A 123,422-nucleotide genomic window follows, 5' to 3' on the forward strand; every position below is an offset into this window, starting at 1 on the left:
GCCCTGCACGACTATACTTAGCGCAACGTACCCTGTGTGCAGCTATGTGTGTAGGTGTGTGTGTGTGTGTGTGTGTGTGTGTGTGCACTGTGGGGTCTGCTAGATAGAGACAAGGGGATGACTGTATCCAGCCCTGCCTATTAATTCTCTTGGGGTGGGGGCTGTGGCTAACGGTTAAAGCTAACCACAGCTAAATTGAGCCTTAGAGCCTTTTAGTGGAAGATATGTGTGTAAAAATGTTAGCTTCTTCTAACTTCAAAACTATATTGAAGTTGTTCAGTTTGTGTGTGTGTGTGTGTGTGTGTGTGTGTGTGTGTGTGTGTGTGACAGAGAAAGGCTGGGATTGAAATGTACTGTATGTATTTGGGATAATAGGAGATGGTGAAAGAAACTTTAAAAGTATCTTCTGCGTCATCTTCTTCTTCCACCTTCTTCAGAATGTTCAAATCCCCCCCGTATTCCATCTCTGTCCTCATTCTGTCCTCAGCTGTATATATGTTTTGCAACAGCATCAAAGGCCGTAACAGACCTACTTCCACTTTCCTCTGATGATAGCAGCCCCTTTGATCAGCATCGGGTAAAATGTGCAGATATCTGTTATGCTGCATTCACTCACACAAACAGACTCAAGAAAGTGACTGAAGAAACAGGATAATCATAAAGCACATATTCTGCTCAACTATGTCAAAGAACTTTAAAACAAAACAGGAAAAGCTTATCACTGCACTCAACTGCTTCCTGGTTCTGTACAGTAACTTCCACAAGCTATGGAACCTCATGTCACCTCAGTCTGCCTCATTTACTCAGATAGTCCAAACACAGCATATGCATGCATGCAGTTCTAGTGAATTTATAGCGTTACTAAGATACTTCTTAAAAAACAGGTTTATATTCCTGTCCAGAAAAAAGCCTTAGGGTATGTTAATTATATTAAAATATTTAAACTTCGAATTTTATATTAAATTACCTGATGTTTGTGAAGACTTGCACCTTAAATACGGAAAAAAAACTTAAGCTGCGAATCATCTATGAGTCACATGAGAAGTGAGGTGAAAATGAAGAGAGATGCAGGGAGTACAAGCGTAAGGAGAAAAGAGAGAATGAGAGGAGGGTGAAACTGAAAACTGACTGAGATGATGGGAGAATAGCATAAAATAAATTTATAACTCACTCTCACAAGTTAATTCTGGGTCATTCCTTGGCAACGGTTTAGACGTTTATGGTCACAGCTGGAGTTCAGGGCTAGTTTTAAGGCTTTGGCTCTGGAATACAGGCTCGGGTTTAGAGTTCATTTCAGGGTTTTTGGGTTAAAGTAATACAGTTGCAATCCAAAATAAATCTTTGGTTTGTACAACAAAAAAAAAAGAAGAAAAAAAGAATTGACTTGAGTGTGTTTTGTGTGTGTGTACGTGCGAGTGAGAGCGAGGGTAAGAGTGTGTGTGAGGACAATGGCTATCGCCTGCATGCCTTCACTACGGTACAAAATGTTCTGGATTCAGGAGGGCTGGCGCCAGACCAATTCTCTGGACTGGAGTAACCTCAGTCTCACTGCACCATAACTCCTCTGGCTGGCCCTCGTTGACACTCAAGCTTAACCCCCACAGAGCTACAAACACGTATACACTGTATTGCTAATGAAACCTTTTTTCACAATGCACACACACCCAAAATCTGATAAATTAAATAACTTAGCAAAATATTGACCCACATAATTTTCTGTTCTTGTGAAGAAGCTTTACTTACGTCTGGTAACAGAGACCAACACTGACTTTTAACCTTTTTTCAGTGCTGTTTCTATTGTTTCTTTCTGGAATATTTTCATGTTCATGTGTTTGGTCTCAGGAATGCTCTAGGGGCAGCTCTGACCTTTTGCTACTGTATTATTGGTGTTCTGTTGTGCTTCTTACGTAGGAAATGAAGCTTGTATTGTATTGACTCACTCATTGTCCCCCCTAATTTTTCAGCCATAACAATGGAGTCAAGATCCTTCCACAGTAGTTAAACTTTAAAATGAACTGCACTGTCACAGCATAGCCATCGACTTGACAAGCCTTTGGCTAGCAATGGCATTAGTCTTGCTTTAAGTAGTGCTTTTGTTTGAATTGACCCATCACCTCAATCATGGTTGTCTCTTAGCAGGATTATGCAAAAACTACGGAAGAACTGAGCGGATTTGATAAATTAAAGTAATACAGAAATCTTTGTGAATAATAAGGCATGTTTGAACAGGTGAAATTTGTGCAGATCCATAAAATGATCTGGATGAATCTGATCTCATAGTGATATGGTGATAAAGTGACCAATCAGCCTCTGCGTATGTATGTGCTCTCTTGAGTGCCCTTGGATTTTGGGACTGTTGAGAATATATATCTGTACATTCGTATGGGCCCTCAGTGGCGATATTGTTTTGAAAGATTGCCATGATATATTTGACTAAATTGTGTTCCTCTGCACATACAACATGAAGTGTTCTCCACATAGTTTGTAATGTCAAACCATTTTGACATATAAACCCACAACTGCACACAAATGGACACTGTCCATGTTCGCACCTACTTGAAATCCTCATGTAGAGCAGAATTGAAAGAGACAGGCACATACTTTATCCTGGGGAGCTGCTGCTGAGAATCTATTAAACATCCAGTTCAACTAATTCTGACATTTGTGTTCACACCTATCTCCACTGAGGAGTTGTTGCACTGATGAACTGATGCACTGATGCACTTCTCTTTTTCACTGTCCTGACCAGCGAATCGGAAGTCATGATTTACAGATTAGACCTGTTATTTCACAAGACTTTGACATCCATTGAAACTAGAATGAGACTTTTTGAGACTCATTTGGAATCTGAGGACGATGTATGACTCCATCTGGCACCAGGAACATGGGAGTGCTTGTGGAGCAGCTAAGGGATGACTAATAAACACCCACTTTACACTGGTAGAATTGTGTCGTCTGAGCTGTGCGATTGGCTCGTCTTGTTTCAGGCAGGAGAGAGAGAGAGAGAGAGAGAGAGAGAGAGAGAGAGAGAGAGAGAGAGAGAGAGAGAGAGAGAGGCTTCAACTTCACTGATGGTCGTCGAGCGCTGGAGGCTGGAGGCTCCTGGGTCTATGTAATACCCCTGCCGTCCTCAGTTACCATTTAACTTGAATAGTACAAATGGGTATGGCACATTCTTTGGGCTGGACGACTTATACTTACAGGAAGCCTTAAAGCCTTCTGACTCCATATGGCTCCTACATATTGTCTCAACCAGCAGGAAAGCCCCGATTTTCACCACTACTGTGTTTTCACCTCAACTGCAGCTTTCCTCTTGCAGCCACTGGGTGTGCAGTGGTGTGTGTATGTGTGCATGTAGGTGGTTTAATGATTGTCTGTGTGGCTGCTGAACTGCGAGCGTGTGTATTCAAGTGTGTAACTCATTGTTCATTGTTGCGTTGGCTGCTTTAAGTGTTGGTGCAGGGAATTTCATTCAATCCAAACACTTAAAATGCAATTCATCAAAGCACACCCAGAGCAAGATGTCAAAAGGCTGCTGATGAAGTGCTGTGTACTTTCGCATACTATATATAAACATGAAAAGCTGCCAAAGGCTCTGTGAATATTAAAGCTTAATATGCTCTTCACTTTGTGACATTTCTGAAAGAAACCAGACAGCAGCGAGGACTGTGCTAACACACTAAAGCACACATTCAGAGTGTACTGCATTTACACACGAAAACTATACTTTAAACTAGACTTTAGCAAAATCAACAGCATCCAAAATGTTTGCAGTAGAGTGTATAAAACAATGTGTCTTCACTTCCTCCTGCCATACAAAAATTCAGCAAAAATAAACATAAAGGGTTGCTGCCATCTTGCACTTCTGATGTAATTTGAAGCCAGAGTCTGCGCAGCAGTGATCGTAGTTTGAAGGTCCTGCCAATACACACCATCAACCAATTGTGAGTCAGCCTCAACTGTCAAACATGACATTCAACCCCATTTTCATTACATCAAACAACTAATTGAAACCCAATTTCAAAGAAAATGAACACTTGAACTTGTACTCTGACTTTTTATTTTGGTCCATGTCCCATCTATGGATCAAACATGGAGGAGGCGGGGTTTATGACCTATACTGCAGGTAGCCACCAGGGAGGGATCTTTGCAGTCAATGGTCATTTCTTTGGATATCATGAGTTAGCTGCTAGCAATGATATGATGCATCTAGTTGCACCAGTTGCATAGAGCATGAATGAAACAGCTGGTGCGATGCTCCTTTAAGGTTGGATCTCCAAAGGTTGTGCTTGTGTTTGTCAGTAAATTAGTAGAACATGTCTCAGTGCTGTCTTAAATACAGACATACAGAAATACATCAGTACAAACCAGCTAACGGGCGCACAAGACGACAGGGGTTTAAAACAGGAAATATAACATTTCAAACATAAAATGTTGTATGAAAGGTCAATTTGGTGAAGAAAGATTTTTGTTAAATTGTCACAATTACAGCCTTCAAATATCAGTTGTTTTGACAGCAAAATACGCAGAGAATGTATTGTATTATGGATTAATATCTTTATTTATTTCATTATTTATTTAGTCATTTCTAAAAGGGCTTGTAATGTTTAGAAATGTAAATAGCTTTACTGAGCTCACATAAACATTAAGATAAAAAATGTAATCTCTCTAACCATGCGGGTAAACACAGAGGACATAGTTTTATTGTGCTTGCCTCTAAACGTTTTAATTCACTCGAGGCAATTTACAAATTTAGAGTCATTAGTACAACAATTGTTCTCAAAGGAACCTGTATGTCAGATTATTTCCATCACAAACAGTAATTTAGCCTGGAATCGGCTCCAGCTATCTGTTGTTGTTTCCCTCCTGACAGCGTCCACAGGCAGAAAGATCCCACAGATGTCTTTTTTTAGCTGCAGATGGAAAAAACTGTAAGTGTTTATCATTATGGCTTTCTGCCTGTGGGCTCCAGCCACTGCAGCCAGGTGGGATGTGAGCATCCATATAGACTCTCCTGTGTAGACGCAGCGCTGCGTAGGCCTGCTGCTGTGCAGCACCAGGCTGCCGTGGAATTTTCATTATTTTCAAACAGGCTGCTCCGTCTTGGGTGGTCCTCTCCATGTGTTGGCCACCAGTAGTGTAAATATGTTAGTTTGTGTGTGTGTATGCCTTAGTGAGTTTGTGTGCTTGCACGTTTCGTGAACAACTTTTGTCCATGTGGCTTTGCAAGTGTGCGTTTTTGCCCGAAACTGCACAAGTCACGGATTCTTTTCCCATGTAATTAGCCATAGCTGCATTTTACGAGGGTGATAATCTAAAGTGGGCGGCGGCCAACTAGTTAGGACACAGCTAAATGTGTCGGAAACAGACAGAAATAGCAATATAGAGAATTTACGCAATCAACAAACACTAATGGATAGAAAAATAGAAGGAATGAACTGATTTAGTTGTTTTTTTTATCACTAAAATCAGATAATCTGTTTGCTATATTCAAAAAGATAATAGACTCACAATATAAACAGCATTTTCACTTCCAGTAAGTTTCAGAAGATAATTATTCCCTGCTAAAAGTGACATTTTTAGCGTGTTGCATGATTCCTAAAACAGCAATTGTGGTTCAGGATACAGATTTGAGAACAATGAATATATAAAAAAGGGATAATTACTTGCATTACACTGACAATGAACAGATTAGAGGAGGTTAAAAGTCTCATCTCCTGCATGTACCATCAACAGTTCATTCAAAGGTTCCAGTAATAACTGAAGAAGTAAGGAATATATGCTTGAGATTCAACAGACCTTCTCTTTCAAGGACATTCATATTTTCCGAGAAATAAGTTAAATTACAGGATTCTTTCAATGAAATGTCATGGGAAATAATTATTCAGGAAAACAGACGAGCAAAAGAAAAGCTTAATGTCTTCACCAAATGCTAGCAAGCTACAGAGTACAAGCGGGACAATGTTACAAGCAGCATGCATCTAACAGGTATTCTAATATTTTGCAAAAAGTCTTGCCTGGACTTGTATGTATCATCAGATGATGTTCAAACTAAGTTCCTGCAAAAGTTGAGCCAAGATAGAAGTTCCTTGCCAGTTTCAATTTTTAGATATCACGCTAGCACCAGCATCTGGGTCTGAAAGTAATACTCTGGCAATAGCTGCCACACCTGTCAACAACTCCCCTGTACCTTCATGTTCTCAGCAATGTGTAAACCCAGTAAAAGTGATGCCTAAGCACACAGACGCACAAGCTGAATGAAGTTATTCCATGTACAGGAACGCTAACAAAAAACACGGGCCAGCCTCTAGCATCAGCCCGCATTGCCGTGATTTGCTCAATAGCAATGCTGGCCAACTAAAACATTTGGCAAATTCATAATATTAGTAAAAGTGAGTTATTGTTATTATGCCTATTCTGGGACAAAAAAAGACATGTAACATTTTGAACAAATGACTTAATCTCTGCATCTAGATAAGCTAGTTCTGAGTCAGTCAAACCAAGAAGGCAACTGCATCATGACACAAAGAGGGTGTGTGACTCTGCTCAAGAAGCTACTACTGTATCTTTATGTAGAAATCTAAACATTAATGTTTAGTTTTTCAAGTTAATTACAGGTAGGAATGTGTCCACGATCACTGTTCATGTGTTTGTGTCATGTTTGAATGCAGCATTCATTCATGCATTCATCATCTGTTATCATCACATATATCTGAGAATTCTCTGTAAACAAAGCTAGCGGAACATTACATCAATTAACCCTCTGAGACCTTCATTGTCTGTTCCGTATTTTAGTTGTTCACTCTATTTGTGGAAAATGCATGTCCTATGTGCATTCACCACAGCTTGATTCAGAGCACAACAGACTGAAGTATGTGTGGTTGTATGAGACAGGGAGAGAAACCTGCTAAGAAACCTGATTCTTCTCCAAAAACACATTTTCCATTGTTTTGGCCAATTCCACAAATCTGGGAAACAGCCAGGCCCTGAGCCAAAGAAGCCGACTGCACGTTTTTTTTTAGAGCTTTTTGTGCCATCATTGTCTCATTACTAATCTATCACACTAAAAACATGGAAACTCAGTTGGTGTAGCACAGACAGAAATAGCAGCAGAGTTGGTGGTGTCACCTCTACTTGGACCCAGAGAAGATCACAACCCATTGTTTTGGTTTAGACAGTTTCCCAAGTATCTGTCTGATAAGGAAAGGCCAAGTGAAAGTAGAACAGGTAATTACCGAGTACAGCGACAAAGAAAGATGTTGGCATCCAGACCTCTTATATCTGAATCATCATTATTAAGTGTAAGCCAAGGACAGGAATATGGAATGTAGCTGCTGGTGAGATGTCATTGTAATAACATTGTTGAGATCTTAAATAAACCGATGCTATTGTTTTCAGTTACTAAAGTGACAAACCTATCATATCCAAATAACGTCAATGCTAATGCAGGTGTATCAATAACATTTGAAATCTAAAAGCTTGGATGCTCTGCATTATTTCACATATGAATCAAAAGCACACAGCTTCAGTTTGCTAGCAGTGATCTGTATGCAACCCTGTCAGGATGCTTTGTTATTAGAGGAGCCGTTAAGTTCAGTAACATCGCTGCTATGCGCTGGTTCGATCAAGTGCATAGTGTGAGAGGGGGGTAGCGATATGAAATTATGTGAAAATACGGGACTATCATCAAAAATAGGATTGCTTGTATGCTAACGCTAGCGCGGGCGCGATCTTTTGTTTTAAGGTTGTTGTGAAAAAAATGACCATAATACATTGAAATTATATTAAACCAAGATATTACAATCCTTATCGTAATTTTTAAATCCTTATTAATGGAGAAAATACTACATTTGTGGGTCTCTCTCCCAGCTTGCCGGTGATTCCCAAGGCATTCTGGGTACCCCTAGGTTTTAAGTGAGGGTCTGAAAAATCTCAGTTTCGAGGGATGTGAAGCCCTACGCCGTAGAACTACCCCTCCATCCCAACAGGTATTGGGACAGCCAAAACGAAGGGGAAGGGCTAAGGGGTAGGGCCAAGGGGTGAAGGGGGATTGGGCCAGAGATGTTAATTGGATAAAATTTAACATGAGGCCATTGAGTTAATTCACTGTGTCTACCATTATAAATAAATGGGAGTGAAGAACAGTGACTTATGGGTGAATGACCAGAACAGAGTAAAGTCTGGACATAACTTCAAGAAGTTATTATTACATTTTAGTAAATGTTTTAGCCTTTTGTCTCTTGTTTTTCCTCCACCAATTTTTGTATGTTTGCCCTACAGAAACATTCCTTTGCTGAACCACTGTTTTGTCTGAAAGTGCATGATTCTGAGCCATATCTTCATCAGTGTAACAGTTGAACTCTTTGACACGAGCAATCTACGCCCCAACTTTTTCTTGATGCAGAAGGTTTACCACAAAGACATTGACCTAGAAGGAGCTTTCTGCTATACTCTCCCCCCCCTGCAGTCAGAGGAATGTAATGCAATAAGTTAGAGAATGGGGTTTATGGACAGCACAGCCACTGATGGACTATGGAGAGGCTGGAGCGAACAGGGAGGAAGAAAACAACTAGTTTAAGAGAAAGTGGAGCATGCAAAGAAGAACAAGACAACAAGCTGTTTCTCTTTCAGTTTCTGTTTTCATCATCAGAACCAGAGAGAGAAACAGCATTTATTAAAAGTAACACATCTGTGAAGTTGTTGATCTATTGTTTTTAGTAGAATAAAGAAACATGTAGGTTTTGCTCTTCATAGTCTTAAGGGCAATTTTTTCAGTTTCGATACGGATAATTCAGTTTATTAAAGTGAGCATTTGTGTGTGTGTGTGTGTCAGTCTGAGTGAGTTTGTACTTGTTTGTGTGAACATGCCTCTTTTTCTTCCCCACTGGCAGGAACAATAGCCTGCGGGAAAGTCCTGAGGTGCAGCCAAAGCCGGGAACAATGCGAGGGGCGTCGCGTGCCTCAGCAGGAGGTGGTTCATGCCCGCCGGGCCCTCGATGGCCAGGACGTTGAGAGACACGACTAGAGCCAGGTGAAATGCCTGGCATGCCACAGGCCCATCTGGCTTCCTGCGATGGAAAACGGTCCCGAAGAGAATGAGAAAGTGCAGGACTGTGTTGGCCGTCCAGTGGAGTGGAATGTCGGGGTATAGGGAAGAATGTAGACGAGCCAGCGGTGCTGATTGGACCAGAACCACCGGCATTCAAGGACCAAAGAATCTGGCTTTAACTTCTCAACAGGAGGGGAAGATGAGGTGGCAAGAGGCCAAGGCCAAAACATACACTCTCTCAGAGCTCCATTTAATAACGTGTCCTCCACTATGTCGACAAATAAGTTGGTAGAGAAAACTGATTAGTTTTAAGAAGTAATAGAAAATGGTAAAAAAAAAATGAATCCATTTGGCAGAAAAGCTTTGCTCTCTGATGGAGTCCTTAAAGAATGTGAACAGCAACTTGTACTCTACACGCCAGAGAACTCATCCCCCAAAAGAAACATACATGAGCATAAATCTCTGTTAAATCAACAGTACGAAAAAACGGCAAACAATGGAGGAGGACTTTGGGGGATGGCTGAGGGAGCTCATAATCAGCAGAGCAAAAGTGATAATGTCTGTGCTATACACCTGTAGGAACGAGAGTAGACATGTACATTGCATTCGAAAGTATTAACTTTTTTGCAGCATATTGCTCGAATCCTATTTCCCCCCCTCCTGAATCTATGTTAGTCCATAATAACATGTTGTTGTTAATAACAAATTGTTGAACAAAAAAGAAGCTACAAACAGATCTCAGAAGTATTCAGACCTTTCTCTTGTGCTCACTTTTACTTCAGTGTTTCATCATCACAGGGAAGATACATTCCTCTTACTGTTCACTTGTTTCCCCGTAAACTTGACTGTATATTGCCAAACAAGCAAATGTTGTTAATACACAAACACACACAGATAGAAACATAAAATCTCACCACCCCCCAACAACCACTTTGCTGATTTGAGATAAACAAGTGAGACAAGCCAGGACAAGTCACCGCGCTCGCTTTTCCTTTTTGGCTCCGCTTCATGTCCCAGATCTCTTAATCATTCCCTCTGAGGGAGGACGAGGATTTATTCACGAAAAGGAAAATGTCAATGACCATTTTGTGAAACACCTTTTACAGTTTCCATGGGCGATTAGGAGTAAATCCTGAACACATAAAAACAAAAACAGCCGTAAATATTTATGTATGTCCCCCTTCTTTTTCTTTAGCTCTCAGTTTTTTCTCTCTCTCTGCCCCCCCTCGTATGTGTGTGTGTGTGTGTGTGTTTATCACCATCCACCATCGTTCCCTGAGGTGTGAATTATATTGAAACCACATGTGCTGCATTGGCCTTGAGACATGTCCAGCATTTCATTCTATATACATTGAATTCACGGTACCTGCCGAGTTGGAAAGAGCAGGGCACCAAAAACACCTGGAATCATTCTGAGAGGTGTAAGATGGACAAGCTGTGCTTTCAGTTTCAATTTGTGTGTGTATGCATGTTTTATATAATGATATTTTATTAAAGTTCTCTCTATCCACTCTTTTCATACAATGTCAAAGACTCCATTTACACCTGGAATTAGAATGTGGCTTGTCTCCAGTGGTTATATATATATATATATTTATGATTTTAACCTTATTACATTTTCAGCTGGTATTAACATGTGACTCCAATGTTCACATTGAGATATGATTGTTCTGTCCAGCTCTCATCAAAAGCTTCTTCTTACACAGTACAAAAAAACACCAAATGACTAAAAAGATAGAAGAAGAAGAAGAAGAGTAGAAGAAGTTGTTGCTGTGAAGCTGCATTATTCTGTTTACTTGCTTTCTGATTGGTCGATTATTGTCCACCCTGATCACATTAAACACAATTGACCAGTTGGTTTGGCCAACAGGATCAATATCCATCCAGTTGCAAGAGGTGATGTTATGTCATGCATGAAAGAGATATTCTAGTTTCAGCCTATGTATTTTTACTCATTTGTAATCATGTCTATTACACATTCTACATCCAGAGTTTTAGCTCAGAAGTCATTGCTGTCGGTAGGTAGCAGATTGTCGTAGAAGGAAAAGTCTGAGGACTGACTAATGAGGTGGAAGTGTTGGAGTAAGGGTTAAAAATGCTTTGCGTTCAACTTTGGTAAACGAGTGGTGAATGACCAGACCCAATCAGGATGAGAATGACGGTGTCTGCACCATTGTTTCCAAAAGACTTTACTTTTCAATTCTGGAGTTTTTACACAAGGACAGCAGCATTTCTAAAAGTCTTTGTTTTAGGCGCTGGTCACGAAGCTAAATTTAGCACAAATTACTCGAAAACCCATTAGTGTGGATGTAGCATTAATCTGACCTTCACTCTTACTGGGGTTGCTTGAGTGGCGCTTTGACTCAGGCTGTTCTTTGCAGCTGTGGATGTGGAAAACACTGAAATGTGGTGTCTAACAAGTATGCACAGCAAACAGATAAAACTCTGCTGACCTTAGTTAATTAAATAAAAAAATGTATTAAAAAGAGGACACAGGTTTTTACAGCAACTCTTTATCATCACTGCATCAAAAGGGTTGGATTTGAATTTCAAAAAGAAGACGAATAATTTTTGACTTGCAAAGAGAATAAAATCAATTCATTCATTTGCATCACTATGTTTGAGTCAAATGAATCTGCATCTTAATGGCATTTCCCCCTTTGAATCACAGCCGGAGAGAAACCGCCTCATTTTCCCATCGGAAGTTGACAAAGCTCTGTGCAGATCGTAAAAGGTGCTCTGGGACGTGTTAGGCCCTTCTGTCTCAGCGTCCTGTAGCGTCCCGTCCTTTGTGTCAAATCTCATTTAATCACTGTTATTGATTGTTCTTAATCACAGCTATTGCTTTCATCTCGTTTGGTGACCACTTCTGCGATACTAACGATACGCCCAGTGCCATCTGCTCAGAGCGTGAGGCAGATCTGGTTATCAGCCATGTGGCACGTATTCCCAGTAGACGTGCCCATACTACGTCATTCAGTCAACCTCCTCGTGCAGCAAAGAGCTGCCCCCGCCCCCCAGCTCATTACTGTGTTTCCTGCAGGATGCTTGTTAGTGGGGGGAGTGACTGTGTGGGGATGGGTGTTCAGGGGGAGGGTTGTCAGGTGCTAGTCTCTAGATTTTACCCTTTAAATGTACCCTTAGCAGGCGATTGTTTAGTATTTTTCTCTGTGAGAGATTCAACATTATCAAATGTGTTTTAAGATTGCAGTAATCAAAAGATCTACAGTGATGAATCTGGATTCGTAATTCACGATTCAATACTTTAGCCCCGATTCCACTGTTCAAATTAACCATGTCTTCTTTATTTTGAAAGTCTAGATGATGATGCTGCACTTTTTCACCCAAACACATACGAGGAAGAAAAGAGCCCTTTAAAAGAATAGAATAATAAATCCGAAAACCAATGTTAAAAAAAAGGAAATAAAACCCATGTCAATTAATGAATGAAACCCCAACTTTTAAAATACATAGATAAGACACACCCAGTATATAAAGTGTATAAAATTCTAGTGGACAGCCTTAGGATAGGTACATTCTGTAATCTGGTTCCTCTCTTTACACTTGTCAGTCTCTTATGAGAAAATGAAAAAGCACTTAGTTGGGTGGGAGGGGTCCCTCAAAATCTTTCGTTTGTTGTCTGGCCTTGTAGATTTCCTCCAGGGGTGGGAGAACATACCCAGCGATATTTGATGCAGCACGTCCCACCTTGTCCAATCGTCTCTCCTCCTCTGCAGTTATCGAAAAATGCCTTTTACAACACACTGTTAGACATGTATATTAATTGTATATTGTTCTACTGTAAATGCATTTCATAATGAAACAGCTTTGAGTTAAGCAGTATGTCAAACAGTGAGTAGATAGTGTAGAATCAGAGCTTAACTTAAGTCTTTCTGTCACAGAACAGATTCCTTTTCACTTTTTCCATTGATTAATAAATAGCTTCTTCCACTGATAAAAAAGCACAGACATGACTTCTTTAGAGTAAAACATAGAGAAAAAGTCATAGACATCATGCAGTTGCTTTATGACAAATGTCTTCTGTTACCTCAATTTCAAAAAAATACAGTAAGTTACTGTAAATGACATGTTGCATCATGCACTCTACCCATAATTCCATGCAAATTGCAGTAAGTAACTGTAAAGATAGTTTATGGAGTACTTATTGTGTATTTTGTCATATTTAACTATAAGAATACAGCAAAAATACAGTGCAGCTTTCTACTGATGTTTTCAAATTGAATTTTCATGTCTCCAAATCATCTTTCATTGGCTTTTTTATGGCAAAGCATCAGTGGGAAGTAGGGGAAAACAGTGACAAAGCACAAAGGGAGGGCGGCATCCAAACTGAAGGGCTTCCCTCAAACAACTCCTTAGAATAGAGGTAAAAGAAAGACAAGAAAAAAAGTTTGGTGACGAGCAGCTGAATGTCACTGAGCTGATAATGGAAGCTCTGTGCTGGACATGGTGGCCTGCAGTTTTACAGCCTTTTACTCTATGGTAACTGAGCGCCAACAGATGTGTTGACACAACCTTTATTACCTGTCATTAATGAGCTGTCAGCATGTGTGTGTGGAAACAATTGGAGGTTTACCTCAGAGACATATGTGCAGAGGTTGTGATGGTTTAAATACATGGATCTGATCTTTGAATACAAGAAAGGAGAGAGAAAAATACTTAGCATGCCTTCAAATGAAATAGATAACCATGTCTGCTCTCTAACCTTTGCTACGTAAAAAGATTTATACGTCAATTCCACGTCTGTGTGGGGAGTAGCCAGGACTGAGGTATGTTTAGTCTAGCAACAGCTTGGCACACAGACTGGAAGCAGAGAGTTTACCTTCAGGAAAATGTGTAGGGGGGGGGGGGGGGGTTGTCCTTATGTGTCTGCGTAAACATTGTCAAAGTCCTTATCAGTAAAAACAAACTCCAATTATGCAAGTTCAAGGAAATTGAAAATGAGCAACCACAGCATGAGACAAATTTATACACGTTTGTACAACATTGATGTTGGTCTGTGTGTTGTCACAGTTAGGTTTCATTCTTGCAATAAACATATTTGTTGCAATACATTTGCAAAACACTATTGTTCCTGTTTCTACAAATTAAGAATTGCAACACGCTTTTGCTATGAACCGCATGTTACTGACGTGACCATGGTTTATTTTTTCACATGCAAAGAGGGTGGATGACGGACACATCCACCTCCAGTTCCTGAGAAAAAGGAAATATGATGTAAGACACAAACGCTAATGACATTTTGTGGAGCTGGCAATTTTAGTGTGCATGCCACATCTCCTTTTCCCTATTATACTCAAATGCACAGAAATTATTAGCTCAAACACAACTTGATTTGTTCTATATGTGTCACCTCAGAGGCGATTATGAGTTTGCTCAACCTCAACAGCCTCACTGTGGAGAGATCAGAGCTGCAGAACAGAAACCTGGCAGGGACTCCGTGTCCTGCGTGACGATACTCCAGCAGGGGGAATGTTTGCAGACACAAGAGACCGATCCCAGGTTACATTGTGTTACATAAGCTGCTTTCACAAATCCACTGAAGTCTGAACAGTATCCGGGAATTATATATGTATATAAAGGGTTCTGTATGTGAGAACACAAATATCTGCATCAGTTGTTCTGGACATTTTCCGGAACTTTTCTGATCAGCCCTCTAGTAAAATGTGAAAATACAGCAGGAAGATTAACAGCGAGTTAGTTGGTGGGTTAATGACTTTTTAAGACATGATTAACTCAAAACTGGAAGAATACAAATATGTCTCTTGTCATCTAACTCTGTGCATTAAAGATCAAGCAGATTTCTCAAAGTATCAAACTAATCCCAAAGAAAGTATAGGGAATAAGGAAAAAATTGTGTTAGTTGAATTAGCTACAACAGCAAAAACAAAAAAAATAGGTCAAGTTAATGGCAAGAGAGGGAAAAAAAAGGTTGAACAATATAAAGATAGCTTTGATAAGGAAGTGAAAGTGCGACTGTGAGTTTATAAAAAAGGAACTTAATGACGCTGCTGCAACTACACAACAGCTCCCCATGTTTTTGATGAGTCAGTAGGATAAACTCATCATCATACAATCGGTCATAGAGGGTAACAGCCACTTTTAGACTGCCTTTGATTCTGGAAGTAAATATTTTTTTTCCACTGACGTGTCAGAAAATCCTTAAATATATATATATATATATATATATAATAGTTTAACGCCATAGAACCAGGCCGACCAGCTATAAGATGAAACTACACATCCCATAAATCATTGTGAACGATCCATTTCCAACGACTTCCGGCACACTTCTTCTTGAATTTCAACTTGTTGTAGTGATTTTCACCTGTTTGTACCTTGTTTTCCTCGTATCTACAAAAACAAATCTTGGTCACTCTGTGGTAAACGTAGTGGAACACTGAAGCATCTGATCATAGCCGACATGATTGTCGTGGTTGTGGTAAACATTTCCATGGAAGCAGCGAGTTCCACCAATCAGAGATGTTAACATTACGTCTGAGGATTGTGGGTAGTGTAGTTTATCTCCTTCACATTGCGAATAAAACATGTTTTTCTCAATATGTAGTTGATATCATACGGACTTCTAGGAGCATATAACGCTGTTTCACAGTCTCGTAGCTTGTGGTGAGTCTACATTGGATAGTCTGAATGTTATGGCTGATAATCAAAACCTCTTCAGAAAATGAATGGGATTTTTACTTGAGAACCACTCTGTTGAGCTCTATTGAATTCATTTTATGAATCTGTCCGGAAAGGAAGACCATCCTCTTTCAAAAACGCAGGTGAAAATGACCAGCAGGGCCACGTAAAAGACTGAAAGTGTCTGTTTATCTTCTGCCGCAGTTTGTAGCTGTTTCTGGCTCGCTGCAGTCTGAGCCTTCGCTAAGGTCTACAGCTGCAGGCTGTAGTGCACTGTACAGACCTCTGCAATTATAGCAGAGCATGTCAGCCAAGCAAACAGCTACAGTGCACACTCCGGGGGAGTGTGTGCATGTGTGTGTACTGTTACATTGTGTGTTTAGTTATGGACAGCTGCCAGTGAAGGGAGAGAGCAGCTAGGGGCTGGTTGGATATCAGTGTTTGCTTTGGCTCGATGCCAGAAGACTGCTCTGTTTTTCTCAGCTGGCCATAATAAATGGAGAAGAGAGAGCCCGGGAAAGAAAGAGTTGAGAGGTAGAAAAGAGGAGGGAAGAAAGATGGAGTGACATGAGAAGAGGATGATAAGAGAAACGAGAGAGAGAAGGGGAAAAAAAGAAAAGCAGAAACTCCTCAGAAGTAGCCTGACCAGTCCTTTCGTAAGTAGACGGAGGAAGAGGAAGGAGGAAAACGAGAAAGAAGAAGTGTAGGGAGAATGAAGAATAAGACAGGAAGAGGAAAAGAAAGGACAAACGGAACAATAAGGGGAAGGAACGGGTGAACAATTAGGAGGAAAGGGGGCGAAAATGTCAGGCAGGGCATTTCAAGTCAGTGTCCTCTAAATAATGTTGAAGGTATCTCAGTGAGTAACATATACAGTCACAGCAAAGACACATGATTTCCTCCAAACAAAGTGTGAGACTACTTTGCATTGAGACAAGGGCTTAAAAAGTCCTGGCATTAAAAAATCATGTCTAGTTTGCAGAACCAAACTAGAGACAGACATTTGAGGCAATTTGATCAACAACCATTACTGCTGCTGTTTTGCTACCACGACATCAATGTGAAAAGTGAGCCACTGAAGACCTGTTTCTGTTGAGTCCTGCAGGCGAATTGTGTCGTCAACAGTATCAGTATTTGGTCAAGAGCTTATTTTTGCCCCCATACACACCTGGTATTAAAGGGATAGTTCGGCCAAAAATGTTTGAATCCACAAAACACTTGGAGTTTCAGTGGTAAACAGCGTTGCAGCCAAATTCAGTGCAATTGAAGTAACTGGCGACCACTTCCTAAAATGTAAAAAACAACAAAATAAAGTACTCGCGATAGCTGCAGTTACTTCAGCATGCTAGGAGGAGGATATCAGAGGACATTTAGGCTAAAACTAGGGTGTAAATGATGCAGTTTTAGTCAAATATGAATGTCGGGGCTTATGGACACTTGGATGACACCACACGAGCAGTATGGAGGCAAGTTATGTTGTTTTTATCCGATCACAAGTGGCCAGTTCTAAGGACAGGTGTGAACGCACCTGAACACACCTCAAAACAAAATCATTTGGTTTTAACTAACACTAATGACATATGTGTTCATTTGCATTTAGAACAGGGAAGTGAGATCCGACTCCAAGTGGTCACAGGAGACACATTCAGGATGCACTTTAATGCCAGGTGTGAACACATGTACTCAGCACTGGCCACTTGTGATCAGATTTTTTGTATTCTTAAGGCTTTGAGGAGAAAATGTCAAAGCATGTGCACCATTATCCCCTTTTGATCTGTATTGGTTGGCCACTTTCTATGAAGGCAGGCTATTTCACTGCCTTTGAGCATGGCTTTACAGATGTTGCAAGATGACACGTTGTACAATCAATTTCAACCATATATTGGCTATGAGGCCCTGCTTCTGGTGGTCCTTAACCACTGAAAGTTTAGTGTAATGCTTGTTTTGACCAGTTTGTTAGAAAACAATATCAATAGAATAGAATTGAATAGAAAGCCTCTATTGTCACTGTACAAGGGAAAGTTTTACAATGATATTAGAAGTGGTACTTCTGAAAAACAGAGCAAATTTATACAAAAAAACTATTTTAAAATCCGATGAATATCGGAGTCACGAGCCGCTGCGTCCGTGTACGCTTCCATCAGGCATATCATGCACGACTACTTTGCATGACCACAGCGCTTTAAGCATCACTGTAGACAAGTGTAATGCGTAATGCTGTAGGTCTGTGGAGGTGGCTGCAGAGCACCTTCACCTGGACCAGAGGATGAATCAGCGCAGGGCAGAGCTGTTAGCTGATTGATCCTCTGATACAAAAGGCTGCTGTGGTGAGAGCCCTGTGGCATGGTCAACTGCCAGAGTGGCGCCAATTGTGGGGCTCCATGAGATGTGGACCTGCAGTCGGAGACGGCGCTGATTCAGATGGCGGAGGAGTTCGGGGTTTTTTTGGACTCAAACACTTCACCCACCCCTCCATCGGCATAGGGGTGAATAGATCATTTTCATTTCTGGCTGAACTATCCCTTTAAAGTCATGCTCATTATGCTAAAGTTGTCAAGTGATGTACACGGACACATCAACCTCCCCTTCCTCACAACCCTCCTCCCAACTCTGGTTCAACACGGCCACTGCTGCACTTTGGTTGTTTTCTACTAAGAAAACATTCACTTTAAGTAGGTTGTTGCTGAGATGGAGCGCAACTTAGCTGCACTGTTGCACACTGCTGACACACACAGAGAGCGTCAGAGGGTAGCATGTTAGCGTCATGTTCGCTCATCAAGTTGTACAGCTGTTTCAGTCATAAAGAATTACAACGACTTAACCAACACATACACAGACTCACACACATACAGCATCAGACCTATCAACCCCATTTGGGACTTTGATCGTGGCGACCACAAATCCTGCCGGGGCGGTGTTTATAGTGTGTAGTTGTCGCCTCTGTGTGACTTAAGTGCTGGGGAGGTGGGTGTGGCACTGAGCGACAGACTTCCAACTTCATAAAGAACAGCCAAGTGCAATTAGTACTGTTCTATACTCGGGGTCCTGCTACCCAGCAGTCCCGGGTCTTTTCAAGTCACCCTCTCTGTCTGTGTCTGCTCAAAAGGCTGGAAAAATAAAAGGGGGGGTGGGCTCTGAACCAGCCACGTTAGCTAATTGAGGAACCACATCTGACACATAGGCCTCGACAGCCCAGATGTGACATTGTGGGCAGATGAAAGAGTTTAACAGACATGTTTTTTTTTTGTTCTTCTTTCAAGAGAAGCGTAGCGTGGAGCGGAGGTTTGATTCCATGACGCAGGGCTTGGTCGAAAAAGATAAAAGATACAGGGATAAGTTTAAACATAATGGCTTAATAACGCCGGACCTGTCAACAAACCAGAATCACAGTCCCAACGTAACAGGGGAGGCAGATAAAAAGAGGCCCGCTCCTGGGGTTCAGCCGGCTTCTCACCAAGTTTGTTGTTGTTCAGTTTGAAGTTTTCTGTGGCCGATAAGAGTGGCCCTCTGATCCTAAGGCCTTCTTATTGAAACACTCAGAAGGCGGCTCATTACGGCCATCTGATAAAAAATAAATAGCAAAACAAAAAGGCTGATTTGTGTTTTCATACCAAAAGATAAACACACAATATCTCTGTCCTGCTGTCTTTGTTTGCTTACTTTGCTCGCCTCCCCTGTCTCTGCTGCAAGTGCCTCTTCAGGCCGATGGCGTCTTACTTGGGGATTTAAAATCTTAAAGCTCCTCTTGTTTGTCGGGCTGCTTTAATCAAAGGGGTGAAAATCCTCTTTGGATGCAACAGAAGCAGGGATTGAATGGGATTGGTCAACGAGCCTCTCAGCTACAGAGGAGTCGGGCCCACAGGGAAACGTATTATCCACGACTAGTTCACTGAAGGGGATATACATGGTCAGACGTTTTCATGAGTACTGTGTAGGCCTTAAATCTCCACAGATATACTGTCAATGAGGTGATATTAAAGCTGATGACCGGGGGATGGAGGCACAGTGTCAGTCCTGCCAATACATGTGTTTAACCAATAGTGAGTCAGTCTCAGCGGTCAATCATGAGGTTTCACTCCAACTGTAATACCAAATAAGACCTTAAGACCAAATTTACCAGAATAACACTTCACGATCTATGCAAAATATTTATTTAAAGGGGACATAGCATGCAAATTCCACTTTGTTAGTGCTTCTACAGGTTAATGTGGGTATCTGGCATGTCTACCAACCCAAAAACTCTGGGGAAAAAACACTCGCGCGTTTTGTTATGGTTCCTCTAAGTCAGAAACGTCATGCTTGAGTGACTCGATTGAGCTTCCTGGGTTTTGTGTCGTAACAAGGAACTGGAAGTCTCCCTACATGGCCTTGGTCAAAACAGGTCACTCTGTGGAGGGCTGTTTTATACAGGGTAAAAAGGGTGCTGTTTTAAATGATCCTTGTGGTATTTTGACCAAAGTATGTTACAGACATTTCATTAAGACCCCAAGGAACCATATCAACTTGTGGTAAAATGGGCATGCTATGTCCCCTTTAAAAATGAATTTGCATTTTTTGTTTTGCCCATGTCCCATCTGCTGACACGGAGGAGGTGGGGTCTATGAGCTATAGTGCAGCCAACCACAAGGAGGTGATGGAGACACTTTGGCTTCACTTTTGGGGAGATGCCATGTCGTCGATCTTCCCTTACAATCTATGGTCCCATGCCCCCTAAGTCACAAACACAGCTCCTGCTATCTCCAAGCTCCAGTCAAGCTTTAAAAACCTTCTCTCTTTCCTGTCGTTCAGCTGTTATTTCAGCACCATGACCACCGCACGACCCACCTCCAGCCCTGCACCACCCCAACTCTTCATACCCGCTCATCTCCCATCAAACCCTCCAACCAGAAGCCCTCATGAGACATCCCCACTTAATGTTACATTCCTCATCACCACCAGTGTCAAGGGAGGAAGTATCCTTCATAAACTCCCAATTCATAGGAACACTTTAATGGTCTTCTACTTCCTGCCATTGAATAATTGGCAAAGTCTATTATTTGCTTTCCCAGTAAATTTTATTTTATTGTAATTTAATCATTTCCATGTAATTCTCTCTGAGTCACTCCTGACTGACAGGATGTCTGGTTCCTTTCAAGTTTTCAAACTACTCATCCAGGCGGTAAGTTAGCACTGTGTTTTAGTAACAAACACAAAGATCCCACATGATACACAACAATAAGCCAACTTTGGTGAAGCAGAGACAGTTTTTATCATCTTGTATCCATGACAACAAAACTCCCTGTCATTGTTGGAGCAGTCATTTCAACCCAAATTAACTGCAACCAAGTAATTTTGTGCTAAAAAAAAAACGTTAACAGTATCATTGTGACATCTAAAAGCCTCTGAGTTTTCACCAGGGGGTTTTAACACTTCTTGAAGGCTCTGACAAATGACGGGCAATAAGATAAGTGAGCACTTCTGTGTGGCATTCTGGTGGGTGGGGACAAACAAGCAGAGGCAGCTGACAAATGAAAGAAAACACCTGAATTCATTAGTGGGAAAACAACAAATGCAGATGTTTGCATACAGGTCATGAGGGCTAAGTGGTTGGCTGTGGCTTAGAGCAGCTCGTCCACTGATCACAGGGTCAAACTGAACCCCAAACATTGGTGTCCATAAATAAGCAGCATAATCACCGGCACAAAACTAATTCTATATTCTAGAAGGAACCAGAAGTCTGTCATCCTCCCGTCTCAGTCTTCAACTCTCACTATGGTCACATGGGGGCATACTTGAACCGACAGACTGCTCTTTCTCCCAAACTCTGGCCTGTTGTAACACACACGCACACACACACGCGCCTTCACTCACAGAGGGCTCTGACATTCACTCTCACACAGGGGGACACCCCCTCTCCTTTGAGATACACAATCACCATTCACTCAGCAAAATCCACACACACCACGTCCTGTCTGCTTGGGTACACTTTATCAACACACACACGCTCCCGCACACGCACTCTCAGACACACACACACACACGCATACAAACACACACACACACACACACACACACTTCACAGAGGGCCCCTCGTCTTATTGCCCTTCCATTTGGCTGGTGCCATTTGTTCCACATGTTTTGTCAGTGGCCGAGGAAAAGCTGCTCCGAGCTGGTGGTGCTGTGAGGCCACATGATAGAGGTGCTTGTCCTGACTTGTTGGAGACTTGACCCGAGACTTAAACAAGCATGTATCTATCAGAAGTAATCCTTCATTGACAAAGGAAAGTTTGATAAATCTTCTGTTAGGACTGTGAGGCCTGGATTTTGAACGTATGCTACTGTTGGATTTAGTAAGATGAGTGCATATCTTATTTCTGTCTGAGACAAAATCTGAAATTTAAAGGGAAAATTTAAAGATGTACATTTTTATCCCCAAATATATCTTATCGTGTAGATGATGCAGGGCTGTACAATATGACATATATGTCGCACGTGCTACAAAAAGAACTGTCAGAGAAGAACCGTGTGATACACTTTTGAGTGTGTCACACACAGTCCACCCACTTGTGTGTCTGGACTGCGATATGAGGGTTAGTGTACTTGCTGGTGTGTGAGGTGAGCTGATGTCACATTGCTATTCTACTTGGTCGTTGTGGTCTGTCTGTGTAAAGTAAATACATCAAACACCAAATCCCACATTTCCCAGCGAACAGTCCCTTTTTTTCTCGGTGTGTCGAGCGGGCTAACTCCGACAGACACCTTACAACTTGGAAAATGAACTTTAATGAATGAAAATGAAGCGGTATTTTCACGTCATAAATCGCACCCCCAATAAATGAGCCCCCCAACATTCTCCTCTGAGCGGCAGAGGTAATGCACATGCTCACACACACGAGCAGCTTCTGTTTTTTTATTCTCCTATTAGTGATTTACACACTTTCTTAATCCAATATAAATATAAATGTGTATTTATGATTATATGAATTTGATGTGTTGAACTGCCAATTTGAATATAATGATTATAATATAATTTGTATTCACTTGTGATGTCATCTGAAAATATTATGGTTTAATAAATGTCCCTTGACTGCAACAAGTTATTTCCTTGTCACACAAATGATTAACTCCACTGTACTTGTAATCTTTATAAGAGAACAGATGTTTTACTTGTGATACAACGTTGTGGCCTGTGCGACAAAACCACCAACCTCTGTAGCACCAGTGATTAACGTACAGCCCTGTCACGGTATGATATAAAGATATTTCTATTATTGTAATCATATTTCTAATTATCAAATTGAATCAACTGATCTCAAAACCAAACCTCTTCCTGTCTTGTTCTCACCGTATTCCCTTTTTGCTCTCTCCACCTCAATGCAACCAGTGCAGGGCCTTTACATGTGAGTTGCATACACACACAGCTGAAGGAACATGGGTAGAAAACATACAAAAGAAAAATGGACTGCGTCTACATAGCACTTTTCACTTCTCAAAAGTCTCATTCATGCATATATTCATGTATCTCTATCACCTCTCTCCCACTTATCTATTCACACACTGACGGCACTGTGGGGTTCAGTGTCATGCCCAAGGACACTCTGACCGGAGGAGCCAGGGGTCAAACCAGCAACCTTCAGATTAGCGAAGGACCTGTTCTACCCCCTGAGCCACAGCTGCCCACAAGGAAGTAAAGGAGTGGAGCGTTCACTGCTGGTAAAAACCCTGAGCATATCTGCTGTTTAAAGTACACTTGACCCATTTGGGGCTGGAACGAAGGTGGTTTTTCATTACGTCAGCGGTGCAATGTTGCTGCTTGACTTTCTAAAGAGCTCAAGGCTGATCATTTAATCATATCAGTTGAGTTAAACAAAGTTGAAGTTACAGTTTGTTCACTTTTATTGTAAGCTACAACATCAGCATGTACAACAAGTGAACGCATCGCAGCTCCTATATGGCCGTGACATTTGGCTGTTTTCCGTCCAGTAGTACAATCAGTCTCTTGTTAGTCCAATCTGCCACGCTCAGCTCCGTCACTAACACAAGCACTGTACATAAACTGTACAACAGCCCAGCAGCCTCTGACTTATCACAACAATGTTTCTTTGAATCAAAGTACATTTACTTGGTTACTGTACTTTTGTACATTTTTCATGTGTCTCTACTTAACTTGTGCAGATTTATTTTCAGGTACTTTTCCACTATCACCCCACCACACACATTAGCAAATATCTGTACTTTCTACTCTAGTACATTTTGACAATGATTAGCGTTACATGTTCACATTGTTTTTTTATATTTTTAAAAGAATAAATAAGGAGAGGGGAATTGGTTCATTCATCTTGCAGCAGCAGCACAATGGCCCGGTCACACATTTGTGAATGCAAAGGGAATAACGCGGGTAAAAGTTCACCAAAGTTGAACTCCACATGAAGCCACACTGCGATTTGCTTCGCCACAGGAAACAAATGTTTTATTCGCCTCCTTGCTCGCACAGATTGGAAGTGAATGAGAGGCGAAGGTTCGCCAATGAAATATTTGTGTATGTGACCGGGCCCTCGCCGTTGAAGAACATGTCAAATGGATTTCAAAGAGGCCTGCGACAAGACTCAGCCATAAATTATCATGACAATGTGTTTTCAGTAACTTAATTAGCAACATTCTTTATTAATATGAAAGAGTCTGCACTATTGTTATATTAAACAGAATATACAGTAGACACAGTGAATGATAGTAGAGTGTTTCATTAGGGAATAGGCTAAACTCTGCAAATACTTGTTTTAAAATATCCATTTGTACTTTTACTTGAGTAAAATGCTTTTGCACCTTCACTGACACTGAACACCTGACTGACCCTCTCCTGCATAATCATCAACCAAAATTCTGTGAACTCTTTCTGCATAAATTCTCCTTCAGTCCCAATCCATTAACCCTGATTTGTTTTCTGTTATTTTTGTACATTCATATTCAACATTAGCATGTGCATGATATCATCTGACCCACTTGCAACATATTTCCAATGTGTTTATATGGAAAAGGAGGCGTAAATGCAGTGTCTCTGGAAAGCCCCAGTCTGCAAACCATCCGCAGCGATAAAAAGGTTCCTCCACAAACGAGTATCGACTGAACCCAGTGACCCTTGGCTTGTGCTGGCCCTGTAAAAAGTACGTGCTATTTGTCTCGCAGTCTTGTCCCTGTTAAGCATTAAAACAGGGAAGGTGAGCGTATGAAACGAAATTGTATTGTTATTGTAGTTATTGTATGTTTTAATACACAATATGAAATGTATGAAAAACTGGGAATATGATACTGGTCTTCTGGTTTTCTCTGTCTATGCCGAATTGCTAATAAAATAATATCTGTTTATTAGTAAGATATAATTTCTCTTTTTGATTTAAAAGTTGCGAGTCGGATGGAAAAATGAATTATACACAGTATAAACTCTTAACTATATTTTGTATTTATATTCATTTTTATTGTCTTGGTCTGTATTTACTTCTATTCTTGGCGGAGCAACTGCAAAGAAAACCAATTTCTCCCCAGGGGATCAATAAAGCATTTCTCATTCTGATTCCCATAGATCAGTCACAGTTTGGCTGATAGGGTTTCAGCACTTGTTAATGATTAAAACAGATTGATTTGCTTATTTTAATTAATTAAAAGTAAGTGACTGTTTTTACTTACTGAAGGAGAACTTTTTTCTTATTTTGTTACATTGAAACTCCAATATCTAATCCGGTGGTTTCAAACCTGGGGGCTTGAGACCCTCCAGGAAGTCCTGAAATTAATCTGAGGATTAATCTGAAAAGAGGATGAAGGCGAAAAAAAATCTGTGGCGTAACAGTTTTAGCATTTTTGTAAATCAAATTATTATTCTTTTTTTTGTAAAATAAAGGATATCTTCACAGCCACTTTGTCCTTTAAAATTACTTTAAATCAAGGAATTAAATCCAAGAGTAGATAACAGCAAAAGCTGAACATGTTTGTTGGTAAAATATGTTTTACAATAAAATCAATAAATAGAAAAATACAAGAGTTATCTTGTTTCATCCATTTTAGCATAATTTCAACCAGAAACATGTGGTGCTGGTGATCGGGAAGCAGAAATCCTGTTAATGTCCTAAAAATGACCAGGTCAAATTATTGTTTTGGATTTATGAAGCTGATTCTTCCCCCATAGTGACTATCCAACAGTGCAGGGATCACAATGAAAATTTTGAGGGGTTGAAGGTAAAAAAAAAAAGTGGGGGTGAATTTGGGGGACAGACAGGAAAAGGGTGTGCCCACGGTGTCTGAGAGCAGATGGCGTGCCTCTCCCACTCTCTCCCTCTCTCTCCTTCTCTCACTCTTTCTCTTTTTGGTGACGTCCACTGGGAATTGGAGAGGCCTTTAAGCATTCCTTTAGAGGCCAGAGACAGATAAGTGAGTTATGCAGTTTACCACCATCTGGGCTCAGACAGTGCCTGGCCTGCAGCTGACAAGTGTGTGCGTGCATGTGTATACTATAGTAATAGTGGTCAAGGGAGGGGCGCAGGGGGCGTGTTTCCATAGCGATGGGACCTGGATAGAGGTCTGCGGCGCTGCACACAGCCCTCCTCCCCGGTGCTGTGTCGTCATTGTTAACGCAAATGCTGACTTTGAGAAGGTTTTCTTTTTTTTGTCCACCGTCATTGTCGACAAATTTCGGGCCATTCTTGTGCAGCTGACAGTGTCTTCATGGAACACAGCATCTGTTGTGAAACAGAGGGAGGGAGTGAGGGATGATGGCAGGGGACCATGTTAGGTTTGCCAATTTCCCCATTCCCATCGTCGTAAGCTTTGTGTGCACTGTCGTGTCTGATCTGCACTTGACCTGCTGCAGAACTGCCCGTTGTTATCTATGTTCAGGTCTTCTGTTCGGCTTGGGAACGACTCTTTGCAAATTTACGTTCTCTCTTCTGGACAAAACTTTTTAATCCTGTAGTTGCCTGGTGACTTAAATCTTTTTCGGGCAAATTTTGCTGTTGGTAGTTGCAGTTCCAACGTGGCATCACTGCTGCTGCTTCTGGTGCCACTACACTTGACACTAATACTGTTTGGTGATGACGGTCGTTTAAAAATTCCCCTGTGGAAACTTTCTATAAGCAAATTGAGATTCTGTTATTAATTTTGTTTACTAAGGAAATAAGTCATGGATCTTAAAACAAAGAAAGTTCTAGAGGCTGAAATATCCTGACTTTGAGTCACACGTTGGGGTCATTTACCCACATGGCAAAATTGTTTTGGCCTTCATTTGGCCCCTACTGTCATCTGGCCCACATACTGCATGGAACTTGGGCGGTCGGCTCCTGTTTGCCAGATCTTGGCCATGGGCAAGAAATAGCAATACTGCATGTGAACCAAAGGTCGCTCGAATTTGTTTTGTGCTATTTTGGGGCTTATAAACAGTTGACCACTTCAGAGTACACCTTGCCCAAATCACCACATGTTTGCCCAAAAAGGCTAACAGTTTTTTTGGGGGATATTTGGGACACATTTGCTATTTTATAAGTGGACCACTTTAGGCTCACATCAATTTTTGTCTCCAATCACCAGTAAGTTTTTGAAGTTTTTAATGTCAAAAAACACATACTAATAGCCATTGCAATACTACAGTCACTTAAATTCCAACTGCTAAAGGAACTGCTTTGATATTATCCCAAACACTATAGGAAATGTGTAACATCCTATGAATGACGCCCTTTAGTTGGATGATTTTGGCCCTTCTCACCTCTGTCAGGCATCTGTTGACATTCTGATGCTGATGTTGTCATACAGTACCACGTCTGTGAGGATAACCTGCTGCTAAATCCCTTGATACATAGATTTCCATGTACACAATATAGGCTGGATACCCACTGTGTAAGTACAAAACCCCAAAACCCACATTGGGACAGTTTCCCTTTCCCTTCAGTCTCCCTCTTTCTTAAGTACCCATCAAAGCAGCCTGCCCCCACATCACCTGCCTCTCCTTCCCTCCTCGGCCAACTCTCCATCTATTCATTCATCCATACATAGACATTTATGTGTGTGTGTGTGTGTGCACGCATGCATGTGTGTTTTGTCTGAGCAGGGTTTTCCTGCTGTGTAATTGCAGGCTGCGTATCAGCCCCAGCCCCGTGTGGAGACCAAAAGATGTTGCTAATCTGCCAACAGAATACAGCAGGTCAAGCAGCCAGCGGCGGCTGAATTCAAGCAGGACCCCAGTCACAAATTGAGACAGGCTGACAAGGCCCCGTGCCATTCTGGGTATTGTTGCGAGCTGCCAACGAGACTCTAAAGCTTCTGGCGCAGTGTGAAGGGAAAAAAAGCCAAGGAAAGGTGAGCACGGCTATTAATCTATACTGCCACCAGACACTCAACTGCATGTTTGTCTGTCTCTCACACACACACACATACACACACACACACACATATATATGCAGCAGCATCTAGGACAGCTTTCTGAAAGCAAAACAGAAACATTTTTGACATTTCAGCTCTCATGTCTCCTCATCAGCTTTTCTCAACTTGCCGGTCGCTGCTTCTTCAAATTAAAGTGACCGTGATTACACGTCTCATCAAAAAAGACACCCCTGTCCAAAAACGATGCTAGCAGAGATACGCAGCTGAGGGCTCGCGGGATGAACCCGAACCTTGCCACTCCTTGCTGTCTGATGAATGATGGGCCTTTGTTGCGCGTCCCATAAAGGGTTCCGTGGCCGTCCCTTTTCACAGGACCTGGCGAGCAAATGTGAGGCGTGAATAGCATTAGTCCGAGTCAGTGCACCCATAGCAGTTTAGCCAGCCCTGAAAACACAGCCTGCTCGCCCTCCTCCCCAACTTTTATGAGCCAAAATGATTGAAGGAGAAGGGAACTGCTCGGCCAGTGGAGAGGGACGGCGAGCGGAGGAGCGCAGAGCCGAGGTGTCAGAGATGGATGGATGGACAGATAAAACAGAGACAGCAGCCGCTCGACAGAGGACAAGCATCCCGTGCAAGAAGGGAGGTGAAGGGGAACAGGTTTGGCTTGGAGGGGCTGAAAAGGGCCCAGACAAAGGGAGAGTGCAAAAGAATGGAGGTGGAGGACTGTGACTGTCAGGACTGGCGCTGGGATGGAGTTAGATCTCATTTCTCAAGTGTCATCGCACTATCTGGGTCTCCTCCTCTCTCCTCTCTGTCCAATTACTCCCACAATGCAGCAGGCCCCTTCCTGTAAGGCCACATATGGTTCTCTGGTTGTAAACCCATCACTCCCTGGTGCGGGTTTTTGATTGGTACAGTATGTGTGAAACTCAATGGGCCACAGTGGGTTGTTGTTTGACAGAGTCACTGCTGCGACTGCCTGTCTCAACACGATTTCTTCTGAATGCTGACACGCCGCCATGTCGATCACAGACCACGGGCTGCACTGCAGGACCCAATCATCTACTGTCATTCTCAAAAATGCACTTACTTGCTCTCTTTAAAAGGTGGAACATAACTAAGGCCAATTTGATTAAAACTTTGAATAAACTGATGTGGAGCTCTCAGGTGGAACTTAAATACTCTGTAAAGAAGACATAACAAGGGCCTGTTTTTTAACCACTTATAAGAAAACACATCATTTTCAAATTGTACACATCTGTTTGAATTTTGTCGTTGCTCCTTGTCGTTTCTCTGTGAAATCAATATTTAAAGGAAGGACTGGTTTCAGTGGCTGCGAGGCACCTTTATTTGTCTCACAGGTCGGAATTCCCCCGACATCTGTGGTTTGCAGGCATCCAATAATTGCATTGCATCACTGTCTGCATTGATATGTGTAGTCTGTGGGAATGTAACACACATACACACACACACACACACAGCAGATGTTGATGGTGATGTATCAGTGGTACCACAGAGACACCAGTGTTTTGTGTGAGTGCTTGTTTGGGGTCAGACAGTGGATCAATCAAAAGAGGGAATCACTGTCTCTCTCAAGGGCAGTGAAGCAGCGTGGATCCTCTCTCACATGACATGAATGGTCCTTCAACTGATGTTGTTTGCTTAGTGCTGAATAAAGTGAGAAATAATGTATGTTGGTGCATGTTGAGCAGCTTCGCGCGAACACTCGTGTAAAATGTATTTCGACTGAGGACTTTATCGTGAGTTAAAGGCACCAAGGTTTTACCTTTGCACCCAGAGTGCCATGGTATTGCTGCACCTTACACTAGAGAGAAAGTCCGGCTTCAAATGTCATTTAACAGCAGTGGGCGAGAAATACCTCTTCTTCTTCTTCTTCGCTCAGTTTATTGGCGAGTGGCAACCAACCAATCAAGGTGCATTACCGCCATCGACTGTGTTGGTGCGAAGGTAAAACTTTGGTGTTTTTGTTGATCAAAGTGATTTTAATCAAAGCCTTTTCCTACAAATGAAAAACTTGACAAACAATTAATAGTATGACACAAGGTCCGTGCTGACTGACTGACTTTGCATGTATTGATCGTGCCTGATTCTTGGAAACTGCAGAAGATCAATACTGAATCATCTCAGATACAAAATCTATACAGACTCAATGACATTTTATTATTCAGACTTTGGGTCCTGATATAATACAACAGGACTTAGAATAAAGTAGATTAAATGAACAAAAGATTTATATAAACATGGAGTATATGTTATAAATGCTGTATAGGCTAAAACTAATATTTGATCCAACATAATGCCTTTTTACTATTGTCTTAAATATCTGTCAAATAGTAATAACGACAATATGTATTCTTATAAAAACACATTAAACTTAAAAACATTAGCCCTTTTAAAACAATATTATACTCTGCTCTTGTCATCCACACTGAGATAAAAAACCTGACTGTTGTAATTAACTCATAGTGTATATTCCCCACACATTCACTTGATTCATTCTTCTCAGATAAACAAAGTTTTAATCTCCATCAACAACTCATTTTCTAATACAGTCTAGCGCGCGCGTGTTTGTATGCGTGTGTGTGTGCGCGCGCGTGTGTGTGTGTTTGCAGAACACTGAAGCTCCATCACGTCGTGTAACATTTGTAAAGGATCTGCTTTTCTTCTCTCTTGTGGACAGCGTTAAATCCGATCCCCTTGATGCGTGGTGAGAGCAAAGTGAATTAGAAGATTGAGGTGGGAGGCTGATTAACCCCCCTATGCACCCCCCGCCCCCCCTCACCCCTGTACCCCCCACCACCACCGCCTCCCTTCCAACCGAGACCAAAGTCGAGATGCAGAGAAAAGGAGGAGACCGAATAAAAAGGGGAGATATGTGAAAAGCTGCCACGAGTTCCCTGTCACACCGCCTCCTGCGCGGATTGAGTCGTGCTCTTTGTTGTCCCCGGGCATGAATACTGAGTGGATGTAAAAAGAAAAAGGCCCAAAAGGAAAAAAAAATATATCGGAGCACGGCCTGTGTCTGGAATAAAAATAAAAGTAAAGATAACCTGACCTGGTTCTGGTGTCACCAATATGCGGTGCGGTGTTTTGCTGACATTAATCCTGTTTTTTTCTGTAATCCTATAATAATCCATTATAAACAGTATAGTGCGTAAAAGGCGACTTTAAATCTACGTTGGTTTTTTATTTATTGACAATATTTCTGATGTATTACTATTAGATAAGGTTTGTGTAACAGTCTAAATAGGCTTTACTTGGTCAGGGATGATAAACTTCTAATAGTTCAGTGCAGACGGCTAGACTTGTATGCGCTATTATCCGCCTTTACATATACATTATGGCTGATTCGACATAGATCATTAACTTACCTCTACACACATACACACGCACAAAGAGAAAGAGAGAGAGAGAGAGTGTGTGTGTGTGTGTGTGTGTGTGTGTGTGTGTGTGTGTGTGTGTGTGTGTGTGTGTGTGTGTGTTGGGAGGGGGTCGTCCCATCCTCCGGATACAATCACCTTTATGCAAACGCGTGGGTCTCGGACTCCAGTCCTGAAGTGGAGTGGGGGGAATGGGGGGATGAGGGCGACACAGGTGTCCTTCAATCTAACGACCGTGCAACCGACGCCAAAACATCCTCTGCGGCGCGCACGCCCACACACATCAGCGCAACCTTCAAGCAGTACAGCAAACAGGAATAATGAGTATTTTGATCAAGGGATTTGTTAAGTTTAGAGTGAATTAGACGCGAGAAGAAAAACAAAGGAGGCATTTTGTGATTTGTTGTGCGTAAGTGGCTCAGCAGGCCTGTGCCTCAAAGGTCAAAGCCCAGTTCAAGATACAATACATCAGCATTAACATTATTCATGTGAGTCATTTATGTTATTTAGTTTGTTAATACAACTGAACAAATAGTTTCGTAGGGAAATCCATGCCTCATTCTGCCTTATATTTCAACTAAAACTTATCATCGTTTACCTCAAAACTACTGGAAACGTGCATCTGTGTTTCTCATTTGTTTTCAAAAACCAAATATTGACATTATCTATTATTAGATTATTAGAGGCATAATCTTTTGTAGATTTGCTTTCTTATTTGCACCTTGTCAATAATTCCCAGACAGTTTTGCTCCGCAGCTTCTAAATACACACGGTCCTGAATTCGGGCCTTCATTCGTTACGTTATATGTTTTTTTTAAAAAGTCTTATTTGGGGGAGGGGGGGTAAAGGGGGTCAGGGAGCTTTAACTCGGTGACAAAGACTCATTTGCAGGTCAATGCGATGGCACACTCGCCTCTCCTCTCGATCCTGCTCGCCTTTGTTCCCCGTCGCCTGCGCCGATGCCAGATGGTCATGGAAAATGCTAATTCCTCTTGGCTGATTTTCCTCCTTTCCATATTCAATTGTGCTCTTTGCAGACTGTCCCGTTAATTGTGTGTTTTGAGTGGTTTAAATCTGTTTTTCTCTCTCCCAGAAATTATATTTTTAGTCGTGAGATTTGCATTCAAAAACGACAGGCCACTGTGGTTTGCGTATGTCTGGTCAGGTGTCTGCATCCAAATTATTTGGGATTAACTGACATGTTTTGCCGAAGACCGAGAAGGTTTTATTATAGGAGCCAATGTGATTAATAGCAAAAGATAAAATGAACGGGCTCTGCAGGCGCGCACACAGAGGATTCAAGATCCATTCACTTTACGCAGGAACTTTACGCATCAGGGAATTTCATTGCAGTGACTACACGTTCAATTTATGACTTCGAATATTAATTTATTCGTTTTTTTAGCAATCAAACTACACATTATATCGTTGATTGCAAATAAATTATACAAAATGTTATTTTTCACCCTTACACAGAAAAGAAAGCGTGTTGTGATTTCAATACAAATTTCAATCCAGTGAAATACAAGGGAATGACTGCTCACATGATGTCTTGTACCTCCAAAGAAAAACATGGCTTTTCTCAAAGTATTTAATCAGTTGTTTTTATTATTTTTCATGGCGATAACCATCTAAAAGGTCAACTACATTTTTTCATTATGGCTCTGAGAACATCATGATTTGTAACAGTTCATGGTTTATATTGATACAGATCTAACCGGTCAAGGCAAAATGAATATAATTTCACTGATGCCTGATGGAAATAAATCAGTGGATGTGAGCAAGCTTAAAGGTCAGATGGGAGACTGAAGGCCCCACGAGGTGGATTCTCTCCATCAGCAGCTGCTTGTTCACTCATATATTCTCCTGCAGCAGCAGCAGAAGCAGGGCTTGTTAATGAGCTCTGTATGTTAACTGTCATCTCTTTCCTGTATGTCCATCATAGCAGGGTTTAATTAAGTTATAAGCTGTGTGCATTTAAAAAAAAAAACCACCAGACACAATACACGGAGGCCTTTGGCACAGTGGCTCACCGTATTTGTGACAACCTGCCACTTATTACGCACGGATGGTCTGATTAAATTGATGAACGTGTTTGTAATAAAAGCACATTTCTTTTACTTTATTTGTCTTTATATTGTGTGTGTGCGTTTAAAAGAGAAGCTTAGCATTTGAATTTCGGGCCTTAACCTCTGACCTCCCTCACAATGGCTCAGATTCAATACCTTTTTGATAAAACGAATGCGATTTTATGTTCTATTTATTGGGACAAATTCTATATAGTTACACAGCTGTAGAGACAAATAAAGGAAGATGACCCCTTTAACTCTGAGGGGGGACTCGATCCCCCAGAATGTGTCCAGTACCCAAAATAGAAGGGACTTCATTAAAGTAACACATGAACAGCTGTTGTCTTTAACATGTAAACTATTGAGAGTTTAAAACTGCACTGAAAGGCACCGCAGCTCCCCGTGGGCATATGGGCGTTAATTAGCTGGATATAGCCATAGATTAATTATAATATTTTTTTTCTACCATTCGTATCAATAGAGCAGCCAGACAAAGTGGCCTTTGTTCTCTGATGCAGGACATTCTGTGGCAGACTGAATGGGTCTTGGCTATGTCTACATGGATTTGCCATATGGCAACAAAAAGGAAAGAATGGAGCCGGAGAGCGCTTTGTGTTGGAAATCAGAACAAGGCCGTCAGAGCTTATGGCTTTGCGGAGCTGACAAAGTCACCGTGGCCATCAAAAAGTCTCCATTTTCATCAAAACATTCATGTCATACAGTCAGAGCCACTCACACAACCAGGGGGAACTTATGGGAAATTATGACATCTCTTTGTTGGCCCTCTCCTGCATGCGCCCTGACAGTGGATCCAGGCCCTGCACAGGCGCATTCAGCCACTGCTGCATTTGGCTTATTTCAATTAAAGGGTAAACTTGCAAGTGTGACCTGTTGAATGGTTTGTTTCAATAGACGAGGACAATTACAAAGACTAGTAGTTTTCTTTTTCCAGCTATGGCAGGTGGCCTCCACGCCCGGTGTATCCACGGCGGGGTAAACACAGTGTGTGTGTGCAGAGTGGGTCTTTAGAGGGCTTGTTGAGTGCGGGTGGATGTGGGGGTGTCTTCGTGGCGGACAAAGCGGGGATCCAAAGGCAGCTGCTGCTTCTTTTAAGGGGCGAAAGGGCCTTTAAATCCCAGCCTATATCCCGCAGCTGCCGCGCTTGCCCGAGGCTGCGCGTCTGAATGTGTTTTTGGCCACGCAAGGTTTACGGGCGTGAGCAGCAGACAGATACAGGCGGGGCTACGTGGAAAAAGTGAAGTACCTGCGTGCCGTGCGGAGGTGGAGGGGTCGTAAACAAGTGTGTGGTAACACTGCATGGATCCTTCGTGGTGTTGGTTGTGCTTCCTTCGCGACCATACGTGCGTAAAATGTTACACATCCTCTTTAAATGCGGCTTGTATTTCACATAATTCAATAAATCTACCATGAAGCAACTGCTCATATTATAAATATCACGTTTACACATGAGACTTCTCATAACCGCATTCAAGGTGGAATTTAAGCACGAAACACCCGATCGGAACAAGCAAAATGGACAAAGAACGAACCAACAAATCAGCTTTAAATTGAAGTGAAAAATATTTTATTCCCATCTTTTTTTGCAAGACATGATTAGGGCACTTGAAGGTATGAAACAAAACACAGAAAACAAACGGCTCAGAAACACAAAGAAAACCTATTTTTCAAGTGTGGACTATGGGGAAGCTACATGATTGCAAAACATCACAATGAAACAAATGTAAATAACAAAATAAAATAAAAATATGCCCTTTGGCTAAATCAACAAGGCATATGACCAATATAAAGAAACATAAATAAATTATAAGTTAGAATAGTCTTAAAAATATAAATTTACAGAGAAAAAACAGAACAGAAATAAAACATTTATTTAGGCTATTGTCTCTATAAAGCTGTACACTTTTTGGCCAGTGTATTTTTTATTTATTTAAGTCATTTAGGATTGCACAGATGTTAAAACATTAACACTGTCGAGTGGCTGTATGCAAAAGCAATAATGAATGCTACATTTGTACTGGATAGATGTCACTCGGCGATATTTGTCATCCCTTCCCCCTGAACCCAAACCGTGCGATCCTGAGAGTCTGGTCCCGGTGCGCCGCGCCGAGCCGCGCCGAGCCGCGCAGAGCAGAGGCAGCCGAGCCCCGGCCGTGCGCCCGTTCTCCCGCACCGTCCCCGGGGTGGGGCGGACCAACCATCTTCGCCTCCTCCTCGATCCTCAACGAAAAAAATTGCGCAGGCAAGTAGTGCAACAAGAAAACGAACGGGGTGTGAGTGTACACCTGGAGGAAGAAGAAGAAGAAGAAAAAGCACGGTGAGTTTTCTGCAGAAGTCCGAACCAACAGCAAAGGCACGAGTGCGCGTTACGAGGAAACAGGAAATGTAACCTCAGCAGCAGCGTGCGTCACCCTTTACCCGAGCACTTTTCCCGCCACACGGTGACGCACACGTCCCCCTCCCCCAACCACTGGTGTTACTACTTCTTCTACTATCACTACTACTGCGATTTCACCACCCCTCCCCACCCCCACCACCCTCCCCTCCTCTCCCCTCCTCTCCATGATAAGCCTGCCTGCGCTTTTTTGGCTCACGTCTCTAATCCTCTACAACCATCCCAAAGAAAAACAAAACAGAAAGAACTCGTTGCTGGACACAAGCTAAAGTTTTTTTTTAGCAACACTATGAATAGTGTCGCGTAAGAATCTTGACATTTAAAACTGGTAAATCAGAATTTTTTTCGTACCTTCAACGGATCCTCTTCCGTGGAGTCTGCTCTACCGGGATCGGAGACTTGGAGAGGTGGCACGCACCCGTGTCACTGGGTTTTCTGTCAGCAGCCCTCCTTCGTTTAACGAAAAAGTCTGTAAAAAAAAAAACAGATGAGACGTTAGAAGTGTTCTCATGTATCCACATAAAAAAAGATTACGCACGAAGGAGCGACAGACAAGGATTCAGGGCGCAGCTCCGGAGCGGAGCGCACAGCCTGGATGAGAGAATTGTCAGTGTCTTGACTGTTATTTACCTGTGATGTGTGTGTTGTTGTCAGTAGTGGCAGCCCTCTTGCGTCTCAGACACGGGACCTGTCTGTGACTCGTCCTCCCTGAGTTGATCTTGTCCGTGCGGTTCTCCTTGACCTCCACCTGGCACGGAGTGCCGCTGCTCTCGGGCACGGCCAAGCGCTCCAGCGCGTCCGTGAGAGGCATCTCCGGCACTGCGGAGTCCGAGGAGGGCCTCTGCTTGACGGGCACACGGGTCCTGTCGTTTTGTACCGAGTCCTGGTAAAACTCCGGCGTGTTATCCACGGGCACCTCTTCCCACTTGTAATCCCCATCCAGCGGAGTGTTGGCCTCGAAATTAAAGTTCCACCTCTGCTGGTCGCGCTCGGAAATCTCCCGCATCTTGGCTGTCATCTCCCGGCTCAGCTCGTCGTGGTCTACCGGCCCGAAGAGGTTGCGGCAGACGCTGGTGCGCCTGTGGAGAGGGAAGGTCCTCCTGGCCACCAGCCTCTCCAGCGCGCTGCACGATAACTGGACATTGGACATGTCTGAAAGGTTTCCAAACAAATTCCCCAAGAAATAAAGAGGAAGATGCCCGATGTGTCTGATTTATCCCTGATGAGAAACGACCGGGTGCTGTTGTAAATGTCTCCTCGCTCTCACGCCTGTCCACACCCCACACTTCAGTTTAAATGTACCTTCGTAGTGAGATGTGGAGTATATAACCTCCAGGGTCCTCGGTCACAGCAGCCACCTCGCACGACCTTCTCATTGGCTGCCTTAAGTCCAACCCCCCCCCAGAATCACACAAACACACACTCACACGCACAACCCCCACCCCGATTCCCCTCTGAGTCAATTTGGCTGCGCACCGATCAGGGCGCACCGTTTGGAGTCTTTTCTCTCGGAGTGTCAACCCTGCATGGGATAACAGAGATCGGACTTTCCCGATGTCAGCGCGAAAAAGTGTCGGAGCTGCACTTTTAGGTCTCCTTTGAGTCCCCGTACAAACCCCTGCATCAATTATCGGACACGGTCCGATAATGGACCTACATTGGATCTGTTGTATACAATCCAAACGTTGAATAGTCGTGTAATCTTTGCGCAGTGTGAGTTGTTTACTATAATGTTAGAATTAAACGAAATACTATTTTAATTGCCCGATGTTTGAACCTCTCTCTCTCTCTCTCTCGCTCTCGCTCTCGCTCTCTCTCGCTCTTACACACACACACACACAACACTCCCTTTTCTCTGTCACCACAATAACAACACGAGCTCCTCGGGTCGTGTAGTATCTACAACAACAACAATCAGGAGAGAGAGAGCTGCTTTTTACGCACGGAAGCAAAGTGTACAACACGAATTTAAGGAAGTCATGAATCCAGATTGGAAACTGAAAAAAACACACACAAGAATTATTCTGAACTTATAATTGTATTATTATTTTTTTTGTATATATTTTTTTTTCAATCAAACTACTGCTCATTTTAAAACGATTCCTGCAATCCAGTTATGTTGTGTTTTTCAGTACTGGCAAACAAATAATATGACTGAAGTGAGGGGAAGTTTTATTCCATGTTTTAAATAAAGCAGCTTGTTGGTATCACACTCAATCCACAAAGGTGTTTATGTGCTACTGTATGGAAGAGTAGGCCTATACAGAGTCACTCCACACCCAGGCGGTCACCATGGTGTCTGCGTGCCGTCTTGGAGGATAAGCATTGGTTAGAGTATGTAGCAAACAGTTTATTCGGTGTTGGTCAAGCATCATTATTTAGTGTGTACATTCACTTCAGTGTGACTGCGTGCTGCCGAGTGCAGGCTCCACTCTGCTGCCCTCAGATCCTCACAGGCAACGCCTTGCAGTGGAAAAGTGGTGCACAGCGCCCCTCTGTGGTTCAAAGCTACCACTGCAATACGTGCATGTTAAAAGTGCAAACGTTGCAAAACTAGTGTGGTGCTCAGAAGTGCCCTTACCTCAGCCTTAAATTCAGTCAAGCTTCTCCAAATTGCACACACTCATTGATATCAGTCCTCTTAATATGCCAGATTTGTTTTGATCAAGATTCATGAATTATTTATCTGGCAATTTGTAACAATGTCAAAATCCTTGATCCTCACAAAATGCTTAGCTTTCCCTCTGACCCATACCACATCCCTCCACCAATTTTTCTGTAAATGCTTCTGGTAGTTTTGAAGTAATGTTGCTAACAAACAAACGCAGATGAAAACACAACTTCCTTGGCACAGGAACTGATAAGCCACAAATCTTTGTGGCTTATCAGTTATTTGTGGACATGTGATCTGTATGGTTAAATGTTTGGCCTTATTGCAGCCTTATCGCAGCAACTGCTGTCATGTTAACAAGTAAACTGTAGCGATTCTGATCTGCAGGAAATTACACATATGTTTTATTTTTATTGGTAACATATTTCTGACTTATCTGTGTATATCTTCACATTTGTTGTATTCATTTCTGTCTCTGGTCTCTTTCTTGTGTCGTCTATGCAAAATTCCACTCCTGGATAAAAACACGTCATCACTGTATCCCATTTTTCCTTGTATTTTGATGAGGTTATTTAAATGCAGAAGGCTATATAGGTTATTTAGAAGCATTTTTCCTCTGTGAGGCTAAGTGGGAGTGGAACATACTCCAGTGTGATGTTTGAACTTGTATATTGATTCCTGTCACAGGTGATTCGCTCACCAGTGGTCAGCTCTCCATACGTCACCTCACACCTGGCTTTAGAACGCGTGTTAGAAACTTCGAGCGTCGTGTGTCATGTGACACCATGATGTCACACGTGGATCATGCAGGTCGATAAGGTCAACAGTGTCACACAAATTCAAGTGTGAGACCACCTGGAGAGGGGATGGCTGCCTGCCTCAAACAGTTCACCTGTTTCAAAGTCCAGGTGGTCTCAGAAAGTGACACCCCCTCACCGGGTGATGCTCTGTTCTGCAGGCTGGAAGTGTGACCAATCTACAGTGATGGTGCAAATGAATTTACATACACATATTGTGCATCAGGTGGTAGGCAAATCACCTCAACATGCACAACAGGAGTATAGTATATAGAACAGGGAACTGTTTTCTTGATCTTATCTAACTGAGTTCTTGGATGAGGATGAATTAAAAAAAATTTGCATCAGAACATCCGTTGTTTTACAGCTCACCTGATGTGATTAACAAAATGAATTTAAAGTATGTTTTTCCTCGTGATTATTGCTTTTAATTCAAGATCAAAAAGAGCAGATCAAATTTGCTGAGCTATGATTAATGCCACAAATATCTGATGATCATGGTCATCATCCGGGCTCTGATCATTACCTTCTTTTTCTGTGATCAAAGCTGGTAGAAATCTCAGCATGGAACGTTAGCTCCCTCTAGTGGTAAAAGGTACGTACTAAAACTTGGCCTTACTGTTATTAGTGTAATTAGCAGTATATGTATACAGAAAAAGCCAGTGTATCTAATTAGACAGTGTTCATGTGAATAATTAAATTAAACACCCACCTTGACCATATTAATATTCCCACGGTAATCAATGAAGTGTATAAATAGTAAATAGTAAAACTCTAGAATGGATTACAGATGATGATGACGAACTGTTAATCAGTTTGATTAAATGACTGCTTTTGTTTCTATAATGTCTGTTAAACAGTCCAAAACATAAACATGTAACATCTAATTAGTTAGTTGAAATTGGTTACTGATTTACTTTGAGAGCTGGGAAGCGTTTCTCCTCATACAAATATAATTGAGGGCAGGAGTTTGAATGCAAAGAGAAAGTTTGTGTCAGATATTTTTATCTCGCAGATTTCATGAGAGCAACGGGTCAGTCGACTCTAATCTGATGTCCTACGACCTGTTTGCAGCAGCGTGATGAATCTAATCACTTCGATCAACTTCAGGAATGTCTCAAGAACATCAAGGCCTGGATGACCCAGAACTTTTTATTTCAAAATTCAGACAAAACTGAGGTCATTGTAATCGGCCCGTAACATGTCAGAGAAACACTGTCTGACCAGATAGTCACCCTGGGTGGTTTTAGTTTGGCCCCCAGCTCCACTGTGAGGAACCTTGGAGTCATGTTTGACCAGGACATGTCATTTGACTCACATATAAAACAGGTCTCTAGGACAGATTTCTTCCACCTGCGCAATATCATGAAAATTAGAAACATCCTGTTTCAGAAGGATGCTGAGAAACTCGTCAATGCATTTGTTACCTCTAGACTGGATTACTGTAATTCTTTACTATCAGGATGTCCCAGTAAGTCTGTGAAAAGCCTCCAGCTGGTCCAAAATGCTGCAGCACGAGTGCTGCCAGGAACTAGAAGGAGAGATCATATAACGCTCTGCATTGACTCACTGTAAAATTCAGAATAGAAGTCAAATCCTGCTCCTCACATACAAAGCCCTTAACAATCAAGCGCCTTCATATATCAAAGAGCTCATGAAACCGTATTTTCCCAATAGATCACTTCACTCCTGAAAATCAGGCTCTCTTGTGGTTCCTAGAATCTGTAAGAGTGGAACGGGAGGTGGAGCCTTCAGCTTCCAGGCTCCTCTCCTGTGGAACCAGCTCCCATGGGTTCGGGAGGCAGACACCATCTCTACATTTAAGGTTAAACTTTAATGGATAACTAAGCCTATAGTTAGGGCTGGATCAGGTGAGTCCTGAACCATCCCTTAGTTATGCTGCTATATCACTGCAACACCTTGAACCAAGAAAATGTTTGACTTCTGTGAGATAGAAGGAAAAGTTTATGTCAAACAAAAGTCATTTTTAGTCTCAGTATATTGTTTTGTTCTTGTCTTATTTCTTTTTGCAATTTTGATGGTTTGTTACCAGGTGTCACATTAAACTAAAGATGGCTGTTGTATAAACGTGTATACGTGTAGGCCTTAATGATACAAATATACTGTATATATTTAAATGCATTGTCACATTTTTGTGACTCTAGAAAATACCTAAAGAGAAAAAAGATCTAAAGTATGGCAACATTTAACTTATCTAACCACCTATAAACCACATGGTGTTTTCCTTGTCTGCACAGTTTACTGTTTTGTGGTCTGGCTGTGGGCTGGTGCTGTTGTTTTTGACCTATAAAGGCATTAACTAAAATGGGCCATTTCCAGGGTGTTGCTCTCCACCCCCACGAGACCCCTCACCTGAACAAACTCATCCTTTTGATGTGACAGAGGGGCTGCAGGCATCACTGTGGAGCTAAATGCTCATTTGATCCCACCATCCAATGCGACACCTATAAAACTGTTTCTCTGTGAGCTGCGTTTAAGCTTGAAGCCGGCCGTCGCTTGACACACCCACTTGCAATAATTTCCTATCTATTTCCTGCCTAATGATGCACTCCACCAAATTATATGTGTGTGTGTGTGTGTGTGTGTGTGTGTGTGTGTGTGTGTGTGTGTGTATATCTTTAAGCACATCAGGCCCTTCAAAGACATGCAGTATGTTTAAAACAGCAGTGAGCAGTGCAGACACAGTTAATGTTTGATTTTCATTAGTGATAACTTTATTGATAGAGCACTTTTCAACACAAAGTATAAAGTGCTGTACAACAAGAAAACAAATGGTTAATATAGAAAGAATTACATCAATAATAATGGTAATAATAATAATAGAGATACAAGAACAACAGTAGCCTGGCACCCCAAGTAAATTCAGAAATATGCCCACTGAAAAAAGTACATTTGTAGAGACATCCTTATTTCATCAGGCAATTCATACCAGAGCCTTGGGTTCGTGATGGCAACACTCTGCCCCCCCATATAGTTTTCAGCCTAGATCCAGGGATTGACAGACTCCCCCCCCGAAGATTGCAAGCTACGTAAATATGAAATAAAAAAATCTGAGACATAGCCGGGTGCCAGGTTGCAATTATCAAGGCGGAAGGTATTAAAAGCATGTATGACCCTTTATGCATCTCTACATTTTGAAATTAATCTAATTTTAGTAATATTCACAAGTTGGTAAAAACCTAATTATGACATGATTATGTCTTATTATAGGCTGAAACTTCAGCTGTGCAACTGATATATTTACACTGCTAACTCAGTGAAATACAGAATCCACAGAGCAGCCGACTGATCTGTTCTTGTTGAATTATAGAAAGATAAAGCAGTTCAACCAATAAAATATGCTTATCAATGGAAGATGTTTCAAATAAAGCAGACACTTCCTCCAAAAGCTAGTTGCAATTAACTTCAATATGAAGTAATCATTCAAATAGAATGTCACTCAGTAGATTGCATATCGCCACCAAGGCCCAACAGTCTCCTTAAGAAACAATAGTTAAATTTATTAGATCTGGATATTTATTTGGATCTGCACCAAATTGCACACACTCTTTTCAGACACTTTATTCATCAAGATCCATAAATTATTCTGTGAAAGATCTACGAGAAACACCTTTAACCATGTTGCATTGGGTATGTGTTCTGTGTTTTTGCACTGTACAGAGTTATGTTTTTAACTTGTTCCTTTGTTATATTCTCTTATTATCAGCATCAGAATCAGAATCAGAAATACTTTATTGATCCCACGGGGAAATTGTGTTTGTTCCAATAGCTCCATGCAAGATTAGAAATATAAGCTTATAAGATTTACAAAATATATAAAATAAAATAAAATATGAAATATGCAAAAAGAAAATCATGTACAACTGTTGGTAGAGGAGGATACAATCCCCAAAAAATTTATTATAAAGACCTAAATTAGAATATCAGTTGAAAAGGCAGCTGTGCATCGCCTGCACTAAATTTGTGCTGTTCCTTTCAAGATAAGTCTTTACAGCTGTGTGCTTTGTCCCGAAGGCCCTTGAAACAGATTTGAACTCTGCCTCTCCACTATTCCAGCTCTGTTTTATGGTCTGTAAAGGTCAGAATTGTTACGTTGTAGGAAGCTTTTTAGTTTATGAATTTCCCTGTGATTATGGGATTTAAAGAGGCACTGTAGGGCTATAGGCTCTAAATCAGAGAGGTTGTCAATATATTAAAATATTTATTGGTTAGAAACAATAAATTACTTCAAAGCAAACAAATGTGTTTTTGTGTTTGAATGCAAATTGTTTTATATGGCATGCAGTCAACATCATAAAGTAAAACGAGGTCAAACAAATACTAAAAAGCCCAGGGCTACTCCTGCTATTTATTTACCCTCACAAATACTAAACCTCTGTCCTCACACTTTATGATCCAAAATGGCTGCTAAAGTGTCAGTATGCCCCATCCAGCCTGTGGAGAATGTTGCAGACACACACACACACACCCAAATGCAAACAGGTGACCAAATGGCACTTGATCACCCTCAAATTTCGATAAAAAAATGTAGAGGTTGAATAACTATACTATTATTATTATTATTATTATTATTATTATTATTATTATTATTAATAATAATAATTACCAACTGCTCAAAGGTGATAATCTTTGACCCACAAAAATCTATTGGGATAAAAGGTACATTTTCCTCCAAGATACAGCTGAGTGAAAATGGGAGATTTTCTAAACTGGAAATCCTCCAGTCCGTTACTTCTGAACCGGAGTCCATAACTCTGGTTACACAAGAGAGAGATAACGTTGTTTTTGCCCTGTGTTGTCAGCTGAGGGTTTTTCCCGGCCATGAAATCAAGTCTCGAGGACGAGCCTCTGAATGGATCTTATTCAGTAAAATCCATGATGTAATCCAAACAAACATCATTTGGCTGAGCAGTGACTGCTCAGAAAACCATTAACAGCCCCTGTAACAGTTGTTAAAGAACAGAAAGTGGCTCCATACCTTGAGGATGGTGCTATGGTGAAAACTCCAAAAGAGAGAAAGAAAAGCTATGAATTGTGGTATCATAATGTGTAACTAACAGCTATCAATGGTTAATAAAACAATTACAGATCAGCATGCCTTGATAAGAGCAACGTTTTTTCCTACGTTGGGAACATTTGACTGGTTTTCCTGTTCATCAAAAATTCAACTTGGTTGTTTATTTGTTTATCTCTGTTATTCATCAGAAAGTCTCCTCCAATGGTCCAAAGGGCAACTGCAAATAATATAAACTGAAAACATGTATCAACCTTACCCAACATTTACAACTGGACACTAGAGTTTTTTTTAGTTTAAACCAGCTATGAATAAAACCTTGATGGATCATTAGAAAATGAGAAACATTTAAGTAATTATTTCACTGGATAACCAGACTTATATCTATTTTATAAAGCATAAGGTAATATAATATAATATCATATAATAATGTGAAGGTGTTAGAATTAAAAGCCATTGATTCATCATAACCATTGAACACTTATAATTTCTATAAAATGAATTAAAAATGCTTAATATTATTCGTGTAGTTGTCTTTTTACTTAAACAAATCTGTGCAGTTACACGGAAGTGACGACAGACGTGACTGAAAACATGTTGTTTGGACGCTGTTTTCCGACACCATGCTTTTACCAAGTGGCCCGATGAAGAATCGTTCTGTTGCAAATGGCTTTTATTCTGCCCGCTGTTGCTATGGGAGGTTCACACGTTGACTTGATGTCTTCAGCTGTTGTAAACAACGCTGATCCTCAGCTAAATCCGCCAGATAGGTCATCCTGTCAACTCCACAAAGCACCGGGAAGCAGCGGACACAGGTCTTCCGATCTATATATCTTCATTTCAAAATAAAAGCGTTTCATCATGTGTGGGTTTATGGGTGTTTTTAGTTTGACGGCGATGGGCCGGATGTGAAGTTGTTTGCACCCGTACCTTGACAGTGAGCGACGCATGTCCATGTGATGTGCCTGGAGTGAGCACACAGTTCACGGTCTGTGTTTGTGTAACTGAACCAGTCTCAGTGCGACAGTCTCCAGATTATTCTTTCTTTCTGTCCTTGCAGCCAGTCTCAGGCGGGCGTGCTAATGTAGCGTTAGCATCTCCTCAACTCCTCCACTCAGCAATCCCATACATTCAGCTGGTGAGTAATGCTAAGCTTAGATCCAACGTCATTGTCTAACCCACGTGAACTGGTGGAATAACGTGCGAGGTAACAATGATGGGTTTACACCGGCTAATTGCTAACAGGACTGTCAGTGAACTAAGCCTTCTTAGCATGGTTAGTTAGCCTGCTACAGACAGCTAGCTAGATAGTTAGCCAAGTTAATGAAAGGGAGGCTTCAGTCCTCGCTGCAGAGATATTGAGGTTTGTTTAGCAGCAGATACTCATTAACGTTACACAGTGGTTAGCATTGTTGCTACCTGACTGTTGAGCTCTTTTAGTGGAAATGTGTCTGTCTGCATTGTGTTAAACTGTTGTGTTAAACTGTTGTGTTACACTGTTGTGTTATACTGTTGTGTTTGACTGTGGTGCTGAGTGTGGCTGGGTGGTGTTCAACCTCTCACCCACCAGCAGGATGTGGTTTCCAGGTTGTTCCCTCCGCCCTCGTCCCTTTTAACGATCTCTTCCCTCCGACCACCCACAGGATGCTGACAGTCACCTGGGTGGGGCTGACGCGGATGACGGTGCACGGGAGCGGAGCTCAGCGATACAAACCTAACCCGCTCAGGATTACTGTAAAGCAGCCAGGGGCGGTCGGTCCGTCCGAAGCCAAGCCATGACCAAGCCCGAGTCGAGGAGAAGCGGCGCGGCTGCGATCAACGCCGCCGCGAAGTGCGCCACTGCCGCATCCGCCGCCGAGCAGGTCAATAACGGCGCGGCTGAGCCGGGCTGTCCGGGTCAGAGCGCCCCGATCAAAGCCAAGGTGATGAAGCAGAGCTCCAGGGAGAGCCTCTTCCGGAGGAACACCGAGTGCGAGGTGTACGACGACGGGACCAACACCTTCTTCTGGTGAGTGCTGGCTGACAGTGACAACAATGCAAAATGTCAGAATGAATGCTGCATCATCACAAGAGAAGGTGGTGTTGTAGCAGCACATACACGAAATCAGTTCAGATCGGGAGAAGCCGCTGCAGGAAGATGCATGTGTCCGGTGACAGCGTGGTGGGGTTCAGGTTTCAAGGTGAACTGAAAGACAGGCCCATGACACCTCCATTAATCACACTAATGCTTTGATCCTGTTCCAATTCTTTAAGATCCATAGAGGAGGTCGGAGGTCTGAGGTCAGCTCGACATACAGTTCGGTGCTCAAATGCAAAGTAATCGGAGGGAATCCCCAAAGGTTACTCCACAAGGATTCTGTGGTTTGCTATAAGTGACACTGCACAGTCAGAGCTGGTTGCTGACACAAGAAAAGTTAATATCCCAGCCTGCTCTGCCGAAAGATATCAATGACAGACTGGAAGTAAAGACAGCCGTCTATGCAGCCCGTTGATATCTGTCTTCACTGTCCATGCGGTAAACTGGACGAGTGTGTTATGCATGCACCCACAAGCGACAGAGGTCGTTGGCATGTGCAGGATGCAGGTTTATTTATATGAGAGCATGAGGCCAGTCTGGAAAAGTGACATTCTCTCCTGCAGCTTTCGTTAAATTTGCAGCTACCGTGGCCTTTCAACCTGTTACTCCAGGAATATTTAAGCCTGATTAAAGTGTGAGTGTGTGTGTTTTGAGTGCGTGTGCGTGTCCCAGCTCCTCTTTGCGCTTAAAGCAGGGGGCATTAAAAAATCTGCTAAGCTATATCTTTGGCAGCAGAACATCTCTATCAATGGGTGTTGGTGGGTTTTTTGTTGTTGTCCAATGTGTGTTATTCATTCATCCGTTCGGGGCGACTCTTGACTACCCCGAGCTACTGACTAAAAGCAGAGGCTGTGCATTGAGTGCCCATAGCTATGCTGTACCTTTTCATTGCTTCTAAATAAATACTTTGCAGCGCAAACTACATCTGACCTAGTGACCATATAGCTGAATAAACACCTCCATTAAACCAGTTCCAACAGATGAAACGATTATAGCCTTCATGGAGGTAGGATCTATCATGGGTTTGTGACATTAGACAGTATTCATTTCAGCTAGTTGTACCTGATAACCTGGCAACTGAGTGTAGACAAATCCCATGATGCAATATGAAGATGCTGTATCAAAATGTCATGGTTTTGACCATCTGCTGACTCAATGTGATGAGCAGCTCTATGTCATGCTGCTTGTGATGTAGGTTATTACTGTGAAGGAATGTGGTCTCGCAGTGGTTTGTTGGCACTCCCACTGTGGATATAATAGAGATCTAATAATGGAGAATGGCTTTGTGGACAGTGTGAGTCATATGGCACTGAAGATCTATGAATGCAGGCACAAACACATTGGAATCAAGAAGCTAAATAATAGTGAAAATGCGTAGTATATCTTAGTCTTTTCTGACAGAAGTCACCATATTTCTTTTCAAAAAGTGAATTAAACTCAAATTAAATCATAATTAACAATTTTTAGCAGCTGACTCACTTACAGTGAATAAAGTGGCTGTTAATCAAGCCATACCCTAGAGAAATTTGGTTGCTTGTTGTGGATTCCTCTGAAACACAGTGGCTGGATGTGGGAGTTGTGTTAGAGTTTAAAAGCTTCCCCTGGTTGTCAAGGAGAGTAACCATGTGGCATCATGCAATCTGCTTTGTAAGCAAACATTGGAACAGGGGGAATTTTTTATTTTATTTTTTTTATTTTTTAGAAAAGGGGTGTAGTGTATGTTGGAAATAGACCTGATACGGTTAGAAACAGACTGTCCCTTTTGGTTTTGCTTCATACTTTGCGTAATCAGTGCTATTTACTTAACAATCTAGTGCAAATATATTTTTGGCTTGTTTGAAAGACTTATGGGGCATGAAAAATAGGTTAAGGGGCCGTTTCCCACATGCCTCTGCTCCCTATTCTTCTGTCTCTTACCTTTCCCTGTTCTTTGTATTAGCTGGTTATTTTCTAACTTTGTTTCCACCCAATCCTTGTTGTTTTTAATCAATTATGAATGTTCAGCATAAGTTACCATAGTGATGTACCCTGGTAAAAAGCAATCAACCATCTTAACATTCAACACCCAGAGTTAAATCTGCTGTTACCTCGCTAACTATGAATCTTGCTTCGCACTACAGGTCAAGCATAAGGGCTTTATTACACAGTGAGAACCAAACAGGGATAACATCATCGGTTTGATTTCTTTCAGACATGCCCCTCTTTTAAAGCCTCCATATCTCTGAAACTATAACAGATACCAACTGAAATTTTTGCACACCAGTGGCTGGACATTTACATAGAATTATACGCAATTTCAAGATGGTTGGTCAGGATGTTTTTGCCTAAAAAACCTGTTTCAGCCTCACGGTTAACCTCAGGACAACATCAGGATATTTCTACATACACAGACTATAATTATCAGCCGCTTATTTGAACTGGATGTACTGTCTTACTCTTAGTGGCAAGTTTCAGTCTAAGCTTAGCCTGCCTCTCAGTTGCACAAGACTGGTCTTTCCACTGTGTCTTTTCATTCCCAGCGATGTTCTGTGGTTGCTAGGCAAGAGCCAAGCCAGGTCCTCCCTTGTGTCTCCTGCCAAATAAGGCAGGTTGATAAGGTCAAGGAACAGGGAGAACATGCTAATAACACCTGGTCTGCCATCTCCATGACAAGGACTGAGCCAAGGTTAAGGGGGTGACCGCAGTGATCAAAATCCAATAGAAGCTTCTAAAACCATGCAAATATGCCTTCAATTATAAGACTGGTGTTATTTTGTCTTGTGTTTACCAAGTTCCCTGAAGACTCCATATCTGCATCCGTCCCATTGGCCTCTATTGCTATCCCAAAACTTTGTTAAACACATAAAGGAGCCACACCTCTGCTTCAGGTCACATTTTCTTTAATTTCCTATAATGATGGCAAACACGGCTCAGTGTGGCTGAAACAACTCCAGACTGCTTTGTCAATCTCTGGAAGGGTAGCTTTGTCAGGCACACATCACTGAGCAAGCTCTGGGACATGGTTTCATGTTTGTGTATTGCTTTGCTAGTTAAAAGTGCTTAAAGGACCAAACTACACTCACAGTGTTAATTAAGAAAAGTTACATGAATAGTTTTTCTGCCTCTGGGGAGCAAAACAACATTCAAATGAGCTGAAGGATACACAGCCACTGCACATCATGTTGTCTGATGCTGAGACATGCCCCCATATGTTGGCACGTTCATGGCCACCTGTTTGATATAAGTCTAATATTCTCTTTCCATTTAGTTCTATTCTGGTCTCTTCGTACGCATGAGGAAATATCTTATCCAGAGTCTGATGAAGATATCTGTGGCACTAATATTATTTACGCTCTTGGTTCATCCCAGATATATCAGATTTGGCATATGTCTGTCAAAAATCACCAAGAAATTACAGGACAGAAAGATATGTTGCATTCTTACCTCAACCAAGAAGGTTATGTTTTCACCCCTGTCCATTTGTTTTCTGGTGGATTAGTTTGTTTATTTAGCAGGATTACGCAAAAACAACTGAACTGATTTCTGAAATTTTGCAGAGGGGTTGAGCATGACCCCAGGAAGAACCCATTACATTTTGGGGTTAATCCAGGACTTTTAGAATTATTTTTGCCTGTCTATTAACTTCACACTTAACTTGTTCACCACACTGTTTGGTGTCTGTCAGTGTTTAGACTAAGTTGATTGGGCATTATTGACAGCCAATTCAAGATCTGCAATAGGTCAGACATTTGACCCTGACTCTGGGTGATTTAAATAAATACTGTTCTCTTTATTTCATTTGTACATCCTGAACAATAATGACTACTGGCCATCCGATCAATCTAATCTTCTATAGTATTGTATTGAAACCTTGCACTGACTCCTCCAGTGCTCCTACCACACCTCATTCTCTCTCATAAAGGATCTTGCTATTATTTCTTGTCAGTTTTCCAAAGATCATTCACGATTCATTTGCACCCTGTGTACAGATAGCATACAATTATCTAGCTACTATAGTGTGCAATGTTGACAAAGGCCATGTTTGTTCTGTGCTGTGGTGTGATGTGGAGATACTGTATGAGCTTTGGCCAATAGCACGACATGAAACCTGAAGTTCAACCTGTCAACCGAAGTGAATAATTGTTTTTAGTTCCAGAGGCCATACACAGCCTTAGGTAAGGTCAGTCTACAATCAGACAGGTTCGACACACAGACAATAAATTGAAAGCCGTTTTTATGAAGGAAAATGTTGAGCTTGGTTATAAAATGCTTATCTCATCGTGTATATTTGTTTTGGTTGTTGCACAACGTTTTGTTCTATTTTCAGCAGAACTAAGCCACTTTCCCAACAGTAACCTATTTCATCTCATCTCCATTTTCCTTTTTCATCACTTTTATTTTACTCTTGATGACTAGAAAAAAGTTTTTTCAGCCCCAAGCAGGATGTTTGAGTCTCTGTTAGGACACTTTGTTGAGTAATCTCCTGTTTGTTATCAGCCTATTTTTGCATTAATACTATCTGATCTGCAACAGTATTTTTTAAATGTAAAACATATTAATGTGGATGTTACGGACAGAATTACGGTGCATTAATCCTGCTAAACATTCTCCCTCTGTGGTTTCAGATATCATCTTTTTTATATTAATAACCCCCTCTCTGTTGTTCTCTCTGCAGGCGAGCCCATACTGTCACAGTACTGTTCATTCTGACTTGTGCTTTGGTCTACGTCACGCTGTTGGAAGAAACCCCCCAGGACACGGCCTACAACACCAAAAGGTCAGTAGGCTGTTCTCGTCATTTCCTCTGTGTCCCTGCAGGACCCTGCTGGCCGCCAAAAAAAGGTCCACTTAATCCAGTGTGGCCTTTTGATTGTACTCAAGTTTGATTAAATAGTTGGCAGAAGTTTAGCTTGAGAGAAAATTTGTTTAGCTTGTAAGCAGCCTTTATAGTATTTGTCTCTTTTTGTCCCTTGTTCTCTCTCTGTTCATACTTGCCTATAGGGTCACATAACTAAACCAGCCAATAATCACATAATTTAGCATGAAGGTACATGGATGAGATCCAGAATTCATCATTCAAAACTGGATCATTTCCATATTCAGTAGAATTCAACGCCAGTCTTCAAGGCCACATGTCACTCAATGAAACCTTTCACAGAAAAATCTAAACCTGATGAATATGAAAACGATGAGCATGAATCTCAGGCTTTCATTTCATAAAATTTGTTTATATGTGTTATTGTCTTTAACACAGAGATAATGTGCAAGCCAGTATGTAACACTGGGCTATAGAAACTTAGCGACACACCATACCTCAGTGCCTCTCAACTGTCGGGGTGGTTCACGATTGAACACTTTAATGTGAAATCATAGCATAAGGTTACTATGAGCAAATCCTCAGAATATACCAATTAACTGGTATTGTAAATGCTGGTGTGTTTGTGGGTGTGGTCTCATATCCCTTTGAGGTAAAGTGGCATTGGTTTGTTCTTAGATTTGACTTCTTACTTTAGGTCTCTATTTTTAAACATGAAGTTCTCAACTTGGGAGCGAGTTTCGGTCCCAAATGAAGGAGGTTTAAGTGTCTTCGACAGAGATCAACAGGCAGATTGGTACAGTAACGTTGGCCATTGTGTTGAAGAGGAAGCTGAGCTGGGGGCTAGTGACTGGAGGAGGGAAATTATGAGTACAAGCATCCAAAATGAGTTTTCTCTGTAAGGTGGCTGGACTCACCTTGAGAGACACAGTTAGGTCAGACATCTGTGAGACATCCGATTAGAGCTGCCACTCCTTCGTGTGGCGAGGAGCCAGTTGAGATGGTTCAGGTTCCTATAAGCTCCTTTCTGTTGCCAAGGACCAGGCTCAGATGAGTGTGTGGAGATGTAAACAAAGGAAATTCCAACTTTTTTTAATGGATCATATTAACCAACGATATGTAAAAAAGTTCCTTTAATTATTTTGAGCTGCTTTGATATTTTAAATTTAATTTGCTATTTAACTAATGGCATTGATAGGACACTGTAATCACGAGAAGGCTGCATAAAGTATGTGTGTGTTGTGGGAATGTGCTTAACAGGATTTGCTGCAGTCAGGCTTGTTGAGATAAAGACCCTAGAGCTTCTTCCTGGCAGCAACAAACAAACAAACAAACACACACACACACACACTCACTGTCCGAATCTCTGTCACATACTCATTCACACACCGTCATCTTCACTCATCCTCTCTCACATATTTTGAAACATTGTTGGTCTAATCCCACACGCTCACTCGTTCACACACATTTAACCCCACTTTGACACACTGATGTACTCTCCTAATCAAAAACTCTTACTTTCTACCCACTCACACTTGTACAGTCAATCATCCAATCACAGACTCTCCTGCTGCCACACGAAGTTCAGAGAAGTGTCCTCGTGAGCTGTTTTCAGACATGACCTGTGGGTAAAATCCAGAGAATTGTCTACGGAACTAACCCGCAGTTTGTCTTTCACACATGCACAACGCAGTAGGAAGTTCTCTGCACAGACGCGATCACAAAAGCAAAAAACCCTCCACATTTCTCAGGCGAGAGGTGGAGCGAGATTTTCTTGACAACACACAGACACCAACGTTGGCTTTTATCCCCACAAACTCTCTAGACATCTCATCTAGACATTTGGTAACTTTTAGTTTTCTTCATTTTTGTGTCTGAAGCTCTATCAAACCCCCCCGCTCGCTAGCGGTGAATCCCGTGGAGATCCCCTGCTGTGTTTTCACATCGACTTCTCCTGGATTTCTACAGACATTATACCAGGAGGCCAGGCGGAGAAAGTCCTCAGAGACTGCTGAGCGTGTATCTCAGACATTTGCGTGTATCTCAGACATTTGCATTCACATTTGCATAGAAAATAAACATAGGAACTGTGGAGGTCAGTGCATGTCTGAAAGCAGCTATGTTGTCTCCTGGTTTTCACATCTCAACACATTAATGTAACACAACCTGATAACAGAGAACTGTTTATTGTTTTAGAGACATAACACCTATTTGCCTTATTTTTGTGTATCAGTGGTAGTGCCCACATAACTAGTTATCAATGCTTAGTCTGATACGGCAGTTACAAAGTGAAAGTGTCCGATCCGTGCAGAAAGTTATCAGATGACATGAGGACAGTTTTCCAACAAGGATGATGAGGATTTGTTGTGACAGTAAAACCATTTTGGATGTTTTGATGGTCCTCCAGCCGCTGACAGACAGGTCAGTGGGTTGGAGAGAGACAGTGCAAAACACTGTTCACTTTACACTGAAGCAACAAAAGATAGTTCATGTTATTATAAGAATAGAGCATCACACTTGAGTAATTAAACACTGCACACAACTTCAAGTGTAGCATCAAAGTCTAACGTTCAAGATCTCAACTTACATTACATTTACATTTCTGTGTTTCTAATTGTGCTCCTTTTAGGGGGATTGTAGCCAGCATTCTTGTGTTTCTCTGTTTTGGAGTGACACAGGCCAAAGATGGACCCTTCACCAGACCACATCCAGGTAAGATGGTTACATTTATCACATTCATTTAAGGGTAAATGACTTTTCTAGTCTGTCACCCTAGTCTGCTCAACCCTAACCCCAGTGTTTTATGATCTTTATGCCACTGATCTCAGCAAAAGCACTTTTCCCCATATATCTGGGGAACCTTGTTTCATGTCATACCCATCGCTCTCCTATCTTGTATATTGTTTCTCTGTATATTATCAGCTGGTTAATAAAGGCTAAACTGCCAAACAAACACTAAAGAAAAGTTAAGAGTTTGTCAATAAATTACACATGAATAAATGAATCATGTTACAGAGATGTTTCCTTCATCTTTGAATCACATGCACTTGTTTGCCCTGTGTAAGTGAGGAGGCTGAAATGCATCTGTTAACAGCTTTGCTAACTTGTGAGCTGTAACCACTGCGTCGCTCAACAGTCTCATGTTAGTGTCTGATATGATATTTAGGTCCTGTGAGGGCTGGGAATCAAGGTTAATGTAGTAAACAAGGTAAAGGAGATGTCTGTGTCGATGAAAAATTCAGTTGAAAGCAGGTGAGGTATTTTACATGGTTTGCATTACATGACAACCGATAAGTCCCAGTTATTGTAACTGAATAGTGTAATAGCACATTCTGATGTAGGTGATTATTTCCAATTAAGGTGCAGGTAAGAACAGCAACAGTGATGCTTAATTAAAGAGCGCTGAGCTTCTGTTTTTTGTGTTGCCAATTAAAAACGAAAAATAGATATGATTTGTAAGAGCCATGTCAATGTAATACAAAACACCTTTGATATTTGTGTGAATCTGGAAGGTAGAAGAAGGAAAGAGGACGTATTAAAAATAAATATATATATTTTTTGTACAACAAAGTGCTAAAGAGAGTGGACATTAAAATCAGAAACCTATTAAACCCTATGAAATGTAACAACAAAGAAGCTGATGGATTTGAGGGCAGAGTCGAGAGAGAAAGGGGAGTATCCTGTACTAACACACACTCAACTTTTACACAGAAATCACAGAAATTGGAGGCCTGTTTAATCACTTGAACTTAAACTCGAGGTTTATTATCCATACCTGTAATCACTGCTTGGTTTAAAAACTCAGAAATGTAACTGTATGGTGCCTTAATGCAGCAGAAGCGCTGTGGCATGAGTCTGCATGAAGATTGAAGGATGCAGGTGTTTGAGTTTATTTGCAGTTGTTCTTGTGAACTTATTTGTTGTTTGTTGGTTTTGACATCACCGTCGGTATATATTTATTTGTACAATTGTTTTCAAGACTTCATCAATCCACATAGGTGGTGTTTATCAGCCTAACTATAACATTGTCCCTTTTTTTTCCTCCAATCTGCGACACACAATGAATGGATGCTTATATTGAAAAACAATGAATTTCTTAAAGTAGTTTGTTATTTAAGTTTAACCAGCTTATGTAGACACATCTCTTCTCTCACACAACACACTACTTACTCCAGAGGGGAAAGCAGGGAGGAAGGAAGATAACCGGGTGTGAAGGACAGTCACGCACTGAGTCACGCGTTTAATATTGTCGGTCGTTGTTGACGTGAAGTGGGACACAATAATTTGTGCCACCGTTGTTGCTTAACTTGTAGCTTCTCGAACCCTCCTTTTGTGGAGTGAAAGACGAGGGGTTTCAGTATTTTGTGTTTAATAGTGTAGTGAGTGAGTGTGTCATACACCCTGACCTGTTGAAGCAGCAGAGTAGGTTCAGTTGTTGTCGTTCAGTTGTGCTGAAGTTCCACAGGTTTGTATCTTGGGAAAACGACCAGGTGGGAGTTTCAGATTTTATAACCTGCAACTCCCCATGGACGAGCGGCTGGGACTGTCACCGGAAGCTCAGCTTATAAATTTGTCTACAAAAGATATTACTTTAACTCTAACACTTGAATTTAAAAAGGTACATTCTTTTGTAGGATATTAGTTCATGATTCTACTAAATATTAAAACCATGACATCTCAGAACGATGCTTTGGCCTCATTTCAGACGGGTCCATATTCACTTCAAAGAGAGACTAAAACCGATGTCATATTCAGTCCCAGATGTACTTCGGTTTTCTTTTTATTTCTTGTTTGAAGTGACACAGCAAATGTCCAGTATAAGTTGTTTCTAAAGTTTCTCACACCCTCTCACTCTCAATGCAGCTTACTGGCGGTTCTGGCTTTGTGTCACTGTTGTCTACGAGCTCTTCCTCATCTTCATCCTATTCCAGGTGGGTCCACTGATGGTGGTGATGCCATGACTGACTGAAACACTCACATTTAAACATTCAGAGGGGCATGCATACATGAACAAACATTTAATTGGGACTGAGTGTAATTTGTTTTGACCTTTTTTTTTTATTTGTGTATTTGTATACTGGTGTCTGTATTTGTTACTCAGTTTTTTCTCACGTTTTTTTTTTTTTACCTGCCAAGGGACAACAGTTGTAAACTAGAATGGCACTCAATAGAATGCATACCTCAACCAAGGCCCAAAAGTCTCCTTATGAAACTACATTTAAACTCACTAGATATTTGGATCTGTATCAAATTGCACACACTCATAAATATCAGTCCCTAAACATGTCAAGACCCATGAATTATTGTCTGAGAAATCAAGGAAAATATTCAAAAACATTTGCTATCTCACTATGTTAAAGAAAGTGAAGGGAAATTCCTGGATCCGCCCCGTGATCCAGCGCCACATCAAAATGTTATGGCTTTTTCCCTGAACCATTCCACAGCCTTTCACCAGTTTCCATGGTAATCCATCCCATAGTTTTTGTGTAATCTTGCTTACAGTTAAACAAACCAACCAACAGAGGTGGAGAAGGGGGGTGAATACATAACCTCCTTTGCAGAGGTAATTAGCATTCTTTCTACCTCTGGCAACCTTAAATCATCACAGCAAACCCGTATAGCAATCACATGCACACTGAGACTATGTCAGTGATAGGGCATGCATGTCTCTCTCAGGTGTTAAACTTGAACATTTTGGTGATGCACTCTCTGCTCCCAGAACAAGGCACCAGAGCTCTTACAGACCTGACTTTTTTTTTACATTGACCATTAGTTTTTTAATGTCCAGGAACCAAAGCAACACAGCAACACTCTGAGAAACGATCTGGCGAAGGCCATAAATCTTAAAACCATAACAAACAAAATATTGGCTTTTTGTTTATAATGTTCCACTCCGTTCACTGGTGCTTTTTCTTGTGGGATCTGCTTCCTCATCTAGAACTTCACACCCAAGCTTTAATTTAAATGACTATCACTGAGTGAGACCCTATAATACAGCAACCGTTTACAGCTAGAAAACAAAATCTCATCAGGCCTGGACACTAGCAAAAAAATTTGAAGACAGTTTTCTTCAGTGAGTAATCCTTACATCGGTCTTGTGATCTCAGTTTGCCTCTGTGTCTCTTTTCAGGAACAGTAAGTGCTGACACTTTCCATACTTCCCCTCTGTCTTCTGTTTTCCAGACGGTGCACGTTGGAAGACAGTTCATGAAGTACATTGACCCCAAACTGGGGGTCCCCCTGCCAGAGCGCGACTATGGAGGGAACTGCCTCATGTATGACCCAGGAAACACCACTGACCCCTTCCACAACATCTGGGTGAGACTATTTATTTGATGCATTTCATTTTACTCTATATCACATGTTAGTGATATAGAGGTTTGTATGACTAAGTCTCTTTGGGAAAACATCTACACATTTCTGTTGGAAGCAGACTTTATTTTGTAGCAGAACCACTCAGTATGAGGCTGCTCTCCAAGAAGTGATATTTCTGTCCTGGTGCTGTTATTTATATTATGGTCTACTTTTATCCTCAGTTATTACGATGAGGAAATGACCCAGATCTCAAATAAAGGAGTCTGTACACATTCCTCTGACGTGCTGTGAAACTGACAAAATCCTCTCTTTCCCTCTTTCACTTTCACTCATCAATTCACACTCCCTCAGATCACCTTCGCTGTCTCTTTGTCTTTTTCTTTCCATCTCCCTTCTCTCTTGTGCATACACACACAAACACACAGTTAGTGTGGCTGGATGCTGACTAGCACCAGAGGGTTGTGCCTATACTACAGTTTGTAGCCCATCAGTTACAAACAGGCCTCCTTCCCCCCTGGGGAGATGGTCTGATGCTGCTGCTGCTGCTGCTGCTGCTGCTGCTGCTGCCATGCGTGAGCAGGCCCTGTCTCGTCTGTCAGCACGATTTCAGCCTCTCAGAGTGGGTCAAACCACCACAGCACCAATATATTACAGCCAAGCTATGTGAAAAGCCTTTTTTTTATGTCTAATTATGGAGAGATAAATAATAACCAAAATGAAATAGATTTGGGCTTCTGGTTAAAAGAACATAATAAACTGAAATGTACCAGATTACGAGGAATGAAAAAAATTATACAAATGTAGTTCATCAAATGTAATCATCAAATAGGTACATGTGTTATCACTTGATTTACTCAACTAATTCTACAAAAACTGATTATTACCAAAATAATAGTAAATTGTTTGTGATCAATCACAAGACTCACCAGCTGAGATTAGACATCTCATCTGTTACTTTTGAATTCCTTCTTTAAAAGTTAATTTCAAGAAAACATGGAACTTTCATCTCTGTGTGACATGTAATTGATTCTATTTACTTTTGCTATTTACTATTGCTTTTTTATTGTTATTTTATTATAGTTTCAGCCTTTTTTGAAGCTCTTTGTTAGACTTCATTAAGCTACACAAACGCTACACAATAAAGACGTTGCTGTCGCAGTTTAACCCTTTCAAAATAAAAAATTACCTTGATGAGGTGAGATAAGATGAGATGAGATAATCATTTATTAGTACCACAATAGCTAAATGTGCTGTGTTGCTGCAGCAAAGAGACACAAAATATTCTAAAAATGAATAAGTAAACATGTAATATCAATTCAAGGAAATATAAAAATAGAAATAATATATACATTACAAGAATCTATACAGTGAGAGCAGAATATATACAGTGTAAGGGATTGCACAACAGCCATTGAATTGCACACAGATAGCAATGAGTTTAAACCTGAGTTTCTAGTGGTGTGTGTGTGTGTGTGTGTGTGTGTGTGTGTGTGTGTGTGTGTGTGTGTGTGTGTGTGTGTGTGTGTGTGTGTGTGTGTGTGTGTGTGTGTGTGTGTGTGTGTGTGTGTGTGTGTTCTACTGGGAGCAGAACTGGTTGAACAGACTTACAGCTGCAGAAAGGGACAACCTGTGATACCTCTCCTTCAGACACGTTGGGTGGATCAGTCAAGATGTCTTGATGATATAATAGGTGTAAAAAAAAAAAGAGTTTGTTTATTTATTGTTCAGACTGATTTTGACATGATGAGAACATGTTAAAGAAACATGTTGGTTTGTTTCTACAGGACAAGATGGATGGCTTTGTTCCAGCTCACTTCCTGGGATGGTATATAAAGGTGAGCGTGCAGATTGCATCACACGCTGAACACGACTGAGCAATAATATGCACTGACTGACTGGCTCCAACTTTCAAAACTCGCTCTCCATTTGCGTCATCATGAGAGGAGTTGAGCAAGGGACATAAAACTCATATGTACCTTGTCTGTTTGCAGCAATCAGTCCTTGACATGCTGAAAATGAAAACAACTTCTTAGTCATCAGTTACAGAAAACCCATTTAATGTGGGTGATGTAAGAGTATATACCATGTGATGATAGACAAAACGTCTTTCTGTCAGATTATGTTCATTTCATTGAGCTGCAAAAGACTCTTTATGGCAATATTATGGGTAATTTGTATGCCGCTGTGCCTTCCTCTACTTGGCACAGAAAAAGGAAAGGGTAAACAACAGGAAGCCAAACTCAAACAAACATGGAGGAGAGTAAACATGACAGAATGGGATAGCTTCAAACAGAATAAGGACTCTGACCAGCCAAGACAATACGAGGAGCTTTAGGCATCAGGCCGTGATTACACGATTGACCAACATTTTCCTTCTGTTAAACTCATAAAAATGGATTTGGACATGTCTTAAATCAATTGCGAGTTTATAACAATAAATGCCTGCAGTTTATTTACACATAAAAATTAGGCTGGATAATTGAAAGAGTCTCAGTTTCAGTTTATAATGAAATGACTCTCTGATGATTGACATGTTTAAAAAATCTGTCCTGTAAAACGTGATCTGTATTTTCTGTAATAGACTGACAACCAGTCTCTATTGTGCTGTTTTGTGAAACACATAGAAACCACCAGTCTGTTCTGTTCTATCTGTCAGCATTGTAGAATTTTAGATTGCTTTCTAAATAACTTCCTGACCTCCTCCTACTCCACGCCATTCTCCTCCTCCTACTCACCCAACCCTGTGCTCTGTTTTCTTCTTCAGACTCTGGTGATCCGGGATTGGTGGATGTGTATGATAATCAGTGTGATGTTCGAGTTCCTAGAATACAGCCTGGAGCACCAGTTACCTAACTTCTCTGAGTGCTGGTGGGATCACGTACGTACATGTATTACTGATCTTCTTCTTTTCTCACATGCTGCTGTGCTGCACAGTTTTACATTACTGTCGATATCATGTCTCAAGAGAAATCTAATCCTAAATCAATAAAAGTAAATGAAAGTCGGTAGATATAAAATGTGAAGCGCAAGCCTGTTCGCCCACTCAAGATGAATGAAAGCACAGAATCACCTGACACTTAAACCTGTGTATACATTTCATAGAAACACTGACATATTCGCTGAGACAGCGGATGGTTCACAACATCCAGACACCAGCTCTTCAAGCCTTAGCAGCAGTGGCTGCTGGCTTAATTCTGGCAGTATACTCTGAGTCACATTTGGAATGTTCTCAGACCTGTGCTAAGAGTTGCTGAGAGTTGTCTGGTCTGGCGTTCCACGCATACATACCTGATCCCACATTCCACTCTATTCCAGTAGGTGGTTACTTTGTATGTGGAGCATGCGCAGTAGACGCGTATAGTCAGCGTGGTCACAGTTTTTTGGGCTGCACGCGGACATCCACATAGGGGTCTGTGCGTACCCTAGTGGATATGGGTGGATGACAATGTCTATGTCACAAGGACCATAGTGGACCCCAGTGGACTGGTGGAGGCAGAAACTATAAATTTGTCTTTAGAGGAAGATTCCTGTGAGCCGCCATGAGAACTCACATTAATTGAAGACATGTAGACAAAATATAACTGTAAAAGTAAACACAAAAAGAAACATAATTGCATGCTCCTTGTTGACTCATAAAAGCTGTCGGAGGACTGGGGTGCAGTGAATGAGGCTGAAATTTGCATAAATAAGCAAACTGGTGCAGCGAACCTGCTGTTAGTGTGCGTAAGCTTGTGCAACTCTTTACAAGGACAGACTGCTGCAGCATTCCACTTTAAGAATTGATCTGTTTAAAATTACCTGATGTATTAAAGCAGTTTCATTTTTTGCCATTGAGATTTATGACAGTAATTAGATTCTCATTTGTTTTTATGATAGTACCTTTGATTATACCAATGGGAAACTCTGCAGCATAGTTTAAGCATCACAAATGAGAGCAAGTGTTCACAACAAAATAAGTGAGTGTAAACAGGCAATTATATGAAGATCAGGTGTTGATGGTACAAACATATTAAGAGTCAGTAAGAAGTACGAGCAGTTACTTAAGTTGTTATACAAACAATTGATTATTTACATTAAATATGATCGTAAAAGATTATGGTGGCTCAGAAAACGTACACGCACCATATGATGTTTTCTTTTCATTCTCTCTCACAAAACTCACCAGGTTTAAGGTTTGAGGAGGAGCAGGATGTCATTAAGTCTTACAGGACGGATGCAGTGTCAGTTTTACTTTCCCATAGGAAGCAACTAAACTAAAAGGAGAGGGATGAGATTTAAGGCGAGCTCAAGCTGTGTACGCCCACACAGTCCTAAGAAAAGGTCTAATCTAACACACTAGTGTAGGTTGATCCCAGTTGTATAAGGCCCTGTTTAAACCTTTGATAACACTGGTACTTTGTCTCTCTGCAGTGGATCATGGATGTTTTGGTGTGTAACAGCCTGGGAATCTACTGCGGCATGAAGACCCTGGCCTGGCTGTCAATGAAGCCCTACCAGTGGCAGGGCCTGTGGAACATTCCCACATACAAGTACGACTTTCCAAGTTTCTGCTGAGAACAACTGCCTGTATTAACCCGAATTTGATTTCAGAACACTGCTCTTATTGAATTGAAACCTGAGAAATTAGACTATTTTTATGTCACTGCAACATTCAGTGCCCGAGTCCAGGGTGAATTGATTAAAATTGAGTGTTGTAATGTCAAGGTCACCCAAAAAAACCTTTGTTGCCTTGAGAGAATCTTTCAAATTTGGCACAAATGTTCACTTAGGCTCACAGATTGAATAATTCGATTTTAGTGGTCAAAGATCACGGTCACCCGGAGTCTGGAACTAACTGTATGTAGACTGAAACTGCTCTAGTTGGCAGAGGTATATAACTGCATGGGGATATTTCTAGTTTATATTTCTTCTTTTCTGTTGTATGACCCATTTATAGGTAAAATGTTCAGTTTTGTTTCAGTAGTTTTAAACATTCTAACCGTGTCTTTGCTGTGTGCTTCTCAGGGGGAAGATAAAGCGCATAGCATTCCAGTTCACACCTTACAGTTGGGTGAAGTTTGAGTGGAAGCCCGCCTCCAACCTTCGACGCTGGCTCGCTGTGTTAGGAATTATATTCATGGTAAGAAATATCCTGTATTTTATTGACATAAAATGGTTATAATGTCAATAAAGAATGAGATGACTTTACTTAAATGGAAAATATGGAGAATTAAATATATTTACTCATACACCGTATTGACACTGCTGAAGCTTTTTCATCTTAATATTCAGCCCAATGTTTTCTGCCATGAACCACTGCTGACTAACTTTTCTGCATGATGGATTCATGCCAGATTTAGGTACACTACCGTTCAAAAGTTTGGGGTCACCCAGACAATTTCGTGTTTTCCATGAAAACTCACACTTTTATTTATCAAATGAGTTGCAAAATGAATAGAAAATATAGTCAAGACATTGACAAGGTTAGAAATAATGATTTTTATTTGAAATATTAATTTTGTTCTTCAAACTTTGCTTTCGTCAAAGAATGCTCCATTTGCAGCAATTGCAGCATTGCAGACCTTTGGCATTCTAGCTGTTAATTTGTTGAGGTAATCTGTAGAGATTTCACCCCACGCTTCCTTAAGCACCTCCCACAAGTTGGATTGGCTTGATGGGCACTTCTTGCGTACCATACGGTCAAGCTGCTCCCACACCAGCTCAATGGGGTTGAGATCTGGTGACTGCGCTGGCCACTCCATTACAGACAGCATACCAGCTGCCTGCTTCTTCCCTAAATAGTTCTTGCATAATTTGGAGGTGTGCTTTGGGTCATTGTCCGGTTGTAGGAGGAAATTGGCTCCAATCAAGCGCTGTCCACAGGGTATGGCATGGCGTTGCAAAATGGAGTGATAGCCTTCCTTATTTAAAATCCCTTTTACCTTGTACAAATCTCCCACTTTACCAGCACCAAAGCAGCCCCAGACCATCACATTACCTCCACCATGCTTGACAGATGGCGTCAGGCACTCTTCCAGCATCTTTTCACCTGTTCTGCGTCTCACAAATGTTCTTCTGTGTGATCCAAACACCTCAAACTTTGATTCGTCTGTCCATAACACTTTTTTCCAATCTTCCTCTGTCCAATGTCTGTGTTCTTTTGCCCATATCAATCTTTTCTTTTTATTGGCCAGTCTCAGATATGCCTTTTTCTTTGCCACTCTGCCTAGAAGGCCAGCATCCCGGAGTCGCCTCTTCACTGTAGACGTTGACACTGGCGTTTTGCGGGTACCATTTAAAGGAGCTGCCAGTTGAGGACCTGTGAGGCGTCTATTTCTCAAACTAGAGACTCTAATATACTTGTCTTCTTGCTGAGTTGTGCACCGGGGCCTCCCACTTCTCTTTCTACTCTGGTTAGAGCCCGTTTGTGCTGTTCTCTGAAGGGAGTAGTACACACCGTTGTAGGAAATTTTCAGTTTCTTCACAATTTCTCGCATGGAATAGCCTTCATTTCTAAGAACAAGAATAGACTGGCGAGTTTCACATGAAAGTTCTCTTCTTCTGGCCATTTTGAGAGTATAATCGAACCCACAAATGTGATGCTCCAGATACTCAACTAGCTCAAAGGAAGGCCAGTTTTATAGCTTCTCTCACCAGCAAAACAGTTTTCAGCTGTGCTAACATAATTGCACAAGGGTTTTCAAGGGTTTTCTAATCATCCATTAGTCTTCTAAGGCGATTAGCAAACACAATGTACCATTAGAACACTGGAGTGATAGTTGCTGGAAATGGGCCTCTATACACCTATGTAGATATTTCATTAAAAACCGGACGTTTCCACCTAGAATAGTCATTTACCACATTAACAATGTATAGAGTGTATTTCTGATTAATTTAATGTTATCTTCATTGAAAAAAACTGCTTTTCTTTGAAAAATAAGGACATTTCTAAGTGACCCCAAACTGTTGAATGGTAGTGTATATGTAGTTTCAAACTATTACTTGCATATCAGGAAATTATTCTGTGATAATCATAATGCGTTTTTTTTTCTCTATTTCTGATTGAAGGTTGCTTACATTTTTGATTATGTAATAGCCTTATACAAGACCTTTTAGACTTACTCCGTTTTTTTCCTGCAGCTATTCTGCTGAATAGATTTTTTTTTTATTAAGTATAAATATCAGTAATAGCTCAACTGTATATGAAAACATGATCTGCAACCACCCACAACTGTAAATATGATTTAAAAAATGGTTGCAGGATGTAGAAGATCTACAATAAACAATGTCCCCATTCTTTTATTCTATTAAATTATAATTTCATTGCACCGAAAGTTGAGATGTGTTTCTTTTTCTCTTCTCACCTCTTCTCAGTTCCTCCTGGCAGAGCTGAACACCTTTTACCTGAAGTGTGTGTTGTGGATGCCCCCTGAACACTACCTGGTGCTGCTCCGCCTGGTCTTTTTTGTCAACGTGGGCGGTGTCGCCATGAGGGAGATCTATGACTTCATGGACGACCCGTGAGTTTTCATTCATGCATGCAGCTGACTGCTGGACAGTGGAGGGGTTAGTCGGGCCGTATATGTTGATCACGTGTGCAAATTACTGGAACAGTGATTCATAACATGGATCAAGTATTGCATTTGGAACTTGCATTCACACAGCAGGTAACTCTAATGTTAAGGTAATAAAAACCAGGTTTGAGTGAAGAGTTTGACTCGTTAGTAGCTTTTTCAGGCAGAAAAGATGAGCAGCACAGTGTATTTGTGTGTTATTCTAACAGCACCGACGCAGCTTTTCAGTCATTCTATGTGGACATTCAGTCTGTGCTGCAGTTCATTGTAGGTCATTCATATTTTCCAGTTCAGTGCAAACAAAGAAATCTTGCATCACTATGTGCCCCATGTTGGGTTGATGTTGGCAAGACTTCAGGTCAGCTTAAGGAGTGAGCATATTTATTTACCTGGCTGATGATGTAAGCTTCTTATCACATCCGCATGTGGAAAACAAGCAGTTCGGGTATCATTGAGGAAACATTTCCACTGTCACACACACTGAAGCTCCATCCATGGCATTACTTGAAGTAGAATCCAACCAAAACAGTTCAGTGGAAGTCGGTGTCGTGTAAAGTCTGGGTTTCAGATGGCAGTGGAGGGAAACCGGTGTGAAAATGTAGAAGTTAGTTTACCATGTTGCCTCCCATCAGTTTAATATCCGTATTCTACTGAGCTTACAGTCTAGCTATGTAATTCTCTATGTTTGTACATCATTGTGTAGCTGTAAGAGTAACACTGACCTTGAGTGATACAATGATTTGAACTTGTGGTTTAGGGCACATAATAAGCTTCCCCTTAAACAGTAACAACATCCTCCCTGTTATTTGACTGTTCTGTAACCACACCTTATGTTATTTTCCCATCAGGAAGTTCCACAAGAAGCTGGGCCAGCAGGCGTGGCTGGTGGCAGCAATCACAGTGACGGAGTTCCTCATAGTGGTCAAGTACGACCCCAACACCATCATGCTGCCCATCCCCTTCTTCGTCATGCAGTGCTGGTTGTTAGGAATCTTCCTCATCTTCATCTGGACTCTGTGGCGGTTTTTCTTCCGGTAAGAAGTAGGCTGGGTTATAACTTGAAATTAAGACAAGAAATTGGTTATGAAAAGCTAAGACATTCCTCACATCTCTCCATTTTCCCTCTCTCCTCTTCTGACCCTCCTAGTCCCTACCACTCATGCTAATTAGTAATATTAGTATTCATTTAAGGTGGGCACAGGAGATAGGTGTTTGTCCCTGGCCACTCCCTCCTGTCAGTGTTTTTTCCTATTCTGATCCATAAGCATCTTTGAGCTCCTCTGGACTCATCTGTTTTTAGACATGAGTTTGCTTTTCACATATGACGAACGCAGCAGGAGATTATCTGGGTCAGACACGTTCACAACAACAGGAACATTTCTGAAACCTTTAGGCAAGGGCTGGCACCTGGGTAGAGCATGCAGGACACAGTATGTTTACAGCACATAGACACTGGCGTCAGCCCTCATTACCAAAAGCTCTCAAATCTGTGTCTTTCACATATTTTCACCGGCATCTTCTACATGTATGGCTCCACTTTCTTCATTCCGAGGTATATTGGGTAACTCAGACATTTTTTTAGAAATTTTAAAATGGGGCTGGAGGGTAAAGTTCCGGAAAATGTTCGCAGCAACTTTCTTGGACATTTGTGTTCTCACAAACGGCCCCTCCAGAAAATTTCAGGGAATATCCAGACTCCAGTGCATTGCTGTAAGCAGCTTTACTGATGTTGCTCGACCCAGATCCTGCATGGCACTTTGCATCTCTTTGCTGTGGTGAATCATATCATCTTCACGTTTTCAGATTTCCCTTCACATCATTTTTTGTCTCAGTGGCCAGTGAAGCGTTCAGAGGACAGACCGCATTTGCTGCCGATGTAAAAGTGATACACAGGAGACGTTCTCATTAAATGAAACATAGAAGAGCAGATAGTTTTTACACACACACACACACACACACACACTGTTCTAGTCAGCGTGTTGGGGTGTCAACTTTACAGAATCACTGTTTAAAGATCACTGTTTTCCTCTGTGAAAAAAGCCATAAAAGTGAGAGGAGCAGAAAGTAACTGGTAGGAAGATTTCCTGCAGGTGATTTTTCTATTAACAGGTTGTCTATTTTCCTTTAATCCTCTCACAGTGACATCACACTTCGTTACAAAGAGACCCGACGACGCAAACAGGAAGTGCCTGCTGACTGGGACCGCCCTCTAAGCAACAGCGGCACCATCGCCCCCTCTGGGCGCAGCAAACTGAATGGCAGCTCCGAGACTGTGAGGCAGAGGAAATCCTGAAAGAGGAAGGGGGGGGGGGGGGCGTGGGTTGGAGTTGCTCACTCAGCAGCTACTGAAGGAGAAAGGACAAGGTTTGATGGGAAAATAAATAAAATGAGTGAAGGAGAATGGTGACACAGAGACGCATGCAGAGACACAGATGGACACGTATTTGCTGTGTAGACTGTTTCTGTGCCTACGTGAAACCAGGAGTCGTTCAGACAGAGGTGAGGGCGGAAGGGGCTGTTTTCATTTGGTGCATCGTCTAGTAATTGTCATACTACACGGATTTACCTCATTCTATTTTTAAAGTACATGTGCGCAATCATGCACGTGACATTATTTATACATGTGAATGATGAAGAGGGGGGAAAAAATGCTAATGTAGAGTATTGGAAGGAGGGATAGAGGTGACCAGTGACTCGACCAATAACTGAAAACAGATTCCATTTCTCAGCTGCACTTTGTCTTAGAAAACAAGCGTCAAGTTCATGTCGCTGTAAATATGCTTTTGTTCTGTGTCATTCAGTGCTGATGAGAGTAATGTCTTTTGATGTGATGACTGATCTGGATTCCATTTATCATCCATTGCTATGCAGTCTTCAGTATCTTCAGGAGTTTGGCCACACTATTGCCGAGCAGCAGTTAAAACCAAGCTTGGTCAATAACAAAACATTTCTGTAACCTTCAGTTAAAATGACTTTAAGGTCTATTGATTCCCATAAGTTTTTTACAGATTGTACTTCCCTGTTCTTAAGTTTGATCCCAGTTTTTTTTTTATTATATAAATATGTTAACATGTTTAAATGTTTTCATTTACTGTTCAGGTGTGTGATTCCTAGAAGCGCTGACCCTGGAGGTTATTAAAACTGCTGCGGGATCCTCCCTCAGTCACAGAGAGGAGAGGAAAATCCTCTAAAGTTGTTCTCTCCTCTCACGCTTTGTTCTTGAAAAGAACGAGTTTGTAAAAATAAAAAAAAACAAACAAAAAAAGTCAAGACGTACCATATTCTAGGTATTTAACTTCCGATACTACACATGATATGAGATATAGTTTGGGTATTTTTTTGTAGATGTTTTGATGTCACTGTTATTTCTTTAGGGTGAATCGATTCTGAACACTAGATTGTACTCTAGCTCTTTTTTCTTTGGTAAATGTGGTGCAGAGAAATCGGCAGCATTCTCATAAACAGATCCAGGACAATCCTGCTGACAGGAAGCTGTACTCACTGTCCTCTCTGATGTAATGAATCTACACTGTCAAGGTTGAGGCTTTGCTGAAACGTTGGCTCATTCGGTCACATCAGAATGTGAATTTAATATGTTTCTTTTTAATGCCAAATCTCTTTTTCCAGTTGAATTAATTCAATTTTCGAAAGAAATGAAGGTTTAATGTCGAGTTAATTTGTGTAAAGGTTGGGGGAGAGAACCGATCTTGTGTGTGTGTTGGGTGGAGTTGCCATATTGCACATGCAATCAGCCAAAGCTTAGATCTCATTATTTTTAAAGCCATAAAAGTAACACAGATTCACTTGAGCTGCTCCAACTGCCGTTAAACCTCACGCAGATTCCTTTTGATTTTAAGCAAAGCCGAATTTCAAAGCCATTGGAGTGAGTTGCCTCAGTAAACAGTTTTATGTTCCAAACTTAACTTGACACCTGGAAACCAAACTGACAGTATGTCAGTAAGTTGGAGATCTTACTGAGACACCTCATTTCTGTCACACTGGGTATCTCGTGTCAGATGCTTCTGATTTCCTTCAGTTTTAAACCTTTAGTCCATGAATCGTTCATCAACAGAAGATACATCCACAGCTATTTTGATAATCAGTTGTCATTTTTAAATTAAATGTCAAATATTCTCTGGCAGCAGCTTATGTGGTAGTGAACTGAAGACCCTCAGGTCTCAGCTACTGGACGAAACAAGGAAATTGAAGACATGGCTTTTTTTACTATTTTCTGACATTTTACAGGCCAATCAATTAGTCAAGCAAATGAGCAACAGATTAATCAATAATCAAAATAGTCATTAGTTTAAGTTAAAAAAAAAAAACCTGCCTGACCCAAACCTGGAAAACCAAGTGTGAGTAGCATCATCATCACTACCATCTGACACCAGACACTTGGCCAAAGAGACGAAGTTCCTGCCATCATTTAAAAGAAATGATCCAGAAATGTCATTATCATATAACACAATAAGCAAACTGAAAATAACACCTTTCGCATTCTGATCTTGCTGAATCTCCACTGTCAACAAAAAAAGCTTTAGTCTCTTAAGGTCATAGAATCAGTGGTTAACGTGTGTGTGTGCGCGTGTGCACGTACATCCGTGACGATAGCTCCTAATGATCTTGTTGTGAACTAGACTGCTGCTGTATAAAGATAAAGTCCTTTCCTTCTGAATGTAATCCAGCAGAATCTGTTGTTCAAAAGAGAGGGATGTTCATCATTTTGAAGTCCTGACGTTTGTCACATATACAAAACTCTTCATTCTCATCCAGGCTTTTGAAATACTTCAGCCTCTTTTTTTGAACTCAGATGCTGTGCAAATTAAAAACCCTTAAAACCTCTAGCTGATGTAAAACTGTGCTCGTTATTCTGTGCTGTCCTGGTTCAGTGGCTTGAGAACTTTGTAGGAGTTCACAGAGTTTGCTTTTTTCCTTCTTAAATCAAATTGATTTAGATGTGGGTCTGGGGGAGTCACTGTGTTACTGTGTTCATGTCTTAGATTGGCTAAAGTGCATATATTTGCACATCAGCTCTGACAACACTAAATAGTGAATTCAGAGACTGAAACGGGAACTGGCCAAAAATAGTAATAAATAAACAGGACCTTTTCCTTTGTGTTTAATGATAGTGTAGTTTCACTTACGGACACATGGGGGCGGTATATGATTTGATTTACTGCTGGCGCTGCCCTCTGTTCTTGTCTCCATGACAATGATCATTGGCAACTTGCAGTTAAAAGCCATTTTCAATGATGGTTTGTGTAAATGTGAAACATGTTAAAGATCAGAGAAATTAAATATGCTGCTGCACCACATAATTTTATAACGTTTTCAATAAAATCAAATGAAAACCTGAATCAAGCTGTCTGTGTCTTTTTAACAAAACATCACAAGTTTGGAAGAATTATCAAACAGCTTCTATTGTGGTAACGTGATTGTACTATGATACTGATACTCCACTGTTGCTCTTCCACTAACAGAACCCCTTTAAAAAGTCTAAAATGTGAATCTAAGGCTTTAAAAACTCTTAAATATGTCAACATATTATGTAATGTCTTTAATAGGTTTAGGTAGGTCTCATTTATGTTCACATTTGTTTAACATTGCTTCTGCTGCACTTTAAAATTAGTTTTGGTAACATGCAGTTTATTTTGTTGCAGTTCTTTCTCAACAGTACAGACGTCACTGTAATAAAACTACAAACATGGAAAACAACTCTCATACAATCAGCTTCACTGTAGGAAAGGCCGATACCTACTGTCTCTGCTGTAACTTGTGAGGTAACGTGTTTAGAGAGTTAATCTCTACTCTGCTACCTCAGTTTATCTTAAAATATGGGGAAGTGTAAGCATATCTGGGATTGATATTCCTTCACAAGTGTCATACTGGACATAAATCTTATATTAGAATCATTTATATAAAAAAGTCTTCAATTGAAATTGATGAAACCTGCAGAAACCCTGGTTGTCATACATGAAGATGTCTTGTGTGTCAATTTCCTGTCACACATCGAGGAGAGGAGTTGGTGATGAAACTATTCAACCTTTCACTACATATTGAAGTTGAGTAGCTGGGTCTTAAGTACTTAGTTGTGTTTTGCATTAACGCCACAACTGCAAAAGTTAAATACAGAAGCCTCTGCACAAAATAAAGCGAAGTGAGCAACAATGGGTGTTGACCATGAACTGAGCTTTTGCAGTTTTCCATTACGGCGCTTGTGTGACACGTCTCGTCCACCATACACATACACGAAAAATATAACATTTTGTCCTGACCAAATTGCGTTACTTTATTTTGTAGCTGCTTGCTTCTATAACAATGAAGTGCGTTCGCCGACGACCTGTCTGCGTGTTGGCAGCTTTATTTCAACTCTTCTCCCAATGAGGTTCCCTTCAATAGTGTGTGAGCAGGCGAAAGAGAGACGATGTTGAGTTTCTTTGTTCTTCAAAGGAATGACGAGGGGTTTAAAAGGAGCACTTCATTCCAGGAAATCAGCAAACATTTTAGAGCTCAGCCAAACTTGGTACATTTACAGTCTCAATACAACAATCAAAAATTACATATTATTTTCAGGAGACTTTTAAGAAAGAAGTTTTTAAAGAAATAGTAGCCCCATAAAGTGTCTCCCTAGTGCAGAGCATTTCAATTTTGTGAATGGAAGATAGTTTTTCTCCATGTATGTGACACATGAATTAACCTGCTTCACTTAGTTTAAGGCAGAATATATTATAGAAGCCTATTAAAATAATATATTGAGCAGTGTCCCACTCGTCTCTAATTGCATAGTTTCATCCATTCTTCAACTTATTGTCCTTCAGCTAATCCATCGACATACACGTACAAGTGATGAGAACCATCTTGCACAGCCCAGTGCACTGCAGTGAACTCCTGAAAGAAAACACTCTGGGGTTAACGTAGACATAACTACTGTCATTCTCACACATTTCCTGTAGTACTGGATTAATCAGTACAGGAAATGAACTCTCTGGACTCCCTGAAGCAGCTACAGTGGATATCAAGCATTAGAAAAGCAGTGCATAGAACAAACAGGAGTGTAAGAAGAATCATTTAGCTACCAAAAAATAAAATATAAAACTTCAAGCTCTAGAAACAGATCGCTTGGACTATAATTTATGCCTGAGATCGTCATCTGAACATGTACCACAGCCTCTTTGGTTTAAGAGCGCGATGTCCTTTGGTAGTTCTGTGGTAAAAGGCACCGTCCGAATGTATCTAACAGTAAATACAAAGCAAAAATGTGCAAATTTGTAAATGGGCTCAGTCTCAAAATGAACTGGGATCTCTGAGTCAAAGCTAAAAATACACATCTATATAATAATCGGCAAAGAGTAGAAAACTGATACTAAAGAGACAAAAAAAGGAATCAATCAGTAACCAAGTGATTAGTTTAGCAGTAACAAAAAACAATACTGGTTAGGGATATGGTCTTATTTACGTGTTTTAGAAAAATGTTCCGTGTGAAGTCTACAAATAAAACTTCCCTGTTTGTGTTTCTAAGATCTGACCAGTTTGAAGCCTTGACCTGTGTCCAGTATCGCTGGTGGGAACCAGTTGAGTTTGACTCTCTTGAGGCATCGCAGGCAGACGCTGCAGATCCACAACACATTCATGCTGCCGCACCACAACACCAACTGCACCACGGGGTACGTCATCCGGGGATAGTACATGCTCCAGTGGTTGGTGACGTCGCTTCCGGTTGGCAGGTGCAGCGTGTAGTCACTCCAGTGTTTGGAGATTCCATATGTGGCAGAGACCCCCCGGCCCCTCTCAGACCACTGGATGTTGCTGCTCGAGTTGCAGTTATACTCCACCCACTGAGAGGTAAAGTCTCCGAGCTGCGGTGTGTCCCGCAGCTCCACATCCATCCCCCTGGCGAGCGTCGCTCCCTGCACGGCCATGTGCGGGCCCTCCACCTTCTTGACCTCATTCACCCACGGCGACGAGTTGTCGCAGTCCAGCACCAGAATGAGGCGCGAGCAGAAGCTGCCGTTCTTCTCCCGCCACCAGTCCAAGATGTGCCCCAAGCGAAGAGTGTCTCCTCCTGATGAACAGAGAATAACATTGAAAAAAGGAGAATAAGATACTTGGCAGGGATCACTAAGGAGATTTGAACAAAATGCACCAGATAAACATTAAACATAATAAATACATAATTAAAAACTGCAATAAAATTATAAACAGACTGAGACTAAGATGTGGGTAAGGGTCAAAGTGGGACCACACATTAATCATGTAAGAGAGAAGAAATCGAAGAGAAATGCTTTAAAAATTGTAGACATTCATTATGCAACTATTTTATTGGTTTAGTTTTAAATAGTGTTGATCAGGAAACTCCTGTGTTCCACGTCCTGTATGAGAATTGTTTATTGTTCCTCTTTGACAGCTATTGTACACGGAACTATAAAAAACTAACAACTGTCTTTAGCAATCTAAGGACATATTGGTAGGTTTTAAGCTCTGAAAGTTGAAATTTTTTTTGGTACAATAATGTGTTATTTACAGGGACTAATGTACCCCAGACCTTCTGCTACCTTTATATAACGTATGAGGACGGGTTCATCTCATCAACATCACCTTTAACATCCTGTTGAATTATCCTGGTCTAAAGTGTTCCAAAGGCCTTTAAAGTTGGATACATGAGCAACACTAGATCCTTATAGACCTGAGCACTTATGGTGAGAATAATAATGCCAAGAGTGTTTGCTCTATATTGAAAATACAATTGTTTATCAGGAGTATTCATCATTCGTCAAAATTTATGATATAGTCAAACATTTACAATTGACAGAAATGACTCGAATTGTCAACATTTAAGGTTAATTACAAATAAAATTCTAACTACAGTGTATACATAATGCCACTGCATCATTCAACCAAAGCTGCTTTCAGACAAGCACTGAAGTCCACATCATTTTCTGGAATTTTCCAGTAGGGCTGAATTGGAGACATCAAATCAGTTGCTCCGAACATTTTCCAGAGGTTTTCCTGCCAACCCCGTGGTTAAATGTCCAGAGTGAGCCCATGTAAGAATACAGCAGGAAAATTCACAGTGAGCAAGTGGGCGTGTTGATGAATCCTCTAACACGCAATGGACATAAGAGTGAAAAACAAAGAAACATCTCAGGATGAAAAAGAGGTGTCATACAAGTAGAATATGCCAACGAAGATTTCAACTTAGAAAGACAACGAGATTCAAGAGCTTTTGATGATAAGGGGCCGACGCTGGGGTCAATGTGCTGCAAACAAAAACACGTGCTTATCGCAGTTGAATCTAAACATCATGGCCTCCGACCCGCTGTACCTAGAGGCCGCCTCGCTGACCTGCACAATCTCCTGTTGCATTCTTCGGGGAAACTCAAGAAATGTCTGGAACCTATTTTCCAGAGTTCGAAACGACTCAAAAAAAGACTTAAATGTAACTGTATTTTCTAAGTTTAAACTCATAAGTTGCTCATGTAATAAAACTCAAAGCATCTCATCTCTTCACAATAAAGCACCTAAAAAAACTAAATTTGTGGTTAGAGACAATCTTGTAACAGCACAGCTAATCGTGCACCCTGATTTATTTTTGTGTTAAGAGCATGAGACTTATACTCTTCTCACCTGACAGCGCCCACTCTCCACTTCTGTGGGTATGACCGCTGTAGAAGATGACGTAAGTGTCGTGGCGAGGCCCGTCTGCCGTGCGGAGCTCAAAGAAGGATTTGATCTTGGCTTGCAGGACCTCTAGAGTCACGCCGCTGGTGGAATAGTCGCAGCCAAAGGTCTCGATCAGGTGGTGGGCGAAGAAGCGCTGCACGTTGTTCAACATGCCTGTGGAACGTCTGTTCAGATCCTGCACCTGGTCCGGAGGCAGCAGCATGGGCTGACCGTCGGGGCTGCAGCACAAATACAAACAACACAGAGGAGTGAATGAAACGTGCCTATTTAGATCAGTCAAGCTGCACAGGCCAGAGCAACCACCTGACTGTGACTGACAACTTCTTGGTTTTAACTATTCTGACAAGCCATATTGCGTGTGATGTTTTCCTGCTGAGGAAGACGATTTTAATCATAGCTGTCCAGGCAATAGCAAAATCCAGCCGTGTCTTATTTTAGTGTGGCCAGATGCATAAAAACATAATAAAGAATGACACACAAAGCAAAAAACTAGAATGTCACTAGGTAGAGCGCAAACCCTGCCAAGGCCTGCCAGTCTCCTTTAATTCAATCGAGCTGCACCACATTTCATACTCTCCCAGTTATCAGTTCCCTAAATGATTTGTTGTTTTATCTTTTAATATCTAATATTCTTGGCCCACACACAGTCAACTTGAACATGGCTGGTCGTTTATTTCCCACTCTGCAAGTGGTAAAGCGTCACACTGTACCTGCAGTAGTTGGTGGGAATGACCAGTGCGTAGCCCACACAGGTTCCTCCCAGGCTGTTCCCCAGCTCGTGGAAAAGCCCGTGGAACAGAGACTCGAGAGGCAGGACCAGCAGAGCCATGCTCATGAAGAGGCTGCTGGAGGCCTGCACAGCACATTTATCATTCAAACACGGTTTAGAGTTAGACAGACAAGAAGACAACTTCTGTGTAAGACTAAAGCACAGATGTTTTTACATGAATCTTGCACACAACAACTATGCAAAACTCTCAGGTTCAGATTATGATGCGAGTATGCTCCTAAAAAAACATTACTGTTAAAAAAAGTTTAAAACAATATTAATCTGACCCAGTTTATAGCAGGTGAGAATTCTGAGTTATTACTTGATATTTAAAGATGGATTTATGGGTGATAACAGTTTGTAACAGATATATCTGTATTAGTGTATTTGTTTTCTGATATGCACCAACATAAAAACTTTTTTTTACAGAATATAATGCAAAAAGATTGTGTCCGGGGACAACTGTCATATCAGTAATGCTCATCATACTCTGTGTTGCATTAGCTACCTAGATAACAAGTATTTCCATAGCTTTTCAGTTGAGTGGAAGCGAATGTGAGTATCTTCTGTCTTCACTCTATAACATTAAGAGTGTTACTAATGGTAATGTTACTCAAAAACCAACAATTCCAGCCTCTAAATTTAAAAAAGTTCAAACTAAAGTGTCTGGTTTCCACCAGAAATATTAAAATGCATTAGCAACATATATAAATGTGTATAGTAAGGTGTGTGTGTGTGTCTGGCCATTATTTATTTCAACTATTTATTAGGACAAGAAAATGGGTTCTGAGACTGTGGTGTGTTCTTTCTCCTATTTTCCACATCTTTTAGACTTTTGATAAACAATTGAAAGTTTAAACTATAATGGAAAAAACATTGGTTACAGCCCTAAGGCATCTTACACACGGATACATATTTCATTAATGTTTTAGACTTAAAAATTCTATGTTGATGCTTATCTTGTTCTTAAAACATTGATACACCTCTCCACTCATTAATGTTTTAAATATGATTTCGTTGATGTGCTCTGTCACATGCAACTTCTATTAGACTTCTGTCCGTCCTGGGAGAGAGACCACTGGTTTCTATGGTTTGTCCCCTGTAAAATGGGTTTTGGGTAGTTTTTCCTCACTCTAATCAAAGGTTAACGGCAGTTGTGAAATTGTGATGTGCAATTTCCCCCATTTTCTACGAATAATAGCTTATTTTACATTTGAATGAATTGAAATGTAAATATGAAAATGTTGATGCTTGTATTATAATTATTATTATTTTTAAATCATTATCTTTAGCATGATTCCTCTTTTGAAAATGAGCAGATAACTGTGTATGTGATGCCTGCTTGTAAAGTACATGTGTTGTCTCATACCTGCCAACAAAGAGCAGCAACAGCAACAGTTGTGACCAGCGTGAAGAGCGCCAGGCGCTCAGAGATGAGGCAGAAGTGTCTCATGCCCTTGGAGGCCATGATCTTGTCCAGTCCGCTGACCCCTGACCCCTGGTACAGGCATACCCTCTGGCACTCACTGAGCTTGGTGTGGAAGCCCCACACAGTGATGACAAACACCAGGTGGAAGACGCACCAGAGGATCACACACACCACAAATCCTGGGATCATGAAGTACCACTGGTCCCGGTCCGTGAGCTTCTGAGAGGCCAGGATGATGAAGGTCACCTCCACTGCCAGCAGAGGCAGCAGGGACAGCCGCCGCCACAGGCCCCTCCACAGCAGGAAGGGCTGCCAGCGCTCGGTCACGGAGAGGCCGCTGAAGTAGACATCCAGCAGGGGGTCGCAGATGAGCTGGCTGAAGAAGCAGGCGAGGGCGAACGGGTTGGTGGGGACTTGCAGCGAGTTGAAGTACAGCGCCGCGGTGACGGCGGCGAAGCACGACAGGTTGAGGAGAGCCAGGACCGCCTTCATCCGGAGGGCGATCATGACGGTGGCCAGCGCCACCACCAGCACCATCACGCTCAGGGACTCCTGGAGGAGCAGCGCGATGCTGGCGACGGCGAAGCCCACCAGCTCCATCCGCTCCGCCGAAGTGAGGAAGGCGGGTCGGTACCGGGTGCACCCCAGCAGCCTCTCCAGCAGCGCCCACAGCGTCCTCAGAGCCACGCTGGCCAGCAGCAGGTAGTTGGACACCCGCTCCTTCACGTCGCCCTGCACCGCCGGACTGTTGAGGAGGCAGAGCAGCCCCAGCAGGAAGCCGAACAACAGGTGCAGGATGCTGCGGCTCACCCGCTCCATGCTGAAGTGGTAGTAGAGTATGCAAGCCCCCCCCAGGACGAGCAGAGCCAGCACGAAGATGACGAGCAGCGTGGAGTCCGTGGTCCTCTCCCAGCGGGCGTAGAGCCCCAGGCACAGGGCGAGCAGCAGGTTGAGCCCGGACAGGTACCCGAGCCACCGCACCGAGGACCACATGCTCACCTCCCCGTTCACCTCCTCCAGTCGGGTCATGGCTGCGTGGAGGCAGTGGCTGAAACAGTAGCGTAGAAACCGACACATTCTTATATTTAAGTCCCAAATAAACCGTCACTTTGACGGGCTACAGTCGCTTTACAGCCCGGTAAGACATTACAAACCCCGCGACTGACTTCCGCAACAGGTTGAGCTGTTGCGTGGCTAGCTTAGCTACAGTTAGCTCACAGCGGTGCATCTTTACACCGGTGAACGTCAACACTCACACCCTGAAGACCGTAGCTCTGTAGCTCTGTCATCGTTGGATCTGCTTTACTGAATACAGGATGGAGGGCGCAGACACCGGCTGTCCGCACCGGGACAAACACTTCAGGTTCAAAAGTTTGTGTCGCTAAAAGTTTTGGGTCTGATGAAAGTCGCCATGACACTTGCTCTGACTACGGCATGCGCAGAGGGTCAAAAAGTGAAAGTCAAAAGACAAATCGGTGTTTTTTTATTATTTAAAATGTCCGATATATACAAAATATGTAGTTTGTCTGACATAATTTGGTTGAACATATTTATTTGATTAGCAGCTTGATGTATGATGATGTATTATCCATTAGACTAACCCAGGCACATGCCCGAGGGGTCAGGCTCCCCCAGGGCCAGGGACCGTCGATGTTTCTTGATTGAGAGCATGGAATGACCACAACTACGTCACACGATCAAACCTAGTGACGACGATGAGATGAAAAATGACACAAAAACAACAAGAAATGAGTATATAGACACATACAATGAACATAAAGACACTATATGTCCTCAAAGACAGAAAATAACTATATAGAACAGCACTAAACAGACATTAAATGGCGATTTGACACAAACGTTACACAAAATGTCCAGAAAGATACAAAAAAGAACCACAGACTCAGAAAATGTCAATTAAGACACAAAATGATCACGAGGACACAGAAAACTAGCCTCAAAGATATGAAACAACCATTAGGTCACAAAACATACAGAAAGAGAAAATCATCAGAGATAAAACAGACAATTATAGATAGATATATACCTGATATTTTTTCACTGGATTTGGAGTATTTATTAATAGTTTTGTGCCGCTATTTTAATTTGTCTGTTTTTCCTACAAAAGCTGACTGTGTACCAAACGCAAGTATTCCAATGTACCCATGCAGTCTTGTACCTGTGGAAATGGTGTGATTCATATATTTAATGTGCAGTATTACTACATGAAGTGATCCTGCCTCAATTACACCGATCTCTGCTCTATTCATGTTTTCAATCTCTAATGTCAACTAATATTTTCAGCCAATGATCCACTTGAGCCACTATTACCGCTTCCAAACGTCATAAGCAGTAAATGATTAAAAAAATAAAAAGGCACAATACACACAAAAGAAACAACACACCGACACTTCACATCTACATTCATTTATAAAAGAAAGATACAACCGTACTACAAGCACACATTGTTCTGCATTGTTGAAAATGTTGATAATGAAGATGAACCATCTCATGCAAATTGGCTAAAAGAAACACTGGAAGACAAATGCACCAAAATCAGTCACAAAACAACCTTCAGAGTAAGTATGTGTGGATACTGTTAAATGTTTTTTTTTCTTTTTTAAAACAGAGAGATGTGCATTACTGAAAACTGATATGGACATGGCAACAACACACTGCATTACATCAACACTGGAACTGTTGTTAACTGTTAATATGACAAAAGGAGAATAGATTGTGTACATTGTTAAGATCCAGATATGCTTGATAGCTTCTGTTGAAAATAAATGTGGTGAATTTTCTGCAAGGGCATGAAAGTCAGAATGCAACAGAAATGTGAACAAAGAAGGCACCTTAGACTCACTGGTATCATGTTATGGGCCTATCGCATTGGTTGTAAACCATCATCGTACGAAAATAATTACATTTTGTAACACCCTTTGGGATCAGTGATAAAGTGCCACAGGCGAAAAAAGAAAAAAAACATCACGTGAATGTATTCCTTCATTCACACTGACAAACCCAACCACAGTCACACATTGGGCCTGCTCTGGGACAGGCGGCAACACACGCTAACGTTTCACCTGGTAGTGTCTTCGTATCTGGTCTTGCTGGCTATTGCTAAAATCTACAGTATGTCACCTGGTTCAGAGGTTCGGTTACGACAAAACAATAAATTAGTGCAAATTTCTTCTGTCCAGGTGAATTTTCTGACTGCGAGGAGATCAGATCGAGATGACACCGTATGTATTTTCATTTCCAAGTTACAAAACTACATCAAAGGATTCTGGTGCTGAAATGGTCACTGACTCGCAGTGTTGTACTATGTTCCTCTGCTTGAGAGTAAAAATATACTGGAAATCTAACAGGAGATAATTCAATGTTGATATTTCTGAGGACAATAAGGAGGAGGAGAGAAGTGTAATACCTACTTTGAAACAATCGTACCTTGTTACACAATGAGTAAACAGCTACAGTTTCACATTAGTAAACCTAGTAATACTCCTACTGTACGGTTCTGAAAATGTTTAAAATGCTACAAATACCACGTTCTTGTAAAAGATACACAAATCATTCAGAGGATGCCAAGTTAAAATGGCACCGCCACACTTTTACACTGGACAACACCAATGTTCTGAGAATATAGATTTCAAAACAATCAACTTCTTATTCTTTTGTTTTGGAAAAAAACTAAATGCACATCAAGGATTATCAGAAAGTCGAGCTGCATGACTGTGACAGAAGCAAGCGTACCAAGTCCTGTCATTCCACCTCAGTCCCTCCAGTGCAATCGAACCATCAGACTGCTCGGGTTGCTGTATTTGGCATATATACTAAGCAGCCTGCCACACTAGCTTATTCAAACAGAGACCGAGTACAGAATGTAGACAAGCTGACTTTTGTTATTGAGAGCTGATTGGAAGATGGGGTGAAAATTGAGGAGCAGGGAGTAAAGATATTGTAAGGGAATTCACTTTCCAACTCTTAAGACTCTTAGAAAACCTATCTATTTATCAAAATATATCCTTCTTCGTGTGTGTGTGTGTGTGTGTGTGTGTGTGTGTGTGTGTGTGTGTGTACTTTCAGAGAAGTGTGTGTATGTGAGAAAATAATCTGTAAACTCTCTATCACACTGTGCAAACTGCATTGGAGGAGAGGGAGAGGGAGGATCAGGTGGAGAAGAATGCAGCAGGTTAAATTTGGCAGCGCAGCAGTTTGAAGGGGAGGTGACGGGGGAGGAGGGGGAGTCGCTGGTTTAGCCTAGCTTTGAAGCAGTATGTGGTCCTCGAGCTCGTGAAAGCCGGGCACCGAGCTGCTCTGGCTCTCTCCAGAATCTGAATCGTAGGGCGTGTCAGGTAGCTCCATGAAGCCCCAAGCCAGCTGGTCATCCTCGAACTCGGAGCGCACCTGCACTGGCACGTCGGCACAGTCGTCCTCCTCATTGGAGTGGAAGTCCTGAGGGATGTAGAGCATCTCCGGGTAGTTGTGCGACACAAGGTCACTGGTGGTGGCCAGAGACACCTTGCGGAAGGCGATGAGATGCATGTGGGAGTACTTGACGTACTTGTAGCGCTTGAAGCCCAGCGATTCCACCGCCACGCGCCAGCTGCGCATCATGAGGGCGTGGCGGTTTTGGTGGGACGAGTCGGGCGTGATGATGAGCAGAAGGCCATGCAGCTCGAGCAGCTCGTGAGCCTTCTTGCAGCAGATCCAGCGCTGGTACGGTGAAGGGAAGTAGGAGAGGAGCAGTGAGAAGACCACCACGTGGAACAGCTGGGCGGGCAAGGCGTCGATGGGGTTGTGGAGATGGCGGAGGAAGGCGTCGACCGCGTCGCCTGCCAGCTGGAGAGGCTGCTGGAGCTGGAGGTTGAGGAAGTCACACTTGTACACACTCTGAAGGAGAGAAAAGGCAGAACAAACAGCATAAATCACGGTTCAAATGTGATCTTTTACACCTACAACCAATGTCACTCCTCTTAATCCGCTTTTAGACATGCACTGAACTCCGGACAATCTCATGAAATTATCCAGAGGGACTGTATGTGAGAACAGAAATGTCTGAATCAGTTGCTGCCTGCATTCTCTGGTGTTTCTCTTGCCAGCAACCTAGAAAAACTCTGGAGAATGTGAGCCCATGTGAGAACAGCACCAGATAATCAGGAGGATTCATCGTTTGCAAGTGGGAGTGTGATGATGTTCTTAGTACACAACAGACGGTGTTTCAGACAGTGAAACTGAAAAAAACCCTAAAAAGAACACTACTATCTCAGGATGAAAGAGAGGTGGCATACACGTAACAGACACATGAAGATGTCAACTTGGAAGGACAACGAGATTCAAGAGTTTTTGGTGATACGAGCTGAGTGATACGAGCTGAGCTGTGATGTTGTTACATTACAGGCAGCTAACAGGATGTACAGCACTTTTTGTTCTGCTTTCTGCTGAACACACTCTTTACGCACACGCACACGCCCACGCCCACAGACACACATACATGCACACACCTGCACACACACAATGCAGACACCCCTGCATGAGTCATCTTGGCTCTTGCTTTGCTCAGTAATCGCAACACAGAAACCAGACAGGAAATCCTTATGTATTTAATGTGTGTCAAATATGTTGTCAAAAGAAAGAAGGCACACTGGTACCTCGACTGCAGGCACTATGTCGATACCAACTGTGAGGAACTCATCAAACTTCAAGAACGGGTTGAAGCAGCTTCCCACGTCAAGAACACGCATCTTTCTCAGATAAGAGATTGAACTGAAACACAAATGTGGAAGAAGTGTCGACTGAAGCAAAAAATGTATAATCCCAGCTTAACTCTGTATGTTTTTTTAAAAGCAGCTTATTGGCAAACAAACTGAATATTTAAATAGTAATGGTTAAATGATTTTTGATGTTTTTATGAACATTATATGCAACAGATAAATACATATACTCTCTACTACATTTTACAGAAATTATGTTTTAAAGAAATAAACTGAAAATATTGCATAAATACAGCATAAAATATTATTGTGGTGAGGAGGGTGTTTTTTAAGATACTTGCTGAATATGAAAACAACCATTTTAATGATCAGAAATGCTCCAGACGGAATATGTTCTACACTCAGTGACTATGTATAATTATGAGTCCAAAAACATTCGACTTACAAAAGCATTTAAAATGGAAACTATAAATATGTGGTTTAGAAATACAGAAAACACAAGTTATGTTGTGCGTCTGTTCTGCAGCAGAAAATGATATTGACCGATCTAATCTGATTCTAGATTTCTACTTTACAAGTCTCGAATATTTTTCGAAGGAGTTTAACAACAAACAATTGCAGTGTTTTAAGAGGCATTTATGAATTAGAATGAATCACCTTCTAAATAAAGGCTTTTAACATATCTCCCTGCTCTGCCATAGAGCGGCTGAAGAAAAGACAGTCTTGCGGTTTTTGAGGGTGTGGTGTATTCATATTGGTAAAAAGGAAGTATCCTTAAAGTCAGTGAAAGTGTTCTGTTGTTGTTCATATTGATATTCACAGTTAAACATATTAAAAATATGATATTGGTAAAACAGCTCCAAAAACAGAAACATTTATTTTATCAGTGACATTACAAAGTTGAAGTCAACTTCAACTTTGCTACTATTGACCAATACACTATAAAGAATAGTATATATTCTGTATAATGAGTATGGAATCAGAACATAAATGCTATGTTAGATAAAATAGAAAACTAAGAACATTTTAACTTACCTCGGGATAGTGCTGTGGGGTTGGGCACTTACAGATGCTGCAGTCAGACCCATGGCGAGCGTGGCACTTTTCTCATCCTTGTCTAACATCCGTTTCATCCCCCCATCCAAAAAATATTCTTGACAAATACTGCAGGAGTGGAAAACATCACATTACTGTGAAAGTGAGGATGACTGGTAACTTCTAATATCACTGTCATGAGGTCCAAAAACTGCAATGAGAAGACATCAAAAGTCGGCCATACCTGCGACACCATTCGATGCGTCCCTCTCCTTCGCAGTTCTTGGTCCAGTGGTTGTCTGCGAGATTCTTCATGGCCAGCGCGTACTCGCTCAGTGTCTGCTCGTCCTCACAGTGCTCACGCCAGATCTTTTCAAAGTCACCCACTAAGATAATAAAGAAATTAACAAACAAATATTTATCTGAGCTCACAGTTCAGATGAATAAAACAAGCCTGTCAAAGTTAGCTCAAGTTACTGCTATCTATCATTTCCTGTCTGAACTATTTTTGTCTTCTTCTAGTCGATCCACATCAAGTCGCAAACATTCTCAACCTACTTGCCAGTTGTGGTCATCCAACTTTGAACCAAAACATTATTTTACACCTCTGGAAATAAAATAAAAACAAAACAAAACACTCCTTCACTGCTATGCTGTCTTAATGCTCGCTCGTCTCTGGCAGCACAGAAGTGGATTTGTATCCCTAAAAATCAAACTCAAAAAGGCATTTCATGGTAATAATAATGTCCCTTCAGCACATCTCCGCAGCTGCTCAGAGGTTTACAGCCCGTAGCGCAGGCCAACACGCTGATAAAAGGGAGAAATCCCATGACCACAGGGAAAAACTCACTATCTGATTTGCAGAAATGAAAGAACAACAAGTGGAGTGGTGGTAAACAGCGGCGCTCTGGAAGCATGACCACTGTGAGTCAATGCCAAGCCTACCAGATCAGGCTTTACTTATTAACCAATCATAAGGTCTTTTAGCAGGACAGACTCCTCTGTGCTGCTCCGGTCTCCAAAACAACCAGTTCGTCTCATACTCTGAATAACTTCTGATTCAACATGCTTTGTTCAAAACATGACTTGATCCATTTAAAGCACTGCATTCATGGTTGTGTAGTGTTTTAAAGGTGAAAAAAACAAGACAAGGCCCAGAGAAAATACAGCAAAACGTTCTTACTACACAACTGATACCAAAGAATTTTCTACAGCTCGAAAAGTATTACTGAAACTCTTTTTTAATTACATTTTAATGAATTGTTTAAATGCTCAACATTTTCTTTCTGCTTTTTATTTTGAGATCTGATAGTAGCTAGGCAGTCAAGCAGGAGACGACCTAAAATCAAGACAGTTTGTGGTTTTTATACTTCCGAAGACAAATGCCATCGCCTGCTAGAATCATAAGAGGACGATGCACTAATACCAAGATAAAGAGTTTGCACCTGTCATGAATTTGCCTTTTTGTGTTCCCCTCCTACACAGTCTGCAGTAGGAAGAGAAAATGAGACAGAGTGCAGCAACAGCACAAAGCCTCAGTGTGGGTCAGCATTGTGGCAAGCGTTTAAATCTAGGGCACTTCACCACTGGTACTATGCCTGAACCACTGAGTCTTCTTCTTTGAGCGTTCTGAAGCTCAGATGTTGTTTAGCAGTGCCAAGGTGTTGTCAAAGGGTTTTTCCAAACTTCCCTTTTGACATGCTCCTGCACAGACTGACTCATAACAGGAAACAAGTTTAAATGCTCTCAGGACAGACAGCTGCAGATGAACTCACACTGACTCTTGTCTTTACCTTCTAGAGGCAGTGTTGGCTCAAATGACTTTGATATTTGGTTAATGAATACAAGAGTCATTAGATTACTTTGAAGTAAAAAAAGAAATTTGCATTTCCTACATCACACAAAACAAGACAGAGAAACACAATGAAGCCCGAAGGCTAAGCCGTCCCCTAGAATGACACTTCACAAGATAATGAACAAAACAACAAGAGAGCAAGTGAAGATGAATCAACATATAAACAGCAGTCAAATAGCAGAGGAAGGGCAGCAAAGTCAACAGTCTTGTGTTTCTCTGGTCACAAAAGCTAAAGAAACGTATACACTGAATACATTACATGGTATTTTGTCAGTATATAAAAACAGATTGCATAAGGTTGCTGCTTAAGTAATTTATTGTGCAGCAGAAAAAATAAAGGGCCCTGTATACGACCCTGTGGCACCCAACATACCACGATTCTTGACTCTATGAAAGAGTCCAATTTACTTTCTTTTGAGTACAATTTCATAGATTCGAAAATCAGCCCACTAAGACCAATTACTCAGTTTCATGAATAAAGTTCTGTGATCCTGTGTATGGAACGTTCTGCTAATTCAGCACAACACAACACTCCACCCTCTTGACTACTAATGAAGTCTGTTGAATACAATAAGCACGTTTCAGTAGAATGAACATAAAAAGAGCTAATGAAAATATCACCTCACCAACAACTGTGGCTCATGAGCACTGCAGTGAAAATGGTTGAAATGAAATTCAAGCAAAATCCATCTCACATGTTATATCTGCAACGAAAATGAGGAAGAAACTTAAGTGAGTGTTTCTTGAGGTTTTTGCAGAGAGCAGCAATTTTATTTCTGGTTTACACAATTTGCATAGACAGACATTCTTCAGTTAGATGTTTTTGACGTGATGGTGGTTTTGACCGGGATTGAGATGTGTTTGAGTAAATGCTGATGTTTAAACTATTTCCATAAAGCGAAACACTTATCCAAGAAACCCTGTGTGGCAGACAGGCATTTTATTAGCTAGCAGCTCTGGTTCATAAGACATATTTTAAAATTGCCATATTTTGAAGACACATCATGCAAGTCTTGGCAATTTACCTACAATCTCATTATACATCTTTCCATATATAATGTGAGTTGACTTCATGTTCTCTGCAGACCCATGTTATGGAATAGACTGCAGAAGACACTGTCGGTCAACATAGACACTTGTCTACCAGACTGTGCTCTTTAATCTCTCCGGTCACATTTGGCTGTTGTGTGCAATCTTGTATGATCAAGTCAATAAGTGAAACTGCTTTATGGAGGCAACATTGGACTTTGGACTGAATTGTGTATCAACGCGGAGTGCTTTGAAGTGTCAGGCATTTCTGGACCAAACAGACTTGTTATTTTGTCTATGGAGCATTTCTTAAAATGTTCACATGCTTTCCTATATCACGTTATGCATTTAAAAAAAATTGTATTTCATTTTCAGCCATACTGTGCACCCCTTGCAGCTCAACCATGCATTTCCCATCTTGCATTGGAACATTCCAGATGTGTAGTTCTGAATGCCAGTACCAAGAATAAAGCTAATGTGGTTGCAGAGGTTGCAGTGTATGTTTGTTTAGTCCACAACACTATTTATAATTTCTTAGCAATGCACTGGCAATAAACAAAGTCATTCATTGGCCACGGACAGGCTCTGTTAGTGTCTGTCATTAAGCTGTAAAGGTCCCAGTGGTCAGTAAACTGGGTTTGGGGGAGAGATAACACTGTTTGCAGTACAGACACAAGATAACACAGCAGCAGCAGCAGCAGCATTGGAAAGTGTCTGTCATGTTAACGTTAAGCAGCTTTGAAGCCAGGCCCTGCTCTCTGAATGTAGAGCTCACTGGTGTCTGCACAGCAGAACCACACGGTCTGTGTGGAGGCTCGCTGACAGAGGCCCGTGTTTTCACACACACACACACACACACAGCAGCTAGCGGCAGGGTAACATGGAGACACTGGAGCTAACGCTGCTCGGCCGCAGGGCCACATTCGGGTCGAGGGGCCCACGGTGGCTTGCTTACCTTCTCTGTATTTCCTGCGCAGTTTCCTGTGGACGTTTTTGACGACCACCGACAGCTTCTCCTGCTCATTCTTGCTCGGTGCCTCCTCCGGGATGGGGAAGTAAAACAGCTCCGGCTGGTTCTCCGTCTCCCCGGTCTCGACATTGTCCCTGGGGTCCATAGCACCGCACCTCCGATGCTGCCTCCGCCGGTCGCTTCCCCCTTTTCCGAGCTGCAACAAGACCGGCGAACCGGCGCACCGGCCAGCAACACGCGAGATGATTGGTGGACTCTGACAGGCATGTCGAACAAATGACAGCGCGTCGTCCAATCACAGGCCTGGAAACCTACCTGGGTCTGCGTGTGCGTCATGGAGCGTTTAAATGAATTATGTAAATCCCACAACTCCTCTATGTCTTTAAAAATAGCTGTCATTCATGTCTGTGTGAATTTTACTGTTTTTTAATCTTGGTTTCACAGTGTTTACTGTTTATTGTTTTATCCTTTTTTAACTTTGTAAAGAAAAGTGCTAAACAAGTAAACCCGCGTGTGTGTGTGTGTGTGTGTGTGTGTGTGTGTGTGTGTGTGTGTGTGTGTGTGTGTGTGTGTGTGTGTGTGTGTGTGTGTGTGTGTGTGTACAACAATTTCCCTTATTTTACTCTATCTTTGTTTTATCAAACTTTAGCACAGGGCAAACATGTAAATTGTGCGTACTTTCAGTGTTTTTAAAGCCCTTCATATACAGTACATATTCATAACTCCATATAATTACTCTGTTACTTGCCTCTAGTTTGTCTCTTTGACTAAAACATGCTCATACAAGTATTTAGTACTACCTACTGGGATTTGGCAGAGATGCTGCTACATAAAAAGACCTTTGGTGAACTGCAAGTGAGATAATCAGATTAAGCCCAGAAATGGATGTAGTCTGCACAACAGATTTGAGAGAGTGTGACTGGGCATGAACATGATGCTTGGATAGTGTGGGGAGAGGCCATTGGAAAGTCCTCGCATAGTATTATGTTTAGCATGAGGTTCATATTATTCAGGTGCATTAGACATCTTGAATGGTGGAAAAAGGAAGATTATTATTTGAAAATGTTAAAGTTGCCTAAGAAATTAATACTGCACACAAGACCAATAACAAGCAAAGATTACTTTGAGTTAGGGAAACTTAAATTGTTGGCACAAGAGTTGTAAGCACTGTCACAGCGTGAAGGTTCTTAGTTTAAATCCCAGTTCAGCAGGGGCTCTGGCTTCCTCACACAGCCCAAAGACATAAGGTTAATAATTAAACTTAAAACTGTCTGTGAATGCAAGCGTGAATGGATGTTTGTCTGTATATGTCAGCCCTGCATTATGCTGGCAAACTTTTCAAGGGCCTCTCCCTCTAATGCCAGATGTTGGCTACGACCCTCAAAGGATAAGCAGTATAGTGGATGGATGGAAACAACAGGATGTTGACATCACATGAAAAGCTTTGGAGGATGCTGTAGAACACCTGTACTAAAAAGAATTATACATTTACCTTGTGCATTCAATACAGTGAACAATCAGCAGAAAAAACTATCTGCATATTGACAGATTTTAATTGCAAAAGTTGAATCAAACATCCTTCATTTAGTATTAGAAATGTAAAATCCAAAAATGTCGTTCTTGTGCATCCGACTTGACTTGTGTTATCTGTGTTTGTTGTTTTACCCACATGGCTTCATTGTTATTTGTCATGGGTGGACCCCACATTTTCAAATACAGATCTCGCGATATTTCTCCTCCTCATCATTCTACCATGTTCATATCTCTGTACACATTTGTCCACGTTCATCAAAAGGAATCAGGTTAACAATGTTTAAGTGGTTCAGTCTTTACAGCTGTGAAAATAGTTTCAACGGGGATTTTGTCCTGATTTAAGAGTTGAACTTAGGACAACTGTGATTGTATCTAAAGCGCTCTTATCCAGACTTAAGTTAGAAATTCTTATTAATAGTTAAATACTTATATCACTGGTAGCTATAGCGTATCCTTCTATAACAAATAGCACATGATCAGTGCTGCACTGTTCATCACAGATACTGTCGGCCTGCGTCTTTCTCTGTGGTACTGTGGATGTAATTACACCATAACACATTTCTAGTTTTATTTCTAGCCTCATCATGCGAGGTCTTACATAAAGGCTGCTTGTGGTAAACAGGAAAAGAAAGGCCTTATAAATGATAATTTATGTCATTGGTTACCATTGTAGCTAGTTTGTTTTTACTGTATTAATTAGAATGTTTCTGTTTACAGTGTGGCTCAGACCATAAATCATGTATTTTAGTGTGAATATTTGATTTAATAGACAGGAAATAGTCTCTTATGCTCAAAATGTTGACGGTGGCACTATAATACTGTCTGACTGTAAACGTTGGTCTGTATACTCACGGTACATTTGATTTATCACTGCACTCGAGCATAAAAAGAGCTCATACAGACAGTTGGCTGTATATGTAATCTGATTAGTGTTGGGTTCAGACAACATGCTCTAATGATACATGGCCAGATAAGCTCATGTGCAAAGCAAAAAAAACCTGATTACTGCAATGCCAAAAACACATTGCATCAAATAACAGGGTTATATAATGTTTAATGAAAAGCATGAGACAAGTAATGTGCATTCTGTATCAGGCAATGTTTTTTAGATATTTGAATAATCCATCCATGCATCCATTCATCCATCAATTATCTACACCATTTACCCTTTGAAGGTTGCAGGGGGCTGGAGCAAATCCCAACTGACACACACACACACACACACACACACACACACACACACACACACACACACACACACACACACACACACACACACACACAGGTAAAAACAATATCCTGCTAGCAGCTAACTCTTTGCACAGGGTAAAAATGAACCCAGTATAACCAGACTGACAGTATAAGTTTGTTTCAGAAACAGCAAGCTGGGTTGAATCATAGGACTCAAGTCACAGATATACAATTTATAGAAAAAAAGTGTATTCGCATAGCCTGGTACCCCTGGAGGCTTCATTTGGAATTGAAACAATAATGAAGGTATAAACATTTATTCGTTCCATTTGAACAGATAGACCCTTCCTTTGTGTGTCCAATCGTGTCAGAAATGTTAGTGTGTTTCTTTGGGGGACTAAAATATGTTTTCCTGGCAAAGGCGAGAGGTAATCCTCATGGCGGGCTGCCCTGGTATCCCCAGGCGAGTACATGACGGCAGCTGTGTCCAGGGTTCAAACAGGGAGCAGGGACTACGTGCTTCAACAACAAGTCACTTTATTTGACTCTGCTGATTTATTCTGAGATAAAATATTTACCAACCTGTACTCTGAACAGGCAGTTGAAGCTGTCTGAGGTGAACTCTCCTTTGCTAGATTTAATGTTGCGGATTAACACTTTACAGACAGAACTGTCAGAACTCTGCACGAACTTGGCTCAGGGTTTATCCTCAACTTGGAACAACTTCACCCTGACATTCTTTCCCAGAGAAAGATAAGGGAAGATGGAACAAGATGGGGAATAATTCATGAAAAAACTGTTCCCTACCATGTCCCTTGAGATTTTTTTTTCAATGCGTAAATATCAACTTTCAGTCTGCAGCTTGAAAATCCCACGGCATCTAAATGGTATTAAAATATAGGTTAATCTTTGTGTTTTTCAGCTTGATGCCAAACATATTTTAGAAGTGATAGGTGGTGACAACTGATTTTAGAGTAAGAGTTCGGGGGTATGACCACAGATCTCTGTAATAACACACTCATTCAGGTTTTCTTTTTGTTGGATTATCTACTAACCTGCCACCTTTAGAGAAAAATATCCCAAGACTACAAATCCTGCTTTTTATTTGTAAGCAAGTAAATAGCAAGTAATAAACTGCATTGATTTTAATTAAATCAGTTCCTACTTTATTCACTGTCAGGTGGCTGCTATCATTAGTCTATTATACGAGCTGTGACCTCCAACAATAATAAAAGTCACTGACACATGAAATGATTTTTCTATAGTTCATTTTATTCATTATAGACTTATGAAAACTAGGTGTAACTACTACAAATACTAGGATACTATAGGGTAGCGTTCACATACACAGCAAACGGATGGGTTTCACTTGAGTAATGTTCTGCAAAAGTGGTCTGTGAGCACTGGTCCTCAGCCTGTTGGCTGAGTCGTCACTAAGTTTTATGTACAGTAAAGCAAGAAAATTGGTTCATACTCTTGACAACAGAGAGTCAACATCCTCCCATAGGGAAAACATAACATTTACCCTGATATATTCTTTAAATCAATGCCCATTATTTGTCACTGTTGTCTAATTGTTGTTTTGGAAGTGCAATGAATTCTGGGATTGGTCGGGCTGGGAAGAATGGTTTCTCAGGGATGGAAGGACATATTTGTCAGCCACACTTGGAGGAGACAGCCTTGTTGTGTCGCTGTGACACAATTTGTCTTCAAATGCAGCCTACGAAGGATGCGGCCCCTGAATGGAGACACAGCTAAAGAGCAGGCATGATGGTTTGCAGAACAAAAGGAGTCCATTATCCCATATGAAAGATAATTTTATTTGTATATCAGGGTGTCACCTCACAGCTAGAAGGTTCCCGGTTCCAATCCTGGTTCAGTGGGAGATTTCCTGTTTGGACTTTGCATGTTCTCCCCGTGTCTGTGTGGGTTCTCTCCAGGTACCCAGGTTTCCTCTCACAGTCCAAACACGTGCAGTTAAATTGGAGTTTCTAAACTGAACACAGATGTGTAAGTGAGAGTGAATGGTTCGTCCCTGTGATACGCTGGTGACCTGTCCAGGGTGTAACGTGCCTCTTGTCCAATGTCAGGTGGGATTAGCGGCATAGACAATGGATGGATGATTGGTGGACAATTTATTTCAACCTATTCTGTTGTTATTCTTCGCTGGTTTTCTCTCTCCTTGAAAGCAGAGCCAAACCACTGATATCAAGTAGAGCCCAAAACAAGCAAAAAAGTCATAATGGTAAGCCACGACAAAAAAAAACACCAACAATGTGATGCATAGCAAAGTCCTTGATAGGTTGCTGCAGGAAAAAGTCTCTTTCCACCAGGAAACGTTTGTATTCACTGTCTCCTGTCCGCCCAGCAGTGACGGAGCTGCGGCTGCAGGTTGGACATCTGCTGCATCCGTGTCTTCGTGGTTGTCCTGATGGCAGCTGAGGTGTGGGTCTTCATCCAGAGACTCAGTGATGGAGGGCATGGGCGTGGAAAGCAGTTTGCCCCGGTTTACAGACGGCCTTTTACCCATACTGAAACCCGTGTCTTTGTTTTTGTCTTTGTTTTTGTCTTTGTTGGCCTGAGCCCCAGTGTGAACAGCCCTGAGACAGTGCATGTACAACTCCACCTCGTCGTCTGAGTCGGACTCTGCGCTGTCGTGGCCTGTTTGGTCACCTTCGGGCTCATCTGTTAAAATGCACGAGTCTCCCTCCATGGCCGAGGACAAACGCTCAGCTTCTGATCGGTTATTTGTGTCATTCTCAGTGCCTTGAAAATCCTCCTCTTTGTAAAAATATATTTCAGCTGGAATGTGTGCACTTCCCTCCTCCCTGTCTTTGTTACAGGCCTGCACACGGTTCATCTGAGCAGATAAACCCTCCTCCTTAACTTGTGTGACGTCTAACATCTCTTCAAAACACGTTACTTCATCTTCTCCGTCCTCTGCTGTCATGCTCTCTGAGTCTGGATCTACAACCTCTGAGTCTCCTGCTCCATCCAATGCAATCTCCACTTCGTAATTTGGATTCTCCTCCTCTGCGTTTTCCTCCCTTGGTTTTATTTGATCGTCCCACACCACGCCATCATCATCTCCATTGTTCAAATCTGTTTGCATTTCCTCCTCCCCTTCTATCTCCTCCTCTTCTCGGACACCGTTCCTTCCGTTACTGACCTCTTGCATCTCTGCAAAGTGTTGTTCTTTCTCTAACTCTGTCTCCTCTTGTTCCTCTCCCTTCTCCATTTCAATATCCCCATCTCTGTGTTCCTCCTCAGCTTCTTTCTTTTCTGTATTTTTGGCTTGAACATTTTCTAATTCTCCCACCTTCCATATTTCCTCTCCATCGCTCTCCTTGTCCTCCAGCCCCTCGGCTTCTTTAGCCTCAGTCCCGTTCTCCCCTGCATCACTGAGCTCCTCGGCCAGGCCTTTTTCCCTCTCTGCTGAATTTCTGTCTTCTAATTCTGTCTCTATCCCTGTGTCCTCTGAGCGTCCTCCTTGCTCTGTCTCAGTGTCTGCTTTTAAAAACGTTGCCTTGTTTTCCTCCTGATCTGCTAAAATATTCTTCTCGTCCTCTTCAACCATCATTTCCCAGTTATTCTCTTCAGTAGTGTCTGCTAAATCCTCCCGTAGTATGGCTGCTGACATTGGTTCATCTTTTAAAGATTCTTCCTCTTTCGACTCCACAAATGTATCATTGCCACATGTGTGATTGTCCCTCACTGTTGCTTGTGTCATTGACTCATCTTCCTCGTCGTTGACCTCAGCTTCACCTGAATGTTCTTTTTCATCCTCATACCGATTGTTAGTCAACTTGTTTTGTTCCTCCCCATTTCTAGTTTCTGTCTGAGTTTCTGTCTGAGTTTCCTGAGAGGTCCCGGGTGTTGAGGAATAGTTTCCCTCAGCATCTTCACCATTAGACATGTAGATATTCTCAGTTTGTCTTGCAGCTGAATGATGGACCGTGTTGGGAGTCAAATCTTCATCAGGTTCTACAAGGTTATCCACCTCTGGAGATGCCTTGGTTGTTGATACTGGTGTGTGTTTACAATCTTCTATGTCATCTTCTCCACCCTTGCTGGTTTGTTGGACTGTCTCATCACCATCAGGCTGAAGTGGCAGAAGCAAATTTTCTACACTGGCAGTGACGTCATCTGCTTCAGTTGTATCTCTTTTAGATATAGTTTGTGAACTTGTATTCTCTGGAGGCTGAGCCTGTGCTGCTTCTTCTTTAGATTTTTGGTTTTGAAAGTCACATGACAGACTGTCTTCCTGTGCATCTCCCTGCTGATGTAAACTCTCAGTGGGTACTTGTGTACTTAACAAATCTGTATGTAAAATATTTACTTCTGCTCCAGACAGAGTTTTAGGAAAATCAGATGCATTTGTGCAGCCCTGTACGACCTCACCTGGATGCAGTAGATTTTCTATACTGTCCTGAATGTCACCTGCCGTCTCATACAAACCTGTCTGCTCTTCCTCATTGGGAGGATTATTTGAAATGGCATCTAAGTTCTCTTGGTGTGATTCCTGAGTGTTAATCACATTTCCCTGAGATGTGTCAGCGTTATTTCTAAGATCTGTTAGAAGAGTGCCGCAGCTCTCTTTCCCTTCAGTGTGAGGATAACTATGAGTTGATTCTCCAATACTCAGTGTTGCTTGAATAGGATTTCCCCACTCACCTAAGTTTTCACTCTCACATCCCGCTCTCCCAAACATCTGCTGATACAGTGGAGCCACCACAGTTCCAAATGTGAAGTTGGTGTTTTGGCTAACAAGGCCGTCACTGGTCACTACTGAAGTTACACTGTTGACCACAGAGTTGTTAGCGGATTCATAGCTTGTGTGTTGCTCCTGAGTTTCACCCTCAGCTCTGCAGACTGACTTTGCAGGAGCAGACTCGTCATGTGAATGCAATGGTTTATCTGACGTATCCGTGGCACTCCCACCACCTGTTAATGTTGCAGAGTCAGTCAAATGTTTGCTCTCAGGTTTCTCTGGCTCGCTGTTAGATCTGCTGTCATCCCCCAGTGACGTATCATGTAGAACATCAAGAAGGGATTTGCTGCATGTTTCCAGGGCCTCTGAAACAACCTGAGAAAGTTCTGATCTGTTGCCTCCCTCGGACAGTGACGGCACATCTGAATGCTTTTCCACCTGCTTTTCTTCACATGCTGCCTGTTTTGCTTCTGGAAGGGTTTCCTCCCTTTCAGTGTCGCTCCCTCCCTTCTCTCTTTGGGCCCGAGCGATCCGCGCGGCCTTCCTGCCACTTCTTCGGCTGCTGATTCGTCTATTCTCGTTCTGTCCATCAACAACAAGAGAAGATTAATATCGGCCATGCTTTTTTAATAAAAGGGAGTGGGGATTTAAAGTTGTAAGTCACAAAGGAACGTTACGTTAAATACTGTAGCCTACGTTTTTATCTAATACTAAAGTGATTAGAAAATAGCGTGCATGCAAAATATGAGACACAGGGGAAGTGCAAACAGCATGAACGTCTTGTCCTTTTGGAGCAAAGTACAACAGGGCGGAGCTTCTCAGGCTGCAGTCAAGTGACATTCTCTCAGAAAGTGCACCCAGGCTCATGTTAAGTTTCTCCTGTACCTCACAAACAAACCATAGTGTCTTAAAGTTCCCTTTCATAGATACTGGTGTAACAAACCTGCAAACACAGTTTTGTTGCAAAAAGAAAATTTATAATCTTGTGTATTCAATTGCATTTGGCAACTAAATAGTCTTAAAGCAAAACACAAAATGTGATAGTGAACTGGTTTGTTATGTCCTGTGTCAAGTAATAATGAAAAAAAGAACTTACCTTTGTTTTTTGTCCATCTTCACCATCAGAGATTTGCTTGGCTTTCATCGTGGTCGCTTCCTCTGCATATTTTGACACAACTGGAAAAAAGCAATATTGCACATTGTGTTTGTCATTCTTCAAAATTAACAAATATTTTCTTAAGTTCACAATCAGCTGAATTAATATTCACCTGAAATAGCTGAAGTACTCTCCTCAGGAGAAGCATCCGTGGTTGAGATGTTTTCCGCAAAGAAGTTCTGACTGTGAATTAATAAAATAAAATTAGGTCTGTCTCATGTGTGTCTCTCGCCAACTAACACACCACGAGACGACGATGCACTATTATATACTACAGAGGAGCTTTCTTAACGATATGTTCAAATAATTTGCTTCAAACTTTAAGCAAATGCTTTACACATATTCTTGAAATTGAATGGCAGAAATTGGACAGTCTATTCTTCCATCCATGATTCTTATAATTAGATTAAATATAATATACTATAAGCCATATAATAGTATTGACATTTTAAAATCCTTCACAGTTAAACACACAGCTCTTCACCTGACTGTCTTAAGGCAGCTTTTCTTGTTCACGTTGTCCCTCTGTGGTTTGTCTTTCACCCTCTGGTGACAGAACAGCACATAATTCCTGTTGTTGTTGTTGGCCCAGAATGTCCCCACTGGAGTCTCGTACCGCAGACAAAACTCCACTCTGGCTCCCTGCTCCCCGAACGGGGGCACCAAGGTGAGCTTGAATGAGAAGCAATCCATCAGACTGTCATTGGAACAGGGGACGAACTCTGCCAGGAGGTCAAAGTAGCTGGACCAGGCGTCCAACGTGGTTCGGACATACACTGTTTTACTGAAGGAGATGTTGAGGACACGGATCACGCCTTTCAGTATTGTCGTCTTATTGTGAAGTAACTCGATTGTCTCCAGCTCCAACCTCTGGTCCCGCACTTTGACGAACAGCTCCTCAGTGGACAACGGAAGGGAGAACGTGTGAGGAGACAGGAAGTACTCCTCTGCCTCTGTACCTTCACCCTCAGGGGAGCCGTACCCTGGCAGCTTGGGCACATCCCATGTGTCAAACTCCTTCACTTGCACCAAACTGAGGCCCTTGGAGTCTGCAAAGGACACTCTCCTGGAGCCGCTGAGGGGGGGCTCGGGCTCCCATTCCTCGTCAGTGGAAGAGCTCTTTCTCCGTGGGAGGGGAGAGGATTTGGGCCTGATGCAAATAACATCTTCACCCTCATCACTGTCTTCGTCCAAGGAGCTGGGGCCTGGCACTCCTAGGAGGTTACAGGTCCCGGAAAGTCTCGGCTGTCCCACAAACTCCATGGGGCTCTCTGTGAGAGAGTCAGCGGGAAATGACTTGCAGTGCTTCTGCTTCTGGCAACTGACATTCAACATGCTCTGACTTAACAGATGGAGTCGAGTTACAGATGACATTGTTGCAAGGGCCAACACTATAAATAGGCCAGAAGGGACTTAAACTATGTTTAGCAATCTAAGCTCAGGAAGAGAAAATATCATGTGTTTATGGGATATCATTTACAATATACAGTAGATCAATGATTATCTCATTTTCTTTTTGCAAAATCTTCACCTTTTTTGTCTCAACTGCTGTAATTGCTCTCTGAGAATGGTATTTGCACTACAACCATGACTTTTACCTTGACGGCTATTTCTGATTGTTGCTTTTGGCCCGCAATAGGTCACATGAGGACTAAAACGGACCAAATGGCCTTTACATTCTTTAGGCCTCCAAAATATTCACCTCTGACCAATAAATCACTCTCTGAGTCTGACATGGGGAGAGACCACTTTCCCTCAAGATCAAACTGCGGATATTAGAATTACACAGTTTACTGTTATGAATACTATACTATTACTGTTTGTGTTACTTCCTGTGTCCTGTTCATTCATAATCTTACTGGGCAAAACTAATGCATATTTTAATAGTAAGTAAGTAGTAAGTGTTTTGTCTGAACTGAAGAATGGTGACCTCCACCCTAAGATATGAACAGCATAAAGACATGTTAAGTTACATAGAAGACAGGAGATGTCCAGTGTTATGTCCAACAGGAAAGAACCAAGCTGTCAGAGGATGTGGGATCGGATACAGGCAGGGTACTTAAACTAGTAAAAATTATACAATAAATACAGGGATAGGAGGAACAAGACAACATCTATCTGACAGGATGCAACATCATGGAGGAGAGCATCAGAGAAATTATTTTAAAAAAAAATCAATGCTAGAGGGTGTCAGCACCTATGGGATGATCCTCACAGACCCAGTCCATCCTCCAGAGACCACGATGAGCTCCTCAGACAATCCCTCTCTTAGGAATACACAGCCGTAAACCTTCGCTCTCCTACGTTGCTCTGATCGCCACAGTCATCCTTTCCTCCCCCTCCCAGAAACTCAACCTGGCGTCCGTCTACAAAGCGATGGTGGAACCTTTGTGAAGGTGAGCCTCTGCGGCCGGGGCCATCACTGGGGCGTCCACTGAGCTCGCCTGAGAGACTTCCAGCAGGGTTTTCTGGAGCCACCGTTCCCGTGGAGGTATTTGGAGTGGACTCACCCATGCTGTCTGCCCTGGAGTGTCCATGTGGGCTGGGTACAACCCCCCAGCTGGATGACACAGTGCTGTTTTCCTGTCAACCGCACTGATGTGACAGTGTTACTGCTGGTACAACACAAACTGCACCGTATTGAGACTAATAACATGACATCACGACACCAGCAGCACAACCCCCGCAGGACTCCTGGCTGCTGGTGTGTGACCCCCGTCCCTAAAGAGTTAATAAAACCATTGCCTTACAGAGTGAACTTTTAATTTCACCCCTGAAATTGCTAAGGAAGGTTTTTTTCCTGTGGCTGAATACACTGAACACACGTGTGCTACTTTTTTCTTCCATAAAAGCTTCAGGACAGGTAAATACTGATCCAGTAGGTGGCAGAAAGTTACCTTGGTAACAATATCTACATTTCAATCATTAATTGCTCTTATATCTGCCCTACATGTTTTGTATGAGAGAAAGAAACATTTTGGCCTCAATGCTCAACTGTCTCTTACATAAATACATACATAGTAAAAATAGTTTAATCTTTGACATGTGGTAGTCGAAGATATTACTCTGTATATTTATGTTGTTTGTTCGTTGCACTACGACACGAAATAAACATCGAAATATAAAAGCACGTGAAATGAAAATAATGTATTCAAGGCTTCTGTTCCTACCTTGAAATCCCTCTCATCTCACCAGAGGAGAATGAGTCTTGATGTTAGAACAGCCTGGCCTCTGCTGCACCTGCAGTCTGTAAAACATGTTCCACAATAAAGAGCTGACATTAAAAGAAAAACAGCTTTAGGTTTGCATAAAGGAAAAGCAAAAATAAATGGTCTGTATTTATGGAGCTCTCAACAGACCAGTTTTTGACACTCACCCATGCACACACGATTCATACATGTATATGCAGCACTTTCTCTATCACACATCACTTTTACACTCAGGGGCCATTTGGGCCCATGGACACTTTGATATGCAGAAAGGGGGAGACTGGGATCAAACTGCACTGCAGAGCAGCTGGTTAGTGGACCACCCGCTCTACCTCGTGAGCCACAGCCACCCCAATACATAATACTACATAGAAGAGAATGAAAAACGTGAAAATGTGACTGAGCAGAAACTTCCTGTATAATGTTTTATTACATCAGAGTAATTTCAGGTGTCTGTGTTGAACTTCTGCACTCCGGGTGTTTATCAGCAGTTCGAATCAACACACTTCTATTTGTTTGTTGTAGACGCACTAATGTGCTATTCAAGTAAAAGTGCACTACCCTACTGTAAATAGCTCTTTGATAACAGTTTGACAGTTGAAGCCACAGAGCTCTTTTTGTTGTTTAAATTTCTTATGTCTAAATAAAGTCACAGACAACTATACTTGTCTTTTCTCAAAGGGCCCGTTGTTTTCACCATTAAAGACAATAAACGATGCTCAGATTGAGGATATATTTTTTATTTTTTTTACTGTTACCTGATTGCATACAGTATGTCTATGAATATCAACAAAGGAAATGAATGCATTCTCACAGCCAAATGGGTAACTGAATATCACAGGGTTATGTTTTCATGCCACAATATAAATAATCTTTGCATTATTAGATGTGCTGTGTATTGATTTGTGTGAATTTCTAGGGAAGCTTGAATGTAGAAAATCTCCACTACTCACCAGGGACGCTCTCTTAATTTAAAACTATTTCAAGCCCTAAAATAAAAATAATTGTCTGCAGCTCAGGCTGATTTTCATCTTTTTTTTCACAACCTGGTGATCAACTTCTTTTCTCTGTCTGTCTACTTTAGTGACTGCAGCTGTGGCTCCTCCCTCTCAGGTAGACACACAGCTGGAGCACTTTCTCCCCCATCCTCACTCCGAACCGTATGAGTGGGAGACACCAACTCTGCCCGGCTGCTCTGTCTTCAGCTAAATGGTACGTATGTTTATAATGTTATTCTGGGAGATTTAAAGGCAGCACAGAGCTCTCAGTTATGGACATGGGATGACAGTATCTTCTTGTGTTGTATCCCTTGAAGTAAAACTCCTGTTTGTGCCCAGTGATTGTGAATGTGAGAGGTTGGTTTTTATTGCTCGTATGTGTGGTTCTTTAAACTGTATCTACAGCATTTCATTAGATTCCAAACCTTGCATTGTTTGTTTCAACTGTGCAAATATTTTTTCTTCCTTTCTCTTTGTATGCCCTATAATAAAACACACATGCTTTGTATTTTTAAATATCACAAAGTATATTTTTCTTTCTTGCCTTGTGTTTAGTGCAAAGCCACATGAAGGTGTGATGTAGCAGCTATGCTGAAGTGTATTTTCAGTGTATTTTCGGTTTATTTATTGTTGAATATTTTCTTTCAGGACCTGAGCTGGGATGCCTGAGTCTCCTCTCAGTCCCACGGCAGCCCGTCAAACTCCAGCCGCCAGCAGCCTGCTCAGTCACACAGACAACAGTGCGGCAGAGAGAGTTGCTAATGGGGACTCCTGCCGTGGAGTGAGTGGTGAAAACTGGCAGAGTCTCCACCATAAACAGGTACTTTCATCCTCCTCCTCTCCTTCCTTCCTCCTCTTCATAAGCGGGAAATAGCACAGTCTTTGGCAAACAGATGTCAGGAGAAATACAGCCAGTCAGCTCCACATTGGACATCCTCTGACAGGACAGCCAACACAAGCCTGCAGTTCTGTGGACAGTGGCAGGGAATTCATTTGAGATCTGATCCGAGCTGGGAGGTGACATGCAGAAAACTCTGTTTGTACTTAATTGTTAGATTGCATGTCAGAGCCGAGGAGGAGTAATTGTCCACAGACCTCTGCCAAGCAGACGCAAGTGAAAGTGAAAAGTGAAATGAGCATGGCCCAAGATCATTTTATGGTTGTCTGCTGCGATTCCATCCCTGGGAATCTTAATCTCCGGGATCAGTGAAACAACAAGGTAATGAGTGTGTGGTCGTCTCCGTCTCCTTCAGACGGCTCCTCATCCTGACAGTCTCATCCTGTTCTCTTAATTCACTTTGATCAGGACTTGTAAAGGCCTTAAACTTCAAACACCTTAAAATATTTGAACAATATTATAAAAACATTGCTGCTGTGCATAATCAATGGTTTCATCTTAATGATCACCACTGTTGACAATGTTGTCTGTCGTGAATCCAGTCTTCAAAGCACAATAATGACTTGTGATATGAAAGTTTTTAAATGTTAAACTCTAAAATGTTACGGTTGAAGACTATTGACAGTGAAGAGCGGGCTTCTCTCATAAAAGAGCAGGGCCTCAATGTGTAATCTGTTGTGTAGCACGCCACACACTCAAATGGTGTCAGTGCCTTATTTAAAACTTTGCTTCAAAGAAAATCCAGGAGGGACACAGAAAGTAAAAGACTAAACCTGCAGCTGCTTTTATTTTTCTGATACATTATTTAGTAATTAAATTTACTATCATTTATTAAAATGTCAGAAAATTAATAAAACTGTCCATCACCGTTTCCCGAGTCTAAGGCAGCATCTTTAAATTAGCTGTTGGGCTCAGTTACACTACCCTGCACACTGTCATACACGTGGCTGACTTCTGGTCGAAACACCAGCTTTGTTGACTGGTGCAACCAGTTCTATGATAATTAGCTACGTGTTTTGTTTTTTCATAGAGAGGAAGTTTATTGAGATGAGTTGATTTAGGTGATTTTGGTTATATTAAGTTTGGGGAAACCGATTTCCTGTTCCCTTAACATGTGGAGAACTCGTGTACATAAAAACTTTAAATAGTTGAATAAACACTGCACATTTTCATCTTATTTCTTCACTACTTCTGACATTAGTTTATTCTGATTGTCACAGTTCAAAAACCAGAGATACTTGCTTTATTACTAACTGAGAAAGTCCTCACGTATAATGCATGGAATCGTTTGCTTAATGTGTCTGAAAACAGGGTCAATAAGAAGGTTTTCCTTTTGATCACACAGCTCTCCTTTGGCAACAGATCTTCCAGCTGTTTTTGAGGAAGCTGAATTATAATATAATATGTATAGAAATAATTGACCTTGCAGTTTGAACACAATTAAAAGATAGTGACTTGCTACATTTGACGAAAAATAGTCAAAAGATGTTGCAGTAAAACTGAAATTACGATCATATATTAAAATCAAGCACGCTAACGGCACTAAATCTTGTGCTATAGCAAACGTTAGTCTCTTTAAAAACATCCCTGTGGACAACAGATTGAGTGAATTAAAAGAGGTTGAGAATGAATCACATTCTATTCTGTGTTGCCTTTATTATGATGAATTAAGATTATAGAATACATGAATAGTCCTTTCAAACTTAAGAAATGTTCTGGTGCACTGATAATGACAGATTGGTTGTATAGGTTAAATGCTCATAAGTTGCTACCTTTGTTTCTAAAACGCCAGGATGGTTCATTTGTTTAGTGCTAATATTGATGCTGCTACTTTGGTTTCTTTCTTTCTTTTGTATTCTTCTTCTAAATAATAGTGTATTGTAAGCCTGCTTTAGGCTGGGCACATAATGTACAGGACACAATAATGAAAATACATAAATCAAATATAACTGGCTGTTAATGCTTCGTGAAACTGTTTAACTCACATACATTTTTTTTGTTGATCAGCACATTAATCAATATAATAATTGTTTAAATCTTAAATACGACCAAATCATGAATAACAGATACAAGTAATTCAGACACTCTGATACTACTACTATCTGATTTATTGTTTTTTGGAGTGTCTTATCTGTCTGGTGGAAACTTGTGTGGGAATATCTCAAAAGTCTTATTTTATTACATCCAAGATTGTACACCAATAGAGATAAAGTGAGGTTTTACTGAAACCTATGAAGAACATAATCAAGTCACAGCCTCTGCACTTAAGTAGAGAAAATTACTTTATCTGTGTAGAAATAAAGAGATATTTATCATAATGAATTTTTTTAGCAAAAATAAATATGTAGCACTATGTCATTATATTATATATTCATATTATATTTTAAAATAATTTGTAATACCATATATTTAATTTGTATGCACCTTTTGTTGTTTTAAAAATGCAGTCATGGCAATTGCCGCTGCCTCTGTTTGACTACAGAAGGAGACGGACACAATCACTCTGTTATTTGACGCTCAATCAGTAACAGTGCAGATCGGTTATTATTCTGCCAGTGTTTGGCTTTATTAATACCCATACACTTCTATTAAGAGTCACAACAAGCATGTAATTGTGTTGCTAATTAACTGGTCAGCCCATCTCCCATCTCATTTGGGGTCAATGACACAATCCGACATTAGGATGTTCACAAAAGGTTGACAGCACTGTTTGGTAATTGGATTGGAAAGATTCCCATTGGATGGTTATTACTGTTTAACACTTGACACTTGCCTTCTGTCGGGTGCACTCGTCCTCTCGCCTTCACTCTGTAGACTGTTTCTCGTGCATCATCGTATCCCTCCTCTTCCTCTTCAAGGTGTGTCTGGCGATGATGGCTCCTCGGCAGATTCAACAGCTGCTCTCTCCAAACCAGCTGCAGGCTCTGATCCACCACAAGCAACAAGCTCTTCTGCTCCAACAGGTATTTATAAAATACTTACACCAGTACAAGTGTTTTTGGTTCCAATGCACAGGACTCTGGTTAACTTGACTTTGTATAATTTATTTACATTACACAAATACTGTACTTATTGGACTGAAAATACAGTAATTTAAGGAATAAATGCAATATAACATAAATATAAATGTAATGCAATATACCCTGGATGACTGTCCATACTGTAACTACAGTACTTAATGTTATATAATATATTGCATTAAAATTACAATGCAATATAAAGTTAGCCTAGCCAACTGACCATATTGCGACTCAATGAATAAATTATTTAACATAATGCAACAAAAAATGTAGTGCAATATTAAGTTAATATTAAGTTAACCTAACTAACTGTTAAGTTGTCACCCTAACTATCAAGTTAAGTGAAACTAAGTGAGTTACGTCTGCAGAGGCCGACAAACACAAAACACCATGGTGATATCTTGAATGATAATTGAAAGAAAAAGTATTCTAAAGGAAAAAACAAGCTAGCAAAAAACAACTAGTAAGCATTATATAAGTTAATGTTAATTAGTGAGTATACTGTTGTAAATAAAATACAAATTAGTAAACTAACCCACCGACCCATAGATTGTGAATATAAACATTTAACCCAATATATTTTCTTTTTTTGACAAAGTGCTGAGGAAGTGTAAAAAAGACTAACCGCTGTCTGATCTGAGAACAAAACCACACACTTGAATAAGGAAAGACTCTTGGGACAGAAATATTTTTACAGTTGGCCATTTATAACTTAATGTATATTGAAGTTTACTATTTCACGAATTTTTTTGTAAGTTGTTTGAGAATGAATTACGTGTCTTTGAAATAATGGTTCACCATTTCCCAGCAACATCTGAAAGAGTTTTACAAGACTCAACAACAAAAGATTCACCTGCAGCTGCTTCAACAGCAACCCAGCAAGAAAGTCAAGGAGGCAAGTGATGATTTGTCTATTATATTTGTTATTATTATTATCTGTTGTTATTAATTTGTTTCAGTTTACTTGACTGATATTTGCATTTATATACCTATCTATATTTATCCATCTTGGGGTAAGAGCTTTTATGAGGAAGTCCAATAAGATTTAACAAATAAAATAATTGCTGGTGTTGAAATCCTTTCAGTGGTTCCAAATAAACTGCTACAGTTTCCACAGAAGAACATTTAGCAGTGGCCTGCAAAAATAACGAAATCAAATTATAACGGAAGAAGACAGGCAGCCTAACAAAAACAGATAGAAAAGAAATTCTTGACAAAAATTCAAATGACTATATAAAGCATAAAAATACATTTAAATAAAATAGAGACCAAAGATATAGACAGATATCTTCACTTTGTCCAGAATATAAACTGTACAGTGGTAGTAATCATGTGCTTAATGATATATAATGAAGAGACATGTTCATGTGCTTGGTCTTGTTTTGAGAATGCAATGTTCTATGTTTCTTGCCGTCATCTATAGATGAGATTGTGAGCGTGAGATTTCAAAGTCAGGAAAGTCAACTCACTGTGACGTACTAGTTAAGGGGTGTTATGACAGATGCTTGTATATGTCACTGATTTTAATCCAGATTCAAAATCCAGAAAATTATCAGAAGACAATAGAGTGTGAGCAGAGTTTTAAATGGATATTACCTCACTTTTCTGCAAAATGAGTTGTTTTCTGTTTGTCTCCTCCAGCTCCCTGCACAGCAGCTCGTGTTCCAGCAGCTCCTCCAGCTCCAGCTCCAGCAGCAGCAGCAGCAGCAGCAGCAGCAGCAGCAGCAGCAGCAGCAGCAACTCTTCCGGGTGCAGAGACCAGTCCTGTCCTCTTCTACCCTCCCTCCAGGTCACTGCTCTTTACATGTATTACAGGGGTTAGGGTTAGTTCTGTGGTTCTGGAGTCGTCTTCAGAATTATTACTTGTCATTAGTGAGTCCTCCTCAAACAGTTCTACAATATACCGTCACTTTTTACTGGACGTTGTGTGTAGAGCTTTTTTACAAACAGTCTATGGTGCAAAGTAAAGTTTGTGCTCATCCTACCTGGTTTATCTGCAATGAAGATTTCATAGTTAATGTGTGGCTTATGTTGAAGTTTGAATGATTTACTGAATTGCTGTTATTTTGTATACATTATACATTGCATGTCGGCAGAGTGCTGGTCGGCTGTTTGTCACATTTGTATTTATATTTAACGTAGAAAATGTGAAAATTGTGCCAAACTCGACACAGCACTTCGTCAGGCAATTTAGAATAAACATGCCATATGTGCGAGATATGTGTTCCACATACAGACAGACAGAAAGAAAAATAATTGTAGTTGTAATTATTCCTGGATTACAGTAAAATGGCTCATGAGAAAGAGATGCTTTCCCAGTTTCTCCAGAAGAAGTGTGTGAATGTGAAACAAAAAAACGACCCTTCGCTTTACAGTATTTATCATAATCTTGCTCAACATACAAAGCAACATCATTGGATTTTACAAATACTGTTTCTCTACGTTTCAGTGGGTTTCAGCCCAGCAGAGTTGCAGCAGATATGGAAGGAGCTGACAAATGGATTAACTGAAGATAAAACCACGATTAAGGGCAATTATGACTCTTCCACTAACGACACCAGGTCAACACAAGTCAGGGGCAGACAGGCCGATGTCCAGCCGTCTCCCTCTCCTCGCAGGACCGAATGGTGAGACCAGTCCGCTCCTGCTGTAAACAGACACTCCCTCTCTTCTAAAACATCAAGCACTTGTCACCGGCAGACGTTTTCTTCTTGTCGAGGTGTGGGTGGGGAGGCGTTATCTTTTGCAGCGAGGCTTCACTTTTAATTCCCCTCGGGACGATAGATTTTTGTTTTGCTTGTTTGCTTTGTGTCCCACCACCTGAAGTGGTTATGCAAAGAAAAAGAAGAAAAAAAAAGTTTACATGAGTACATGTCCCAAATCAAAAGTAAACACTTTTCCATTTATTTTTCAGTGCTCCCCTTCCAACCTCTCTCTGTCATTTTCCTCCACCCGAACAGAAAGGAAAACACTCTCATGTCTGTGTTATTGCTGTTGTGCTCTTGTTCTCTTACTGTTGTTTGGCTGCTGTAGTTTTTTTTAATGATGACAATACTTTCCTTCTTCACCTCCCTCGTCTAGTGCTGATCGTGCCGCCTCACATGTTCTCTACAGTCATGGTGTGTGTAACTGGCCCGGATGTGAGACCGCGTGTGAGAACTTGAACCAGTTCATCAGGTATTTAAACTCCATCCTAATGCATTTCAGCTTCAGTTTGTTTTTCAAATCTGTTTATCATTCAAAGTCATATTTAATATTTTCAGTAAAAAATGACTCACTCAGTGAAATGCCCCAGTTTGAGACTCTTATGAATTATCATTTCATTTGAGTGACAGAACTAAGCATCTGTTTTTCTGAAAGATAAATCTCTGGAGGTTGGTTAACAGCACTTAATGCTGTTTACTGCATATTTTCAGATTTGTCAAAGATCCTTCAAACCATGTAAATAAAAAAAACTGCGCAGATTATTGATCAGTTACCAAATTGCAATTTCTGAATTTTCTTAACCATAAATTAAATAGCTCTGCACAATAATTTTTTTTAATTGTTTGAAGTAACCTCTCTGGTGGCAGCAAGTGGCCAGAGGCAATTGGTTTTTGGGTTGTCTGTCTGTCCCTTTGTCGTGGACATGGTATCTCTGGAATGCTTTTGTGGAATTTCTTCAAATTTGGTACTAACATCTAGTTGGACAGATGAACTGATTTTGGGGGTCAAAGGTCAAAGGTCAAGGTAACAGTGGCCACACAAAACATGTTTTTGCCTCTTAAGCATAAATATCTCAAGCCTGCCTTCAGGTTCTTCACATTTGGACCAGTTGTTACTTGGACTCAAAGATGAACTGATTAGATTCCAGAGGTCAAAGGTGAAGGTCAAAGTGACCTCATAAGATTATGGAATTTTTCTTTAAGTAGACTGGAACTGTACTAGTCGGTGGAGGCAGGGTGATGATTCTAGATAGGAAATAATCATAGCTTGGGTATAATTGTATTTATCATGCAGCAGGATATTGTTTCATACAGAAAAGAGGATTCTGGAAAAATATTCAAAAGTGTTTGTATAACAAGCTTCAACTATTTTTCAGACACACTGATGTTTATCTCCGTGACTTGAATGTAAGGATAAGACATGAGTGTCACAAACAAAGAGATAAAAAGACTATAGTATTTTTTTCTTTTGGAGTTGGAGTCAGCTGTAGCAACAGAGCAGTTACAAATATTAAGCATTGTTTTGAGAGCTATTTGGGGACTTGTATATTGTACTGGTGTATGCAACTATGGAGCAGATTTTTTCAGTGGAGCGTTGCTTCGATGCTCTTGTGTGTGTTTCAGGCACATAGGCAGTGAACACACTCTGGATGACAGGAGCACAGCCCAGTGCAGAGTCCAGATGCAGGTGGTTCAGCAGCTGGAGCTTCAGGTATGAAGCATGAGTCCGGTCAAATCTGTCCAACATCAAAAGTTCGAGCTGCATGCAAACCTGTCCTGTAACGATGTATATCTGCACAATGACAATCTAACTGGGTGCACTGATTAGAAGTGTGTGTATTTAAAAGGTATCTCCCCAAATATTAATAGAATATTATTTCTCTGTAACTGATTCCTCTACCACCTAAACACCTTCTTTCTCTCAGTCTATCCAACACCTTCTCCTCCTCCCTCCTGACGTTTGACACATGAGGAAAATGTACTTTTCAAAATGTGTCTGGTTCACAGCCTCCCATTTCAAAGATCTGTGCTCAGTGATTTTGAATGCGACGCCATCCACAGATCCCCTCTCCCTCCCTCCATCTCCTCTAACAGCTCTGCAAAGAGCGGCAGCGTCTGCGGGCGATGACGGCTCACCTGCATCTGCCATCTCCAGAAGCTCAGTCGCTGTCTGCACCCGCGAGTCAACAGTTGCCTGATATGACTGATATGGCTGCTGACCCACGAGCTCCACAGGTAGTGTGTGGTAATAGCTGTGTGAACAGCAAAAAACAGAGTAAATGAGCTGTGAACTGTGTGTCCGTGTGTGTGTGTGTGTGTGTGTGTGTGTGTGTGTGTGTGTGTGTGTGTGCGTGCGTGCGTGCGTGCGTGCGTGCGTGCGTGCGTGTGTGTGTGTGTGTGTAGCAATAAAGAGCTGTGAGCAAAACAGTAAATATGTGGCGGGGAGTCAAAACACCATGTGTCTGCCTGCAAACTTATCTTCTCTGGATGAGGATGCAGCCGGCCTGTATTTGACCTGGGAATCTTTTACAGTTGGATGAGTTGCTCTGTGTGTATGTTGGTATTTTCTTTGAGATAAAACAATATGAGATAGACAGAAACCCTTGAACCTGCTCATGCAGATGCATGTCTGCAAAAAGTTTTACTTTTGTAAGGTCCTTTCTTTTTGTACCTAAAGTCTTAGCTGCATGACGAGATCCTTCCTGAGTGTTTCTTTTCCCTCTGGCGCCCAGCTGTTGACATCACATGGCCACCATTGTGTTTTCATACTGCGGAAATTCTCTGTGTAGAAGCTAATCATTTGTTAATCTTGCAAATATTGCACATTAATCAAAACACTCACCAAACAATTTCACCCTATAATTAACCATAATTTCTTGTGATATTAGTGGACTCACCCCTGAGGAGGCGAATCGAATCGCTCTGTTACACTGGAAGTCTCTCTCTGTCTGATTTGTTTTGTCTGTCACTCCGCCTGCTGCTTTATTAACCTCGTCTGCATGTGTCGCTCTCAGCTCAGTTCCGTCACCAGCGACCTGACCTCGCTGAACTCGTCGGACGGGGCACGAGTCTCCCCGCTCCAATCTCTGGGTCCTGTCAGCTCTCCGTCCCTGGGCTGTGAGGAGGAGTCGCCCACTCACACAGGATGTGCCGGGGCCATAAGACGTCGGCAGCACCCTCTGGTCTACTCGCTGTCCTCAGGTAAATCTAGAAAATGCACACAGAGAGAAGGTTCATTTTAAATGTGTCATGTGCTACATCTCTCAAATGTCTTAGTATTATGAAATTATTACAACTTCATAATTATAAGATGCAGGTCAGCAAAATGACAATACATTGACAATGCCACCCAACTGAGATTGTGAGGCGGTGACGTTCGGAGCTGACCCGCTGATGACCCTGATGGAGCGAGCTTCTTTAGGGTTTCCTTATGAGATTTCCTTATTTCCAGGGACGGAGGCTGTGGTGAGGCCTCATAGTCACATGTGAATGCAGTGAGCCAATCAAATAGCTTAATTGTATAATAAATGTATTCTGTTGGCATATGTGAGGTGTAACCATTATATCAATGCTGTGGAAGAACTTTGTAATAACAACCGCAAATTGTAAGTTGTGGTTCTATCAATTCAGTCTGAAGGCATCTTGAGTGATGTTGGTTAATACTTGCCTCCAGAGCATGCTACATTATTATGTGTGAGGTACAGATATGTCGTATTTGTGGTTCCCCCTATTGGTCAGATAAAAAATGCTTTGGTATACCTATTCCCAATTTAGACCTTAAGATATCCATTTGTGATGATTGGTCAAATTCAGCCACAGCTCACTAACCCCCACCCTTTGCGTTAATATTTTGGTTGATGACGGCATGTTTGTTTTTTACTAATCTTTGTCATGAGTGGCTAATAGGGATGGGTTTCTCCGTCCCCCAAGGCTGTGCACCAAGTTTGGTCAAAGGTTCTATTTGTTTCACTGTTTGGCTAAAACTTTGACCCCATTGGATGACATTGATCTTTGATGAGGAAAGAAAACAAACTCAACACTGAACCCAAACCAAGCAGCAAGTTTATTCCAAATTGGATTAAATCTGCTTCAGTTATCACTGTGACACACAGAGAGATGTCACTGGTTACAACACACCCGCCTGCTACATCAACTAATGTGGTGTAACAAATAATGTGGTCACTTTTAGCTTTATTCCACTTTCCACTTTCTCTTCTTTCAGAAAATGAGTATGAGCTTTACAAGAACAGTGACATCAGACCACCGTTCACCTACGCAACACTGATAAGACAGGTACCATCTTTGACTCAATAAAGCTGAGCTCTTTCTAAAATATATATATGTGAGTGTGTTTCAGTGTGAGTGTGCATTTATATGTATGATTTTCTTCACATTTGTATTCAAGCATCCAGATGTTTTCCATGTGAGCTCATTCATTTGAATCACTCGTCTAAAGCTGAAACATTTTGTTATCAAAGTGACTCTTCCATAAAAAATCACCTGGTTTCAGCTTTATAGTTTGATAGTATTGAGTGGTAGTGTGCAATCTTTATAGAAGGCCACTGGCTTTAATACTTAAATAGGTTATTTTAAAATTAACAAAAAGTTTATTCATGGAGCTGGAAACAACGGCCACAGGCTGGAAAAAAATTGCCTCTGGTTTTTGAGTGTATGATTTTTCCCTCCTGCCTTTTATTAGTGGTGAAACAGTCATGGCTTTGATTTGATCCTATCATGTTTTGTCTTATTTCCTCTCCATGTACAGGCGATTATGGAGGCATCAGACATGCAGCTGACGCTCAATGAGATCTACAACTGGTTCACACGGACGTTCGCTTATTTCAGACGCAACGCTGCCACTTGGAAGGTATCGCCCTCTCAGATAATTAACTCTGTGATAGCAGCGTGTGTGTCTCACCTGATTTATGCAGGATGTAGTCAGTCACAGCTCCTTCGCTCTGATTTTCTCTGGATCAGAACGCTGTGCGCCACAACCTGAGTCTGCACAAGTGCTTTGTGCGGGTGGAGAATGTGAAAGGTGCCGTGTGGACGGTGGATGAGGTGGAATTCCAGAAGAGGAGATCCCAGAAGATCACAGGGTAGAGTAGATAACACCCTGTTTCATCACAGACTTCTTATTATCAACATGTATTTCAGTTTGAATTTAACAATAATAACTTTGTTTATACAGCACCTTCTAAGTGCTTCACAAAGAGGACAAATAAAAACAGGAAAACAAAACATCAAAGGCAACAAGCAAAATAATACGATGTCACTGAAAATAAAAGACAACAAATTATTGAAAATAAACAAAGAAGATGAGATTCTCAAGGGTTTTTTGTCTTTGCTTCAGTATTCAAGAAGAAAAACAGAAAACTGTTTTGCTGCCTCTGGCTTTTAACACAGATCAGGGACCATCTCCTGCTCAGTGGAGTGAAGTGTAATTAACATGCAAATAAATAAATCCTTACAAATTGTAAAATTGGACCAATACAACATAAACTTCTTTGTCCTCCACAAATCAAATTTAATATTAAACCTTAGACCTTGAATTTAATTAGAAAAAAAATAAGTTTTTGTTTTGAGGTCCCTGTGTGAGCATATCTGGGGCTCATCGATTGACAGAAGGTAACAAATGCATTAAAAAAGCATAAAGCAAATACAAGCGTCCATGTCCTGTGTTCTTCCTGTCGACAAAAACAAATCTATAATATGTCTACTGTATTGAACATGAGTTTTTTTTATTGTCTTTAATAAATTAAGGATTATGGTGAGAGTCACTATGACGACAGTTTCGAGGCCTTGTCCCGATCATTCACGCAAATGAATTATTTGTCATCATAACTGACCTTGCCTCAAACTACTGCTGTTTACCGTGTTGTTTTATCAGTGGAATATATACGTTATTGATTTGCTCTCCATAAATTAGACATGGCCATTGCCTATTTCTAAATGATTTACCCTTTGTTATTCTGCAGGAGTCCATCACTTATTAAAAATGTGTCCTCGAACCTTGCTTTGGGGGCAGCTCTGACTGCCAGTTTACAGGTGAGCGGGTGTGTGTTTGAGCCTCTGGATTAAAGGTTTTTGGTTGATCTGTGATGACAGTTCGATTTTTTGTATCCATTTGTTGTAGACAGCGCTGGCTGACACGTCACTGCCAGGGCTCTCAAAGGAAAGTGTGAGCAGGAACTCCAGTAGTCAAACACAGGAGAGCAACGGCCACAGTCACCAAAACATCTCTGCACGTGTCCAGCGGTGAGTTTATTGCAAAGTCCAGAAATCAAACGACTCGTGTACAAATATGGATTTTCAAATGTCTTGGTTTTTCACCTCTTGCAGGTCTCTTTTCCTTAAAGAAGAAACAATGAATCTGAATGAACCAGAACGACAGATGGCGACGGTGAAACCAGCCGCTCTGCAGCATGGCATGACTGGAAATGACCAGGAGCACTTGTTCGACCTCGAATGAAACCTTGAGCGTGGAAATCTTTTAATAATAAAACAGTAAAGCAAGATTTCATTGCGCGTTCAGGGATGTAGGCAAAACAGTTCACAGTACAAACAGAACCATTGTGATTTCATGTGATGAACATGTCACTGTGCTGCCAGCTGGCCTGGAATCTCCAAAACTGGGATTTAAATCAGATCAAGTCCATATAAACATTTAGCTGCTGTTTTGCAGTCAGTTAAGAAATATAAAGTAACACATGTGGTTTCTGTGTTCACCCACAACTTTTTCAATCATTTTTTTAATATTCAAATTTATAGGTAAATGAGAAAAAATATTTCTGACTGTAAAATAGGAGCAATAAATGTATGTAAGTGTTTTAAGTGTTTAAGTTCAGTGATTCTTGATGCTCTACATTTCAATATTTGAGTTTCAAAGTAAACTATCTAGAGAATAAAATGTTACGTTTGGTGATAATCTACAAATGATGTAGAGTAAAGCAGGTGAAGTTACAACATGATGGAGGTGTCGTGTTTGTGTTTACAGTTAAAATCATGTACAGTTTGTGCTGTCCGACTTTCTACTCTGTTTTGTCTGTACATAGAGAGATATTGTTATGTATAGTATATACGATTTTTTTGAGGAAGCAGGTTTTTTATGCTTTTGTTTAAAAAAACAAGTGTTTTAATTTATCTTGTTTTACCACTGAAAGAAAGATAGTTCCAAACATTCCTCTTTTCTAAAAGTTAAAAATATTCTGAATAAATACTTGAGTATTTATAAAGATGTATGTGCCTGTATGGTTGTATGTCCAATGTATTTCATTTACATTAAATATATATATATTGTAACCAGTTTAATGTTTATCTTATTGTTAGAAAACTTGTGATAAATGACACTGATAAATACAGTTTTTGTTTTGAACTGTGTTTTGAAATGTGTGTTGAACAGGCCTAATTATAAATGTTCTTGCACTTTAAAATTCACCCTCATTTATCAACGCCTATGAAAGTGTATGTTGGTTATTTAGTTGATTTTTACAAGGAAATGAATAAATGACTTTTCTTGAGTGAATACACCTGTAGTGTTGTGTTTAGCCCTGTGACAGCAGGCTGACCTGGTTACACTAATCCCTGATGGAGATCTTGAAGGCTCAGGACCATTGTTGAGCTACATTTAGTGATCATCAATGCATCAATCATCAAGGTCAACATATCATATTGAAATAAAATCTCAGTTTTCATGAATTTTTGACAGTTAACAAGCTAGGAAAATTATTTTTTATCAAAATGTCTCTTAATTACAACAACCACTGAGTACATGTAGGTTTTCATTGGAATTCACATAATTTACCTTGAATATGATGATTGTCGCACCTCGTTAAACCCAAGGCAACAAATTGTGATATTTAAATATCGTCTCTACAAATAAAATGTGATTGATCTACTTGATGAAAAACCAGGCATATTGAGTGTTCTGAGGTTTTAGAGTGTGTTTAAGTTAGTGCAGATGCAAAATTAACAAATCTGGATCTAGCAAATTTAAATGTGATTTCATGAGAGTGCCATTCTAGTTCCCTGGTAGAGTGGTGAAAATGCAATTCAATGCCTTATCTTGAAATGTTAAAGAAAGTGATCATAAAAATTCCCAGATCCGACCCTTTGTCCAGATCTGTGCCACATATGTAATAGGTTCTTTTTGACCCATGCATGTCCCATCCTTCCACCAAGTGTTTGTGAAATCCATCTGTCAAACAAACATATAAACCAACCAACAAACAGATGGATATGACTGCAGAGGCAAATATGAGTAAATTATTCAAAATTTATTTACATTAGATATACAGTGCAGGGAATATCTTTTATAACACTGCAGCAATATGTAGTTCTAAATGTTGTATTATCAGTGTGTGTTATATGTTGTTATTGACATGATGTGTGTTTGTTTATACATACAATTATGATTCATTTATTTCTGCCATTCACACACTGCATCTATGTGCAGCACTTTCTCTATCACTCATCCGTCACACACTGCCACCACAGTGGTCTGAGGCAATGTTTGGTTCAGTGTCTTGCCCAAAGACACTTCGGCATGGAATGGGGGAGACTGGGATTGAATGCTGACCTTCTGGTTAGAGGACAACCTGCTCTACCCAAGAGTCTCGGCTGGTCCTGTTCTATGAATTAAGTGATTATCAACAAATGAGGAAATGTTGGGAGAACAGTAGTTGGTTTGTTCTGCATCATTCATTCTTTACTCAGTTTTTGTCCAATATTGATGTGTTTTATTTTGCCCCTTGATGATCACTGAGATGAGGTTCTGGTTTTTCCTCCTGTTTAATTTACGACATCAGCGTGTAAAATATTGGATTAATAATAAAATCCATGGACAAACAGTCCCGGCTGCATCACATCGTCTCATCGACTGATGAACGCTGTGAAGTGAAGCTGTTAACGTCGACTTCACAACCAAATGAAAGAACAAAGGCCTCAGATTGTCTCCGCTCCGTGTTTTGACTAATGTCAGTAATTGTCTTTGCTGATAACGAGTTCGTTTTAGGTTTGCTGTTGCCTCTCAGGGCTCCCTTTGATTTGCTGTCAGCCCATTAGATGACATTCTCCTCTGATTGCCTCTCCGTGCAGTGTGTTTACTGACGGAAAGTTAGCGTGGTGCGAGACAACTTCAACAGCTTCACTTTTGTGTTGCTTTGATGTGCCACATACTCACGGTGAGGCGGGCAAGTCAACATGTTTTTCAACGCAGCCCTTTTGACAGTACTTAGTCAACAGCCCCTCCGAAAAAGAGCCGGTCTCTGTTCATCTTCTCATCAACATGTAACAACGATGCTGTCGCCAGCGCCTTCACACTCTTCAAAACATCGTCTGTGGGAGAATACGATTTTTTACAAACCAAGATAAACACCAAAAAATTTCACTGATTGAAACTAATTACTTATTAATGGTGTTTTTTTCTTTTTGAAGGTTAAAATAATAATAATAAAAAGACAGAATCAGAGATTCATTCCCTTGAGCTGAACCACATGAAAACAAGACTGAAGGTCTAGAACCATATCGGTGGCCGAGTGAGTACAGACGACTCAACAGTAAAGGGGGTTACAGGGTGTCAGAAGAAATCAGAAAAAGCGTATCTAGTGTACGTGAGAGATTTAGGACATCTCAAAATGTATGTTGAACTTTGTAGACAACATACCTCTGCCAAGGCTCAACTGTCCCCTTAAATTCTATCAGGCTGCACCAAAATTCACACACTCATAGATATCAGTCACCTGAATATATCGGATTGTCATCATCATGCATTAGTCCCCTGGGAAATTGGGGAAAATGTCAAAAACGCCTTATCTCACAATGCCCCTTTGTCTTGATACGCCCCAAAACCTGCCTGGCCCAAACCACATCTTACCAAGTTTTGTGGAAATAATTTTGATAGTATTTGCACAATCCTGCTGAAAAACCAGCAGACAAATGGACAGGGGCGGAAAAATAACCTTCTTGACAGAGGAAACAATTTTGAGGGATTCTGTAGCGAATCTCTGAACCACAGGAACACAATGGGTTTTGTTTGAGTCTGTAAAAAGTCACTACAGTAATTTACCACACGTAGACAGACGTCAAAGATGAGGCCACAAGGCTCTTTTAGAAAACAGCCCATGGACTTCTATATGAGAACACCAACCACTAAAGAAAACCATTGATATTTGTCCATCGCTAGTAAACGGAACTTCTCTTTCACAGAAAAGTTTAAAATAAATAAAATACAATTTTATTTGTACATCCCATATTCACAAATCACACTTTGCCTCATAGGGCTTAACGACCTGTACAAGGTGAAACATCCCCTGACAACAAAAAGGGTAAAAAAAACACTAAAGAGAAACTAAAGAGAGAGTCACATGTGAAGGATCCCTGTCCCAGGATGGAGAGAAATGTAACAGATGTGTAACAGAACAAGAAAATAAGAATATTTACAACAGATAACACAGTGTTTTACCTACATGCAGAGGTGCATCAATGTTTAAAGTATTTATACAAAGTCACAACACAATGTATTTAACAATGATTGTGTTCATTTGTGTTGTATGAATTGTTGTTGCTTTGAAAATGTGCCCATAAATACATGCAGATTTGTGTGTGTGTGTGTGTGTGTTTGTGTGGTCGAGGGTTTGCATACATTCAGTGTTGAGCTGACACACTTGTGAGGTATGTGTCTCCATTGTGTTATGTGACTAAAAGCAGAACAGAGGAGGCTAAAGTCACACGGCCCGGCCTCAGCTGTGTCTCTGCTGCTGTGATCAGCATGTTCACAGTGACCACTAAGATCTGCTGGGAAGGGGGAGTGTTGCCCACCAAACAACAACAAAACACACACACACACACACTTCCAGCTCACTGTCTCCTGAGTGGTGACTCAGGCCGGCATGCTGGGTGTTGCTGGAGTTTTCCTGACATCTTGGCGTGGACAGAAGCAGGAGGATGAACAGCGAGACTGATTGATGAAAGTGAAACAAAGCTACGCAGACGTCATGAGTATCAGACATGTCACCTGGAGATCATTTACCTGTGGACGAGCAGAGCAACCCGACTAAAGGTAGTTATACACACACACTGCTGCTCTGAGCACGGATTTTCAACTTCAACTAAAGCTGCTACTTATTATTTACAAGATTTCCCTGAGAAACTTGTTTGCTAGAAAAGTAGCAGAACCTGTGAAATAGCAGCGAAGGCATCATGGGAGTGAAACTACGCCCCGAAATACCTCATTGCATTATATGAGAGTTAGAAAACGTTTTAACAGATGATCATTTAGGATCATTGTGCAAATTTCATTTCAAACTGTCTTTATCGGAAAACAATCAATTAATCAAATCAGAGGCAAAGCAAATGTTTAAAATAATCCTGGTTTTATGCCTTTTTTATTTATACGAGGTCTATTCGTTTTTCAGCTCACACAATTTTTTTATTGTGTCTCAAGGTGGAACGTTTTTAAATTCACCACAGGATATCCCTTCAGCTCGGGACTCCGTTAGCGGAGGAAATACCATCCACACTGACCTCATCAGCAGTAAGTGGAAACCCTGACATCTGCATTGTTGTTATTATTATCTTTGTTTTGTAGCTTTATATTTGGCCGGATTTAACCACTGCATGTGAAATCAAGTATTTAACTTATTGTTTCAGTGAATTTTCGATATAATAATTATTACAATATGTCAATAAGTTGTAAAATATCAGTAGTGTGAAATAAATGCAGATCCTTCCTTCATAAAATGATTTAATAACATGGGACCTACTATGTTTCTCTTTTTCTTGTACTTCTTTGGTGGAAATTACAAATCAAATTGGTATCAATCCAATTACAATAAACAATTTCTGTCAAAAAAAACAAGATGATACATACGCTCCTTGGCGAAGGTACATTCTCCCACATACTAGAGAACATGATACAATCCTGGTGGAAAGACAACGATTTGTCTCTCACTCATTTTGAGTTGTCGTAGTTTTATCACCGAGGAGCCTCCACACTGTTCCTGTTGGGCAGTAATCATGATCTCAATCTCTGTGCGGCCAGCCCAGCCTCTGCCTGCCTCACCGGACGTAGCAGGGCCGAGGAGACCGTGTGACCCCAAGGAGCCCACCTGCCCACGATGTGGCCTCACAGTGCCAGACCACAGACCCCTGCCTGCTCCCCGGGACCAGAGCGGCCTGCAGGGCTCCAGTCTGTCCGTGCACAGCAGCGGCAGCAGGAGGAAGAGGAGCAGGGGCAGTGTGGTCAGCTCACGCCAACCTGCAGCCACAACAAGTGGTAGGAACTACAACTACAACACTGACTGTAAATAACTGTAAATAACAAAAGACACTGTGATCTAAGATTCATATCATGATGAACTGTCAAACAAATTCTATTAATGACGGTGAGTTTATGTTTATAATATGGCATTTTCTTTCTCGAACTGATTTTTCCTAATAACCTGGATAAATTATGTCAGTACAGACTTGGGAACTGAGATGTGGGCTGAAGGATTTAATATCATTGGCTGTTGTTGCCGTTCTTGATACTTTTCATTGAAAAGCTTAATGTGTGGTACTTTATTGGGAGATGAGCAATTGAGTTCCAGTATGTATTTTTTACCTTTCAACCTGGCTTCTTCCTATTCTTCATTTTACAGCCCTATGAGGCTGAGGTTGAGGCTGAGGCTGAGGGTGGAGAATACTACAACTGTGAAGCTTTTTTTCTTTCACAAGATAAAAAGGTTCAAAAAGAAGGATTTAACAGCTAATAAGAATGCTGAGTTAGAACTGATCAGTTATTGGGTAAAGTGAGCAAATCAAACAGTGGTGGATCCAGGGACGGGGTCGGGGGGGCACTGGCCCCAGATGAAATCTGAAGTCCTGTCAATAATCAGTTTTTTCCCTGACTAACAATAACTAACAACTAACAATAAATATGACCATTTGTTTTTATTTTCTGAAGCTTTTTTGAAGAACAAAATGATCACGGAACAATAGAAAAAAATATATTCAAAGATGTGTGAGATGTCTGCTCAAAGCTATAGAGCCAACGGTAAACAAGGAATGACTTAGATGTGCCCCTTACTGAATCCGGAATAGGGATGTTGGTCATCTAATTGGACATCTTAATGGCCCCTGATTTAGGAAAATCTAAGATTTTTAACCACTGCAATCAAATGATTTTTCTGTTACCACAATAGAGAATCTGTCTGTTTGCACAAGCAGAGCCATAAAAAAAAGTTTCCATTGGAGACTTTCAAACTGCTGCACTTTCTTCCAGTTTTATCAAAGCGCGTGGTGGACGACTCTTTGTTTATCCTTGTGTTCATGTTGTTATCTCTATGAAGTGATGCATTAAATCAATACAGTAGCCACACATAATGCATCCTTTTTCATCTACACGCAGACATTAGCATAAGTTGTGTGCGGGGGGTGCATAATTTGAGCGGCTAAGCAGAAAAACGCCGGACCCCACTCCCCAGGGAATTCTGCCATCTCCGTTTCATTTACTTCCTTGAGTAAACAGGATAAAACAGCTCGATTTGCATGAGCTCACTGACTATGTGCTCTGTGTGAGGATGAAAACGCGAGCTGAGCACCGGCGAGGATCGCGAGAGACGCACAATAACACACCGGCGGGGTTAATGTATGCAATTTCATGGGCACCTAATTTGGGTAGTGGAGCAATTATCTTGTGACAGCTTCTTCGCAGTTGTTGCTCATCACCAGCCGCCTCTGTGGCCCTTTTTATTTTCCCTGGAGGCTGGAACAAACCTCCGTGATTAAGTAAACACAATCACACTTGATCACTGCAGCACAGTGCTTTCTCTTTTAACTTCTGCCTGGCACAACATGCAAACATGCGAGAGATTAATTTAGGGTTAATAGAGTTGTTAATGTCTGACAGGCTTTTAGAACAAACGGCAGCTTTTTTTTCGTGACCTCAAGAATTTGCAGCTAAATCTCTCTCCTGTCTCGTTGCTGACGCCTCCAGACTCCTGCGTTCACCTGCTGCTGGCGTGCCTGTGGTGCCAGTGCTCCGTGCTGCTCCTGGGCCTGTTGGAGGCCTGCTCCTCCTGCCTCCACGCCCTCTGCTCGTCATGCTGCCACGCCTGCGCCCGCTGCTGCTCGGCCATCCAGGAGGCGCCCGTAGAGGAGCTCAACTGCAACGCCCACTGCCACTCGGTCATGTTCGAGTCCTGCTGTGAGCCGACGGAGTGTCTCGAGTTTTGCCTCGAGTGCTGCGAGATCTGCCATCGCAACTAGGAGGCAGCTGCACCAACTGACCTGAGGACTGTAGTTTCTGAGCTACTTGTGGAAATCAACGAGGGGTCGGTCCAAATACAATGAGACATCGTCAACATCATCTCTTGTTGTGACTCTCAAGTTGTGAACTGCACAAACAAACATTCTTTCACGAATGTTTCTACTAATACTTTTACTATTTTTACACCATTTGCTGCTAAATACTTTTTAAAAACGTATTCCAATCCACGTGATTAAGGGGAGATTTGACTTCAATTCCTCAGATTGATCTTCAGTGAAGGGAATGTTCCTAATGGGACAACCCAATTAGTTAGATTGTTTCTGAAACACTTTTATCTTATTTGTTGAAATCGTCTTCAGATCCCAGTAGCCAACAATGAATAAAGTTGTCTGAAGCCCAAGCCAGACTGTGATAATCACGACAAATCACGTGATTCTTTCCAGATGAATTGGCGTATACCTGTCTGTCACTAACCACTCACTGCCTGTGCTCTCACTGCGTATGACCAGAGTCTTTAGCCTGAGAGACATACACTCTTTGTGAATGTAAAAGTTCTGTAAAGTAAAAAAGATCAAAATCCGTGGTAAAGTGAGTTCCTGTCCCATTTCAGGAGCTAAAACCAAGTGTTTCCGACAGAGGCTGAAAGGAGGAGCTGCATCAAGGGATACTATGAGGAAAGAGTTTTTAGAACAATGCAAGTCTCTCGTTGCTCGTGTCAGACAGACAGATTACATACTTGTCAATAGAAAATACACTTGCTCCCATCTGAATGCCCATGGGTGAGTTGGTTGTAAAATGAGGTGCGGTCAGGTGCATGTTGGCACATTGACTACCTTGAGGCAGAGGAACACAATTGTGCTTTTAATGAACAGTCTTATTTATTCTAAGGTCACATTATTAAGTTAGTAATATGATCACACTGGTTGTTGCACATAGATGATCTGCTCACGAGTAAAGTGAAACTGTTCCCTCTTCAGAGAAGTGTTCTCTCTGACAACCAAAACAATCCGTAGAATAAAAACCATTACAACCCTTACAATAGTTATCTGGGAAGATGCAACCACAGCTGGCCTTTGATTGGTTTATTACCTGTTATGCCTGAAACACAACCATGATTAGTTAAGGGACTTGATGCAACCGCTACGGAACTGACAAGAGAAGGAAGAAATGGAAAACAAATTCAAGAACCTTTTGAAATATTGAAATCCATTTACCAGGGTCATTTGTTCTGTTTGTAAAATACCTGGATGGATTGACAGGGTGAATAAAAGTCAGTGTGGGACTTTCTCAGACTCCAGTGTTGTTGTTAGTTATGTTGCAGCATCCAAGTGTTTTTTCTTTAATAAAAAAGTACGGATCACATAAAAAAGACCCACAAGCATGAAGAATGTACAGTTTTAAAGCTTCAGGCCTCATTCCACAGAAACACAGTTTGTTTGTTCATTGTTACGTTAAATGACTTTGACCCAGACCCAGACGGCTCAGCCTCTTTGCAGCTATTTGTTTGGGATCTTATGTCGTAAGATTGCAGGTTTGACTTCTCCCCGCTCGGCTCTTTGCAGCTGAGGAACAGGCCGACAGAAAACTTGTCAGCCCTCTCTTGAATCCCTTTTCATAATTTGTCATATAAAGCACTTAGAACATAAAAGCGTGCGCAGTCTCTCCAGATCTCGGCAGATTGAAGCGAGCTCCTTTGAAGTCGTCATGTGAGGCGACAGCAGAGAGGCAGAGTAAACAGCCAAAAATAAAACAAAGCGTCGATAAAGACAACGCTGTCAATCTGTCCGGACGAGCCAAGAGGCTCACTTAAATCACGTTAGAGCGAGTAAATCGAATTTAAGTGTCTCTTTTGCCCACAACACATTAGGATTGTGCTCGTGACAAGAAACAGCGCTGATGTCGGATTTAGAGCGTGGCGAGCGCACACCAACAAATAATAAACAGCCAGGTTTGTTCCACTTGTCCCCCTCAATTTGTTCTACCCTCTACCCACACCTGATGTCTACCTCCACACATCATAAACAGAGAGAACACACATTGCTACATATGTCTCAGCCACACAGTCATACTCTGTTTGAGCCTCGATGAAGTTATTTACCTTTAAGTTTTGATACAAATTTGCCATGATTCCAGATTATATCGAAGGAAAAAGGAACA

The 123,422-nt window shown here is 41.2% G+C and overlaps 8 protein-coding genes across 10 annotated transcripts; 4 read left to right on the plus strand and 4 right to left on the minus strand.

Moving 5' to 3' along the window:
- Positions 1-35,078: 35,078 nt before the first annotated feature.
- Positions 35,079-37,299, minus strand: cdkn1cb (cyclin-dependent kinase inhibitor 1Cb). Its single transcript, XM_034588761.1, has 3 exons — positions 36,562-37,299; positions 36,283-36,400; positions 35,079-35,821 (listed from the first exon to the last, which is right to left on the minus strand). The coding sequence occupies exons 1-2, from the start codon at positions 37,079-37,081 to the stop codon at positions 36,285-36,287; spliced, it is 636 nt and encodes a 211-aa protein (XP_034444652.1). The 5' UTR covers positions 37,082-37,299; the 3' UTR covers positions 35,079-35,821; positions 36,283-36,284.
- Positions 37,300-45,125: 7,826 nt separating this feature from the next.
- Positions 45,126-70,471, plus strand: ptdss2 (phosphatidylserine synthase 2). Of its 2 annotated transcripts, XM_034588197.1 has the most exons (14): positions 45,126-45,144; positions 45,435-45,512; positions 46,018-46,382; positions 51,106-51,207; positions 53,876-53,958; positions 56,110-56,177; positions 57,430-57,564; positions 59,346-59,396; positions 60,326-60,439; positions 61,972-62,090; positions 62,566-62,680; positions 64,915-65,060; positions 65,963-66,148; positions 67,254-70,471. In XM_034588197.1, exons 3-14 carry the CDS (start codon positions 46,150-46,152, stop codon positions 67,405-67,407), a joined length of 1,506 nt encoding a protein of 501 aa, XP_034444088.1. In that variant the 5' UTR covers positions 45,126-45,144; positions 45,435-45,512; positions 46,018-46,149; the 3' UTR covers positions 67,408-70,471. The 2 variants fall into 2 exon arrangements, with proteins under 2 accessions (XP_034444088.1, XP_034444089.1); XM_034588198.1 differs by lacking the exon at positions 45,126-45,144 and having other exon boundaries at positions 45,281-45,512; positions 56,110-56,171; positions 57,424-57,564.
- A 911-nt stretch (positions 70,472-71,382) lies between these two features.
- Positions 71,383-78,429, minus strand: tmem168b (transmembrane protein 168b). Its single transcript, XM_034587896.1, has 4 exons — positions 76,934-78,429; positions 75,506-75,648; positions 74,739-75,013; positions 71,383-73,176 (listed from the first exon to the last, which is right to left on the minus strand). Exons 1-4 carry the CDS (start codon positions 78,068-78,070, stop codon positions 72,629-72,631), a joined length of 2,103 nt encoding a protein of 700 aa, XP_034443787.1. The 5' UTR covers positions 78,071-78,429; the 3' UTR covers positions 71,383-72,628.
- Positions 78,430-79,408: 979 nt separating this feature from the next.
- bmt2 (base methyltransferase of 25S rRNA 2 homolog) lies at positions 79,409-87,853 on the minus strand. Of its 2 annotated transcripts, none has more exons than XM_034587898.1 (5): positions 87,582-87,853; positions 83,987-84,128; positions 83,743-83,871; positions 82,645-82,759; positions 79,409-81,886 (listed from the first exon to the last, which is right to left on the minus strand). In XM_034587898.1, exons 1-5 carry the CDS (start codon positions 87,739-87,741, stop codon positions 81,254-81,256), a joined length of 1,179 nt encoding a protein of 392 aa, XP_034443789.1. In that variant the 5' UTR covers positions 87,742-87,853; the 3' UTR covers positions 79,409-81,253. The 2 variants fall into 2 exon arrangements, with proteins under 2 accessions (XP_034443789.1, XP_034443790.1); XM_034587899.1 differs by lacking the exon at positions 87,582-87,853 and adding an exon at positions 84,301-84,524.
- A 4,400-nt stretch (positions 87,854-92,253) lies between these two features.
- ppp1r3ab (protein phosphatase 1, regulatory subunit 3Ab) lies at positions 92,254-97,474 on the minus strand. Its single transcript, XM_034588883.1, has 4 exons — positions 96,672-97,474; positions 96,300-96,370; positions 96,128-96,207; positions 92,254-95,613 (listed from the first exon to the last, which is right to left on the minus strand). The coding sequence occupies exons 1-4, from the start codon at positions 97,448-97,450 to the stop codon at positions 92,461-92,463; spliced, it is 4,083 nt and encodes a 1,360-aa protein (XP_034444774.1). The 5' UTR covers positions 97,451-97,474; the 3' UTR covers positions 92,254-92,460.
- Positions 97,475-100,554: 3,080 nt separating this feature from the next.
- LOC117763226 (forkhead box protein P2-like) lies at positions 100,555-105,747 on the plus strand. The gene is made up of 5 exons (XM_034588188.1): positions 100,555-100,608; positions 101,043-101,214; positions 104,151-104,255; positions 105,121-105,207; positions 105,736-105,747. The coding sequence occupies exons 2-5, from the start codon at positions 101,056-101,058 to the stop codon at positions 105,745-105,747; spliced, it is 363 nt and encodes a 120-aa protein (XP_034444079.1). The 5' UTR covers positions 100,555-100,608; positions 101,043-101,055.
- A 290-nt stretch (positions 105,748-106,037) lies between these two features.
- On the plus strand, positions 106,038-113,507 carry LOC117763301 (forkhead box protein P2-like). Its single transcript, XM_034588296.1, has 12 exons — positions 106,038-106,101; positions 106,762-106,939; positions 107,394-107,489; positions 108,641-108,728; positions 109,112-109,252; positions 110,032-110,218; positions 111,240-111,310; positions 111,783-111,884; positions 111,995-112,116; positions 112,996-113,065; positions 113,154-113,275; positions 113,360-113,507. The coding sequence occupies exons 4-12, from the start codon at positions 108,699-108,701 to the stop codon at positions 113,487-113,489; spliced, it is 975 nt and encodes a 324-aa protein (XP_034444187.1). The 5' UTR covers positions 106,038-106,101; positions 106,762-106,939; positions 107,394-107,489; positions 108,641-108,698; the 3' UTR covers positions 113,490-113,507.
- Positions 113,508-117,846: 4,339 nt separating this feature from the next.
- Positions 117,847-122,383, plus strand: LOC117763730 (myoD family inhibitor domain-containing protein-like). Its single transcript, XM_034589100.1, has 4 exons — positions 117,847-118,076; positions 118,461-118,550; positions 119,058-119,291; positions 120,993-122,383. Exons 1-4 carry the CDS (start codon positions 118,025-118,027, stop codon positions 121,262-121,264), a joined length of 648 nt encoding a protein of 215 aa, XP_034444991.1. The 5' UTR covers positions 117,847-118,024; the 3' UTR covers positions 121,265-122,383.
- The last annotated feature ends 1,039 nt before the right edge of the window (positions 122,384-123,422 follow it).

This window comes from Hippoglossus hippoglossus, chromosome 6 (genome assembly GCF_009819705.1).
Source record: "Hippoglossus hippoglossus isolate fHipHip1 chromosome 6, fHipHip1.pri, whole genome shotgun sequence".
NCBI lineage: Eukaryota > Metazoa > Chordata > Actinopteri > Pleuronectiformes > Pleuronectidae > Hippoglossus > Hippoglossus hippoglossus.

Bases quoted from the DNA above. Each gene is read 5' to 3' on its own strand.
- cdkn1cb (XM_034588761.1), bottom strand. From the start codon at position 37,081: ATGTCCAATGTCCAGTTATCGTGCAGCGCGCTGGAGAGGCTGGTGGCC. The intron at 36,401-36,561 runs GTAAATAACAGT...TTTTTTTTACAG, and splicing joins CAACAACACACACATCACAG to ACTTTTTCGTTAAACGAAGG.
- ptdss2 (XM_034588197.1), top strand. From the start codon at position 46,150: ATGACCAAGCCCGAGTCGAGGAGAAGCGGCGCGGCTGCGATCAACGCC. The intron at 51,208-53,875 runs GTCAGTAGGCTG...TGCTCCTTTTAG, and splicing joins ACGGCCTACAACACCAAAAG to GGGGATTGTAGCCAGCATTC. The intron at 62,091-62,565 runs GTACGACTTTCC...TGTGCTTCTCAG, and splicing joins TGGAACATTCCCACATACAA to GGGGAAGATAAAGCGCATAG.
- tmem168b (XM_034587896.1), bottom strand. From the start codon at position 78,070: ATGTGTCGGTTTCTACGCTACTGTTTCAGCCACTGCCTCCACGCAGCC. The intron at 75,649-76,933 runs GTATGAGACAAC...TGTGCTGTGCAG, and splicing joins TTGCTGCTCTTTGTTGGCAG to GCCTCCAGCAGCCTCTTCAT. The intron at 75,014-75,505 runs GTACAGTGTGAC...TTTGTGCTGCAG, and splicing joins ATTCCCACCAACTACTGCAG to CCCCGACGGTCAGCCCATGC.
- bmt2 (XM_034587898.1), bottom strand. From the start codon at position 87,741: ATGGACCCCAGGGACAATGTCGAGACCGGGGAGACGGAGAACCAGCCG. The intron at 82,760-83,742 runs GTAAGTTAAAAT...TTTGTGTTTCAG, and splicing joins CCCCACAGCACTATCCCGAG to TTCAATCTCTTATCTGAGAA. The intron at 81,887-82,644 runs GTACCAGTGTGC...TCTCTCCTTCAG, and splicing joins ACATAGTGCCTGCAGTCGAG to AGTGTGTACAAGTGTGACTT.
- ppp1r3ab (XM_034588883.1), bottom strand. From the start codon at position 97,450: ATGGAGTTTGTGGGACAGCCGAGACTTTCCGGGACCTGTAACCTCCTA. The intron at 96,371-96,671 runs GTGAAGAGCTGT...ATTAATTCACAG, and splicing joins AGCTGCCTTAAGACAGTCAG to TCAGAACTTCTTTGCGGAAA. The intron at 96,208-96,299 runs GTGAATATTAAT...GCTTTTTTCCAG, and splicing joins GAGTACTTCAGCTATTTCAG to TTGTGTCAAAATATGCAGAG.
- LOC117763226 (XM_034588188.1), top strand. From the start codon at position 101,056: ATGCCTGAGTCTCCTCTCAGTCCCACGGCAGCCCGTCAAACTCCAGCC. The intron at 101,215-104,150 runs GTACTTTCATCC...TTCCTCTTCAAG, and splicing joins AGAGTCTCCACCATAAACAG to GTGTGTCTGGCGATGATGGC. The intron at 104,256-105,120 runs GTATTTATAAAA...ACCATTTCCCAG, and splicing joins AAGCTCTTCTGCTCCAACAG to CAACATCTGAAAGAGTTTTA.
- LOC117763301 (XM_034588296.1), top strand. From the start codon at position 108,699: ATGCAGGTGGTTCAGCAGCTGGAGCTTCAG. The intron at 111,311-111,782 runs GTACCATCTTTG...CTCCATGTACAG, and splicing joins ACGCAACACTGATAAGACAG to GCGATTATGGAGGCATCAGA. The intron at 112,117-112,995 runs GTAGAGTAGATA...GTTATTCTGCAG, and splicing joins AGATCCCAGAAGATCACAGG to GAGTCCATCACTTATTAAAA.
- LOC117763730 (XM_034589100.1), top strand. From the start codon at position 118,025: ATGTCACCTGGAGATCATTTACCTGTGGACGAGCAGAGCAACCCGACT. The intron at 118,077-118,460 runs GTAGTTATACAC...TTGTGTCTCAAG, and splicing joins GCAGAGCAACCCGACTAAAG to GTGGAACGTTTTTAAATTCA. The intron at 119,292-120,992 runs GTAGGAACTACA...TGACGCCTCCAG, and splicing joins ACCTGCAGCCACAACAAGTG to ACTCCTGCGTTCACCTGCTG.